The sequence below is a fragment of the Temnothorax americanus genome, unplaced genomic scaffold (assembly GCF_048541705.1).
Source record: "Temnothorax americanus isolate GAGA-0224 unplaced genomic scaffold, ASM4854170v1 Scaffold158, whole genome shotgun sequence".
In the NCBI taxonomy this organism is placed as follows: Eukaryota; Metazoa; Arthropoda; class Insecta; order Hymenoptera; family Formicidae; genus Temnothorax; species Temnothorax americanus.
In genome coordinates, this window is record NW_027509295.1 from 68,981 (window position 1) to 200,654 (window position 131,674).

At 39.5% G+C, this 131,674-nt stretch overlaps 7 protein-coding genes and 3 pseudogenes across 9 annotated transcripts; 2 read left to right on the forward strand and 8 right to left on the reverse strand.

Moving 5' to 3' along the window:
• The first annotated feature begins 9,352 nt into the window (after window positions 1-9,352).
• LOC143895404 (uncharacterized) lies at window positions 9,353-11,892 on the forward strand. Its single transcript, XM_077402474.1, has 2 exons — window positions 9,353-10,639; window positions 10,748-11,892. Exons 1-2 carry the CDS (start codon window positions 10,569-10,571, stop codon window positions 11,310-11,312), a joined length of 636 nt encoding a protein of 211 aa, XP_077258600.1. The 5' UTR covers window positions 9,353-10,568; the 3' UTR covers window positions 11,313-11,892.
• A 16,355-nt stretch (window positions 11,893-28,247) lies between these two features.
• Window positions 28,248-34,941, reverse strand: LOC143895406 (uncharacterized). Its single transcript, XM_077402476.1, has 8 exons — window positions 34,309-34,941; window positions 33,665-33,816; window positions 32,272-32,355; window positions 31,690-31,800; window positions 31,130-31,382; window positions 29,681-29,781; window positions 29,382-29,601; window positions 28,248-29,042 (listed from the first exon to the last, which is right to left on the reverse strand). The coding sequence occupies exons 1-8, from the start codon at window positions 34,472-34,474 to the stop codon at window positions 29,026-29,028; spliced, it is 1,104 nt and encodes a 367-aa protein (XP_077258602.1). The 5' UTR covers window positions 34,475-34,941; the 3' UTR covers window positions 28,248-29,025.
• Window positions 34,942-40,876: 5,935 nt separating this feature from the next.
• Window positions 40,877-45,658, reverse strand: LOC143895409 (uncharacterized). The gene is made up of 2 exons (XM_077402480.1): window positions 45,077-45,658; window positions 40,877-45,001 (listed from the first exon to the last, which is right to left on the reverse strand). The coding sequence occupies exons 1-2, from the start codon at window positions 45,550-45,552 to the stop codon at window positions 42,427-42,429; spliced, it is 3,051 nt and encodes a 1,016-aa protein (XP_077258606.1). The 5' UTR covers window positions 45,553-45,658; the 3' UTR covers window positions 40,877-42,426.
• A 3,485-nt stretch (window positions 45,659-49,143) lies between these two features.
• On the reverse strand, window positions 49,144-52,502 carry LOC143895410 (uncharacterized). Of its 2 annotated transcripts, XM_077402482.1 has the most exons (5): window positions 52,258-52,502; window positions 51,872-51,961; window positions 51,721-51,783; window positions 50,007-50,185; window positions 49,144-49,667 (listed from the first exon to the last, which is right to left on the reverse strand). In XM_077402482.1, the coding sequence occupies exons 3-5, from the start codon at window positions 51,734-51,736 to the stop codon at window positions 49,386-49,388; spliced, it is 477 nt and encodes a 158-aa protein (XP_077258608.1). In that variant the 5' UTR covers window positions 51,737-51,783; window positions 51,872-51,961; window positions 52,258-52,502; the 3' UTR covers window positions 49,144-49,385. The 2 variants fall into 2 exon arrangements, with proteins under 2 accessions (XP_077258608.1, XP_077258607.1); XM_077402481.1 differs by lacking the exon at window positions 52,258-52,502 and having other exon boundaries at window positions 51,872-52,071.
• On the reverse strand, window positions 50,212-51,498 carry LOC143895408 (uncharacterized). The gene is made up of 3 exons (XM_077402479.1): window positions 51,371-51,498; window positions 51,100-51,199; window positions 50,212-50,471 (listed from the first exon to the last, which is right to left on the reverse strand). The coding sequence occupies exons 1-3, from the start codon at window positions 51,389-51,391 to the stop codon at window positions 50,212-50,214; spliced, it is 381 nt and encodes a 126-aa protein (XP_077258605.1). The 5' UTR covers window positions 51,392-51,498.
• A 12,273-nt stretch (window positions 52,503-64,775) lies between the features above and the next one.
• On the reverse strand, window positions 64,776-66,793 carry LOC143895419 (uncharacterized; annotated as a pseudogene).
• A 4,021-nt stretch (window positions 66,794-70,814) lies between these two features.
• Window positions 70,815-75,518, forward strand: LOC143895420 (uncharacterized; annotated as a pseudogene).
• A 7,512-nt stretch (window positions 75,519-83,030) lies between these two features.
• On the reverse strand, window positions 83,031-87,316 carry LOC143895421 (uncharacterized; annotated as a pseudogene).
• LOC143895405 (uncharacterized) lies at window positions 85,852-91,422 on the reverse strand. The gene has a single exon (XM_077402475.1). It carries the CDS (start codon window positions 88,537-88,539, stop codon window positions 87,352-87,354), a length of 1,188 nt encoding a protein of 395 aa, XP_077258601.1. The 5' UTR covers window positions 88,540-91,422; the 3' UTR covers window positions 85,852-87,351.
• A 13,723-nt stretch (window positions 91,423-105,145) lies between these two features.
• On the reverse strand, window positions 105,146-109,065 carry LOC143895402 (uncharacterized). Of its 2 annotated transcripts, XR_013256323.1 has the most exons (6): window positions 108,935-109,065; window positions 107,909-108,690; window positions 107,600-107,838; window positions 107,253-107,531; window positions 107,002-107,146; window positions 105,146-106,921 (listed from the first exon to the last, which is right to left on the reverse strand). XR_013256323.1 is itself a non-coding variant. In XM_077402473.1 (5 exons), exons 1-3 carry the CDS (start codon window positions 108,137-108,139, stop codon window positions 107,513-107,515), a joined length of 489 nt encoding a protein of 162 aa, XP_077258599.1. In that variant the 5' UTR covers window positions 108,140-108,773; the 3' UTR covers window positions 105,146-106,921; window positions 107,002-107,146; window positions 107,253-107,512. The 2 variants fall into 2 exon arrangements, 1 of the variants encoding a protein (XP_077258599.1); XM_077402473.1 differs by lacking the exon at window positions 108,935-109,065 and having other exon boundaries at window positions 107,909-108,773.
• Window positions 109,066-131,674: the final 22,609 nt, after the last annotated feature.

The following is a 131,674-nucleotide window of genomic DNA, read 5'->3' on the forward strand; positions in this document are numbered from 1 at the left end:
TCTCGGTAGAGCAGGCAATTGAGAGGTGCGCCACGCGCGTCTCCGTAATGCAAATAACGTCTCCAAGTGTTTCAGGCAAAAAGTTATCAAGAAATTTAGATAAACCTTGCGAATTCCAAAAGATTAGGTTCAGTAAATTTTTAAAACAATATTCGTCCCTAGGGGCATTAACCGTGTAACTAATGTCGTTTCCAGTGATTTATGGAGCTTTTAAGAAGTTACTTGCGGGTTCCCTGTATCTCCACATAAATTTGCGACCATTCCTGTGTTCCTATTCGACACTGGTTTCAAGTTACCAGTATGTCTGTCCCAAACAAAAACTTTTCCATCCACCGTGATTTTTCCAAATCCAATGCTCACAGATTTTCATTTTTCTTTATATTCCCTAGCTGCTTTCCTGATGTTATAACTTATATTCCTTTCTTCTCTCGAGACGTCATGTTCAATATAGACCATACTACCCGCTAGAAAGTTCCGCTTGCTCATAATATCGTTTTTGGCAGTTGTGTCCTTCAGTTTAACGAGAATCTTTGTACGATTTTTATTCAGCCAAAAAACATCTTCAATGCAGTTTTTCACATTAAACTTGGTATTCAAGAAATCAGACACGTACGCAGGCAAAACTCGATCATCTGGTTTAAGGCCGGTAATAACAATATTATTTCTCCTTAATAAACGCTCCAGATTTTTAACCCTCCTGTCGAACGTAACCAACCGAGTGGCCGGCGTAGTGGTAGGGCTGCTCTCTAGTCTAGACACTCTTCTCTCCAGGTTCTGGGTAGTATCCTGCACAGCGAGAGAGGATATTTTATCCTCAATAATTTTTAACCTATCTTCAAAACCTTGCACGAAGCTTTTCCATTCGATGTCTCTCTTAATAGCCTCCTCTCTAAATAATTTTGCTTGCTGGATAGCAAATAGTTTATTCTCACTTTGCATAATCTGCATAGATTAAATTGCAGAAAGAATATCCTGGCCTGTGTCACACTTCACCGTATTAATAACAGGCAGAGGGTCTCCTGCATTGATTCTGGCTGTCCCTGTGTGTTGCTCTTTTTAAGCGGGTGAGATACATCAAACGAATTGTTCAATGCCATATGATACAAGTCATCCTCTTCTTCCCCTTTACGTTTACGTGTTAACAGTTCGTGAATTGACACAAGAGAGCTAAAGCGCTGTGTCCGAAAAGCCTCTGCCGTCGTAGGTCGACCACGTTTCTTCGCTTCACCCACAAGCTCCCAGCCAGCGACCTCTACAGTAATGAAACTTACGATACATGAAAAAAATCTGCTTAATTTGCTCCTTTATAATATGCATGTTTCATAATTTGCTCCATTTTACTTTTTTTATAAATAAATGATAAAGTTAGTAACAATGTAAACGTTAATATAAGCGAAAATCATTAGAATTTGTAGATTTGCAAGGTACAGAAAAGTTGCTCCCATTTCGTTTGAATTTGCTCCACCTTTACAAACTAATTATCTACAGTATTTATTAAGAAAAACGTAAATAATTGCTTTATGCAGTTCGGAGGTTATCAAGAAATTGTGCGCATGCGCAGTACTTAGCGCCTGCGCAACAGAAATCGAGCGCGCCATTTTTTAAATTATTCATTTTTCTTTAATTTGCTTTATACAGTTTGCGAGATATCAATTATTAGAATTTGTACATTCTCAAGGCACAGACAAATTGCTCCATTTTTGTTTCAATTTGCTCCACCTTTAAAAACTAATTATCTACAGTATTTATTAAGAAAAAAATAAAAATTATCGTTTTATGCATTTTGCAGGATATCAATCATTGGAATTTGTACATTCTCAAAGCACAAACAATTTGCTCTATTCTTGTTTCAATTTGCTCCACCTTTAAAAACTAATTATCTACAGTATTTATTAAGAAAAACGTAAATAATTGCTTTATGCAGTTTCGAGGTTATCGAGCAATTGTGCGCATGCGCAAAAGTATTTAGCGATTGCTCAACAAAAATCGAGAGCGCCATTTTTAAAATTGTCATTTTTCTTTTATTTGCTTTAAGCATTTTGCGGGATATCAATCATTAGAATTTGTACATTCTCAGTTCACAGACGAATTGCTCCATTTTTGTTTCAATTTGCTCCACCTTTAAAAACTAATTATCTACTAATTATCTTATTTATTAAGAAATAAATAAAAATTATTGCTTTATGTATTTTGCGGGATATCAAGAAATTGTGCCCATGCGCAAAAGTATTGGCTGCGTTCAGCAGAAGTCAGCGTTTTTAGTAAGCGCTTTGGGCTGATTGGATTAAATTTGTAGATCTAGATGAATAGTCCTATCTCAATTAAAATGTAAAGTCTAAAGGTGAGATTTTATGGACAGTGAAATGCTGCAGCAGCGAGCCGCAGTTCTAAATTTCTTAGAAAATTTCTAGGAAATTATTATATTTCCCTAGAAATTTTTAAACTTCTCTGGAAATTACTTAGTAATTTTTAGGAAATTACTAAACTGCTGCTCGCTGCTGCAACATTTTACTGCCCATGAAAACCCACCTAAGGGCCAAAGCATATATGACAGTCGTAGTCGTGGACGTAAGTAATGCTGGGGGTCGATTCTGTATTTTGAGACGAGGTGAAAATTACAAAAGTGAACAGATTTACTGGATTTCGACAAATGAAATTGTAGATTCTCTAGGAAATTTCCTCACTTTTGTAATTTTCACTTAGTCCCAAGATACAGAATCGACCCCCTGGGTCTACAATGCGAGTCGCAAAGTCGTGAGTCGCAAGAATTGACCAATCACAGTCCATTCGCCTAACGTGCACGGACCGGTTTGGACGTGTTTCGCGCGTAGTCACGGACGACGTTTTAACGTGTTCGGACGTGTCCCGCCCGAACGTAAAATTTTTTTAAAGTATTGCGACTGATACTGTCTGCTTGCATTTGCCACTTAAACCTTGCTACTCAACAATTAGTAATCAACAAACAGTGGAAAATACTGGCCATATTGTCCTCGTGCTAGAGGCAAGAGCCATTAAACCCAAAAAGAAAAAGACCAATCACAGTCGAATTTGAGGAGAATAATCGACTGTGATTGGTCAATTCTTGCGACTCACGACTTTGCGACTCGCATTGTAGACCCAGCATTAAGGGTTGGCAGGAGTACATTTATTACTAGATCGTAAAATCCGTTTTACGGCCAAAATAATGAGAAAATCGCACTTTCATCATGATATTCGTAATCAGCAGCATCGCCTTCTAGCCGCTACAGAGCGATTTTTTGGACAAATGGTCGAAATTTAAAATTTTGCGAGTTTTTGTATGAAATCTCGAAAATTTTATTTTGCATGAAAAGGCACCTTTAAGGTGAAAGCACATAAAATTGCAGGCCTGCGTTCTGAAACCTTACTCGAGTTAACTCTAGTTAACTCGAGGCGTTCAGAAACGCCTAATTGACATATTTTTGGCGTTCAGAAATACGCTTGAGTCAACTTTCGAGTTAACTATTTCTACTCACGTCGAGAAGGTAGGTAGAAATTACTCGACATGCGCACATAACGCGATGTTCTCGATACGCAGTCAGGTTGGGGTGAGCGCCGCTTTTGAAAGAAAATATGACAGCGCATCAGAATAGTGTCCGTATCAAACGAGCTATTTCTTTGGTTATAGCACAAATCGCTGCTCAAACCGCTAATTTTTGGGCCATTATGAAGGAATCAGAGGTAAGTTGTTATCTACAAAAGAACGTAATAATATTAGTCGGAATACAATTACTATATTAATGTCAATTTCGTTAACCCATTGCCATTATGAGGTTAGGATTGACAAATTTATACTTATGGAAAGCATTATACGTTTTTTACATATATACGAGGTTTATATAGTATTAGATAGTCTTCAATGGAGAACATTGACAATATAATTTAGAATGAAAATAATAAGTTAAAATAATAATAAGTAAAAAATAAATTAAGAATAATACAGTCTAATTTTAAGTAACATTAAAGAGAATGATTACATTTATGTACATACAACCTAATAGACACACTATTGTAATTAATAAATCAGTAAGTGAGCTTCAATTTTTGTTTACTTTAATCAAGCGATGTATTCAAAGTTAAGGAGGATGATGACAAAGAGGAATTATTTTGCCTTATAGCATTAGAAAAGGGAAACATGCCAACACGCATTACTGGATATATTGAGAATGTGGTGTCAAATTACACGTCCGTTCAATTCCAACAACATTTCAGAGTACCACTTGATACTTTTGAGGATTTACTACAAATGATTGCATGTATGTTAATAGGTGATGATAATCGACAGGGTCGTCCAGTGATTGACCCTCGGAAGCAATTACTTTCTGTAATTTGGCTCCTTAGTACACCAGACTCATATAGGTATTTATTTATGGTATTTTATTGGTATTTTATTTATGCAGACAAAAATTATAAAAGGAATAAATAATTGGCAATGTTAGATCGGAATGTTTGAATGGATCTCTGTAAGAACACTGCTTGAATTGGCACATATTCACTTTACAGTCCCGCATAAGCTACAAAACGTTGGAGAAAGATTGTGACATTGGAACGAATAAAGCTCCTCCTTTCTATTTTTAGTTCCCTGTAAAAACGTTATATGCTCCAAAATATTGATCATACACAACATTTTCTTTTCTAGATCTATTGGAGATCGATTCAACATGGCAAAGTCTTCATTGTCAGCATCATTCATTCGAGTGATTACAGCGTTGTGCAGAATTGCACACCGAATCATTAAATGGCCTCAACGAGATGAAATAGAGGAAATCAAAAAGAAGTTCCAAAAACTTTCGCATATTCCGGGTGTACTGGGCGCGATTGACGGAACATATATTCTTATTAAAGCTCCGAAAATAGATCCAGAGGTGTATATAAATCGGAAATGTTTTTATGGCATTACTCTGCAAGCCATCTGCGACCCATCGTTGAAATTTATGGATTGTTTTGCTGGCTATCCAAGCTCTGTAAGCGACGTCAGAATATTTCGTAACTCGGATATCTATGCACAAATAAATGCTGAACCGCAAGCTTACTTCCCAAATGGAGAGTTTTTATTAGGAGACAAGGCCTACCCTGTACTAACCTGGCTTATTCCCCCGTACATCGACAGAGGAAACACTACCGAAATTCAAAGGCACTTTAATAGAAGTTTGGCAAGCACTAGACAGGTGATTGAGAGATCTTTTGCGTTACTAAAAGGTCGTTTTAGAAGATTAAAATACCTGGACATGAATCGCACTGATTTGATACCTGCTACGATATTAGCATCATGTGTTCTGCACAATATGTGTATTGACCATAATGATTCATTTATAGAAGAATATGTCATTAAGGGAATGAACAATGACAACCAAGATTTAGAGCCGATCAATCCCGTACATCGAGCTATGCCTGGTGAAAATGATGGGCATCCGAAAAGAAACCAATTAGCTGAATTATTGTATTACCGAGTCTAGCTGATATAGAAATGAACTACCCATTTTTATACTATTGTATGATGTATTTTATAAATAAAAAAAAACAAATATTGTGTAAATAATTACTTGGCGTTGAGACGTTGTTGCATCTCTTCGTAATAATATTCAATGTCTTTTTTTACGAAATAAAAATATGTATTTGGTCAATGAGATTTGTTAATACTTTGGTGCATCACACTATTCCTGTGTAACACACAATACAATATTATTTGCAATAACGCAGTTTTTAAACTCACATAACAAGTAATCTATATGTAATACTACATTTTAAACAAAAATAAAAAGATAATAATTCTATTCTTAAACTAACAATAAAATAAAGAGATTACAAATCTAATTTTTGGAACCAATAAATTATTAAGACTACTGTGTAAAAACTAAATTGCTCAATGACATTCTAAAGACCTATCCAGATAAACTTACATAGCTGCATAACCGTATGCATAAAGAAATTTATCCAATTGGATTTCTATTATAAGGACGCACATAAAATGCGATTGGATTATATTTTTGTACATATTGTTATGCAGCTATGCAAGTTTGTCTGGCTAGGCCTTAATACTTCAAGCTGTTGCACCATATCCGTAACGTACAATATAATATCACTCTATAATTGAAATAATGTTGAAGTTTTGAATCGCAGATAATATCACTTTGCAATTACATCGTTTGCAATTGACATAACAAACCTAAAATATGTAAGAACGTCTTGAAACAAAAATACATTTAATCTAACATATTAAACATTTTTTCCGTATCGTGTCTCATGCATCACTTAAGACATAAAGTTCTTAAATTCACATAACAAACAGTTCAATACTATATCTTTTATCTTTGCTTATTCCGAAATATCAACTGCATCACAGAACATAAGGAAGTGGAGCTTGTTACAATTGGAGCTCGTCCTGTGGTCAGTACGTCGGTGTGTGATTACATTAGTTTCAATCCATAATAAATGTAGTAAGCCTCAAGCCGTAAGAAATTGACAAATTACAGTTGATTATGTTTCTCACATATGCCTGTAATTTGTCAATTTCTTACGACTTGAGGCAAGCTATACTCATTATAAATCAAAACTTGTAAAGCTACTCCAGTCAGTCTTGGTAGTCAGTCATCATTGTACTACAACTTCTTAATAAGATTGTCTATTGAATTAATGAAGCGATCAGTTTGTTCTTTGTGAACAGCCAATAATCTCTCTTGCCTGAGATCTTGCTGTGTTGACTTGTGTTCTATTGCCTTTTTCATCTCATCGACAGCATTCTCAAATTTCGTTTTTTTCCCTTTATTTCGCATGGGCGTTGCCTCAGCACGACGTTTTCTCTCTTTTATGTCATTGGTAGACACTTCGTTTTCATCATAGTAGTTATACTAAGGGAGTTCCAACTCGGGAGCTCCGAGGCGGGGGGTGAGAAAGGGGGGTATCGGATTACGCGGGGGGGTGAGGGGGTGAGGGAGGGGGGTATCGGGATTCCCCGGAGGGTGAGGGGGAGGGGGAGGGGGGGTATCGGGTTACACAGGGGTATTAGGTTACATGGTGATAACGCGGGGGGTGAAGGGTGGGGGGAGGGGGAGGGGTATCGGGTTACACAAGGATATCGGATTACGCGGGGGGTGAGGGGCGGGGGAGGGGGCGGGGTATCGGGTTACACAAGGATATCGGATTTCGCTGGGGTGAGGGGTGGGGGGAGGGGCGTGATATCGGGTTACACAAAGATATCGGGTTACACAAAAATATCGGATTTTTTCGCGGGGTGGGGAAAAGGGGGGAATTGACCTTGACATACCACCGGGATGACTCACCGGGATGAGTCACCGGGATGACTCACCCGCGCCGCTGGTCCGCGCCGCTGGTCCGCGCCGCTGGTCCGCGCGGGGGGAGGAGGTCCGCGTTCGCGTTCGCGGTCGCGCCGCGGGTCCGCGGGGGCCGCGTGGAGGTCCGCGGTTGCGCCGCGGGGTCCGTCGGGTCGCGGGGGGGGCCTCGTTCGCAACGACGCCGCTAGGCGGCGTACAATGGGTAAGACTAACTCGATAGCGCACTGCGTAGGAGCGTGTATTTTTGTCGATGACGCATCGAACCTGTCGGGACATGTTCGTCGTAAACAACATTTTTCTAGGAAAAAAGGGGGTGTTATCTCGTAGACTAAACAATTTATCTGCGCAGTATGTAAAAGACAAAGGAAGAAATGACGTCATCGGGACGATGATGGACCCGATAACGCATCGAACCTGTCGGGACACGTTCGTCGTAAACAACATTTTTCTAGGAAATGGGGGTGTTATCTCGTAGACTAAACAATTTCGCGCTATTTTTTACGACGCAGTACGTAAAAAAACAAAGGAAGAAATGACGTCATCGGGACGATGATGGACCCGATAACGCATCGAACCTGTTGGAACATGTTCGTCGTAAACAACATTTTTTTAAAAAAAGGGGGGTGTTATCGCGTAGATTAAACAATCCATCTACGCAGTACGCGAGACAAAGGAAAAGATCTTTCAAAAAATCAGTTGGAGCGAGAGAGAGGGCAAAGGGTATATAACGAGGGATGAAGCGCGTCGAGCCGCATTAGTATACGATTTGAGAGCGATACATCGGTCAAAGAGTATCGAGATTTATTGTGTGGTTAAACACGTTATCACGTACAAGTGCTGTGAAGTGATATAATAAAAAAACTGGTGCGAAAGTGATGAAACATGGATCAATTCGAGCAAACCGAACGCGATCTATTGGAGCTATCCGACCAAATAACTACCGTGGGTGAATATTTCACATGGACACTGCAATGCGCGGAATTCGTCGAGCAGCTCGAGACACGCTGTAGTGCCAAACGTCAGCGGCTCTCCGACAATCCAACGATCGGGCAGAGGCAATCGTTGGTTGCCCAAATCGCGGGACTCGAGGGTGTGAAGTCGCGATTGGAAAGACAATTTATCCATAGCGGTGGTAATTATGCGAATGCAGGCACCAGTGGCGACACGCGCGCGGCAGAACTCGTATGGCGAGAAATCGACGCCGGGTTCAAAACGCGAATAATGACCGGTGCGGTAATTAATACAGACCATATAGAACCGCGACAGTTTTTGGAAGACGCCTGCAGCGTAGTGTGCAAGCGAGTACGAGACATTATAAAACTACATAACTGTGTCAAAGTGAACACCGTGTTCAACGGGGAGTTTGTGGCGGCTGATAAACGTGCCAATAAGAGTATATGTACAAATAACATAGAACTCTGTGGTACATCGCACTTGCATGATTGGTACGAGCTGCACGTTATCGAGCCCACATTAGCGAAACTCGAGGAGTTCCAGGAACGCGACAGTGGGTGGGCGTTGACTCGAATCCTCAATTTGACGGTGAGCGTCAACAAATACAATCCTTTGCGCGCGGGGTGTCACTTGGAATTGCCTAAAGACATTAAAGTAAAGAACGCGATGATCAATGTGCTGTCTATGGACAATGCATGTTTTGCATGGTCAGTGGTCGCCGCCTTACATCCAGCCGAAAGAAATTCAGAACGGGAATCTTCATACCCGCATTATTCAAGGGTATTGAATTTACGAGACATTGAGTTCCCAATGACGTTGAGTCAAATTAAACAGTTCGAACGACTCAACGATATATCCGTCAACGTCTATACCATCGAGGGACAGAAGACGTCAAACGTGCTTCCAATACGGCTTACCGACCACACGAGTGTTAAAAAACATGTTAATCTGCTGTACATGCAGGATCCGCGAGACAACAATGTTGGACATTTCGCGTGGATTAAAAATCTATCCCGTCTCGTGAGCTCACAATTGAGCATGCATCATGGTCAGAAGTACATTTGTAATCGGTAAGTACTTATATTTTTTAATAATATATATATCATTTTTATATTTTGTGTATAAAAAAATTTATATTTTATGATTCTTTTTTTGCAGATGTTTTCACTACTTTAGTTCGAGCGACAAATTGCAGTCTCACACTGTGGACTGCCGAAAGATAAACGACTGCGCTATCAAACTACCGAGTGAAGACAACAAGTGGCTGTGCTTCAAGAACCATAGCAGGAAAGAGCGACTTCCCTTCGTGGTGTACGCCGATCTGGAGTGTGTGCTGCAGAAGACACAACCGGAGACGGAACACGCGTCATACGCCTATCAACATCATCGAATATGTAGTATAGCATACTACGTACAGTGCTCGTATGATGAAACATTATCAGCGTATCGATTTCGTCGCGATAACGACTGCGTCGCGTGGTTTGTCGAGGAACTCAAAGGATTGGCGCATCGCGTAAAGAACGTCTTGTTCGACATTGTATGCATGGTAGATCTAACGCGAAACGAGTGGGAGACATTTCACAGCGCGGCGCAATGTCACATATGTGAAAAACCGTTCGCGCCAAATGATAATCGTGTACGCGATCATTGCCACTTGACCGGGCGTTACAGAGGTCCAGCACACTCGACGTGCAATCTGAATTATAAGGATTCTCACTTCATCCCAGTAATATTCCACAATCTGTCAGGCTATGACGCGCACTTTATTATCAAGGAGATAGCTGCCGCGTTTGAAGGCTTAATCGATGTACTGCCTATAACAAAGGAAAAGTACATCTCATTTACTAAACACGTGAAAGACACCGCGGAAAGATCTGATTCGCGAAGCGATATAAAATTAAGATTTATCGACTCATACAAATTTCTCAGCGCGAGTCTCGCAAAATTGGCATCCTTCCTCGATAAGGATAAATTGAAAATTATACATTCCAAATTTTTCGCGTTATCCGACGACGATTTCGAATTATTGACGCGAAAAGGTGTCTTTCCATACGAATACGTGGACAGCGTCGAAAAGCTGGAGGATACATGTTTACCGCCGCGCGATTCATTACATTATTTCCCCCTCTCTCTTTCCCCCACCACATCATTACTTTGGGTATACTCGATTAATTTTATATGATCAGTCTTGTCGCGATCGTTTGTACTGACGGTCAACTTCTCAGAGTCTAGATAGCGAAAAAGTTCTCCTTTGAAGGATGCAATAGCAGCAGCAGCAGCAGCAGCAACAACGGTGCAAAACGCATGAATACCATGAATTATTACGTGCCGATTCACGACGTTGAAACTCAAACGTATGAGAAGAAATGTAATAGGTAAGTTTCGTTTAGGATAAAAAACATATAAAGCCTACCCCAGTTTTTATATCTTAGCAAATTGTAATACTTACTCTAAATAAAACTAATTTCATTTATTTTATACAGCATTTTGTTGGATCGTCGCGCGGTTCGTATACTCAGCAGACGATACGCGCTGACAGCTATGGAATACAAATTCCTCGAAATTGGTATCAACGTGGGTCCACCGAGCTACGTGGAGATCGCCGTTGGAGATCCTCGCCGAGGAAAGGAACTGCTGTTGTCTCTCAAAACGTGGAAGGCACTATACGAGCAACGGCAAAATATTCAAAATTTCTTTCGCAATGACTTCAAAGATATTCATAGTTTTATAAACGTTGGACCGCTAACGGTGAGAGTTTGTACGGTTAATAACATCAAACTCATACGTCTCGAATCTGCAAACGTATGCTTGAGAATGACCGAATCGACGATGCATCGTATGTTCGATCTCGATCGGTGCATCGATGCGAGATTCGATCGTTTGATCAGAATACTTGCGACGGTCGATGCAAAGTTTGCGCAGTTCTCCGATATCGCGTCCACTGTGAAGGATCCCAAGGAAACGTCGAATGTAATATACGCTAGCGATGCGTTCAATATGAATCAGATCGTCGATTGTGAGCTCGCAGCTTTAGTTTTTTGTATGTAATATATATTATGTAAAAAAGAGTTAAATAAACAGGCTTTTTTACAACTGAATAAACGATGTAATTTCTTTGCGTGCATGTCCATCCCTACCTATATTTTATCAAATGTTGTTTACGACGAACATGTTCCAACAGGTTTGATGCATTATCGGGTCGATCATCGTCCCGATGACGTCATTTCTTCCTTTGTTTTTTTTACGTACTGCGTCGTAAAAAAATAGCGCAAAATTGTTTAGTCTACGAGATAACACCTCCCCCTTTTCCTAGAAAATGTTTACGACGAACATGTTCCAACAGGTTCGATGCGTTATCGGGTCCATCATCGTCCCGATGACGTCATTTCTTCCTTTGTCTCGCGTACTGCGTAGATGGATTGTTTAATCTACGCGATAACACCCCCTTTTCCTAGAAAAATGTTGTTTACGACGAACGTGTCCCAACAGGTTCGATGCGTTATCGGGTCCATTATCGTCCCGATGACGTCATTTCTTCCTTTGTTTTTTTACGTACTGCGTCGTAAAAAATAGCGCGAAATTGTTTAGTCTACAAGATAACACCCCCTTTTTTCCTAGAAAAATGTTGTTTACGACGAACGTGTCCCGACAGGTTCGATGCGTCATCGACAAAAATACACGCTCCTACGCAGTGCGCTATCAAGTTAGTCTTACCCATTGTACGCCGCCTAGCGGCGTCGTTGCGAACGAGGCCCCCCTCCCGCGACCCGACGGACCCCGCGGCGCAACCGCGGACCTCCACGCGGCCCCTGCGGACCCCCGCGAACCCCCACGCGGACCCGCGGCGCGACCGCGAACGCGAACGCGGACCTCCTCCCTCCCGCGCGGACCAGCGGCGTGGACCATCGGGGCGGGTGAGTCATCCCGGTGACTCATCCCGGTGAGTCATCCCGGTGGTATGTCAAGGTCAACTCCCCTTCCCCCCCACCCCGCGAAAAATCCGATATTTTTGTGTAACCCGATATCCTTGTGTAACCCGATCCCCCCCCCCTCCCCCCACCCCTCACCCCCCGCGAAATCCGATATCTTTGTGTAACCCGATACCCCGCCCCTCCCTCCACCCCTCACCCCCCCGCGAAATCCGATATCCTTGTGTAACCCGATACCCCTGTGTAACCTAATACCCCTGTGTAACCCGATACCCCCTCTTCCCCTCACTCCCCCCCGGGGAATCCCGATACCCCCCCCCTCCCCCTCATCCCCCGGGGAATCCTGATACCCCCCTCCTTCACCCCCTCACCCCCCGCGTAATCCGATACCCCCCCTCCCTCCCCCCCTCCCCACCGCGTAATCCGATACCCTCCCCCTCCCTCACCCCCCCTCGGAGCTCCCGAGTTGGAACTCCCTTAGTTATACTACTCATCATAGTCATCTTTAAATATGACATCATCATCGACTGCATTAAGAATGTTCAACGACGCTGATCCTCTTGTCGTAGAGGCTAATGCAACTGGCTCGACATTTGGCTTCTGCCCAAATATTTCATGAAATATATCAAAGTAGTCGAATCGTAAAGGCGGCGCTCCAGTTTGCTTACATTTCATATTGTCGATTTTGGCGTGGTATCTTTTTTTTAAATTTTTAAACTTGTTCTCACACTGCTTATGCGTATATAAGTAGCCGTTCATGTGCAAATTAGATGAAATATTTTTCCATATCTCGGTATGCCCTTTAGTATTTATCTGGAAGCTTATGGCGTGATCTTTGTACTCAGCCATTAGAGCTGTAATAGCATTGGGAGTCCAATTCGCTTTATCGTTGGTAACGTCTTCTTTGTTAGCATCCTTTGAGGGCCCCAAGTCACAATCGTCTCGTCTCGATGTTGCAACTGCTTCAATGTGGTGATGCCCCTGCCGTAGCACGGTGGATTGCAACTGGTTGGTTGGAACTGGTGTGTTTGATGGAGAAAGAAATATTGAATTTTTATCTTTTACAGGCTGCTTACATGGTTTGTTTATCGATCCCTCAATTGAAGGGTTAAGTAGCTTCACGTACATGACAGTTTGGTCTGAAATTGAATAGAGAAGAAAATAGAAATTGTCAGGTGCATGTTAGAATAATAAAGTAGAGAGCCTCTAATCATCAGAGGCTGTCTATAATAAAGTGTACAGTGCAAAAAAAATTTCAAAGTACAAAAAATTTACCATATACTTTATATAAATCCACTGATACTTTTTTTAGTCACAGTTGCAAATAATTTGCCATTACAATTATTAAGGTACGGTTAATTAATAGTTGCATTTTATATAATATCGATACTCTAAAGCTAATAGCGCTTATATAGTGATCTATGCTCACACAGACTTGAAATGTCTTTTTTCTATTATAAACCATCGATATGAAAGTAATTCTGTTAACCTTTATCAGTTTTTATGTCAACTTACCTGCCGTATTTTGAACAAGGACTAACCCGTCCTTGTTGAAAATTTTATTTCCCTTTTCATCCGTCACAAATACGATTTTTTGTCTGTTTTCAGACATTTTTCTTAATGCAATTTTGAGCTATTAATTGCACGAAAGTATAAAATTCGTTGGAGCTCAATGTCGAAACGTCTATACACGTATATATAGATACACGCCTTTTTGTTCACCGTTTCTTATAAACAACTATTTTCTTTCAAAAGCGGCGCTCACCCCAACCTATCCTGACTCCCATACTTCGAATTCGACTCGGTACGAAACTTACTCATATTCAATGCTTGATTGGAGAGCGCCATGTTAACAGGTGATGTTACTTTCGTCGTCCATAAATGACAGCAACCTGAGGTCAACTCTAACTCTACTCCTACTCTATCTGGGTAAAAGTTTCTGAACGCAGGCCAGGAGCCATGAGCAGAATGCAGAAGCCATATGCGCATGCGCTGTGGTATCTGTAGAGTTCTACAAATACCATAGCGCATGCGCATATGGCTTCTGCATTCTGCTCAAGGCTCCTGCAATTTTATGTGCTTCCACCTTAATGCTAAGACTCCATAAACGCGGAAATGCCGTGCGGTAGAGTGCGTTAACCAATCAGAAGGCTGTCGCAAGTCGCCTGCGGCAAAATCAAAATTTGTGATTGGTCAACGCACTCTGCCGCATGGCGTTTCCGCGTCTATGGAGTCTTAGCATAACGGTTTAAAAAATGGTTCCTTTTCCGCGATGCCGATTGGTTCTCTCGCTGCGCTTACTTCGCGAAGATCGCGTATTTTGACAGCTATGTGTATCAAGGGGTTAGTAGTGTAATATTAATTACTTAATATAAATTTAATTTGTTTACTACGTTAGTTCTGATCCTACGTTGATAAAAAATTCTCTTTTCCTCTTGGACGTCATCAAGATTATTGTTTCAAATAAGTTTTACAAAATGTTCTTATTATAACCTTTATTCTTCTTTATTCGTTATATTGCTTCCTCATAGAGGAAGCTTTGTAATGGTGAAAAATTTTTTTTTCGAGATTTTGATAGAAATAGGTTTAGAATGTTCTAAAATATCTAAAAATCATATTAGTAAAAAATGTCCGGAAGTATGTATGTATGTGTGTGTGTGTGTGTGTGTGTACGGATTTTTGTACACGCATCTACTTCTACAATTTTTTAGATACCAGTTTGAATTTTTGCACACAAATAGAGTATCCTAGAAAGTATGTCCTCCTCAAATTTTATTGAAATCGGTCTACCGGTATAGATTTTATGCAGATTTTCCTTTTTTTGAAAAATGTGTTTTACGCTGCTGTTTTCTCAATATTTGAGATAGCGATTAATTTTTAATTTTATTATATTTTCCAGTTTTTTCTACCCCTATTTCATATATAATTCATTAAAATTTGATTGATCAGATCTCGTATTACACACATTTGAAATTTCGAAGAATTCGTACATACATAGAAGCTTTATAAAACTTGATCTGATCAACCAAATTTTAACCAATTATATATGAAATAGGGGTAGAAAAGACTGGAAAATATAATAGAATTAAAAATAAATCGCTATCTCAAATATTTATAATATTGGGCTGATTTTTTTTATCGATAAAGTATTGTTTTAGTTTTTAAATGGACAAGTATTTTTAGTATTTTTTAGTGAATGTATATAATTATTTACGCAGTCCCCAAAAGAGTTAAGTGTGAAATCAGAACCTTTGCTAACAAAGCTTCCTCTATGAGGAAGCCAAAACAAATAAATACCGATAATTATACCTCGAATAAAATAAAAACTTGCACACTTAGGAACTATGAGGAAGCAATGTGCAAGTTTCTACTTGCACAATTAAAAACTACGAGAAAACAATGTGCAAGTTTCTACTTGTTTTATTTTACAAACGATACTTTGTGTTATATTTTATTTTTAGTTGCGGTTTTCATGTTTTCTGTATATGGTTATATGTAATGCGAATCTTTAAATTGTGTTGGGAACATGCTCTTTTCGGAGATTATACATCTATTATGGATCTAACAATAAGATGTAACAAAATTAAGTCTGAGATGAAGAAATGGAGCTGATGGTTGAACTGAATTGAGTTACTTACGATGGTTTGTCATGTTTATTACTTCTATTCTATACGATATCTAAAATTGTTGTTATTTTATATCCTGATGCAAAAGAATGGAGCAATAATTGATTATTGTTGTCGAGTTGTATAGATAAGCCCATTAAAGTGAACTTCTCTCTGGATCAGAAGAAAGTTTTATTTTTGGTGGAAAAACCAGTGTGGAAATAAAGTGCGTTTGCATCATGCCAACGGATTACTTTCGCGTTGTGAATATGCAAGAAGTTGTATTTGATAGCACTTTTTGGAGGATTCCTGTGGATTGCGAAAGAGTAACTTGGTTTAAGATTATTGTTTCAGATAAGTTTTACAAAATGGTCTTATTATAATCTTTATTCTTTAGATCTTATTTTGCAAACAATACTTTGTGTTATATTTTATTTTCAGTTGCGGTTTTCATGTTTTTTATACAAATGTTTTCTGTATATGGTTATATCTTATGCAAATCTTCAAATTGTGTTGGAAACATGCTCTTTTTGGAGATTATACGTCTATTATGGATTTAAGATGTAACAAAATTTAAAGTTGTACAGTCTGAGATGAAGAAATGGAGCTAGTTTTTCTAAAAAAGAAGTTCAAACAATTAAAGTTCTCAATAAAACTGGAAGAAAAAAGTTAATGAATAAACATTTGGCTTGAGAACTAAAACTGAAGTGTGCTAAAAATGTAACGAAATCGACAAAAGTATGTAATTAACATTTTCATTCAACTTTAATATAGCATCCATTTCCTATTAAACTGATATTCATTAAAATATTCATTAAAATGTAATAACGTTGAAAGAACGATGTTTTTAGATTTTAAGGATCGACCTGTTTGGGAAAGATAAAAATCAAAACACAATTGATAGCTTGTTGATATGACTGATTAGTTATAATAATAATCCGTAAATAACAGTAGATTCCGTAAAAGTGGTGAATGTTACTTCCACAAAGGCGGTATTTAATTTGTCAGTAAATCCCTATAATTATCTCTTGCATGTTGACAAATTAATCACAGTCTGGGATACTTGATATTTTAAAAAACTAATTACTATAGTATCGCAAAGGCAAATTAATTACACACACATACATACACATTAATAACATTTATTGTGCTTCAGGGACAAGTATGGAAAGTATAAAATTTATAATTAATAATTAGTAAGATAATTTATATAATAAAATTCAATAAAATTCAATAAAATAAAATAAAATAAAATAACATTATTAATAAAAAATATATTTATAGCTTATTATGTAATAATAAATGTTATACTATAATATTATGATTAATATAAATATTTTTTTGTAATTCTTGTGAATTTTAATATTTTATGTATAGAATTAAGCTAATTTTTATATCTGGACACTTTTTATTGAATTTTTTTACCTTGGATTGAAGATCATTTCTTTTTTCCCACTCATTGTTTAGACGTCAACTATAAGCAACATAATGTCCAATTCCACCAATATCTAATGGTGGTATAAATTCCACAGTTCCGCACAATAAAAAATTCTGCTCTTTAATACACAGTTTGGTCGGTATGTCTCTTAAGTTAGTTTTAAAATTTTGAATATTATTCTCTTGAGCATAATTCGACTTTGCATATACATCATCTGTATCAATGCACAAATACTGTCCTATTTTAAATTCCCTATTTGCTGTATTTTGATGGCATTCAGAACAATATACAACTTTATTGTTTATGTATTTAATTATTTCATTTTCCAGGTTTTTATAACCATTTTCCCAAATAAAATTCAGTGATGGCGCAGGTATTACTGGTTTTTTAATCACCTTCTTGTCTGCACATTGACTGCAAGTAATAACTTCAGATGGACTTGGATAATGTTTCATTAAAGTAATAAATAATGTATTTACATTAGAGTTACAGTTAATAGTTGGTTGCGTGTGATCAAAAAGTCTATGTAGGATATACGCACGTCGTTTGTAGAATTTATCTTGCAATCCAGTATTAGCATAATCTACAACGGTTTTTGCATAATTAAAATCAGTTGTTTCAAAATCATTCAAGAAATTTCCTGTAGATTTTTTTGAACAACTATTTAAAAAGTCTTTAAATTCTTGACTTATACCATAACCAGCTCTTAATAATTCTGTACAGCTATCAATTGCACAAGTATTGAGGAATTTAAATTTTCTTTTAAATACGATTCTTGGCCTTAATTTGTTTCCATTTTGTATGACTGTTTTATATGCTTGACCCGTTGGTTTTTGAAGCTGTTATTCAAATTCTGGATCTGCTGAGACAAATTTGCCTCGTTTATTTGTTTCTGCATTATCAACAATTTCTTGCACACTATCAATATTCCTTTTAAAATCATCAAAATCAACATTTTTGTTAGTTACTTTTGTTGAGTGTAATGGTATATTTTTAACAAAGGAAGAATAGTTTATTACATTACTTTCATTCAAGCTTTCATTAATTTCTTCAAAGTCGCAGTTCTTGATAACTGAGTTACTATCTTCGGCATGGTTAATGTTTTCGTCGAAAATTTTGTTGGTGTAGTTGTGATCATGATTAATAGAAACATTAATTAAACTTTCAGAATCTCGTTTATTTAAAGGTGTATGTAGAATGTTTTCCTGAAACTCCTCTTTTTTTAATAGATTTTTATATCCTTCTTTCTTGCTTTCCAAATTAGCTGTAAAAGTATCTGTTTTATCCCATTTGATATAAACGTCATTGATTTTTCCGTCTTTAACAATTTTTCGTGTACCATTATCACATTCCAATTTAGTGTTATTATCTAAATTATTATTGTCTGAAAAATCATGTAAATTAATAACTGAAGCCGAGTGTGTGAAATTTTGAGGTAAATAATTATTATTTTTGTTTATACTTATATCATTAGAGTCTTTTTCTAGAGAAAAATGTACAGAAGTATCATTAAAATTTTCTGGAAAATTTATTTTAACGATGTCAGCCTTTTCTCTCCAGTTGTCTGTTGCCTCAATGTGTTCATTATTGTCTTTTTGTTTTAAGATTTTAGTTGAAGGAATTTTCCCAGAATCTTTTAATCGATTATAAGCTGCTATACCTAGTTTTATATCTGTGTCGATTTGTCTACAATGTTTAATTAATATTTTATCAACTCTTTGACGTCTTCTTTCTTCTAACAGTGAGCCTTTGACATCGGAAAAGTAAGCTTCTGACCTAGCTGATGTAGCTACATCATGAGGACTTTTAAAATGATCCTGCATCACGTTTGTCCATGCCGGGAATTCCATGCAAAGCCTAGACAAAGGATCTATAAAAGCTGGCAAGTAATAATCATTATTCTTTAAATCAAAGTCAGAATTATTAAACTGAGAAAAATCTAATAATGGTGTACATTTTAAATTTTCAATATAACAAAAAATGGGTCTTCTTTTAGCGTCATTATTCATATCTTCATTATCTTGTAAGAAATCCTTATTTGCTCTTTTTTTATTCAAATCACCTTTCTTTTCTGTTTCCTCTTTCCGACAATTATCTTCAAATTTGTAAGTTTTAATTTTTTGAATTAGATTCTTCTTCGCCTTTTGACACTCTTCAGTAACGATTTTATTACCGGCCACCATGAAAACTTCTTTTAATGTTATAGTAAATGCAGTCATAGTTTTTACATTACTTAAAAGCCCTACACATCTTCTGAAAAATTCCTTGACTCGAAAGTCACATCGTGTAAAGCAATCCCATTTTCTCACTGCATTAGTTAAATGAGCTATGTCAGTTCTTAACCAAGATTTTAAGTTTTTTATTTCTTCAGTATCTTTTTGTAAAATATCATAAAACAGTTGTCAATATAATCTTTAAATGTATTAATGTTAAATGCTAAACAAATTGCATTTTGTAAAGCTTTACTCATATCCGTTATTACTTCTTTTGGTGTGAGAGCCCCAGATTTCTTCCAATCATTCAGCCACCATGTAAGAAAATTGCTATCATTTTTTTCAGTCATTGTTTGAGTCACTGGTATTATAAGATGGTCAATATGTGTTACAAGTTCATGAAGAAATATTTCACTGCTTTCTCCATTGGGACGACTAATTGATGTAACCATGCTACCAGTTGAATCAATAGTGTTACGTCCTGTTGACTCCACGATTTCCTTCTTTCGTGGAATCACTCATCTCATCACACAAAACAGACGGAAACCATAAAATAGCGGCTATCAATTGACGAAGCGGATGCACTCCAACTGTCATCGCTCATTAAATGGTAAATGACAAAACCTTCCAGAAGACTCGAACCTAATGAAATAGGCAAATTATAGACTTGTTTGTCACATTCCATCTAATTCCACAAAATGAAGCACGAAATTTCAATTATCTCGAAATTTCGTGGCAAAGGGCGCAATAAATTAAAAACGCCATAAGGATCTGGGTGACCTCTCGGGTCACGGAAGGACTGATCTCACGTGAAACGCAGATTTGACCTGAGACCCACGCCTCGGGGCAATTGATAAAATTAAGACTCTGGAAGGGACTGTCAAAGGGCAAGATGATAACGTACTCGCCAATAAATAGCCGCTAAGTAAAAATTGCTCATAGGCAACGACGATTTTTGGGGAAAGTCACCACGGGATAGGCGGAAAATTGAAACATACGTCACGATCAGAAGAGAACTCTACCCAATCAAATCGGACTAAAACATAATCCCGCCTCCTTAATTTTGTATAAAAATCGCGACTTTGCGCACTTGGATTCACTTCTGATCCAGTCCGAGACGTCTTAAAATTATATGTACCAGCCGTACTTGTCAACTATCATCCAGCTGTATTCCTCAAGCGAAACTAGATTTCTGTCGCGTCGCGAGTCGATTCTGTGCGCGCCAAGACACATCACAGAACCGAGCCAAACCTACCTCCGGAAGAATCCGGCGCAGTCATCTCAGAGACTCCCCGATCACAGCCGTCAACAGTAAGTCCGAGATACCCGCTCGGTTATCTACATACATCCCTACAGTATACATATATATATATGTGTGTGTGAATACCATACACGAGAACACGTATATATATTTATATATATATATAAGTATAAAATCGTCTTTAAAACTCCTTTTTTTTTTCGAATTCCAAATCATAAAATAATTTTAGTGAAGTCGAAAATTCACCGCTGCAAGTCCTTGGGGATAACTATCCGCAATCGGCTATTTCGGAACAGGCGCGCCCGCATAGTGGAGCAACAGCTCCTAGCCTCATTTCTAACACGCGAACAGTCTCCGCATATCGAACTCGCTATCCCCGATTTTTCCTCTTCCCGATCTCCCTCATCTGCCTGTTGTTCCCTTGCGTATCGGGTGTTCCCCGATACCCCAGAATCTTCCCCCTTTTTGAACTTTCCTACTCTCCAGTTCTTTCCGAGGAACTTGCGGAGTTCCGGGAGAGATCACCCTGCAACTTCTCCCCTGTTCCTATCGACGGAATTCCTTCCCCCTCTAGTTCCACCACCCTCTATCGCGACAGATCACCCTCTCCTTCCTTTTCCGACTCGAGTATTGAAGTACTCGAGGAATCCTCCCCGCGTTCCCCATCCCCTACTATAGAAATAGTATATGAATGTATAAATTTATAACTATCCGTTAATCAATCATTGCCCATATCAATCATATCGTAATCATAGCCTCTTACGTAATCATAAATTTATAACCATTTCTCTAGAATAAATTTAAATATTTTAAAAATCCTCCCCGATCTTCCGAATTTGTACCAGGACAAATGTCAACACACACACACACACACCACACTTCCACGAATTATTATATACAACGTATATTACAATAATGATTTTTTAATTTGTAATAATATTTGTTCTATTCCTTTACAATAAATGTTGTAATTATTTGATTAAAATAAACTCAATGTTTATTCATTTATAAATAAGACCTCACCCCTCACTACCTCTCTAAATCGCACAAGGTCCGATCCCCGGTAATAGGGATATTATCCTTGACCGAAAACAGGACCGCGAGTGCACGAAAACTCTCAGTAGGCGTAATAGCGTCCCTTCTGGACGTTGACCCACGACTAGAGTTTTCCCGGAAAGTGCATTCGACTCGAGGCACGCGCCCTTCCAGCGTGAACCCGAGATACCATAGAGATCTTGTTACGTCTTCCTTTACCCCCTCCCTCGGATAGCCTATCCTTCGCTATCCGTCAAACCAATGTACCTAAATTTCGGGGTTCTGACGTAACAATAGAAATTGGTGTTCCAAGGTATTTTTGGATGTCATTATATAAATTAGTTTGTTCTGGTGACCAGTACGTTATGTGAAACTTATCATACCCTATGTCTTTTATAAATTTATTAAACTCAACATTTTCTTTTATTAGCGACAAAGAATCACATACTGAAATACCAGTTACGATTCCTAATTTTTTATCTTTGGCTTTTTGCCGAGCCTTAGACAGAGCAGATAATGTGTACACATGTGCAGGTTCTGGACAACCATGAACCATTTCTTTGGCTGCTATGTCACGTCTCACTTTTTTTGGTTTTTTTGTTTCCAAATCCTTCATAAATTTTTCCAATTCAATGCCAGCTAATCTTCTTTTTTTCGTGTGTGGGATTCCGTGAGAGTTTTTCGTTTTAACTTCAAAACGCACTTTTGTGTCACTAGGACTATTTTCAGATTCAGCTATTAATACAGCGCCGCACTCATTGCAGTATCCATTTATTGTTATCAATGGAAGACTATCTTTTCTAACAATCGCATGCTTGAAATTAAAACAACAAGGCAATTTCTGATACTTCCAAATAATTTTGCTTATAATGTATGTCCATCCAGGTTGAAGAACATAATTACCTTTTTGATGTTCTATGGGTTTAATAGAATCCCACTCCTCACCTTCTATCTCTATATAAAAAATTAATTGCTTTGATTTTTTGATATTTTTCTTTTCTGGAGATTTATCTATGCTTTCATCTTTTTCGAAAGTATTTGAGTGCACAGTCTGTATTTTTTGGATGTTATCTACCGCTAAACCTATTGTTTTTCTGTACTTTAAGTAAACATCATGCCGATTTTGAAATATATAAAAGTATAAAGTCACTGGTTTCATGCGATTATCTAGGGCTTCAGATATTTTTTCCCCAATTTTGTCTTTCTTCCTTTTAATTTTGTCATTATTATCTAGAATATTAAAATCATTTTCAAGCAAAATTATTAAAATGTCCTCTGGCGACACTGCATATTTTCTGCCTCGTTTTGCCATAATCGAAACAATTTTTTTTATTGTTTTCCTATACAAATATACTTTAATATTCTATCTTTATTTTCTTTATTCTATCTTCTATCTTCCATCTTCCATCTTCTATCTTCTATCTTCCATCTTCTATCTTCTATCTTCTATTTTCCATATTTTATCTTCTATCTTCTATATATCTTCTATCTTCTATCTTCTATATCTTCTATATCTTCTTTATAATTTAATATATATTAATTCGCTTTAATTATATCTTTATTTAATGTTTGATATTATCTAGACCGATGATTTTATACTTTATAAATAATATAAAACAATAATGATAGTAAACAATGCTATACTGCCATCTCGTGGTATAAATAGAAAGCAAAGGTGTGTTTACAGGAGTATGGCCGATATTCACATCTGAATTCAACACAGGTTAAAGCGATTAGGTCCAATCCACAAGTCAATTATTAGATTGTGATTGGTCAATTCCCTGGCTACGGCTTGCGACACCTATTGTGGATTGGACCTAGTCGCTCAAACCACCGATTAATAGACAGATAGCCAAAGGCCACCTGGAAATAAGTTGGCGCTGGAAGTTCATATTTTTTAATGAACCATAGCTCAAACAATTGCTCCTTGATTGCTCCCTCAGAATCAACAATTGCTCCCCTTTTAAAATGATTATTTTTTAAGATATTTAAAAAAAAAACGAAAATTTTCTAATTTTCACTCAAAAACATATTTTTAATAACTCTATGCAATTAAAACCGGTATAGAACGATTGCTCCTTAATTGCTTCTTATTGCTTCATCATTATTTTAATGATTTATTGCATTTTTCATTGAAAAATTAACAAATTGATCATTTTACAAGTAACGCCACCGCCACTTATCGGCCGCCTATTGTAACTATGGCTCGGCAGCCATTGGCGGAAATATTCAAACGTAATATAACAGCTCTATTGTTTATAACTATATCTCAAAGAGTTTAGTCAATATTTCCTATTGATTTTTGCTAGAATAACTGATTCTCGCTTGCTCTATTGGGATATTCAATTGCTCCATTCGTATAATTAATTTTTAATGATATTTTAGCAAAAAACCACTTATTTCTTTGGAATAACATATTTCCTATAGTTCTCTGCAAGTATATCCAACATAAAACGATTGCTCTTTAATTGCTCCATCATTACTTTAATGATTTATTGCATTTTTATTAAAAACATAACAAACTGAATGCTGAAGCACAGACTTTTGCATAACGCATATAGGTATCAACCAATCATAATTCTATATTTTTATTCTGTTGTTAAGGCTATTGCACGTAACAAAGTTTTAGTCATAATCGTAAGGCTGTAAGAAAATAGACCAATCACAGTCGATTATTCTTCGAGCTGGAGGACACAAGGCGTTAGGGTGTCTCCCCATGCAGGACGGAATCTCGGAATCATTCTGATTGGTTAGTCTCATGAGGCTAACCAATCTGAATGATTCCGAGATTCCGTTTTCCGAAATTTCGTCCTGCATGGGGAGGCACCCTAAGGCCGGTCATTTATAGTCGGTTCTTATATTTAAAACCGTCTTAAGTACAATCTTAAGATGTCATTAACCAATCACAAAGCCGTATTAGCATCTTAAGACATTACTTAAGACGGTCTTAAAATAAGAACCGACTATGAATACCGGCCTAAAAGCCATTGCACGTAACAAAGTTTTAGTCATAATCGTAAGGTTATAAGAAAATAGACCAATCACAGTTGTTTATTCTCCTTGAGCTCGAAGAATAATCGAGTGTGATTGATCTATTTTCTTACGGCTTTACGATTATGACTAAAACTTTGTTACGTGCAATGGCTCTAAGTCCGTATCTACAATGGGTACAATGGGTGTAGTAAAACAAGGAGCACACACTTCTGCACAACGCATAATGCGTAAGCATAAGAAAATTGATTGGTTCATACAAATGTGCATAAGGAAATAGACCAATCAATTTTCTCATGCTTACGTATTATGCGTTATGCAAAAGTCTGTGTTCCCTGCTTAAGCCTCAAGCCGTAAGCAATTGACCAATTACAGGCGAATGTGAGAAGAATAATCGACTGTGATTGGTCAATTTCTTACATCTTGAGGCTTACTACAGCTATTAGTAGATACGGACTGTGGGTTTTCAGTAGTTTAGTAATTTCCTAAAAATTACTAAGTAATCTCTAGAAAAGTTTAATAATTTCTAGGGAAGTTTAGTAATTTCCTAGGAATTTTCTAAGAAATTACTAAACTGCTGCTCGCTGCTGCAGCATTTCACTGCCTATGAAATTTCACCTTTAGACTTTAGGTTTGTTCGCGTGGCATACTCCAATATACACCAGAGAGCACTTGGATCACGAGTAAAGGTTGCGATTGGAGCAGATGAGTTTTTGGAGTGCGTTGGAGTGAGTAGGAGCATGGTGGGGCATGCGACGCGAACAAACCTTTTTACATTTTAATTGAGATAAGACTATTCTTCTGGATCTACAAATTTAATCCAATCAGCCCAAAGCGCTTACTAAGCGCTGACTTCTGCTGAACGCAGCCAATACCTTTGCGCATGCGCACAATTTCTTAATATCCCGCAATATGCATAATGGAATTATTTATGTTTTCTTTAATAAATACTGTAGATAATTAGTTTTTAAAGGTGGAGCAAATTGAAACAAGAATGGAGCAAATTGTTTGTGCCTTGAGAATGTACAAATTCCAATGAATGATATACCGCAAAATGCATAAAACGATAATTTATATTTTTTTCTTAATAAATACTGTAGATAATTAGTTTTTAAAGGTGGAGCATATTGAAACAAGAATGGAGCAATTTGTCTGTGCACTGAGAATGTACAAATTCTAATGATTGATATCCCGCAAAATGTATAAAACAAATTAAAGAAAAATGACAATTTTAAAAATGGCGCTTTCGATTTCTGTTGCGCAGTTGCTAAATACTTTTGCGCATGCGCACAATTGCTTGATAACTTCCAAACTGCATAAAGCAATTATTTACGTTTTTCTTAATAAATACTGTAGATAATTAGTTTTTAAAGGTGGAGCAAATTGAAACAAGAATGGAGCAAATTGTTTGTGCCTTGAGAATGTACAAATTCCAATGATTGATATCCTGCAAAATGCATAAAACGATAATTTTTATTTTTTTCTTAATAAATACTGTAGATAATTAGTTTTTAAAAGTGGAGCAAATTGAAACAAGAATAGAGCAATTTGTCTGTGCCTTGAGAATGTACAAATTCTAATAATTGATATCTCGCAAACTGTATAAAGCAAATTAAAGAAAAATGAATAATTTAAAAAATGGCGCGCTCGATTTCTGTTGCGCAGGCGCTAAGTACTGCGCATGCGCACAATTTCTTGATAACCTCCGAACTGCATAAAGCAATTATTTACGTTTTTCTTAATAAATACTGTAGATAATTAGTTTGTAAAGGTGGAGCAAATTCAAACGAAAAGGGAGCAATTTTTCTGTACCTTGCGAATCTACAAATTCTAATGATTTTCGCTTATATTAACGTTTACATTGTTACTAACTTTATCATTTATTTATAAAAAAAGTAAAATGGAGCAAATTATGAAACATGCATATTATGAAGGAGCAAATTAAGCAGATTTTTTTCATGTATCGTAAGTTTCATTACTGTAGAGGTCGCTGGCTGGGAACTTGTGGGTCTTCGCTTCAGCCGGCTGTTGTGACTCAGTCACAACAGAGGCCGACGAAGCATCAGCTGATCTAGAAAGCTCCTCAATATGGCCGCCCGCAGGGAGAATCCCAAGCACTGTCGCACTCTGTGAAGTAAAGAGGTGCACTAATCCGGAATCGATATCCATCGAGCAAGATTGCTCTGCCATGATGTCGATAATGATCCGGAGATTATCTTAACCTCAATAAATATAGCCGGAAAGTTTCCCCAAATCCACGAAGACAACTCCGCCTTGAGCACAGCCCTTTCTTGCAAGAGAAACTCGAGGTCGCCTTCTTACGCCTCGCCCACACACCCCTCCAGAAAGCTTCTCAAAAGATACAAAAGGCAGAGTAAGCCAGAGCACGCAAATAGCACGTCCAACACACACAACGCCACGTTGCTTCCCCCTTAAAACAACAGTTGAGAAACATATTTTGCCAAAAAAAGCAGAAAGTTCAAAACTAACCCAACGGGATCATCAGAAAATTTTTGGTAAATTTTTACAAATTTAAAAAATTATATGTTAATGATATTAATTATATGTTAATGATGTTAAATATTTTAATTTCAAAAAACGATGCGGAAATTTGCATTAATGCACTCAAATTTGACAACTTGACATTAGAAACATTTGACAACTGTTGGAAAGCACCGACGTATATTTAGCAAATAAATTAAAAATTATTGGAAATTCCCTGCTGAAAATGACCGATTAATTCCAATTAAAAATTTTGAATCCGCACGAATCTGGATTCTTGATCCGAAAATAACGGATTCATAACGATTACACCGATTGAAAACGATTGAAACGGATTCGTATTCAAGGATGTAATTTTAATCGGTTTCTATCGATTTGAATCGGTCTTAGTTAATCCGTTTAAATCGTTATGATTTTATAACGATTATACCGATTGAAAACGATTGAAACGGATTTATATTCAAGGATGTAATTTCAATCGGATTCTATCGGTTTGAATCGGTCAATCCGTTTAAATAGTTGATTTCGTGATTTCGTGGTTCACGAAATCATAACGATTAAAACCGATTAACTAAGACCGATTCAAACCGATAGAATCCGTGAATTCCGGATATACAAACAGGATTATTTACTACTTTATTATAATTCCATTCATTGTCTAGAAATTTATCAGAATGTGTATTTATTTAAATAAAAACAAACAATACATCTGTTTTGTGTTTTGAACATAACAAAACAATTGTTTCATAATTATAGGAAATAGAATTTTAAGTAAGAAAACATTTTTTAAAACGACTAACCAAAAATGTGTTGATTTATTAGCAAAATCTATAGTAAAGAAAAAAGCTATTTAAAAAAGATTTTTATTCAATTAAAAATTGCGCTTACTTCGTTCTTACTTGTAGTATCTTTACAAAGTAAGCACTTCAGATAAGAATGAAGTAAGCAATTTTTAATTTAATAAAAATATTTTTTAAATAGCTTTTTTAAAGTAATGACTAACAAAAATATTCATAGTATACAATATATCAAAGAACAATTGTAATTGTACTTTATCAAACTTTCACTAATTCTTTTATAGTAATTATCGTCCTCTCAGAAAAATAAACTGCAATTTTATTATGTATTAAATCATATGTATTCTTATAAATATTTAATAAATCCTTGTAAGTTAAAGTATCAAAAATCTAAGTTCTTTAAACATCATACACTTCTATATGTTCGGAAACTAATAAATATTTCCGCTTTGGTTTGAATAAAATATTATAATTACAGATTCACCGTTAAAGTTCAAATAAAAACTGTTCCATGAATTAATCAGCTGTTGGATCATCAGCTTTTATATTATTATCATCGAATGTATCATTATCGCTTATTGAATAAGAATCATCAAAGATATCATCTTCAAGTTGCGGAGCAGTTTTTGATGATAATGATGATGTTTCAAGATCTATTTCTTGTTGTGACATTATATTAGTATTGCAGAGTGCATCTGTTTCTTCTGATCTTTTCGAAGTTTTCATAGCATCTTCCTCATTTGAACTGGAATCATTGACATCGGATTTTTTTGAGCGTTTACTGCGTTCTTCATCATTTGTGTTTTCATCGTCTTTATTACACTGTTTACGACGTTTCTTTGATGTTTTATTAGTTGATTTGACACTCTGATTCTCACGTGCAAGCCTCTTTAATTCAGCAATTTTTTTTCCAACAAAATAATCAAATTTATTTAACTCTGATAAGTAATTCTTCTTCTGATCTTTATTTGGTTTATAAATATTCTTCATTCAATAAATATAAAAATCTGCAATATATTTACTTTTTATTTTTATGAACTATATGTGTGTGTGTGTGTGTGTGTGTGTGTTTGCGTGTAACCTTGCTGAAAACACCCGATTAAGACCAATTAATCAAACAAACAATTAATGAGACCTGGAGAAATGAAACGCTCTAACTGCCCAGTTTTTCGGAATTTTTGTAAAAGATACTGATGCGCGCATGCGCAGATTGTTGTTTACTTCGGACATCAATCTTTCAATGTTAAAATCAAGTATAGGACCAGTTATTTAGCATTTGAATACCAATTCAAACAATTTTAATCGGACATTTTTCACAGGGGGATTGTTGCATTGCACGTTCTTACCTTCGCACGCGCCGTATTTCGTCTCATCTAATTTTGGGCATTCTTTTCTTCCTCTTATTTTTCTATTACTCTCTAAGCCTGTTCTTGTACTGACCAGTAATGTTTCTTCTAAAAAAACTGCTGTCAATATATTACAGGCACACTGACGTGGAGTGCTAGAACTATTTAGTATTTTATTGTACGATTTATCATCTATCCATTGGTCTCTACCAATATGTACCTAAAATAAAAATATTTTTTGTTATGATATTTTTTAAATATATAATGAAGGGAAAGTGTCATACAAAAAATTAGCTCACCCTTGGACAATTATCGGTGGTGCGCAGTGATCCAATCGATGGAAAATTATTTTGGTACAATATCTGGCCTGTGGTACTTTTTGTTAATTTTTCTATCATGACTGTAAATAAATTATAGTATACATAAAAAATTATAAAAATTAGTACTTATATTTATTTAACTCTTTTATATCCAGCACATTTAATACGTTCAGTTTGAGGTGTTCAACAATAAATAATGAATAAATAAAAGTAGGTATGTTTGCATAATACGTTTTTAAATACAGGTCAGATGGTTCCAGAACCAAATAAAAAAATTTAAAATTAAGAAAAACTAGACCGCTTTAGATAAACAATCAAATTAAATAAAGCTGTCAGAAACGGTCTAGGCTGGATCTTTTTCGCCTAATATTAATTCTTTGCGAGAAATTTTTAAGTACATTTATCGCCTTACACCACTACGCGCTGTTACTTTCGGACTTGAAATGCAGTCAGAAATAAAACGAGAATAGCACAATCACAAATTAAATTAAAATTTAATTCGAAGATGCCGATACTAATCCCCATCCCTCTACTGTAAAGAATATGTTAAGAAATCCTGGCTGAGGTGATATTTTTCTTAACATATTCTTTGCAGTAGGGGGGATGAGAATTAGTATCGGTATCGTCGAATTAAATTTTAATTTAATTTGTGATTGTACTATTCTCGCTCCATTTCTGACTACGTTTCAAGTCCAAAAGTATAACGGCGCGTAGTGGTGTGAGGCGATAAAAAATGTACTTGAAAATTTCTCGCGGAGAATTAATATTAGGCGAAAAAGATTCAGCCTAGACCGTTCCTGGCAGTTCTATTTAATTTAATTGTTTAAAAAAATTTATCTAAAAAATATCACATAAAATATTGGAGTAACACTTTTTAATGACTGAATATTTTCTACTACTTTCTAAGAAAAAGGGCTTCGGCACTATAATATAAACGATTGAAATAAAAATGTTTTCATTTTTTCTTAGAAAAATTTTTAGAAAACTGTTTTAGTGTGTAAATTGGTAAAAAAATTTGATTTTGATAGGAAAAAAATTGGGGAGATTTAAAAAATCACTAATCTCATTATAATCTGGTAATACAAAATAACAGATACTCAGTTTTGCCTCTACCCTGTTTTATGCCCTCCTTTCATTATAATTTTATAATCATCTAAACCAAGCGTTAAGGAGTGAGGGTAGAGATGCATATAGAAAAGGACACTGTTTTCGGACCTTGCGTTAAATTCTCTCTCGTGACTGCTACTCCCATTTTCTCGTCTTGTTCCTATGCTTGTACGCATGCGCGAACGAGAGAGAACGCAAGGGCTGGAAACAGAGTAAGTCCTTTTCTACATGCTGTTTACCCCCCTTTCTCAAATAAAGACAAATACGCAGTCTACATATATTATGTCTGTTTATAATATTTATATATTTTTTCTCTCTTACCATTGTGCTTTTTACTTTTCTCTATTACAGAAAGTTGCAAATCTTCATTCATGTTTCTTACTTTTTGTAATTCAGATTTCTTTGCTTGCAATTTTTCTTTCAGTTCACGATTGGTGTCTTTTAATCTTTTATTTTCAGCCTCTAATTCTTTATTTTTTTTTTTTACCTTACACAATTCAGCTTTTATTTTTTTCAATTCCTCATAATTTACTTTACATTCTGCAACTGAGTGAACATTAGCAATCTGTTGTATCTATAAATAAATAAATACTAAATAAACTAAGTACGTTTATGTTTCGGAATCATGAATACGAATCAAATACTCTTTTTTATCTAATACATGAACATGCAAATATAAGAGCCTAAATATAAAAAAAGCAAATCACATTTAATTTTCTGAATATTTAAATATATTAATTGTTATTAATTCAATGCTTATAAAAAAAGAAAATTTGTTTAGAAAAGTTATAATTATTTAAAGAAAAAAAATTATAATAATTAAAAAATTACCGATAAACGTATCGTCATAATATTTTTTTATAATAAATGGTTTTGCTTACCTTTATATTTTTGCTTGATTGTTTCTTCTCAATCGCCTTTTTTTCAAAAATATCTTTATTATCACTATGTCCTCCTAATGATTTTTTCTCAGGTTTTTGTGTAGCTCCTGCCTATTAAAAATGCCTGATTATATTATGTAAACTTAATCGATTTTAATTGGTTTCAATTTATGTCAAATTATTTAATTGATTCGAAATTATATTAAATTGTTTTCAATTAAGTGTTTTCGCCTGAAAGAGGTAGCTTAAGTTCATTTATTTTCAATTATTTCAGTTTTAAAAAAACTGCGATGATGAAAAAGCATAAAAGAAACCTAAAGTAACTGATTGTTGAAAAAAATCTTTCGTATTCTTTACTACTAATGGCTTTGACTACAAGCTTGACATTATTTTTTTAAACTGAAAATGGAATTATAGTAAAATTTGACCAAAAAACGAATTTTTATATAATCTTTCACATTCTTTTTCTTCAAAAAATATGTAAATTTTACAAACAATTTCTTGTAATTAAATAACTAATTACTATGAATTCATGAGATTTTGACCATGCACTCATCTACATAATAAGTGACATTGTATTACCTCATCGGAATCATTTGTATTTTTTACCATGACCGAGTGTAATTCATTACTAATATCTTCAAATGGCATTCTCGAATCAGATACCTAAATGTAACAAATTAATTGTAAAATTGTTATTATTATATGCGTCATGCTAATATTTAAATTTAGTACTAATTCATTGGAACATAATTTCATTTGAATTAATTTGTCTGCACTAATAATTGAAATTATATTATGCATGAATAAGAATAAATAAATTTAGAAAAAATAAATGTAAAATAAATTTTGTAGTAAAAACTAAAATAGAATTTCTATGTTATAATTTAAAATATAAAATGTGTAAGCATGCGCATGCATTTTTTGTATTTCGTTTTAAACAGTAAACGATGAGTTACTATTTTCAAAAGAGAATTTTAGCTGATGAGTATGTTATGTATATATGTATATAAAAATATAGGTATTTATATATAAATATATATATTTACATATACAATTAATTTTTAGAACACTGTATTTCACTTTTGTATTACTATTTGTTTTGATTAGTTCTGGATCATATCTCTCCAACTTAATACTAAGCAATTTCTGCAACTGCAATTTAAAAAATTATGTATTAATTTCGTAATCAAATATTGCAATCATTTTAAATATTGAGCTTGAACTAGACATAATGACAATGTCTCATATAGCACCTAGTATTGCAGCAACATTGTTGCAACATTAGAATATCGTTGAAATATTACTGATTTTTTAAATAGATTATAGCAACATTACTGCAACCTTAAAGTGCACGCGGGTTCAGATTATAATATAATATATCACAGCAATACTTTGACAATATTGAAATGTGATATTTCATATTGCAATATTGATGCAAGACTGCTGTGGTATTACAATATTAAACCCATGTTTGGATTATCAACATTTTGAATCATATATATCATTTAGATATATGAAAATTACAAGAAAAATAAAATTTCAACATTTCTACATTAAATACGAGATACTATCGGAGCGTTTTCTTATCGGATCGTTTTAAATTGTTCTTATAGCCTTAGTAACTGTATCTTGGCGCTAATTTGATAAGCTAAATTTTAATTTCAAGTCAATAACATTTTGAAGGTGACAACAGATTTCATTTATTTGACAGTCAGTCTAAGAGACTGTAGATAGCGTACGCTAAAACCGAATAGCGGACACAAAAAAGTCAGTACCCTTAGGAATGGTTTACTTTTTAATTTAATAAACAGCAAGTTTTGTCATTTAACTCAGTATTTTTCTATATACAGACGTCTAGACAAACTCTATAATTTTTATCAAATATTATTTTAGCTGAGCATCCATGCAGAAGCACTTTGGTGTCAGAAATGGTTAAAAGTTTTTAAATGCAAAGGTATGTAAATTAACTTACATTTTCAGTATTTGGTGGTGGTAAACTTTTTGATTGTTCAATTGCATTATCAGTATCAGAATTAGTTTCTTCTGGTGCAGACATCAACAAATGTGAGGGAACAGATTGCGACCTTCTCTTATCCATCAACTCTCTAATTTTTTCTTTGGAACCTACAAATGCAAAAACGTTATATATATATAATATGTACACGTGTGTGTGTGTGTGCTTGCGTGCTTGCGCGCGCGCGTGTGTGTGTGTGTGCGTGTGTGTGCGTGTGTGCGTGTGCGTGTGCGTGTGCGTGTGCGTGTGCGTGTGCGTGTGCGTGTGCGTGTGCGTGTGCGTGTGCGTGTGCGTGTGCGTGTGCGTGTGCGTGTGCGTGTGCGTGTGCGTGTGCGTGTGCGTGTGCGTGTGCGTGTGCGTGTCCGTGTGCGTGTGCGTGTGCGTGTGCGTGTGCGTGTGCGTGTGCGTGTGCGTGTGCGTGTGCGTGTGCGTGTGCGTGTGCGTGTGCGTGTGCGTGTGCGTGTGCGTGTGCGTGTGCGTGTGCGTGTGCGTGTGCGTGTGCGTGTGCGTGTGTGTGTGTGTGTGTGTGTGTGTGTGTGTGTGTGTGTGTGTGTGTGAGCGCGTGATATGTACACATAACAGCATATATAAATGCAGTTTACCTGATAATAGTAAGATACATCCTGGATATAACTGTTTGTCATGTTTGATTTGGTATTTCATAATCTTCCGATGGGTTTCTTTATGAAAATGTTGAATACACGAAGTTTCAACAATTTTCTTTTTATCTTTCAATGGCCCACTCAAAAATTTTACATACGCGTACATTTTTACACGCGTTCTCGAACGGCGTGATGGCCGTGCAGTTGTACTTCCAACACAAGACACGAGACACGGGGCGGTAATGCAATATGCAATCGCAAATATTCCATGAAAAAGTGAAGAAAAAACGCGCGACGTAATGATCACCTTCTGCCGTCGCAGCCGAACGAAGTTCGCCGAGCAGCAATCGGGTCACGTGAGGCTGATCTCCAATCTAGTGGCTGCGTTCGGGAGCACGCTATCAGCGCTAAAGTGTCTCCCGCCCGAACGCACTAGTATCCCGAACGCATCCAGTATCAACACAGTTAACCTAACCGCAAACACAAGGACCTTTGACCACAACATTTTTCAGCGCAATATACTTGTATTTTCGAAAAAAATTAGAAAATAGTGCGGATCACATGAAGGTATATATATACCCGCAAAAAGAAGAGAGAGCTGCAGACGCAGACGTGTGACATATACGGAATTTATTTTATCATCGTATTTATATTATTTAATTGTTATCGAGCAAGGTTTGTATAAAACTTTTTACATGTTTTAATGGCTTTCAAATCAATGCATGTATATAAATTATGTTAGGTGTTTTAAAGAAAGTATTCTGAAAAAAATATATAAAGGTGCGTATATAAAATAATAAATATTTTGGTAAACTAAAAATAATAAAATAAAAAATGAGCAAAAGTAACTCTAACTTTCTTAACCTTCGTAAAATTTTATATGAAAATGCGAGTTTTGTATTAAACAAACATAAATATAGGTATAAGTGCAATATTTTTATTGAAGTTACTCTGTCCACAGTGAGAGAACGATTACGGTCTGCGCATAAGTGGGGATAGCGTGACGTGCAACTAATTGTAAGTGTCGTATACGGCTTTCTATAAGCATTCTGTGGGCACGGAGACCGGGGCGAAACGGACGAGTTTTCGTCCGATTCGTGCTCGTTCCCTCGCTGAACAGAGTATAGAATAGAATTTTATATTTGTATAAATTTCAAGTAGTTCTTCTAGTTTCAATACTAAATGTATGTTTTTTATTCAGGTATTTTTAGTAAAAATAGTGTATTTAATGCAATGAATGATTCATCAGAAACTGATAGTGATGGGATTAAGCTATACCCAGAAGTACAACCAAAGAAAGTTAAACGATATAATACAGGACTGTATAAAAATTACAAGACTAATTATAGAGATAAACAATGTTTTCGCACAATATCAAAGTGGGACACTTTGGGTAAGAGACAACATATAACAGCAGGTAAGAAAAAATACATTTTCATAATGTCACTCTGGTTATATATAAGTGATCAGACGCAATTATTATAAACAATAATTCTGTAAAAAATTTTGATTAAAATATAAAAACTATATAATGCGGTATAATCCAGTTATATATAGTCAAAATGATGTCAATATGACATTCGAAAACCGTCGTTTATCTTCACTTTTCCTGTTCTACCTGGGGATCAATTTTGTGTACTTCCAAACTTAGTGAAAATTACAAAAGTTAGCGAATTTATAAGAATGTTTATAATTTTATTGGTTAACACCTGGTGAATTTGCTCACTTTTGTGATTTTTCACTAAGTTTTGAAATACATAATCGACCCTCTGGAGTACAAGCAAAATTCGGTATTATTTATGTATAAACATATTTCAATTAATCGATTAATTAATTATTATATATGCATATATGTGATTTTGTAACCACGTTTTATCCCAATAATACAAAAATTGGAGTTCTTTTAATTACCTCTTTTATGTCTGTGTTTTACAGAAAAAGTAAATGATGAAACTGAACTGCAACATAATAGTACATATGATAATTAAAGTACTGCAAAAAATGGAGAGATAGTTGAGAGTCAAAACAGCTGTAATTATGATGGCGTAAATCATATGCAATTGGAATATTCAGAACATGATTGTAGTAATCTTGAAAATATAAGTAAATATATATTGTATATTGTAACAAAAGGCAATGGCAAACCACCGAGAGTATGTCTTGCTAAGAGAACTTCTTTAAAAAAATCTAGCCGTTCGGAATCGGCATTAAACTGGTCCATATACAATGTGTCTAATCTACGTGCGCAACACATATGTATATGATGAGAAATCACCACGCTCGGTCACGGATAATAGGACTGACGGATATTGTAACAATTTTGATTATATTAAGAAGTGTCGCTTCCAACATTTAAAATAGTAGGCAATTTTTTAGTATATTATAAAATATTGATTAATAATCATTTATAACAATTTTTATTAATAATAATAATTGCTATGTAAAGACGAATATAATATTCTAAATAATTTACACTTTGTTCTACTAGTCTTGAAGTATATAAAGCATATTTTATGGATTATTTTATGTGTTACTGTTGAAACATTTTATGAAGCATTTATACATATTAGGCCAGTCAAATTAGACCAAAAAAAAGCTTCTGGTATGAAAGTGATCCGAACTTTTTTATTCCTTTTTAGGCGTGTTGGGGGTGTTTAGAAAAGCTTATTTTTGAGTTGTCGTATCATGAGACCCAAAGCTTTTTGAGGGGGGAAGAGGGGGAACCAATTTTTGACGAATTGGAACGAGTCACCGCTCATTTTCTTCGTTTTTTTAAGCCTTACAACTTTCTCAGGAGCGAAAAAGTGCTATCTATTAATCGAAACGAGATAAATGCAAAAAACCGCGAAAATTTTATTTTTTGGAGGAACCAAATTTTTTGTTTTTTCGCAACAACTCGGCGAATGTTGATAAAAAATAAATGACTAACCCCTCATTTTGTAGCTAAGGGGTTAGTCATTCATGTTTTATCAACATTCAGCGAATTATTGCGAAAAAACAAAAAATTTGGTTCCTCCAAAAAATAAAATTTTCGCGGTTTTTTGCATTTATCTTGTTTCGATTAATACATAGCACTTTTTCGCTCCTGAGAAAGTTGTAGGGCTTGAAAAAACGAAGAAAATGAGCGGTGACTTGTTTCGATTCGTCAAAAATTGGTTCCCTCTTCTCCCCCTCAAAAAGCTCTGGGTCTCATGATACAACTCAAAAATAAGCTTTTCTAAACACCCCCAACACGCCTAAAAAGAAATAAAAAAATTCAGATCACTTTCATACCAGAATGTCTAATTTGACTGGCCTATATCCCTGATACTGAAATCGCCCAATAGAATAATTAATTTTACATAAAATTAATTTAATATTTTTAATAAGTACATTGCATACTTTTTAGGTGATATATGTGACGAAATCAATCACAGCTTTGATGATGATCAACATTTAAATTCAAACAGTGATGAAAATGAAGTTAGTGACAGCGATTGTATAAGGTACTTGAAAAATAATTTTTCTTTTAGTTTTACTACCGTTTTTAAAAGCTACATAATAATTTTGCTTTATAGGACTTCCGTTTCCGGTTGGTTAGGTGTGAGTTGGCGATTTGTGCGAGCGAAAAGCGAAGTGCGAGTGTGAGAGATAGAGCGAATGAGAGAGCGTGGAGAGTGAGAGGTGAGCTCGGTGAGGGAAAGGGAAGGTAGGAGAGTGGAGGCAGCGCGGAGGATAAGGGAGGAGAGTCCGTGGAAGCAAAGGAGAATTGGGAAGGTTGAGGTTAGAGAGACGAGCGTAGAAAGGGAAGGATAGAGAGCGCGAGAGTGAAAGGCTAGAAAATTCTGGGGACTTCGGGATAACGCCGGGAAGTAGTACGGCCGTAGAGTAGAGGATAGATGGCGCATTTTGCGGATAGGTTGAAGAAAGAGAGACGCGGAAATACGGGGAATATAGATGAGTTTTCCAAGAGGAAAGGAAGTATAGAGAAGATGTTTAAGAGGAAGAGGGATAAAATAGAGAAGGAAGAGGGCGCGGGGGGGGGAAGAGGACGAAGACTTCTCGAAGAGAAACAACAAAACGGTGAGAACGCCACCAAGGAGGGCAGGGGGGGAGGATATGGATGTGAAGGGGTTGTTGAGAGGAATAAGGGAGGAGATGAGGGAGGGGTTAAGAGGAGTGAGAGAGGAGATTAGAGAGGTGGCGAAGGAGCAAAAGGAGGCAATGATGGAAGAAGTAAAGAAGATAAAAAGCGAATTGAAAGAGAGAGAGGAGATGTGGAGAAGGGAGAGAGGAGAGCTCCAGAAAAGAATAGAGGACATGGAACGAAAGCTGGAGGGGATGCAGATGGAGGTAAAGGGAGAAGGTCTTGGGGGAGGAAGAGGTAGAGAGGAAAGCGGAGGAGGGCCGAGGGAGGAGGGGAGGGGAGAGGCTGATTGGAAAGAGAGGGTGGAAAGGCTGGAAAGGAGGTACGAAGTAAAGGAGAGGGGAGAAAGGAGAAGAAACATTCTGATAAAAGGAGTGAAGGAAGATGCGGGAGGAATAAAGGGGGGAGTGGCGGAGGTGATGAAAAAGTTAGGCGTGGAGGTGAAGATAGAGGAGATTAGAAAAATAGAGGCGGGGAGAAGAGAGAAGGGGGGTATGGCAGTGGTGAAAGTGGGAAGTGAAGAAGAGAAGGCGAAAATAATGAGAAATAAGTGGAAACTGAGAGGCGAAAATACGTGGATAGACGAAGACTTGACATGGGAGGAAAGAAGGATAAAATGGAAGATAAACCAAGTGGCATGGAAGGCAAGAGGAGAGGGTAAAAAGGTACGGATAGGGATGGGAAGAATATGGATAGAAGGGGAATGGTGGGTGTGGGATGAGGTTAGAGGTATGCTTAGGAATGGCAGAGAGAGGTGCTGGGAGGAAGGGCAAGGGAAAGGAAAAGAAAATGAAAGAGAGGAAGAGCAAAGGCAGGGGGAATAGGGGAGGGAGAGGGAACGGGTAGGGGGGAAGAAAGAGGAGCAGAAATTGAGAAGGATAAGAGAGAGGAACTGGGTGGAAGAGTGGGAGAGGAAGGGGGAGAGGAGGGAGAGAGGAGAAGGAGAAGGGGGGAAGTAGTATTTATAAGGTGGCCTTTTGGAATGTGGCGGGGCTAACAAATAAAGATAAAGAGTTTTGGAAAAGGCTGGAGGATTGGGACGTAATGGTGTTATGCGAAACGTGGGTGGACGGTAAGGGGTGGGAAAGGATAAAAGAAAAAATGCCAAGAGGCTACGTATGGGAAGTGCAGAGAGCAGGGAGGAAGAGCCGGAAGGGAAGGGCGATAGGAGGAATGATAGTAGGGGTGAGGGCAGGGATCAAGATGGAAAGAGAGAAGACGAAAAAAGATAAGGAAGGGATAGTATCGATAAAAGTGAAACTTGGAAAAGAGTGGTGGAGGGTAGTGGAAGTATATATAAACAAGGATATGGACCGGAAGTTGGAAGACGTGAAAGAATGGGTGGAAAAGGTTGAGAGGGGAGTGAGAATGCTGATAGGAGGGGATTTTAACGCAAGGACCGGTAAGGAAGGAGGGTTCGTGGAAGAGGGAGAAGAAGAGATGGGGGAAGGAGAGAGGAGATCGAAGGATGGCAAAGTAAATGGGGAAGGAAAAAAGCTGTGTAGATTCCTGGGGGAACGTGGGTGGGCGATTTTTAACGGAGGAATAAGAGGTGATGAAGAAGGAGAATGGACGTATACAGAGGGAAGAGGGGAGTCGGTGATTGACTACGTGTTAAGGGACAGGAGGACAAGGGAAAGGGTAGAACGGGTGGTGGTAGAAGAGAAGGTCGATTCAGACCATCAGCCAGTGACAGCGTGGGTGGAAGGGTGGGAGGAAGGTATGGATAAAGGGAAGGGGGGAAGGAGCGGAAGTGGGAGAGGGGACTGGTCAGAAGAGGGCAGGAAAAAATTTAGAGAGTTAATGGGGGACAGGCAAGCTCGAGGAGGGGGAGTGGAGGAAGAGTGGCAGAGGTTGAAGGGGAGGATAAGGGAGGTATTAAGGGAAGTGAATGGAAGGGGCAAAAAAAGCGGAGGAAGGGGCTGGTGGGATGAGGAATGTAGGGAGGGAAAAAAGAGAGTTGGCAACATGTTAAGGAAATGGAGAAGGGAAGGAGGAGAGGGGGACAGTTACAGGGAGGAAAAACAGCGATACAAGAAGCTATGTGAAAGGAAGAAAAAAAGAGAAGTGGAGAAATGGGAAGAGGAAGTAAAGGAGGTCAGGACGGAGGGGCAGGTATGGAAGGTGGTAAACAGGGAGAGAAAGAGAAGAAGGAGGGTGAATGAAGGAATTAGTATGCAGGAATGGGATGGGTACTTTAAAGAGTTGTTGGGAGGAGTGAATGGGAGGGTGGTGATGGGAACAAGAAGAGGGGAGAAGAGGGAGGAGGAAGAGGAGATAAGGAGAGAAGAGATGTGGGAGGTAGTGAGGAAGCTTAGAGAGAGAAAAGCGTTGGGAAGTGATGGAATTCCGAATGAGGTTTGGAAGTTTGGAGGGGAGGTAGTGAAAGAATGACTATAGGAAGTGTGCAATAGAGTGTGGAAAGGAGAGGGGTGGCCGGAAGATTGGAGGGAGGGAATTATAGTGCCTATAGGAAAAAAGGGGGAGGGGGAAAGAGTGGGGGACTACAGAGGGGTGACGTTAGCACAAACGGCATACAAAGTGTATGCTGCCGTACTGGCGGAAAGGTTGAGGAAGGAGGTTGAAGAGAAGGGCTTGCTGCCACCGAGTCAGACAGGGTTTAGAAGAGGGGTTGGGACCACGGACAACATTTACGTATTGAATCACCTGATAAACAGGCAAGTAAATGGAAAGAAAGGGAAGATGGTGGCGATGTTCGTGGACTTAAAAGCAGCTTTTGACTCGGTGGACAGGAGGATTCTAGTGGAAGCCATGAGAAAAAGGGGAGTAAGAGAGGGCTTGGTGGAGAGGTGTAAAGAACTGCTGGGGGAGACGATATGCAGAGTAAGGGTGGGGGAGGAAATGGGAGAGAGATTTTGGACAGGAAGGGGAGTCAGACAAGGGTGTCCGTTAAGTCCGATCCTGTTCACCTTGCTGCTGGCGGACATTGACGATGAACTGAAAAAAGGGGGCTGGGGTGGAATAAAGCTGGGAGGGAGAAAGATATATACACTGGCTTATGCAGACGATATAGCGATGTTGGCGGAGAATGAGGAAGATATGAAAGGAATAATAGGAAAACTGGAGGGGTATTTGGACAGAAAGGGATTGGTATTGAACAGTGAAAAAACGAAGATAATGAGATGCAGAAAAGGGGCAGGAAGATGGAAAAAAGTGAGTTGGAGGTGGAAGGGTAGGATAATAGAGGAGGTGAGAAATATCTGCTACTTGGGATATGTAGTAAAATGTAATGGGAGGCAGGATGAACATGTAAAAGAGAGGACAAGGAGAGGGGCGGCGTTGCTGGGACAAACTATTCGACCTATTCCGTAATGAAGGCATCGGTCGTCGAACGATTTAATCGCACGCTCAAGAATGACACGTGGAAAATGTTTACGCGCAATGGAAATTACAAATGGATCGACTTGCTGTCAAATCTCGTATCGGATTACAACGCGCGAAAGCATCGAACTATCGGCATGCGGCCCATCGATGTTACCCCCGCGATCGCCGACAAGCTCCTAACAACGGTGTGCAGTCACGTAAAGATCGCTGCTCCCGCGCGATTCAAAGTGGGCGACTCGGTACGTGTGAGTAAATTCAAGACAATCTTCGAAAAAGGATACACGCCAAATTGGACCACGGAAGTATTTAGAATCGTCAAAGTGCAGAAAACTAATCCCGTGACGTATCTGTTGGAAGATTCCTGCGGAAAATCCGTCGCCGGTGGCTTCTACGAATACGAGTTACATCGCGTTGCTAATCCCGACGTGTATCTCGTTGAAAAAGTTTTGCGCAAAAGGGGGGATGAGGTTTATGTAAAGTGGTTAGGATTTGATAATTCACACAATTCATGGATACACAAGAATAATGTATTGTAAAAATTTATTACAAAATAAAAACATATTATACATACAAATGAGTCATTTATTTTCATAAATATCTAAATGTATTTACAATATATTTACAGCGGTATTTACAATGTTATATATTTACAATGGTATTTTATAATGCCCCCATGGCAGCGTTTCGGTAGAACCGGGTATAATGTATCGCTTATCATCGTACAAACTTAGAGCTATTTTTGTTTCAGACACGGTGTATACCTCGTGTTTTTTGGCTTTTATGCATACCTGCTGTCGCGTCATTTCAATTTCGTCGCGCAGACACCGCGTGTAATCGTCGAACGTTATCGACCTGGCTACGACGTTACTCTTAACACCTTTAACCTTTTTCGTATCTTTCTTACCGTCCACTCGCAAGGCGTACATCTTTGCTCTAAGCCCGACGAATTCGGTCATTATCGCACCGTTATTTTCGTCTTTCATTAAGCCCGGAACTTTTTTATTGACGAGTGGGATACCATACGCATTATCGATCGCGTAATCGCTAGTGTCAAATCTATAATGAATGTGACGCTTCATGATATCATACACATCGTCGCACTCAATGTCATAAATGAGACTGTCCGTATCAGTGTACATGACTTTACACTTGTCGCGATACAATGGTAACATGTACTCGTGATGAAATTCGTACAAACATGTCTTGGATATATCGAGGATGCACATACCCACGTAGATTGGTTTGTCGAACTTCACCTCGAGTTTTCGCATTTCTATTGCTACTAAATTCTCCGAAAAGACGCTTCGGCTATGAAAATTTGGTTTTGCAATCATTGCCTCCGCGCCGTATCTACCCTCCCAATGAGTCACGAGGCGCACGTCAACGTGATTGCGCACATTCTCCATGGTTTTGCTAAACACTGCATTGTTCATCAATTTGTATAATTTTTTTTCAAAATCATTCTTGGCCAATGTCCTAAATTTCGTATTAAGTTCTATATAATCGCGAAGCCATGGAGATTGCGCGAATTTCAGTATACAATGAATTTTTGATATACGGAGACCGTGACGAGTACACTGCTGCAGGTTGCGATAATGTATTACATAACGTTTCTTATCGTATAATGTTGCGAGGAGCTTGTCCTGCCGCTTGCCGGGTGGTTTATCGCGCGTCGGACAGAACGGTAGGTCGGTGTGCGCGTCGTGAAGATGTTGCGGATACTCCAAGTCGACTTCGAGTATGTAGTCTATCGAGGAATCCAACGCGACATCCATAACATTAAAATCGGTTACGTTGTCGACCCATTTAAAATCTGCGTATGGCAATGGTTGACACATTGCCCAGCCGTATAAGTTATTTACAGCAAAATACATGAGGTACGACGACGGTTTCGATGGATTGTACGATTGCATGTACTTGTTGTTGGCCAGTGCGTATCTGTTTGAACATTGACTCAAACCGCCGCGTATACCGCGTTCGATAAACATGACCATGTCAATGTCGGTGAGCAATTCGAAATTGATACGCGTATGCTTCAACATAGCATCCCACGTAAAACCCTGTAGAGTATAATAAAACGCCGGATCGAGTCCATAACTCGCGACGCAACTATCGCGAAAATTTTCAAAGATGTCGGCCAACAGCAAGACATCGGTCTTGAGATATAAATCGCTGTAATCACCGAGCGTTCGAATGGAGAACCGCTGCCAGACGTCGACGGCGTGCGCGTAATCGCTCTCGGATACGGTGTCACCTGTCAATGAACTGTAAAATGAGTCGCGCGGTGGTAAACACAAGTCCTCCAATTTTTCGACGCAGTCAATGTATTCATATGGAAATACGCCTTTTCGTGTCAGCAAATCAAAATTTTCTGCGGATAATTCACAAAATTCGCGTTGCAATATTTGCAGTTTATCCTTGCTGAGATAAGATGCCAATTTGTCGAGACTAAAGGTGAGAAACTTGTACGAATCGATAAATCGCAATTTGACGCACGTTTTCTTATCTTTATCTTCGGTGCTTTGAACGTTTTTTGTAAACGAAATATATTTTTCTTTTGTGATCGGGAGTAAATCTACATGTCCTTCGTATGCTGTTGCTATTTCAGTTATAATAAAATGTGCATCGTATCCCGATAAATTATGAAACACTATGGGAATGCAATGCGAATCTTTATAATTTAAGTTACAATTCGAATGCGCGGGACCTCTGTATCGACCGGTCAGGTGACAATGGTCGCGTACTCGCACGTCGTCTGGCTCGAACGGTTCTTCGCACACGTGACAGTGCGTTGCGCTGTTAAACTTTTCCCACTCGTCTCGCGTAAAATCTGCCATGGGTACATTAGTGGACAAAATGGTCTTTACGTCGTGAGCTAAACGTCTTAGCTCCTCGGCGAACCACGCGACGCAATCCTTATCGCGACGAAACCGATACATAGATAACGACTCGTCGTACGAGCAACGCACGTAGTACCCTATGCTAAACACGCGATGATGTTGATATGTGTACCTGGACGTCTCCGGATCCGCTTCCATCTTCTCCAGGGTACACTCCAGGTCGGCGTATATGATAAATGGAACTCGTTCCTTCCTGTTGTGATTTTTAAAGGCCAACCACTTGTCGTTATCGCTCGGTAACTTGATCGCGCAGTCGTTCATCTGCCGACAGTCGACGGTGTGGGCTTCCAATTTCTCGCTCGTGTAGAAGTAGTGCAAACATCTGTAAATAATAAAATCTTTTTTATACATTTTTCTCGTAAAAATTATTTTTATTTTTATTAGGATGTATACTCACCGATCGCAAAAGTATTTTTTGTTCCTATTCTTGTTCACTTGCGAGCTCACGAGGCGGGATAGGTTCTTGATCCACGCAAAATGTCCCACGTTGTCGTTATGCATGTACAGCAAATTTACGTGTCTGTCCATCTTTCGGTCAGTAACACGTATTGGTAGGATTGCAAGTTTTTTGTTTTTTTTCTCGATGCTGTACACGTTGATTGATATATCGTTGTGATTTTCAAACTTTTTAATTTGATTCAACGTCATTGGAAACTCAATGTCCGTAAGATTTAGCACCGACGTGTAATGAGGGTACGACGATTCCCGTTCTGCATGTTTCTTGGCTGGATACAGAGCAGCCGTCACTGACCATGCGAAACATGCATTGTCCATTGATTGCACGTTTATCACCGCATTCTTCTTTTTAATTTCTTGCGGTATTTCCACAAAACACCCTGCGTGCAATGGATTATATTTGTTCACGTTTACCATTAAATTGAGTATACGCGACAACGCCCATCCGCTATCACGTTCCTGGAATTCCTCCAGCTTTGCTAAGGTAGGCTCAATGACGTGTCTCTTGTACCACTCGTGCAGATCGGACTTGCGAAGAAGTTCATAGTTTCTCGTTGCGATACTTTTATTCGCGCGTTTGTCACCCGCAACAAATTCACCATTAAACACTGTGTTAATTTTTATATTGTCATGTCGTTGCATGACGTTCTGCACACGATCGAGTACAATTTCTCCCGCATCTTTGAGAAATTGACGAGGGTCGATGTGTTTGGAATTTATCACCGCACCAGTCAATATACGGCTTTCAAAAGCCGTATCTATCTCGCGCCATCTGAGTCCTGTCTCACTCGCACTGTATCCCGCACCCACATGCACGAAATGTTGACGTACCGAGTCTTTCAGACCTTCAAGTCTTGCGATACATGCGACCAATGACTGTTTGAGGCCGATCGATAATCGCGGTCGTTTAATTCGGCTTTGTTCTTCCAATGATTCGATAAACTCGTCACATCGTTGCTCCCACGCGGCAAAGTCTTCCCTCGAATTTAACAGGGTGGATTGCTCCAACAACTCTTGCTCCATGTTATTGCACGATTCTCTTGCTAACGCCATTTGTTGCACTCGCGACTTCCAGTTCTCGACTATTGAGCGTATTCTCTAGATTCGTCATTTTATATTCTACTAATGATGCATCGTTTGCTTATCGTATCTAATTTCATCTCAGCAGCCGTACATCGGCGCTATTTGCACAGTTTTGCACGTGTTCGATGAAATCATCGCGAGACATGTCGCAACATGTTCTTCAAAACAATAACGCTCCATTGAATTATGCGAAATTGCAAATTTTGCAGTTTTGCACGTGTTCGATGAAATCATCGCGAGACACGTCGCGACATGTTCTTAAAAACAATAACGCTCCATTGGCTTATCCGAAATTGCAATATTTGCAGTTTTGCATGTGTTCGATGAAATCATCGTGAGACACGTATGCTTTTGAAAAAAATCATATTTGATGCCCGATGAGGTGATCTCATCACGAATGTTCTTGACAAAGATATCACATTTAACGTATATGTGGATTGTGGTGGTGGTCATACGAGCCGCAGATATTGTAAAATTGACGTCATGCGGCACCAGCTTGTACATGAAACCGTCAACAGTACTCTTTCTGTTCGAACTAGAACATTGCGTCGAGAACGTGTATTTTCAACTATCTCAAAATGTTCACGGCGTAAGTAAAAAATTCAAACAGTTTGTAACAACTTTACGTCAAAATTGTGTCACCGATAAATGTAACGCAGTTACAATCTTGCGTAAAATTTATGATGAAAATTCGATTATTGATTGCGAACTGTTGGCCTACGCTTTGGATACTATTGTGTATAATGCGCTACATGACAAATAAATGTATATAATATAGTAAAAAATAATTTCCTTTTTTATTTACCGTTCCCTTTTGTTAAGCTGTCTTCGTTTATTGTTTACTTAAATGTATAATTATAAATTAAATATTAAGATCTGAACGATTAAATATTGTTGGCGACGAAAAGATACTCAATTGTGAGCGAGAACACACGAGGGAAAGAGAACGCGAACGGGGGAAAGATAACGGGGGCCGGGAGCGAGAAACCGCGCGCGAAGGAGAGATAACGCGAACGTGTCATGTGACGTCACGCAGACTCCGCGGCGCGGCGAAACGCGAACGCGGGTCCCCTCGCCCCGCTGCGCCCGAAAACGCGAACGCTCCGCGGCGCGGCGAAAACGCGGATCCCCCCTCGCCCCGCGGCGCGGCGGAAACGCGGTCGCCCCGCGGCGCCGGAAAACACGGCGCGGCGAAAACGCGGTTCCCCCTCCCCCTTCCCCGCGGCGCCCAAGAACGCGGTTCCCCCTCCCCCTCCCCCGCGACGCCGAAACATGCGGGTAATTTTATTCTTTTGGATTTCGCACAATTAAATCCTAACACCTTCGCTCGCTGCAATACTTGATGGAGCAAGATCGTAACAAACTATTATTACAAGCAGCAGTACTCGTACTGCGAGAAATAATTGATATATTGTTTGAAAGCGATGATGACGAATTAGAAATATTAGAAAGAATTATAAATCCAAGAAGATGTGTACCAAGAAGACGTGTACCAAGAATAGAAAATTATGTAGAAGGAATAATAGGAGCATTAACAAAGCAAGAATTTAAAGCTCATTTCAGGTATTATTGACTAATTATAATAATTTATGTTTTCGCTGAAGTATAAATATATATTGCACTTAAAATATTTGAGGTTTTTTTTTATACGTGTGTAATGTTTGTGACTTATGATGTCTCCTGAAACCTGCAATTATGTTTTGTCGCATATTGAGCCAAGGCTACAAAAGAAAAAGTGGAACACCAATGATTTCTCCACTCACACAATTTCTATTGGCATTATGGAGACTAGGTACTCCAGATTCTTTTAGGTAAGTTATTGTAATTTTCTGCAATGATTATGTTTGGTAAATAAATTTTTATTTTCATTTTCATGCTGTACAGAGGATTTACTTTATTTATGTATATTTCATCATTTCTGCTTACAAAGATCAATTTTGTGGCGTAACCATTGTCAAAACTGCAATTTAGTACATATTATGTTTTATTTCTCTATGTTCAGGTTGATTTGTGAGCGATTCAATGTTGGCAGAAGCACTGCATTGTACATAACAAGAAGAGTTGTAAGGGCACTCATTGAGCTAGCGCCTGTTATTATTAAGTGGCCACGAGTACTTTTCCGAAAGTAATTGGTGCTATAGATGGTACGCATATTAATATTCCAGCCCCAAAACACCATCCCGAAACTTACATTAATCGAAAAGGCCATCATTCAATCCAACTTCAGGTGTGTTTGCTATTTTACTCCAAATGTTTTCCATTACATTTTATGTAATGTATATTTTTTACTAATGTCTCTTTTTGTGTAGGCTATCTGTGATCACAAGTGCCGGTTTATTCATTGTTTTGTTGGACACGTTGGATCTGTCCATGATCAACGAGTATTCCGTCAGTCCGAAGTGCACAGTTACTTGGGAGATGTTACAAAATTTCCGCAAAATAGCCATTTAATTGGTGATTCAGCATATAAACTACATGAAAATATATTGGTACCATACCGAGATAATGGTCATTCAACACAACGCCAACGAAATTACAATTTCTGTCATGCTTCAGCAAGAGTAGTTATCGAGAGAGCATTTGGACTGTTAAAAGGAAGATTCCGAAGTCTTTTAACGGTATTTGCAATGAATCGAGTCGACCTGATTCCAACTCACATTCTTGCTTGCTGCATATTACACAATATTTGTCTAATGAGAGGTGATGACCTTAATTTTGAAATAAATGAAGATGAAGAGGAGGTAATTGATGTGGCGCATCATGATGAAAATGTTAATAATCTTGCTCATGCAGGTGTTGCAAAAAGGGATTTAATATGCGAAACCTTAAGAATTAGAGATGTATAACAGACATTTCTTGAAGGTAATTCATATATAACACGTAATATTTATCGTTAGTTCCGTATAATAATATATGTAATATAATCCGTAATGTAACTTATACATGTTATAGAATTCATTAGAACATACGAACAAAATAAAGATTTTATAGTTTCTCTAAAATTTTATCCAATTTCTCCATTAATCTCTCTGATATACCCATCTTCTCTTCATGTCTCTTCTGTTTCCCTTCTGCTATTTTTCGTAGTTCTTCAACTGTCTGTACGTCTGCAATCTTACGTTTACTTGTAAATATCAATAATACACAATTTTTTAAAAACTTGCTACCTAAGGGGTTGTGTCTTTTGCTAGAACTCGGATTCGAGTACCAACAAAAGCTGTAATTCTAACTATAATGATAAAATTGCACGCTGACTTACGAGATACACAAATATTCTTATTTGAAGCTTCATTCTCGCATATGCTGCTGCCGCTGCCGCTGCTGGATAAGCCTGATATGAAAGTTAAATTTGCTGGTTCGGACTTTATTTTAAATGTTTCTGCACCAGTAGACGAAATTGTTGCTGGAGGCTCCATAAACGGTTTCTCGCCTAGAAGACTTTCCATCATCTAAACAGTTCATATAATTATAAGCTTGTGTAACGCGATGTCTACAATCAGAATTTAAGGCGTAAAACGTAAGAATTTGACCAATCACACTCGTATATGAGGAGAATAAACAACCGTGATTGTCAATTTCTGATTAAAAGTGTAAAGCAAAGAGAACAAACTTTTGCACAACGCATAATGCACAACGCAAGTGAATAAACTAATTACATTTCTTCATTTCCATCGTGGAGATAGAAATAAAGAATACTGATTAGTTTATATCTTTATGTGTTATGCTTTGTGCGAAAGTCTGTGCTCCCCGCTTAAGAGATATAGCTATTCTGTACATCATACACTTACCTCAAAATATTTCCATGGTCGCTTATTATTGCCCGATTGTCTGTTATGATCCCTTACAGCCTTGTATGTTCTTTTCATGGTATTTACTCGGGGGGTGCATTGTCTGCCTGTTACTGTATATCTCTTGCTATTCATCACCTGAGCAATTTGCTCCCATACCTTTTTATGGCTGGTTTTTCCTGAATACATATTTCGTTCCCGTTCCCTATATTCCTCCAGTAAAAGTAAAACTGCTTCGTGAGACCATCTGAAATTTGCTGATCCTGTGTCTTTGTAAACAAAGACAGTAATATTTTGTGAAATCCATGAATTTAACAACAAACAATGTTAAACTGCAATCAACCAAAATGTACTTACCATCCACAAACTCTTCGTCCAAGTCTACATGTTCAACAGCTGCTGCAATGTTCTCTTCGACATCTGCTGCTAAGGATGTGGAAGACGATGCAGTGTTCGGTAGAACATCTACAAAAAAATGTTTTTTTTTAGTATAAAACATTGTAACACTTTTAACAGACTGACGATGTAAATAAATAAAAGGTTCGTAGAAGAAAGTGATTTACTAAGACAAAAAATGTTATTGTTACATTAGTAGATTAATATGCGTACGAAACAATTGTTATACGTCAATTAATTGCCATGCATGCAAGCTGTTAAAATAATTTTTATTAAGCACTTACCCTTTTCATCTGCATGCTTACGTGCATAATCTAGTAACGCTGATGCAAAAAACTGATCTGTATATACAAGTAATAACATGAAAGAAAATGAGCAAATGACAAAAAGACGGAACAGATGCAGACAATGAAAAAGTGACCAAAAGAAAAGAAAAAAAGAAAGAAAAAGGACATTCTAAATAAAAACACAATGTGTTTTTTGACATTTCAAAAACGTAGTTTTCATTCTAATTTAAGTTAAAAGAAAACAAAGAATATATTACACTTATCGCATAAGCCAAACCTTGCAGTCACCAAGATACTTCCCACAGATAAAATATTATTTTAAAATTAAATATAAACGTGCAAGAGTACATGTGTGAAATACTTATTACCTAAACAAATTAAAATATCAAATCAAACTAAATGTCATTAACCTTTTCTTTTCTCACAGTTACGTGACCAATACAAGTATAATAAGTGAAGGCCTGTGATGTAACTAAATCCGATCCGTATCCGTACAATGCAAATGTCTGTCTAGAAAAGTAAATGAGATTGAGCAGATACGAACAAGCGTAAAAATATTCTCATTTAAAAATCCTAGATTATATATTTTATTATAATATTAATACGGAGCGGATAAGTATAAATTAATCTTCACAATTATCGTAAAAGTATTAAATAACCAACGTAAAACTTCCAACTTACCACGTTCAGCTTTGATAGCATCACTTCTACTAACTGTTACTGAATATGTCACTTGAGACAGAGGATCATGCAAATTGATTTGTGTATAATCCATTTTTCCAATTATGTGTATATCAGTGCATATAGTTTTGCAAACGCTAACGTTTCAGACTCCAAAATCTGAAACAAACGTTTATATTAATGCATATTGAATAATACTACTATACAAAAAAAAACAGTTTCTATATAAAACTTTTATGTCCGTTTTTCTACCAATGTAGATTAACTTTAAAGAAGAACAGAATGATTTACACTTACACGTAGAAAACACATCCTTGTAATTCGCAATAGTACAATATTCGTTTACTTACGATAAACGATAAACATCCAAGTATTGCAGCAAGTATTTCTGTTAGGATTTAACTGTGTAAAACCTAAAAAGGAATAGAACGATTTACAATAATCATGTAAAAAACACATTCTTATAATTCACAACAGTGCAATAATATTCACTTTACTTACCTATCGCTAGGATAAACAATAAGCATCAGGTATAATAAAGCAACAGGCTCGTGAAGATGTTATGCCGTTTCAACGTGGATCTTATATTTTCTAATTCAAATTACAAAAAGATAAGAAGTTGAACTGAGGGATCACTAGGGATTAAAAATAAGCATCTTTATTACAAGTAATAAAGCTACAGACTCGTGAAACTCGTGCATTAAATCTCAGTTCAACTTATATTTTATCTTTTTCCAATTCGAACTAAAAAAAGATAAAAAGTTAATTAAACGGACGTTATTAAAGTTAACCTACGTTGGGAAAAATTAATATTAGATTTAACTGTGAAATAAGAATTAATTAAATAAAATATTTGTACGAGATACGGCTACTGTTATCCAACTAACCTTTTTATCGTAATAAAACAAATGTCGAACGCTACCGTTGCTGTTCGCGGAGTTCGCAAACGCTTCCAAACGCTAACGCTACCGGTGCACTACCTCGGAAGAAAGAGCGTTGGTAGCGAGAAGTTATGACGTATGACACTACCGGCAGCTACCAGTAATAACGTCACGACAGCGTTTGGTAGCGCTACCATAGAACTCCGCGAACAGCCAGTAGCGCTAGATAGCGCTAATAGCGTCTCCCCGAACGCACCAATAGTAACCCAGGCTGAACTGTACGTGACGCTGATAAGCGTATCTCGCCCCCCCCCTTCGGCATTCTCCCCCTCCCATGGTTCGAGAAGACACTCCAGATCCGCGTACACCACGAAGGGGAGTCGCTCCTTCCTGTCGTGATTGTCGAAAGACAGCCACTTATCGTCCTCGTTTGGAAAAACGATGGCGCAGTCGTTCATTCGACCGCAGTCGACGCTGTGAGCGGCCAACTTTTCACGCGTATAGAAATAGTGTAGGCATCAGCGAAGTAACGCCATATATTAAATAACATCTCTCTCCGTTTCCTTGTTCCTCAGTTTTTTTTTTACTTACCGATCGCAAACGTGCTTCGCGCAGCGGCTCACGGTCAATTGTGAATTTACCAATTGCGATAGATTCTTTATCCAGGCGAAATAACCCCCGTTGACGACGCCACGCAACGTATCGCGCAGATACAGGAGATTTACGTGTCTATCTCTCTTATCGTCGGTTAACCGCAGAGGCACGATCGCGTTGTCGTCGGCGCGCCGTCCGTACTTATCTTTCTTTCCAATCTCTTCCCGAGTGGTGAACACATTGATCGATACGTCATTCTGACGTTCAAACTTTCCGATGTGTTTCAGATCTATGGGGAATTTTATCCCGTCAAGATTCAGCACCGTCGCGTAATCGGGATACGAGCCGCATCGTTCCGCGTGCCGCTCGGCGGGATACAAAACCGCGACCACCGCGCGTGCGAAACACGTGTCCTTCTCCGATCGCACGTTTACCACCGCCTTTTTAAGTCTTATACCTCGCGGTATTTCCATCCAACATCCCACGCGCATGGGATTACACTTGTTCACGTTTACCGTTAGGTTCAGTATTCTAGACAACGCCCATCCGCTGTCGCGTTCCTTAAATTCGTCCAACCCTGCTAGAATTGCGTCGCGCACGCGCCTATCGTACCACTCGCTTAGATCGGACGCTTGGAGGAGCTGTTCGTTCCGCGTAACGATACTCTTCACGTCGATCTTATCGTTCGCTACGAATTCTCCATTGAACGTGACATTTACCTTCAAACACGTGTGTTTGTTCAAATTGTCCTGCACTTTTTCGAGCACGGTGCCCTTCGCATCCTCGAGAAATCGCACGGGTTCGATGTACGTCGAGTTCGTCGCAACGCCGGTGAGCACGCAACTTCGGAACACCGTATCGATCTCGACCCACGAAAATCCTTCGCTGACGCTGCTGCTGCTACCTGCACCCTCACCGTCCAAACCGGCACCCACGGCGCGTTCGAATCGCCGACGCAGATCCTCCCTTGAACCTTCCAGTCGCGCTATTCGAGCCACCAGAGCGGTCACGGCTCCGGTGTTGCCTCGCCCTCCGGAGCGTCCGACTCGACAGCTCTCCCGCAGGAGCTGGAGACACTCGTCGCATCGTCGTCTCCACGCGCGATATCCGTCCGCGTCGCGGACGTCCGCGGCGAGCAATTCGTCGCACTCTTTCTGCATGTTATCCAGAAGGGCCTTTCACCCTCGGGAACACAGAATTTCACTCGATCGAAAAGACGACGAGACCCGTAGGTGTAAATCCTACGTAGCTTCCCTTTTCCGAACACCGTCTGATAATAATGATGATATTTGAGCGGCAATTTACGCGTATAATCGTGCGCCCTAGCGGAATTTACCATCGTCGTCTCTATCCACGCGCGCTCGCGCGCAGTTCGCGCTCCGATCTCTCTCCGCAAATGATGAGTCGCCAGATTCCATCGCGCGTCCTCCTTCACCACCAACAACGCACATGCGTTTGACGACGATAACGACGTTTCGAGTCTCACCGATTCTTTGTCCGAATCCAACGAGAACGCGGGCATGGGCTCGTAACAGCGCAATTCGTCGTCTGATTCCTCGGGACGAGTAATAACGGTGATCGTTCATTCGCGAGTACGCACATTGCTATTGCTACATTATCACCGCTGTCGGGTCTAAATCAATTAGACGTATAAATACCGTCCTCTGTTCTTTTCAAATATATTTGGCAATAGAAAAACCTCCGGTTCGATTGGCTATCGGCGATTCCGATTTCGCGACGGATCAGATATCTCGTTACGTCGACTCTCCACGAATCCGATCTGCAACGATTCCTCACGAGCGGTTCGCTTATTATTACAATCGGTTTTCTAATTTTATAATTAAACACCGGTTTTTGCAAAGTTCTACGTACTCGTCGCTCGTACCGCATTGAAAAACAACTTTATTCCCCCTTCCGATCGGTTCGCACCACTCTCTCACGATACATTTGTCAATCCGCGTCACCGTATGCCGCGCCGTCGCGAGCAAAACTCATTTTATATACGCGTTCGTTATCTCAACGTTGGTTTTCCATACCCAGAGATAAACTCTTTCCCCGGAAAAAACGACAATTGCTCGCCGCGTCGTTCGAGAAAAACAAAAGGAGGATGTGACGCCGACAGCGACCTTGATCGAGTTCGGACGCGCGATAAAAAATATTATTCGCGAAACATACGGTTCGGGTGAACGAAGAGAAAATAAGGAGAAAGTAAGTAGCCAATCGCTAACGTTATACATCGAAAAACCGCGTCCGTCCCGTTGAAACGAAGAAGCGCGCGATCGACGCTCCCCCTCGCGGGAGGACACGACGACCGCTCGCCGCGTCGCTCGAGAAAAACAAAAGGAGGATGTGACGTCGACAGCGACCTTGAACGAGTTCGGACGCGCGATAAAAAAAATATTATTCGCGAAACGTACGGTTTGGGTGAACGAAGAGAAAATAAGGAAAATGTAAGTAGCCAATCGCTAACGTTGTACATCGGAAAAACGCGTCCGTCCCGTTGAGACGAAGAAGCGCGCGATCGACGCTCCCCCTCGCGGGAGGACGACTCGTGATTTTCGCCGTAAAAGTGGACAAAAAAGAAATAAGGAAAAAGTAAGTACCAAATCGCTAACGTTGTACATCGGAAAACCGCGTCCGTCCCGTTGAGACGAAGAAGCGCGCGATCGACGCTCCCCCTCGCGGGAGGACACGACGACCGCTCGCCGCGTCGCTCGAGAAAAACAAAAGAAGGATGTGACGCCGACAGCGACCTTGAACGAGTTCGGACGCGCGATAAAAAAATATTATTCGCGAAACGTACGGTTCAGGTGAACGAAGAGAGCGGTATCGTCTCTCTCTATCTCTCTCTCGATACATCGGAAAAACCAAAAAGTAAGTAGCCAATCGCTAACGTTGTATATCGGAAAACCGCGTCCGTCCCGTTGGGACGAAGAAGCGCGCGATCGACGCTCCCCCTCGCGGGAGGACGACTCGCGATTTTCACCGTAAAAGTAGACAAAAAATAAATAGGGAAAAAGTAAGTAACCAATCGCTAACGTTGTACATCAGAAAACCGCGTCCGTCCCGTTGGGACGAAGAAGCGCGCGATCGACGCTCCCTCTCGCGGGAGGACGACTCGCGATTTTCGCCGTTTGGGAAACGGGCGGCCGAAAACCACGTCCGGCCCGGGCGACGCGACAGTACGCGCCTCGCCGCGATCGACGACGCTCCCTCCTCGCGCACCGTCGGTATCGCGGTACCCCCACTTTCCCGCCCCCCTCCAGAGTACCCTGAGGCCAAAAGTGAATTTTCCCCCACTCCTCGTCCCCCCACTTTTCGTTCCCCCCACTCTTACCCCCACCATCTGCTCCTCCCGGACCCCCCTCGCCCATCTCTTATAGCGTTCCCCCCGCGGGGAACGCGCCCCCCCCCCGACCCCCGCAATTTGGCCTGGGGGTAGAAGTATATATTCTTTAGCTACTGACATTTCCGTTCTGAATGTCCTGAAGAAAAGGGAAACGCGGCTTAGTCGAACTTAGCGGGGGAGGTTTGGCTCGTGTTATTAATACCCCGAATTTTATTTATGAAAATGTTGTGTTCAACTAAAATAATAAAACCGTTTTAAAAAGAAATAGAATTAAGTCGAGTTGTTATTATTTTTGTTATGATGGAAAAGTTGACGGAAGAAAGTGTTCTTTCAAGGTTGATACGGGCTCCGATGTGTCTATTTTTAGTAAGAAATTCGTGAAGGTAGGAAAGGAAAATCTTCCATTGGAGGAAATAAATTTAAGATATCCTACTGGTGAAAAAGTTTTTATTGAATTTAAAGTGGAAGCTAAGGTAGAAATAGGAAATCATTTTGTGGTAATTCCTTTGCTAGTAGCTGATATTAATGATGATTGTATCCTAGAAGTAGATTTTCTTAAAATCGTGAACTTAGAAGAAATCTTTGATACTGCTTTCAGAATTTCAAAATCGGAAACGCAATTAGCTCGAATTAAGGATGTTTCTAATAAAGTCCCTGTTTCCTTGAAAGAACTCTTTGAAAATAATTCTCAGAATCTTAATTTGACTGAGAAGGAACTTTTTGCCGAATTTCTTGTGAAATTTCAAAATGTATTTTCCGAAAACATTGTTGCGGGAAACTGTAATGTTGTTCAACATGTTATAAATGTGAAAGACTCTCTCGACTCTCTCCCTATAAAACAGGTACCTCGACGAATTCCTTTTCAAATGAGAGGGGAGGTGGAAAAAGTTATGGAGGAAATGAAAGCTTGTGGAGTAATTAAGGAATCAAAAAGCCCTTGGGTTTCTCCTGTGGTTTTAGTAAAAAAGAAAGATGGAACAATTAGATTTTGTGTGGATTTTCGAATGGTGAACGCAATAACGGAAAAAGATTCACATCCCCTCCCAAGAATTGATGACATATTTGATCAGCTATCAGGTAATGCTTGGTTTTGTACATTAGATCTAAAAAGTGGGTATTGGCAGATAAAAATTCGACCCGAGGATAGAGAGAAAACGGCTTTCTCGTCCGGTAGAGGGCTCTGGCAATTTACGGTAATGCCTTTTGGTTTGTGTAACGCCCCTGCAACCTTTGAACGCCTCATGGAGAAAGTTTTGCAAGATTTACTATCTAAAATTTGCTTAGTCTATTTGGATGATATAATAATTTTTGGAAAAAGTTTTGCGGAGATGTTAGAAAATCTGGGAAAAGTACTTTTGCGGTTATAGGAAGTCAATTTAAAGATAAATCCTAAAAAATGTGTTTTATTCGGAAAGAAAGTAAAGTATTTGGGGCATGTAATTTCGGCAGAGGGTATTTCTACAGACCCCGAAAAGGTTGCTGCCGTAGAGAGATGGCCGGTTCCTCACACGAGAACTTTATTGCGAAATTTTCTCGGATTTTGTTCGTACTATCGTAAATTTATAAAAGGATTTTCTTCGATTGCTAAACCCCTTTACGAATTAACGGGGAACCAGGTTAAGTTTATCTGGAACAAGGTTCATCAGAACTCTTTTGATGAATTAAAGCGGGTACTGTCCTCTCCTCCAGTGCTTTCTTTTCCGAAGAAGGAGAGCGAATTTATTCTCGACACTGATGCCTCCAATATTGGAATTGGCGCGGTGTTATCACAAAAACAGGAGGGGGAGGAGAAGGTCATTGCATATTTTATTCGTGTTATTAATAAAGCCGAGCGAAATTATTGTGTAACTCGGCGAGAACTTTTGGCGATTGTAGAATCAATTAAATTTTTTCGCCATTACCTTTTAAGACGTGAGTTTTTGATCCGCACGGATCACGTTTCTCTACGATGACTTATGTCTTTTAAAGATTTAGATGGACAGTTGGCTCGTTGGCTGGAGAGACTCCAGCAATATCAATTTGTTGTTTCTTACAGGAAAGGGCTTTCTCATAAAAACGCTGACGGATTGTCAAGACGGACTTGCGAGTCGTTTGGCTGTGGATATTGTGCTAAAGTGGAGAAAAGGAGTTCTGAAAGTTTGGAAAAGGAAGTCGCTCGCATCGTTTTAGAGGCGGAAAATTTGAAAGAGTGGCGAGAGGAACAGAGAGTAGATCCGAGCATCTCGATCATACTTCGTGGAAAAGAAGCTGGGGTTCGCCCTTCTCGCACTGAGATTGCTGCGGAAGACGTTTCTGCTCAGGTCTAATGGGCATACTGGGATGCTTTAGTCCTGAAAGAGGGAATACTTTACAGAAAGTAGGAAGCTCCGAATCCTAAATCCAGTTTTCTTCAGCTTATTATTCCTCGGAGACTAGTCAAAGGGATTTTAAAGGAAATGCATGACTCCCCATCAGGAGGACATTTTGGGGTAAATAAAACTTTGGAGAAGATTCGGAAACGCTATTTTTGGACTACTTGTAAGCAGGACGTAAAGGATTGGTGCAAGACATGTAAAGTCTGTGTTGCCAGAAAAGGTCCCTCGGGGAAGGGAAAATCTCCTCAACAAGTTTATAACGTTGGAACTCCGTTAGAAAGAGTTCAGATGGATATCCTAGGCCCTCTTCCGGTAACAAAATCCGGAAACAGATTTCTTCTTGTCGTAGTGGATTGTTTCACGAAATGGGTGGAAGCTTTCCCATTAAGGAATATGAGAGCAAAGACTGTTGCGGAGATTTTCGTAAGCCAGTTTGTTTCCAGACATGGAGTACCTTTGGAGGTTCATACCGACCAAGGGAAAAATTTTGAGTCGAAGCTTTTCGCAGAGTTGATGAGACTATTTGACATAAGGAAGACCAGGACTACTGCTTTACATCCACAGTCAGACGGGCAAGTGGAACGTCAGCATCAAACTATAACCAATTATCTGGCGAAATATGTCTCTGAAAATCAAAAAGATTGGGATCAATGGATCCCTATGTTTCTCCTGGCATATAGATCCTGGCATATAGTTTCCCCTGCGGAATTATATTTTGCTCGTGATCTCAGGTTACCTTCAGATCTCTTGCGGAGGAGTCCTTCGAAGTCTCTTAGAGAGGAGCCTCCTCTGGTTGGAAATTTTGTCAGGAATCTGATGGGGAAATTGGAAGAAATTCATTCAGACGCACGAAGGCAGATGAATATGAAATCTTCTCGAATGAAGGATCGATACGATCGTGGAGTTAGGCAAGTTCTTTTTCAGGAAGGGCAGAGAGTCTGGTTATATAATCCCCGAAGAGTTAAAGGAAAGGCTCCAAAATTGCAGAGCAATTGGAAAGGTCCCTTCTTTATAATAAAGAAGCTTAGTGATGTTGTATACTGTATTCGGAAATCACCTCGACATAAGAATAAAGTTGTTCATTCGGATAGATTAGCTATTTATGCTGAAAAGGGGTAATTCTTCAGTTTAGCTACAGCAGCACAAAAAACGATGAACTTAGGTTCATTCGACGCGTTTTTGCACGAAACGAAAGAATCTGGCAGAAAAAAGTGTCGCTCTGCCCCGCGACGCAAGATATTAATCGTTAAAGTTGACAGGAATCAGGTTATGATTCCTGTCATACCGACGAGATGCAGCGACTAACGACCATGCCCTGCGGCCACATGCGCATGCTCAGTGGTCGCACGCGCATGCAAAGTGAAATATAGCAGCTATTTTGAATATTGAAAGGCATAAATAACTAATATATATGTCGAAATAGTTCACGCATACACTTTCCACGCGAACCTAGGTCCACCCCCACCCTCCCCCTGCTTTCGGGGGATGTGCGGTAGCCCGTTCCTTGTTTACGTGTATACTGTTTATGCATACACAATATATATGTCGAAATAGTTCACGCATACACTTTCCACGCGAACCTAGGTCCACCCCCACCCTCCCCCTGCTTTCGGGGGAAGTGCGGTAGCCCCTTTCTCGCTTACCTGTGTACTGTTTATGCACACACAATATATATGTCTCTACCGCACATCCCCTGAAAGCAGGGAGAGGGTGAGGGTGGACCTAGGTTCGCGTGGAAAGTGTATGCGTGAACTATTTTGACATATATATTGTGTATGCATAAACAGTATACACGTAAACAAGAAACGGGCTACCGCACATCCCCCGAAAGCAGGGGGAGGGTAGGGGTGGACCTAGGTTCGCGTGGAAAGTGTATGCGTGAACTATTTCGACATATATATTGTGTATGCATAAACAGTATACACGTAAACAAGGAACGGGCTACCGCACATCCCCCGAAAGCAGGGGGAGGGTGGGGGTGGACCTAGTTTCGCGTGGAAAGTGTATGCGTGAACTATTTTGACATATATATTGTGTATGCATAAACAGTATACACGTAAACAAGAAACGGGCTACCGCACATCCCCCGAAAGCAGGGGGAGGGTGGGGGTGGACCTAGGTTCGCGTGGAAAGTGTATGCGTGAACTATTTTGACATATATATTGTGTATGCATAAACAGTATACACGTAAACAAGAAACGGGCTACCGCACATCCCCCGAAAGCAGGGGGAGGGTGGGGGTGGACCTAGGTTCGCGTGGAAAGTGTATGCGTGAACTTTTCAATACTCAAAATAGCTGCTATATTTTCCAAACTTTTTTTGTTTATAACTTTTTAACGAGTAACGAGCGACGGCTAAAACCTTCCGAAGGTCATTCAGGAAGGTGCCCTTGACAACATATGTCAAAGTCAAGGTCATTGGGGCTGGGTCCGCTATTATACATATTTACCAAGTGTTTAAAGCGCGTCATCTAACTTATGTACAATAGATTAAATGACGCTTTTTTTTAACGAAAATCACAACTTCTATAAAGCAGGACATACACACGTGTGTGTGTGCCCTGCTTTAACGAAAATCATTAAACAGATAAATCGTGCAGAATAACCAAGCATCTCGATTCAAGCAATTAGGTCTCACGCTTGGAGTTTCTTTAATTTAATTATGCGGGGAAAGCACACACACACACACACACACATACACACACGGGGGGTGCGAAGGGGGCCTTCGGCGAAATTATAAAGCACATGCATGTTTCCCACGCATAATTGAACTAAAGAAACTCTCAGCGTGAGACCTAACTGCTTGAATCGAGATGCTTGGTTATTCTGCACGATTGATTCATTTAAAATAGGCGCAGTTTTACATGCGCGTGCGACCACTGAGCATGCGCATGTGGCCGCAGGGCACGTTTAGTGTTGCTACATGTCGTCGGTATGACAGGAATCATAACCTGATTCCTGTCAACTTTAACGATTAATATCTCGCGTCGCGGGGCAGAGCGACACTTTTTTCTGCCAGATTCTTTCGTTTCGTGCAAAACGCGTCGAATGAACCTAAGTTCATCGTTTTTTGTGCTGCTGTAGCTAAACTGAAGAATTACCCTGAAAGGAAATTGGGTTGAAGGGTTAGAGTAGATCGGAGCCCGGGAGGGAATTTGTAACAATGACTGGAATTCTTGATGTATTCTGAATTGATAAATACTGAATAAGATAATGAGTTTTGGTTTAGTTTTGTTATTTAATATTTTGTTCTCTTTTTTTTTACTGTGCGCAATGTTTGTTTTTCCCTAGAGGAAGTCGGAGTACGTAAGGAGTTGAGGAAGTACTGTGGCAGAACATCGGCCGAAGACTTCTTCTCGGGAAAGTTCTGTTTTAAGGAAGACTGCCGCGCCAACCGTTTTTGAGCTGTGGTTTTCCCGTGGGACGTTGAGCAAATGCTGAGGCAGGGACTTGGGGAGCCTGTAAAGGCGTTGGGTCCACGCGAGTTCCCCCCCCCCTTGTCCGAAGATTCAGCGGGACGACGACGCGGGAGGCCGGCGGCGGAGAGAGAACACCGGGGAAGCGGAGCTTTCGGAGTCGTCTTGAGGCCGTCGGAGAGGGGGAGCCGGGCCAGCTCTCGCCAAAAGAGGTTCGGACGAAGTCTGGTGTGCAGCTACCGGGGACCAAGAAAGACAGGGTCCGGTAACTCGGGGCAACAGCCCGAGGAGGACAAATTAACTGTTCGGTGCCCTGGGGCTCACGATAAAGCTGTACTGCAGGAAACTACCCTCCCGGATTGTCGGGGCGACAATCTTGGAAGAGAGGGGGTAGTGTTACGCCCGTGCTGTACGCCCGTTCCGTGCGCTCATGCGGGTCGCCCCGTAGCGAGAAGTCGCGAATCGTCCTTAGGGACGGCTGTGTTATTGATAATTACGACTGTCAGATTACGCTCCGGGTGTCCGTCACGATCGGACGTGTTAACCCGAGCTCCGTGTACAAACGAATCTACATTAAACGAGTTCCTTTTTATATAATAACAAGCCTTATTTATTGAGTGAGTGCCGGAGTGCGCGTCGCGAGTGTGTGCAAGAGCGAGAGAGTGGCTAACGCCCGGCGAGCGTAACAATATAAATAAAAAAAGCCGTTGAAATTATTTACATATTTTAAAAAATTTAAAAAGAAAAATTTTTTTAAATTCTTTTTGAATTTTTTAAAATATGTAAATAATTCCAATAACACTTTTTATTTATATCAATTTATTTAACAATGATCCAAGTACATCTGGGAATTTTTTCAAGCTAATTGCACTCGTCAATTTAAAATGGTGGACGATCAAAGTGTGTATGTAAGGGACGCAGTCAGTTGCTCGGAATCCTACCTCGGTCACGGACTCTCCAGCTTAAGTAACCACTGAATTTGTCTCGTGCTTCTCTGAATCCAGAACCTTCCTGTTTCCACATCGAGAATCTTCCTATTTCCACGTGCATCACTAAATCCAGAGCCCTCAGCTTTCATACTACATCACGCCACGTGCTCATTGTAATACATTGCGTCATATAGAAATACGCCACGCGTTCGTTCTATTCGAGGTTACACGACAGTTTTCCGAAAAGTAGAGGGGATAATGTTGGTACCAACGAAAATCCCTAAGGGCGTCGTAATAATTTCTACGGGTTAGCAACACTGTTGAAGTAGTATAGCTGTCAGTTTGCGTAACTTTTTTGACATTTTGACATATAATGTGCACGCGTGTATAATAAATATGTTACGACTGTAATAGTTTATAAATGTAAATGTAAAATACATTGTGGCACTTAAATAAAATAAAATTAAATAAAAATAACAAAAAACAAAGTGCATAGAGGATAAACACGAGGTAAAAAATTATAAATAAATTATTATTATTGTTGTGCCGTACCTCTGATTCGAGGGATCGGCACGGAGTTTTTTTGGATCCGCCGGGAGGAAGGAGGAATAATGTTGCCAGAGTTTTCTGCTTGACGACGTTTTATTAAAACACCTTTTATTCTTGATACACTTGTTTCGTTGATTTCGTTGCCCTGACTCGCGGGCGTTCTCAATAGGATAGTTTTCGTTGGTCGTGCGCGATTAGCCTTACGTTCTAGACTGCCCGCCGCTTTTCGGAAGGGCGGGCTTTTATCACTCGCGTATTTGCTTCCGCGATGCTGACTTAGCTGTCAGCGTTTTTGCTTCCGGGTGAGTGACCGGGATGTCACTTGCAACACCCGGAATGCCAGCTCAGGTGGATTTGGCAATATTCGGAAGAAGCGCTGACAGCTAGGTGTCGAAATAACGACACGGCGACTTCCGCCTCACAACATTATTATTATTATTAGTAATTAATATTTTTTAATTTTTTCAATGTTTTTTGATAAATATTACTCATATAGTTGTAGCATCGTTCTTCGCACTCTGGAATCAGTTTGCCATTATCTTCAAATGCGGAATAAAACCTGTGCAAAGATATAAGAAGCATAAACGGAGGAAGATAGAAAGAGGTAAATGAAGAATAGACAAATCTATCAGATAATTAGCTAATATTCTCATAAAATAAAAGATTATGTAAATAATTAATTTTTTTGTTCTAGCTTTCCAGCTAACCACGTGCTTGTAGAATCCCTGTTCCCTGCGGAGTAAGAGTAACGTTGCCAAGTGCTAAACAAAAATTGGAATCATATCCTAACGGCGAATATCAGATTAGATCTGTTAATAGCAATGCGCGCGACGACAGATTGACGCAACAAACCGAGAGCAGGTTCGTAAAATCGATGTTTACCGTTAATCTTTCATCGACAGACCTGCTCGATGTTCATTGTCACCTTATCATGTAGTCTACTGACTGATGTATGTGTTTCTTATCTTTCAGCAAACAGGATTTATTGCCTACAGGATTATTTGCTTCTGCAATAATGGTTAGTGGGGTTGGAGATCGGAAGTGGAAAGCTTTCCCAAAAAATTGCGGATCGATCCTTAAAGGAAACAACTGTAGTAAGATTAAAAATCATATATTTTAAATAAACGACACAAGAGCCACCAAGAAAAATTAAAAGAATAATGTGCGCGAGGCATTAAAATGTTGGCATTAAGATGAATCATCCATTCTTCCTTTTCCAACTAATTCTGATAATGAATGTAATATTAATAATATGTCTAAATCTTGTGTTTCTTCTATTGTATTCCAGATTTTTTGTATTTTAGCCTTTTTTAGTCGAAGTTTGTTGCGTTCAGATCTTGCCCAAAATTTCGGGTGCTTTATAAAACTTCTAATACTCTTTTGATGCTCAGTCAGATGAACTGTAAATAATATTTTATTGTAAAAACAGTAATATTCTGGAAAAAAGTGTGTACAATGAAGCGTTCATAATATACCTAAAAATTCTACAATTCTCGAGTGTTTATTTAAGCTTTTTAGAAGTTCCCGGTTATGTCTCTCTGAAACATTGGAAAATACAGAACGAACCGGGCTTAAAGCCATTCAGCCATGTATCCCAATAATAATTAAAAAATGATTGCAAGTACTTGCAATCGTCGAAAATAATTGTATCAATTATCTTAAAGCCTTCTTTTACTAATTGTTCGGGCAAGAAAGCCAAAGGTATCAATAACTTGGTTGCACCCCAACCCAATTCTTTTTGGTCGTTTTTGAGTATCTTGTGTTTGTCAGCATTATGTACTAACGCCTATAACAAAGCAATAAAAGGAAAATTGAAATGTATTTCACGTTTATTATTATTATTTGCGTTGTTATTTTTTATTACTTGACTATAATGAAAGAAGCAGCCGTGGACTTGAACATTGGGGAAAACCGTCTGTAGCTCTTTTCGTTCAGCTTTTTTGAAGTCCGCTATTGCTATGTCAGGTGCTATTTTGACAACATCAATAACTTTTTCTAAGACGTCTATATAATTATAGGTAGTGCGTCCTTCCATAATCGCGTAAACAATTGGAAATGTCTGAAATTTGAGAGCAATTTAATTTACTCATATATTTACATAGAGTGCGTTTTGCAATTAAATGAAATAATTACTTCATAAATAAACTAATTGAATTGTTTTGCTTACTCTATTATTATGTCTAATTACAATTGTCCACAATTGACAATTACTATTTTGTAATTGTGGGACCGTCGCGAACGTTTCATCCACAAAAATAGTTAATTTTTTACTTATTTCTTTTATAAATGACTCTGTTAAATTTTCGTCGATAAAAATTACAGCTTTGGTTTTGTTATTCTTAATGACAAACTCAATATTAAATGAATCTGCTGTGTCTATCAGCAGTAATTGCTTCCAGTTTTTATCTGTCAAACACCTCGATAGATCATTTAAATTTTTTGGAATCTGTCCAATACATTTTTTTTTATAACGTTCTTCGACTTTTCAACGTTAGCAATGCTGGTGAAATCCAACAAATCATTGTATTTAAACGTAAATGTACAAATTACAAATTATAAATAGTAGCTATTTAGCAGTCTTTGTAACAGCATTTACTATTTTCTATTATATCGTTTTTTACTCATTTTAAAATAATTCTTTTTTTTATCATTCTTGTTGAATCGAATGCATGCAAGGCCTCTATTTCTTTTTTAATTTCAGCCAGTTTAAATATTGGTTTATCATGCTTGTGTCTCCCACTTAAAGTGTAACGACCATTTTCCATTTTTAGTTTTGCTTTACATTGCACATCTTCGTTTTTGCGAAAACTACATTCATAATATCTGCGAACAAATTATTCATAATTAAATGCATTGAATACAATTCGATGTACTTCTATGCTCATTATGTAAATAAAAAAAATTATCTTCTCAATAACTTTTACAGAACCATAGGTATAATGATTTAAATAAGAATGTAGATAAATTCTCAAAAATTAATACTATGACTCAAAAGTGTGATAGTATATACAATAATAAAATATCATTAAATTGTAAGATGTTTTTTAATTTAATTTTCCTATATTACATAATTAATTAATTTCACTTTGTTTCAGATATCTGCTCACATCGTATCTCCGTAGGATTTATTATAATGGAAATGGTATCCTTTGTATTCCAATTTTGGCTGTTTGATTCTTGCAGTACTGCATTTCTTTTTTTCTGCCATATAAAAAAATGCAATAACTAATAGACACAATAATTATTAGCAACGCCACTCTTGTGCAACAAATCAAATATTGCGTTTTAATACGATTTTCTTTTTCCCGATTGTCATTTTTTTGCGATTGTCATTTTGCACTCTTACAGCCATGGTAGCACAAGAGTGGCGTTGTTATTATCGTGTGCATGCTAGTGACGTTGCTAATAATTATTGTGTCTATTAGTTATTGCATCTTTTAATATGGCAAAAAGAAAGAAATGCAATACTGCAAGAATCAAGCAGCCAAAGTTGGAATACGAGGGATACCATTTCCATTATAATAAATCCTACGGAGATACGATGTGAGCAGATGTCTGAAACAGAGTGAAATTAATTAATTAAATAACTGTAATATAGGAAAATTGATTTTATATATATATAAAAACAGCTTATAATTTAATAATATTTTAATTGTATATACTATCACACTTCTGAGTCACAGTATTACTTTTTGACAATTTATCTACATTTTTATTTAGATCATTATACCTATAGTTCTGTAACAGTTATTGAGAAGATAATTTTTTTCATTTACATAATAAGAATAGAAGTACATTGGATTGTATTCGATGCATTTCATTATGAATAATTTTTTCGCAGATATGACGATTGTAGTTTTCGAAAAAACAAAGACGTGCAATGTAAAACAAAATTAAAAATGGAAAATGGTCATTACACTTTAAGTGGGAGACACAACCATGACAAACCGATATTTAAACTGGCTGAAATTAAAAAAGAAATCGAGGCATCGCATGCTTTTGATTCAACCAGAACAATAAAAAACAAGTAGAAATTTGCACATTGTTTTCTCGTAGTTTTTAATTGTGCAAGTAGAAACTTGCACATTGCTTCCTCATGGTTCCTAAGTGTGCAAGTTTTTATTTTATTCGAGGTATAATTATCGGTATTTATTTGTTTTGGCTTCCTCATAGAGGAAGCTTTGTTAGCAAATTTTTTGAAAAATGTGTTTTACGCTGCCGCTTTCTCAATATTTGAGATAGCAATTTATTTTTAATTTTATTATATTTTCCAGTCTTTTCTACCCCTATTTCATATATAATTGGTTAAAATTTGATTGATCAGATCTCGTATTACACACATTTGAAATTTTGAAGAATTTGTACATACATAGAAGTTTTATAAAACTTGATCTGATCAATCAAATTTTAACCAATTATATATGAAATAGGGGTAGAAAAGACTGGAAAATATAATAAAATTAAAAATAAATTGTTATCTCAAATATTATTATATTTTCCAGTCTTTTCTACCCCTATATTTCATATATAATTGGTTAAAATTTGATTGACCGTGAAATTCCACTGACGATGTACTCCATGTGTTATACCACCGAGGTATTGAGATCTTGCGCAAGCTAGTGAGTTCCTTTCTGATGATGAGCCACCGTGATGAGAGCTGGGATGGCAGTGGTTCATCCCATTGGAGCTTATGAAGCCAAAACTCCTGCAAGAGCATTTTCGCCTTGATCACCACTGGTGATACAAAGCCCAGTGGATCGAGTTTCTGAGCCACTTCAGACCAAGCGAGGCGTTTGGTGAGATGATCGGTGTGCAACGAGATCCTTGTTGAGAATATGAATAAATCTTCTTGAGGAAGCCATCGTAATCCGAGTCCTTTGGTTACGCAATCGTCAATGTCGTTTGTGAGTCCTGGTCCTTTTCTGCTTGAACCGCAGTGAGTTCGTCTTGATAAGTCGCGTGCCACCTTGCTAATGGGACGCCGCCCGCCATGCATAAGTCCGTTGAGCAGTGTTGAATTCTACCACTTGCTGAAAGGTGTTGTCGCCTCCAGAATTGTCATTAACATTGTTGAAGTATGAGTATGTACATTTATATTAGAGATAATGGATATGCGACGCCATCTAGGATTGTAAAAAACGTAGCGAGTATTCTATCTATCTTATTCTTATTCTGTGTTCTTCTTCAGTAAGAAAGGCTCTATATGGAGGTGCGAGCATGTAGAGAAGAAAAGCTATCGTATTGAAGTATATAAGAAAAGTTATATCGAAACTGTATAATACTTCATTCTAATTGACGATCCCAGAAATAATCCTTCAAACATATTGACCGTTATTAGGTGATATGGCACTTCATTGAGTTGTTCATCTGTCCAGCGAGTCCGTTGTAAATCTTAGTCATCGTCATGCACGTTGATCTGCCTATACTCCTTTTGGTGATGTCAGTGGCAACTAAATGCCGAAATTGTCGGATCCAGAGCAAAACATCGGTGACGTCTAAGCGGCCAGATGTAGATGCGCTCGAGCCATTGGATACCACACGTACGTTCGTAATTGCGCTGTCTGGTTTAAGCATTCCGTGATGTGGCAAATAATATTGCGTGTGCTGACTGGAAGCGGGTGAAGCCTTCTTCATGTGATTGAGATCTCGATATTCTGTCATGAATTGGTGATACAGACGTCTATAGTTGTCATCTCGGGAGAATCTTCTTTGTAAACCTTGCAAGCATCGATGCGCAGTAAGATACGAGTCGCCAAGAGTATCAAGTGATGATTTCAGGGGTAGTCGAACTGTGTATCGACCTGTTAATTCCGTAAGACAGTACTCTTGAAATGTTCTTCACATTTTGTTCGTTAGGAGTAAGATCAAGATTGTTGCTCGCAGGCACTTCTTCCTGAGTCCAACATCTTGGCAGTAACTCGTCGAGAGCATCTTCCCTCTCCTGAACCGATGCATGATGCACTGTAGCAGATGCCGATGATGATGTGTCGACAGATCTGAGAACGGGCCATCCGAAAATTGAGAGCTGCGCAATTGGCATCAATGTATCTTGTTTGATGATGTTGGGCTTGATGATCTGCCCATATGAGTCAGCTCCAATGATAATATCCACTGGCCGTGGTGTTAGAAAATCTGGATCAGCCAAGGTCAACTTGGTGAGATACGGCCATTCCTGTGGTGCAGCGTTGAAAGATGGCAGGATGTTCGTTAACGTGTGCAGAATGTGAACTTGAATAATGACGTCTGATCTTGAGTGAAGTGGGCGGAGCTTAAGCAATGGAACCTCCTCGATCCTCGCGTTTGCGTCGCCTTTCCGCCACCAATTCCAGTGATGAGAATGACGTAATGATGACGAATGATGTTGAGCTGGCGAACGAGAGATTCTGAAACAAATGCAAGTTCTGAACCTGAATCAATGAGAGGCCATACGCATTGAGTATGAACAGATGAACTGATCTGAGCCAGGGCCGTAGCTAGTAATGTTGAGTGCAATGAGCGGCCAATGATGAGTGAGCGACGATTGCACCATCTTCCTATTGAGCTGACGCAGCTGAGCTGGTGATAGGCTTCGATGATGAGTCGGTCTGATGTGCCTCATGCAGCATCGTATGATGTGGGCGCACTTCTTGCACTTACGTGAGCTCTGGTATGAGCGGACGTTGTGACGGCCGAGGCATTTGACCCAAAGCCTCCGTAGTATGACTAATTCTTGTCGATCGTCGGTTGAAAGATCCCTAAATTACGTGCATATCACAATAAAGTGAGTGCCGTTGCAGCAATCGCACGGGTAGATTAGATGCTGCCGTACGGGCCGGTTGAGCTGCCACATGCTGAGCTGTCAACGTGCGCTTTGCTGTTGAATGAGCGCCGACGGCTATGAAACTTCAAGACATGCATGCTCCTTGAGAAACGCCTTGTTCGCTTCTTCGAGATGCATTGAGATTTGGATGACCTCCTCTAACGGCATGTCCTCTGCACAAGTTGGCAGCGTGTCGCCAATATTCCGCACCGCCGCCAGTCGGTTCAGTTAGGATGAGCTCCGTGGGCAAGCGCACGGGTGAAACCTGGCGTTCCGATGTGCGAGCCGGTGGTATCTCGAGCTGTGGCATCATGGTGTCCGTACCGCCCGTACCCGCCTTTGCGGGTTCCGTCATGTTGAGCCGTCCCTGAGCTGCGCACGATGAGAAACCTGAGGAATGTCGAGACACGCATGAGAAACACTGCATGAGGCGAGAACGTTCGAGAGACGCGTTAGGACAACACTACGCGAATCGAGAATCTACAATGTCATGTATTGAGCACGTGAACAAGTCTACTTTCACTCGCGGGAACGCGTGAGCATGTTTTCGTAACACTTGCGAGCGCGCGTGAGAATGGCTGTACTTCACTCGCGGAAACGCGCGATAATGTCCACGTGGCATGTCGTGGAAGGCATGCCCTGTTCATATGAGATGTGTCCGAGCTACACTGTAAGTTCCACGCATCCGGCTCGAAGGATCAAATGTTCGCGAAATCGCTGATTAATCCCGACGATGGAAGCGGGATGAGAAGGACGCGCGTGGAAGGTGTTCATTAATTATTCACTTTATTTTTTGTGTACCTCAGACCACAGTCTGAGCCGACTTTAATATGAGAAAAGATATATACAGTCTGACCTGAGGGTGGTGGGCAGTCTTTCGGATTTTATTAAGCATAAGAAGTCCTTGTATAAGAAGTCTTTGTGTATCGTTCGTGAGTGGGCGAGGCAGTTATATTAATTGCCGTCCTCTTCGATGAATCGCCCGTGAGCCGGTGAGACACGTGGCGGTCGGCACTCGCGCACATGTGAGCCGGAGTCGTCGTGTTGATGTATCCTGAGTAGAGCTGGATGTGTGGTCGCTTTACATGTTAATGCAGTATCTTAGCAGCTGTAATCACTGCGGTGGGCACTTCAATGTGTATAGTCACAATCAAGATGCACAGAGCACACATCGTGCGTCTGATCACTGCGCGGCCATTTGCACAATTGCCTCGATCGCGAGGAAGACGTTGGCGATGAGCGCGCCCGTGCGGGCGCGAACTACCGCGGTGATGCGGAGTCGATATCCGATCGATGCTGCCATCTGATCGGGCGGCGCAACGGTAACGGAATCTCGAACAATTGCCAATGTTGAAAAATCGATAGAACGATATAAAAAAAGAAATTCTATTGGACAAATTCCAAAAAATTTAAACGATCTATCGAGGTGTTTGGCACATGAAAATTGGAAGCAATTACTACTGATAGATACGGCAAATTCTTTCAATATTGAGTTTGTCATTAAAAATAATGACACAAAAGCTATTATTTTTATTGACAAAAATTTAACAAAATTACTTATTAAAGAAGCAAAAGAAAAATTAACTATTTTTGTGGATGGAACGTTCGCGACGGTCCCCTCATTACAAAATAATAATTGTCAATTGTGGACAATTGTAATTCGACATAATAATAGAGTAAGCAAGACAATTCAGTTAGTTTAATTATTTATGAAGAGATTTCACGTTTCTTAAAGTGTCGCTCCTTATATAAAATTTTTGGTTGTTGCCAATTGATTAAAAAATGCGATTGCGCAATCAATCTTCAAAAAGACACAGAAAGTCTGCCCGCGAATTACAACCGTGTGATTGGCGTCACTTAATTTACACTTTTGTTCTGCTCGTTTCCACCTGTGAACACATCTACTTATTGTATCGGTCATTTAGTATGACTTCGTCTGTCACGTTGTACTGATGTGTTCGCAGCTATGGCTTGCGACGTTTCTTCGTTCTGCGCTACCGTTCTCACTTTCCGTTTTGACGCACAAAATATGTAAGCCTTACATTTTACTTTGTACATTATTTATAACTTAACTTTCTATAACTTAACTATTTTTAACTCAACAGTTCAATTGTATTCTTACTTTTTATTTTATGACTTCTGAACGTTTTTATCTTTTTGACTATCGTGAGTTTATTTCACTTTTTTAGCTTTACGTGTGCATGATGTGGTTAGGGCACGATGTCAGCGACGTAATCGATATTTTGTACGCGGTTTTTGAAGATGCATAGCTGAATCACTTGAGAAGGACCGAAAATGCGGTCGAAACGTTGTGAATTTTGAATATATTTATTATTTGGCCAGTCGGGTCGAACAAACACGACTTTTTGTTTTGTATTTATTTACTGGCGAAGGAAGCTTCTTATTTTATTTCCAATTGTTTACGCGATTATGGAAGGACGCACTACCAATAATTATATAGACGTCTTAGGAAAAGTTATTGATGTTGTCAAAATAGCACCTGACATAGCAATAGCGGACTTCGAAAAAGCTGAACAAAAAGCGCTACAGACGGTTTTCCCCAATGTTCAAGTCCATGGCTGCTTCTTTCATTATAGTCAAGTAATAAAAAATAACAACGCAAATAATAATAATAAACGTGAAATACATTTCAGTTTTCCTTTTATTGCTTTGTTATAGGCGTTAGTACATAATGCTGACAAACACAAGATACTCAAAGACGACCAAAAAGAATTGGGGTGCAACCAAGTTATTGATACCTTTGGCTTTCTTGCCTGAACAATTAGTAGAAGAAGGCTTTAAGATAATTGATACAATTATTTTCGACGATTGCAAGTACTTGCAATCATTTTTTAATTATTATTGGGATACATGGCTGAATGACTTTAAGCCCGGTTCGTTCTGTATTTTCCAATATTTCAGAGAGACATAACCGAGAACTTCTAGAAAGCTTAAATAAGCACTCGAGAATTGTAGAATTTTTAGGTATATTATGAACGCTTCATTGTACACACTTTTTTCCAGAATATTACTGTTTTTACAATTCAATATTATTTACAGTTCATCTGACTGAGCATCAAAAGAGTATTAGAAGTTTTATAAAGCACCCGATATTTTGGGCAAGATCTGAACGCAACAAACTTCGACTAAAAAAAGCTAAAATACAAAAAATTTGGAATACAATATAAGAAACACAAAATTTAGACATATTATTAATATTACATTCATTATCAGAATTAGTTGGAAAAGGAAGAATGGATGATTCATCTTAATGCCAACATTTTAATGCCTCGCGCACATTATTCTTTTAATTTTTCTTGGTGGCTCTTGTGTCGTTTATTTAAAATATATGATTTTTAATCCTACAGTTGTTTCCTTTAAGGATCGATCCGCAATTTTTTGGGAAAACTTTCCACTTCTGATCTCCAACCCCAATAACCATTATTGCAGAAACAAATAATCCTGTAGGCAATAAATCCTGTTTGCTGAAAGATAAGAAACACATACATCAGTCAGTAGACTACATGATAAGGTGACAATGAACATCGAACAGGTCTGTCGATGAAAGATTAACATTGATTTTACGATCCTGCTCTCGGTTTGTTGCGTCAATCTGTCGTCGCGCGCATTGCTATTAACAGATCTACTCTGATATTCGCCGTTAGGATATGATTCCAATTTTTGTTTAGCATTTGGCATCGTTACTCTTACTTCGCAAGGAACAGGGATTCCACAAGCACGTGGTTAGCTGGAAAGCTAGAACAAAAAAATTAATTATTTACATAATCTTTTATTTTATGAGAATATTAGCTAATTATCTGATAGATTTGCCTATTCTTTATTTACTTCTTTCTATCTTCCTCCGTTTATGCTTCTTATATATTTGCACAGGTTTTATTCCGCAGTTGTAGATAATGGCAAACTGATTCCAGAGTGCGAAGAACGATGCTACAACTATATGAGTGATATTTATCAAAAAACATTGAAAAAATTAAAAAATATTAATTACTAATAATAATAATAATAATAATAATTTATTTATAATTTTTTACCTCGTTTATCCTCTATGCACTTTGTTTTTTGTTATTTTTATTTAATTTTATTTTATTTAAGTGCCACAATTAATTTTACATTTACATTTATAAACTATTACAGTCGTAACATATTTATTATACACGCGTGCACATTATATGTCAAAATGTCAAAAAAGTTACGCAAACTGACAGCTATTCTACTTCAACAGTGTTGCTAACCCGTAGAAATTATTACGACGCCCTTAGGGATTTTCGTTGGTACCAACATTATCTTCTCTACTTTTCGGGAAACTGTCGTGTAACCCTATTCGACAATCCTATAGATATTTCTGATTGTAATCTCGTTTTAGTAATCATATGTTAGCTCATAGATGTCTATGTAGAATTATCGTAATATACAATCATTTTTACACAATATCTTACTTTACGAATTCTTATACCCTTTCGCACATCCTTCACTGATTCCGCCTTCGGCGATACTCACTTTGCGCTACATCCACACACGAGGCAGTGCCGTACGAGCGGCACGTTTCCGCGCCTGTGGGTATTCTAGTGATTGCAATAAAGCATCCGAATCACCGGTCCTCCTCTTGCGCCACATCTGTGTACGGAGCAGTGTCGTACAAGCGGCACGCTACCGTCCGTGGGTGCCTGGAGAGAGGCAGTGCTGTACGAGCAGCACGCTTGCTCGCCACGAGCAAGGAGAGCCAACCGAAGTGCATTTGTTTTTAACCTCGATTGGCAATTAACAAATGCCCAAAACACGACGAAGCGGACTCAAGGTACGCACCCGCAGGCTCAACCGCCTTTTGTTCGGGTCCCCTCTGAACCCATTGTTAGGAGTCCTTTCCGATTACGCGTTTGATCCTGAATACGAAAAATACTTCGCCGCGAGTTCCGCGCGCAAGGCGAACCCGAGACCGAAACTCGAAAACGTAACTTCAGTGCGCAAAATTAAAGTTAAAAGTATACAGTACATCTACGTCCCATTGGACAAGGCCGAGTCTCGAGCAGATTACCAAGCATTCCAGAGGGCCCAGGATTATTGGCTAACCCCGATCACCTTCACACCGGAGGTTGATCTCGATAATCCACCACCACTTCCATCCTGGGAATTCATCGCTTCGATTAAAGAGGACGACCCCCGCCGGATCCAGCGCCGCGCCGAGATTCTACACCTGTGGTTCGACGCCCCATCACCAGAACATTGGGGTACCGCGGATTGCCCATTGGAGCTCGACTAAAGGTAAGTGACGACGTTCCTAGACGCTAAGAGAACGGCATGAGCGAAGCGCCGACGCGACCCCCCACGCGCCGACTGACCCCACTGGGCTCTAGAATCGCGCGGCGGAATTGGTTATCGCGCGCCGTGTGTGTCTTTACTATCTGCCATCGAAATTGTAATAGCAAACATTATCTCTGCGAAGCGTGTTTCCGAGACCTAACGGGCCCGCAACGCCGCCAGTACGACTGCCTAATCCGCCATTATATGCATATCGGGTACCAATACAAAGTCGAAGAGTGCGATTCGAGCGACGTTGTGATTGGAGAAATCCAAAGCCCCTCCGCGTGTACCACGTGCTGTGAAATATTCTCTGACGTAAGACATTCGGTGAAACACGAGGAAGGAGACCAATATTTAGAATGCGAACCTACAATAATTGCCATCTCCCAAACTAGAGCTTAGCGTTCCATTGTTCATGTGTCCCGGACATCCGGTAAATCGGCAATCTCCGGGGATAGCTTCACCCCCTAGCCCTATTGGAGCATGGCTAATGACGGGAGTCTGCGTCTGATCGTTGTTTTTCCAAAATAAAACTACCGGAGTCATTATTTATGAGGATTGTCAGCTTGGCAAATATCAGCCCTTCCGGCGGAATTTCGAAGGCGTTCTCAGGCACTTTGTGCAATACGGGCCGCGGATAGAATTTCCCACGTGTAGCGAGTGCAGTAAGGTCCTAGCTGACTATCGCCCCGCCTTCGAATGTTACGCATGCACTAGAGTAGAAGAACCGTTTGAACGATATCTGTCGAATCCTTTGAATTGAAGTGGCGAACTGCCGAACTTGAATCTTCCTGTAAGAGTGCAAATCGGGCGAACGATTTGGTAACGAGTGTCTGGATAGCGAATTACCTCGGTCGCGGGTATCCCCGGATAGAGCCCCCTGGGCTCGATAACTCGAAAAAGCGACTAGTTCCGTATAAGCGATCCGAGTACCGCCCCCTGCGGCCGCGATTTATCGGGACGTAACAAACGGAGATCTTAAAACGCGAGAACAAAGATCTCGCTGCGCGCGATGACGCAGATTTTCGCTGCGTCAGCTGAAAACAGTTCTTGGGTCTGCAAGGAGAGCGTGCTTTGCGCCAAAACCAGCTCGCTCCCAATAACACGGGAGGCCGGTATCCAATTAATTGTTAATCTTTGGATAATCACACCCGCAAATCCTAGTATTAACGCAGGAAAACAGCGGCACAATATACGGCGCGAGCAATTCCATGACCGATCGGTCTTTATCGCAGGCCCGTCATACAGGAACTAAATTCGCTGGATCGTCGCACAGCACGCAAAACCTTCGAATTCGGAAGCGGCGCAGGTATGCGGGAGCATGACCAGCGCGTGATACGATTGTAGGAGACGCGTGTACGCGTGATCGATTACACGCTGTTGTTGACTTACGGACTCGTTGTCTAAATATCGCGGAATAGAATGTATCAGCAACGCCGAATGCGGAACAATATTTAATAAAATATTTAAAAACAAATATTTAATAAATATTCAATATTTAATAAAATATTGAATAACAAATATTTAATAAATATTCAATATTTAATAAAATATTAAATAACAAATATTAAGAATATTTAATTAAAATAAAACGGACAAACTTGCCGCTTTATAATCCTGTACCTGTCGATCCTCCAATCTTTTCTGCTCGTTCATCTGATCGATCGTTTCGAGGCAAACACGATCTAGCAAACTTGGCAGAAGAGGGTCATGTTGCAAATGCCGCAAATCTAGACTTGCCCAAGATTCTCTCGGAGTATCTCCGGAATTGGACAAATCATCCTCCTCGTTCAGTGATACACAGCCATTTGCATCTTTTTGATTTACCTAATTAAGATAAGAAATGCGGTGGAAATTTTGGACAGCGAACCATATATCAGTAAACGGTTAATATCTGAAATGATATGTATAAAAAGACAGAAGAATGGTCTGAATATGCAGACGGACACCGAGGATTTACCCGAGAACTATGTCGATGTGATCGAGGGACTTCCAAAAATTTGAAAGCCCCGCGTTTCACGTTTTATTTATTATATTATTGTGAATCTGTATTATACATAGATTACCGTGTTACAAGGTCTTTGACTGACATCACCGTTATTTGTTTTGTAACGAATATTCTTATACATCGATCTCTCAACTGGCATTACCGCTATTTGTTTGTCACCGAATTCTTATACATCGATCTTTTAACCTCGAAACAAGCGAAACATATTAGATCGGTCATTACCTCTTGAAACATTGTCGAGACAGTTTGCGTCCGTTATCTGTGCGCTGTACCGTTCTACGATCAAGTATTATCTCTCGAAACAATGTCAAGATAACTTGCGTCTGTTATCTACCGTTTTGTGCGCTATACCGTTCACGATTTCATTGTAAGTAACTTCAGTTTTATATCGATGTGAACCGTAAATCAGTGTGTCGCTCCGTATGTACGCAGGTATCGCGCAACATATAATGAAGTACCAAATGCATCAGCATAGTCCTCCTAGCCTTCCAACTTGGGAAAGACTCAAGGTTGCTTGCCTATGGAGTAGCGCACACACACCGGAATGACCGCATGGAAAAAGGAACGTGCAACGTGCGAGTGTACAATAGCCCAATGACCGCGTTACAATATAGTTTTTAATTTACACGTTTTTAATTTATTGCGCTGAAGATGACTACAAAAAATGGTCGAAACGTTCGCGAATTTTTTATTTTATTTTTTATGTATTGACGATAAGAAAAAATATATATAACTTGCGCCCTATTTACCGCGCCGGCTCTTACTGCCTCTTTTCCTTTAATCGATTTAATCACGAGAGCCTTATAATTTTTAATTCTAATTAAGATAAATCGCTTTCACTTCCTGCTTATCACAAATACATTAATTTTATCTCCAGCACTAGATACCTCGAAATCTTGTCTAGGTGTATCATGAAGCAATCTGTCTCTGGCGATAGGTGAGATTCTACCTATGTATTTACGATATATTACCCAGTCTGAAGTAAAACTCTCAATGCATCTTTTCACATAAAACGACACGGTGTCACTGAAAGCTAAATGATCAAAATGAAGAATGGATGCCAAGTTTTAAATAACTGTATTGTAATAGCGTTTCGACTATTTTTTTACACTGATTCGTGCGATACTACTGGTTCCTCTGTTCGAATCTTTCTCTTTACGACTCTCAATTCGACGTCTCTCGGTGGAAAATCTAGTATTGGTTTTAAAGGATCATGGTCCAACACTGACTGATGCTGTCCCAAGAATTCCTCGTAATCAAGTGGTTCTAATACCTCGTACAGGGACATCTGCATATAAGAAATTAAATATTAATTTACTCCAAGATTATTGGCAATCTCTTTATATGCTAATTTTCCAAAGAAGACTGCATACCGTAAAAAAAAATCCTGATACACTGCTCAACAAGAATAGGAAGAATACACAATAATAGGAAGTAGAAGTGGCAATTTATCGCCTCGCATCGGCGGCATGCTGTTTGCTTAACTTGCGAGAAAACGCACGCTGGACCGAAGACATTATAAATGTCCCAGCAAATTAATCCGAGATTCTGTAACTGTTAAATGCCATATCGAAATAATACTTAGTCGTGGTTATGTTCTCAGTTGAATGTATGGTAATTGTTTTTATTTGTTGTAATGTTCTTTTAAATGCATTAATGCAACACGCAATTATTTCTGAGTGAAATGATTGATCGACAAGTTTGACACGTACAAAAATGATGTAAGTTTAAAGATACTGCGTGTATTGTGTATGTTGCTTTATTGCAAGGTATATCAAATTTGCATAATAAGTAGGAAATAAATATGATACATTAATAATTAATGTTACAACAAACAGATATGGATAGTATAAATCTGACAAAACTGCAAATGGTTCTAGCTTTTAAATCCAAATTAATTAATCATTAAAAAACAGATATGGACAAATATAAATCTGCATTAATTAATTTGAATTCAAAAGTTAGAACTATCTGTAGTTTTGTCAGATTTATATTTGTCTATATCTGTTTATTGTAACATTAATTATTAATGTATCACATATTTATTTCCTTCTTATTATGCTTTGATATACTTTGCAATAAAGCAACATACAATACACGCAGTATCTTTAAACTTACATCATTTTTGTACGTGTCAAACTTGTCGATCAATCAGTTCACTCAGAAATAATTGCGTGCTGCATTAATGCATTTAAAAAGACATTACAACAAATAAAAACAATGGGAAAATTAGAAAATAATGATTAATATTTATAGTTGTAAGAGTAGCTCGGAAATCGAGCAGAAAAAGTATAAACACGAGTATGAATAACGAGATATCGGGATGAGAATATGTACTTGTTATATCGCACAATTAATACTTACGTTAATCTGAATTCATTGAGAACGGGACTGTGAATCAAAATCGCCAGCAATCCACTGTCTTCCAAAACCTTCCTCGAGGCTCGAGCCTTGACGTGAATCCTTAGCTGACTTGAGTTGACTAACGCTTTTGATGCTAAATCCCTTTCAAAACGTGAGAAAGAAACACATCGAAACAAAAGTTTATCAATATCGGATTACTTGATTTATATATCTTTCTCTGAAAGATATTGTTTCTCAAATGGAGTACACATTTGTATTCCATTTTGTATGGACCCATAATTGCAGACGAGTTGATGATGAATTAATCGTGACGGCCGAAGCAATAACTTACTGGCCGATTCACATCGCATAAATAATATGTTTAGAAACGGTCGGAAGTGAGGAAGTCTGAGGCGAGTGAATCGAACGAGTCGAAGCTCTGGTAAAAGTGAGCTTTATTTCCTTAATACATATACATGATGACTTAGCGCGTCAGTGCGTGACTTGTGGATGGGGCTTTGTCTTTAGATTGCTTTTACGCCGGCGCACAGGGGCGCCGGACTTCTCAAAAATACGGTGATCTAAAGCGGGAGCCGGTGGTTGGCTGCTCGCTTAGCCACGATGAGTGTTTCGCGGTTGTTATTCGCGTCTACTGATTTTCCCGGAGTCGAGGGAGTTCGATCCAGGGGCAGCTCCGGGATTTCAAGGGGGGGCAGGGCCGGTGCCGTCTTCGTCTCCCTGCTCCTTTTCTTCTTCTTCTTGCGTTCCTTGGTCTGGGTGCCTACTGACCTCCAGGAATTCGGAGGTAGGGGCCTTTCTGCCCTCTGATCGCCAGGCACTAGAGTCAGCCCTGTTGGGCGTGTGATTCGCCTGTGCGACTCGGGGATCGTCACCCGTATTAGTGGCCACCACAGCTCTGGTGGAGGTGCCGGTCTGGCAGCGGTTGGTCGTTGTGGTGGCGAGAGTTTCCTGGCTCTTCTTCTTGGTCTAGGTCGTCGGAGGCCTTTGCTAGAGCGGGCAGAGTGGTCCTTTGCTACTACCACCACGGACCGAACTTGTCCGGTTCGGAGGGTGGAAGGGGCAGACTCTCCCTTGCTTAATAGCAGGCGCAAGTCAGTGGCACGTTGTTCCGAGGAACGGTGCGAGGATTCCGCTCGCTCCAGGTTGAAGCGGAATATGCAAGGTTCGTCTCAATCACGATGGCTACGGCCGGTATATTTAACGCCCGGTATATTTTAGCCTCAACGTGAGAGAAGAGAACTTGTTCGTTCTGGGCCGGCTCGCCCTTATGTATCTTTCATGCCGAATTTTAATTGCGAGTAACGACAGCCGCCCCGCGGCGACAGGTGTTACTCGCGCTAGTGGCGCGCGAGTGGGGTGGTGCCACTTGCGCCCGGCCGGGCGGGCTTGAGCGCGCGGGCCGGGTTGCCGCACTCGCAGGCGCGCCGTTCGGAGGACGGATCCGAACATAATATTTATCCATCAAATTACCCAGCTAATGTCACGGAGTTATACGACCAATGGCGTGAGAATACGGTTTTTTTTATTTTCTGGAAAAACGGTTGACCACCAAACGTTTTAATGACGATATTCGTGACCACCAAACGATTCATGAAAGTCAATTTGATTGATAAATAATGTTTATCCGTCAAATTGCCGAGCTAACGTCACGGAGTCATACGACCATGCAATGGCGTGAGAGTACGGTTTTTCCTATTTTTTAGGAAAACGATTGACCACCAAACGTTTTAATGACGATATTCGTGACTACCAAACGATTCCGCGTCGAATGAGTTGTATGAAAGTCAATTTGGGTGACAAATACAATTTTTCTGATTAATGGCACAGAAGTGATATGTCCGGCATTATGCGCATACGGTTTTTTCTATTTTCTGGGAATACAGTTGTTTTTCAAATAATAAAAATTATATCGATACTTTATCCAAATGATTCTGGAGCAATTGGATTAAAAAAAAATATTTTTTAGAAACTTTCTGCTAATTATACGCTTAATTGATTTTAATTAATTGTGATTATTGTATGGTTTTCCAAACTCTGAAAAGTTTTTTCCAAATATCTCCAAATGATTTCCAAACGATTGGGTTAGTTAACCGGATTGGTTAATCGGATGCCCGATTGGAAGTGAATCGGTTCTAATAACAAATCAATCGGAATCGTTTTCAATTCGGCATTTCCGGATTTATCTGAATCCACCGCTATCGGTTTCAATCGTATAACTACCAATCCATTTTAATCGGGTGAATAAGTGACTACCTGAATTGTGTATTGAATCCGCATCAATCGTGAAATTTGAATACAACACCGGAATCGGATTTAATGAGATATTTCTGGATTTATCTGAATCCGACTGAATTGGTTTCAGTCGTATCTGCAGTTAATCCATTTCAATCGGGTAATGAATAATGAAAGTAGCTATGTGAATCGGATTAAATCCGCATCAATCGTGAAATTTTAATACAACACCGGAATCAGTTTTAATGAGATATTTCCGGATTCATCTGAATCCGACTGAATCGGTTTTAATCGTATTAATATCAATCCATTTTAATCGGGTAATGAAAGTAGCTATGTGAATTGGATTAAATCCGCTTTAATTATTAAAATTGTATATAGCACACAATTTTTACGTAATAGAGTTTCTTACTACAGGATTTTCTTTTGGTAAAGTCTATATTTGCGAAACTCTAAAAAAATCCAAAGAATTTATAAATCAGAATATTTAATATTATTTGTAATTTTCGATCAACATATTTATTAATGTAATACTTTTTTTAAGCAAAAAATTTTAATTGGACCATAGAAAACCATAGTGAAACAAACCAATAAAATCAATAAAATCAATGTAATAATAATGTATAATAATCAGATATATATCACCAAATTTTAAATATTTATGGGTGTTTGAAATTTGTACCAAATAGATTTAATTTGTTTCACTATAGTTCTAAACAGTCTATTTATATATGTATATACATATAATAAAATATTTCATTTACAATAGCAGTAACAATGATAAGCAATATTAAGTACATACATTTTAAATAAAAATTCAATTTATTTACACATATTTTACATTTTTTTACAAAACATGGATATCTGGCGTAGCACGGCGTAGCACTTAAAAGTTACATATATATATGTATACATACAATAATCTTATGAAAGTGATTTCCATTGGCTTATTGCGTTTCAAAGTCATTCGCTAATTCACATAAGTATCTACTGTTGCGCACATTTACAAGCATAACTTTTGATTTTATATCTGTAAAAGGAATAATTTTACATCTTTCGAAATTTTCTGACTTAATTTTTTTTATATGCAGTACCTTAAAAGGGTCGTCTTCAAATAAGTCAATATTTGAAATTTTCAAATAACATTTGTTGTCAATACTAATTATGTCTACTATTTGTCCAAAAATAGAAGATTCCAATTTTACTACAGAATCTTTTGTGCGTTTTGTTCGTTTGTATTTAATACTATGCAAAACTTTATTTTTATATATACATTTTTTGTACACTTTATAAACCTTTCCGTCAATTATTTCAGTAGATCTTTTCCCAACAAACAGTACATCATTTTCTCCATAATCGAAATATGTCGACAACCTCCTAAATGTAAATAAATTCGAACAAAAATCTTGAATCTCAGCGGAAGAATATTCAACGTTCCCTGTTTTGAAATGAAACATTTGTAAGTGTTTCCTCGATATTTGTTTATCCATCCCATTTGACCCATTGACAAACTGCTTTAATTGGTAAATATTGCTCTCAAAAGAGAACGTTGAATTTGACCAAAGAGGACCAGTTTTCTTTACTGAATGAACAACATGTAACAAACTGTGAATGTTAAAAGTCATATTTTTAGTTCCATACATTATTTCGTAGAGTCCTGTAAATTTCAACAGGTCACGTTCACATTCCACTAATTCTCTTCGACTAATTTTTGTTTTTAACAATGTATGAAAGCTTTTAACTAGCAGAGAATAATGCTCTAAAGCTTCATCTTTGATAATTTCATCTAAACACGGTAAACTATAATACAGAACCCAAGATTTAATCTTAGAAGCCTTCCATTTGGCACGATCTTTTAATGATCGTGGAAGTCTGTGTATATCATGAGTGGGAGTAATGGATAATAAACGTTTTTCAATGGCTTTTATGTCAAAATTACTGAGCTTGAAATTATTTTGCTTTTTCGTTAATGTCCATTGTTTATAAATTTGTTGATCTACACCAGCTAAGAGTCCATGTAAATAATCGAAACTAAAGGACCAAATCATGTCTATTTGTGGAATTATTGATACAGAAGTATTACCTTTTACTCCTCTCTCTGAAATTTTATTTGTTGAAGTTACGACTTCTACATCTTTTAAGTAACTTTCTTGACTTCTTAAGTCTGGATCAGTTATTTGCATTGGATATCTTAATCCTGAAACATCCTTAATGTAAACACCAATGTGGTAGCACCATGAACAGCCGTAATAGCCATTAAACTGTATTCTATTTTGTAAAATTGGCCGGCAAACGGAATCTACGCAGAAAGCTAGTGGACAAAATTTGACGACAATTTTTCTGTTATTCAAATTTGTTGTTACAATGCCTTCTTCATATAAACGCAATGCTTCTTCGTTGAATTTTGAAAAATATAAGCTACCTAAATCACAGTTGGGTTCTTTTATTGTTGTTAACATTCCAGCAAGAAGAATAAACCTAGACCTACTATTAGGCGGTAGAAAATTTGGAAGTATTTGAAGTGGCCAAAATCCTCTTTTTCCACTTTTTGTTAATGGCGCCCCATCGGTACTAACATTGTACGTTAAGTACATCTTTTCATTATTAATTTTTTGATACTGCTCGCTATCATAAATATCTCCAACTGATTCTTTTGATTTGTTTTCATTAATTGAATCTTGAAACTGTAGAATTTTTTTTTTATATCTTGGTTTTTAAATAACATTTTCAACTGATATGTTAGATCTATTGACATAAAGTAATTCTTTGAATTAATATTTATTTCAGTTTGTGTTGAACAGTTCAAACAAGTTACTTTTTTTTCATTATATTTCCATGAGATCCAGAGTATATAATCTTTTTATTACAAATATCGCAATAATAATGATATATTATTTTATCTTCTGGAGGATCAAATGTTTGCTGGAACCTATATTTAGATGTATTAATTTTTTTTATGCAAGCCTTGCTAATAATTTAATCATATCGATTAAATATTCTCTGCCAATATCTGATAACTTGAACCGTAATGAGAATGCCATAATTAATGTCATAACATCTCGCACGGTCAGTTGAGATGTTTCAAACATAACGATGTCATCATCAAATGCCTTATTATCATTGCATGTGTTTTCTGAGTTATCATCACTGTCATTATCATAACATCCATCATCAGTATCATGATTGTTTGAACTGCATAAAAAAAAAAATAATACTTTAATATTTTGAAGAAATATTTAAATGTTATTTTGATGTTAAATTACTAAGAAAAGTAAATTACAAACATTATAAAGCAAAATTAGATAGATATATTTATTGGCTCCCCTCAGGGTTGCAAGGCGTTTTGTAGGGACGTTCCCAACCCTTTACATTCACTTAACCTACCTTAGCCTATTTTACATTTAACCTTACATACTAATCGCCCTACCTATCTTTACACACACACACACGCACGCAAGTTCCCTATCTCTGTGAACTTCCGTTTCCGTTTACAAACTCCTCACTCCTCCTCTTTCTCTCATTCACTCCTCCCCTCCCTTACCTCCCAATCCCCTCCATCACCCTCTCCCTTCCTTACTCTCTCTAATTTCCTCAGCCATCTCTCCCCCTCCCCTTCTTCCCCCAATACCTCCCCCACCGCTTCCTGCCATGATCTCCCCCCCCCCAATCTGCACAATCTTCCCACACGTGTTCCCACGTCTCCTCCCCCCCTCCACACACCCTGCACACTCTTCTCTCCTCTGCTATCCAATGTTTCACCCCCCTCATACCACCTCCCAGCCTGTATCTAGCCACTCTCTGCCACCTATTTTCTCCCCAGTTCTTTTTTAAGTACTCCGGTATCCCCTCCCCTTTTATCATGCCATACCACTTGTTAAATTTTGCCTCCCCTATCTCTTTCCACCTCTCTTCTCTTTGCATTCTCTTTTCTCTCTCCAGCACGTCTTCCCCCCTCCACATCCCCTCCTCCCTCAGCTCCTCTATCTCCTCTATCTTCCAGCCCCTGCTCTCCGCCGCTTCTTTTCTCTCTTCCTCCCATCCCCCCCTGCTCACCCCTCTTTTCGCCATCCTTTTTACCTCCTCTCAGCATTCCCTTGCCAGCTCCCCTCCCTTTCCCTCCTCCAATTTTTCTCATACCCCCATGCTCTCATAACCGCCCTTCCTCTTAGTTTCTCCCTTTGTAACTCCTCCCTAATCATATATCCCGGTATACATCTTTCCACTCCCAACACCCACCTTAAATATCTTTCCTGTAATCTCTCTATTTCCCCTCTTTCCCTCCACCCCCCTATTTCCTCTCCGTAACTTATCACCGTTCATATCAACTTATCAAACAACCATATTCTCCTACCCCAATCCCCCCCAAACCTCCTCTTTCCGATCCCCCATGTCGAATAGTAATTGATATTATGTTTCTTCAAAAGTTTCTGCACGTTTGCGTTGTAAAATTCTTTCCCCTTGTTAGTCTGCAGATTTTTCGGACATCTTCCGCCGTCTCGAAATATTTTTTCAATCGCAATAGTAACCTCGGTTCCGCTCTTGACCTTGAGCGGTACGGCCCATGCGTGCTTGCTCAGCACGTCGATAATGGTGAGTATGTAGTGGTGGCCTCTGTTGAATCGCGTGTAGGGACGCATCTCGACCACATCCGCCTGCCACAGGTCATCGTATCCGCGCACTATGACGCGTCTTCGCGAAAAATTTCTTCTCGCAGGAGCGTGTAATTCTTCCACCAGCCGCCGTTTTTTAACTGATTGCTTCTTACCAGCCATGACGATGACGCGCAACTGACGCAGAGATCAGATGTACGTTCTTATCTATTCGCGATGATTCACAATTACATCTTGAATCATCTTTTGAAGTTCGTTTAGGGTAATTTGCATGTTATTCTGGAATACTGCAATCTTTCTCCCCATTTCATCCTGTCGATCTTTTAAAATTTGCACGCTCTGCTGCACGTAGCGTTTATTGGCGGCATCGCCATCATCTACGGGTGGCGTTATCCGTCGAATCTTGCGCGATTTCGCGTCAAAGTCGGTGGCGACCACGCAAAGAGCGTTATCGCGCACGTAACTTCTGATTAATCCGCTCCATTGATAGTACGGTTCCGCACCGCCTCTTCCGAGCGATATACCAAACTTGTTGATCGGCATTTCGATGTTGATTGAATGACTCGTCGACGCGCGGTTTAATTTATAATAAGTCCAGCTTCGCGAAGTTCCTCGATAATCGACAGGATCTCGTTATCGTGACCGTTGTGACCCGCTAGGCGCGAAGCTTCGAGCAATCGGAGACGGTCTACAAGCTCGTTGGGGTCGTCCCAATGAACATAGTCGATCTTGTTGTTGTTTAATGTCATGGCGCGCGGTATACTTTTTTTACCCAAAATCGGCGATGCAATTATATTTCTGTACTTGTTACCTGTCATGGCACGCGGTATACCTTTTCCAGCTTTTTTACCCGAAATCAACGGTGCGATTATATTTCTGTACTTGTATCCCCCATTGCCCTTTATTTGAGCGTGAGCATCGTGATTGCGTTTATGAGCATTCGTCATCAACAGAATGCTCTTGTATTTCTGCATGTCATCCTCCGTGTAGATCTCGTCATTGGGAATTTTCTTAAAGATCAACTCGTAAAGACCGCGTGTGCCTGCGTATCGTATGTCGTCGATAATTATGTTGTCCGCGTTGTCCACGTCAAAACGCTTATTACCGAGCATCATTCCATCGTTACTGAAATAAACGCCGTACACGATGTCTATACCGCTTTCTTGATCGCCGCTCAGAACAGCCCCGATGTACTTTTGGCTCAATGGACCCAAGTGATCTCTCAATGTTTTTCGACCCTCAGATGTTTGCAACTGCTGTCGAACGGACGTCACGAGTGTGTCATCAGTGGTTTCAAAAACATCTTCGTTTGCGAGCACTGTGTGTTGTACGGAAGACGCAGAGGTTATCGGCGGTTCATTCGGTGGAGCAACTTTCGATCGTTTCGATTTACGCGGTTGTAAAATTTTAGTTATTTCGCTCAAATTAGATGGCACATTTATCGATCGTTTCAACGTAACCGGAGTTGAAGCCATTACAGAGACGTTAAACGAGGCGTTTGGTCGTTGTCGTTTGAGCTTCGGCTCTTCGTCTTCCCACGCCGTTTCATTCTCAATCTTTGACACGTCAGATTCTTTGTCAGCTACGGTGTTTTCGACAATCTGCCTTAGAGGCTCGATGATAGGCTTAAAGTGTCTCTCCAACGCAATATCTTCCTCCATTTTACCAGTTTTCAAGGCGTGATATTTCTTGCGAATCGAATTGCTCGTTTTCGCAATTTGATTTGCTATCCTCTCGCGCTCTCTAATCTCCTCGCTGCTGTCCATGTTGCGATAACGTTGCTCAATCGACGCGTCGACAACAACTAACCACGTTTTGGTATCGCAAAGTCGTTAAATCCTTTTCTGTATCGACCATTCGAAATCGCGCTGTCCTTGTCTATCACCACGAATCCGTACTTTTGTCGCCAACACGTATGACACAATTTACAGAAATCTTCGTAAGACATATCTGTGTTTACGTGATCGCTGTATATGTGTTTCAGATTGGTACCATCCTGTTTAAACAGAATCAATAAATTCGCGTTGTCGCGTCTAAGATGCTTCGGTATCTTCGCATACGTCTGACAAAGATAGAAGGAATCAACGTCCGCGTGCCGGCCCATTGCAAAATATTCTCTTATCGTATCCTGCTTGTCGCACGCCACGTCATCAAAGATAAAAATAGAATTCGGGAGCGCCTCGCTCGGCGGAATGACGTCACTGTTATTCGAGAACGTAAAGTAACCAATCTCTTCTATCGGTGTTAATATATTCTCCAAATATCAATATTTCGGTTGTTGCAACGATTTCGAGTACACGTACACGTTCTCGAAACGTTGTGACGTGACAAAAGTCGCGTCCCTTACCCCAGATGGGAGCTCGGCCGAGGGAGGCGTCAGGGATGGTGCCTCCGCCCGAGGCGGGCGGAGAGCGAGCCTTTAGGTTAGGATTAAGATCTTTTGCGAGCGTTACAGGTCGAGGGAGTGCGGAGCAGATGGCCAGGGTCACGACGAGTGTAACGGCTTATGCCGCGTCGAGGGACTTACGGCTGGACAACCAGGAGCTTCCGAGGGCGTACGATCGGCGGGCGGGTCACGCTGGGGCCTACAGCCGGCAGATCAGATGACCTGTCAAGGCGTCACGGATGGCCCGAGAGCACTGCAGCCCGGATACGGGGGACGCCCCGACGAAGGTCCCCGTTAAGGAACGGGGCCACCACCGCTGAGTACCGCTCCCGGTCGACGAGCCATGGCCCGTCCAGCCTGGCCGTCGAGGAACCGGACGATGAGACGCGGCCTGGACAGCCGGTCTCAAATAGGCGGACTTCAAAACTACCGCCGGCGGATGGGCGCAGTGACGAGGGGCGCTCGCGAAGGGCGCGACGATCGCCTAGAGGGATCGCTGGCAGGCCAGGGCGCAGCACCGATCAAGCTAGGGAAACCGGCGCGCGCGGGCGCGCGCGGGCCCTGCGTGGTCCCGCCGGATCAAGGAAACGCCACTGTCGAGCGAGCCGCCATCCCGGCAACATCCAGCCCTAAGAGCGAGTGACGAGCCGCCGGAACGAGACGAATTTGTAAGGCCACTGCTCAGCCTTCCTCGAAGTAAGATCGCGAGAATACCTAGGCCCTCCCGGGAGTCGCGTTGTGCCGCGGTAAAGTATGAAATCGGCTGTAATTAAAGAATATCGAGCGCCATACCGCGGGAGGGTTCGTGCGACGAGGTGATCGCGAGTGCCCGCCTCGGGGATGAAAACGTACGGCCGCCGACAGTCAGCGTACATGTAATTTCGTTGTGATATCGTTTCGTGTACTTCGTTGCGTATGATTTCGTTGTGAGTAATTTCGTTCGCGTAATTTCGTTGCGGGTGATTTCGTCGCGTGGAATTTCATGAACGCCGTTGGCTTAACCGTGCCGTAGTTTTGAGAAGTGGCTCTCGCGCGTGAGAGAGCCTCGTAGTTATCGTTGCCGGTTAAGTTCATGCCATTTGTAAGTAGCTATACGTGCGTTTCATCGGGATTAATGGCCCACGGTTGTGTCGAGTTAACGGGTGGGGCCATTCGTGCGTTTCGAGGGGAGAGAAGATCCCCAGCGTTGTCGCGGTAGACCGTAGGGAAATTGCGTAATTGTTTAAGGAGATTGCGTTGGTTATTTGTTAGCATCTCGCGTTTGACCGTCCGGGTGGAATTCGCTGCAACTTATGTCGGGGAATACTCTTGTGCGAATTCAATCGGGATTGCCGTGCAGCTCAGCGACGGAATGAGTATCGCGCTCGTGGGGTGACACGTGGCGTGTGCTCGAATTCTGCTTGTTCGCCGTGGAACTCGCTATCGTCCACTTGTTATCTGCCTTAACCGAAATATAATTTAATGTTTTATGTATTTGAGTGTGATGATTGCGCTACGCTCCCTCTCCTATTCCATCCGCGGTTGATCAAAGAAGCCCACGCCTGAGAAATACTGCGATCTCGTGAATCGTGGTGCGAGGAATCGCACCTGGCGCCCAACATAACATCTCTAAAATACTCAGTCGAGCTACCATCGGGGTTTCGGAGAGCAGTATCGCGAATATTGATAGAGATTATAGTGGAGAAAGCGACGGCGCGCTCCTCCACGGCCGGCGAGACCGTGAGGACATCGTCGTCGTCGTCGTAACGTACACCGTGCGAACTTTCCAGCAAGCTTATCAAGACGTTTGTCTTACCGCAATTCGACGGACCGCAGATGATACCGCGTATAGAATTTGGTAGCATGCCTCCATGTTTGCGTACCTCTTTTATTAATGGCATCCTATCGTCAAAGTTTGTCACTTTGATCGTCCGCGATTGTCGTACGAACCGCATTTTACTTCCTCTCCACAACGAATGAATAATAATATCGAGAAAGCTGGCCTATTTACAGAGACGCGTAGAGCTGATATGCTCAGTCGTTAAAATGTTTTTGCTCGTGTCGGATAACAGCGATATTTACGATTTAACCACCGAGCAGTTGAAGTATATACCAAAGGTCATTCTACTGCGACAGTTTTATAATTACATAGAATATTTGTGGGATAAGCTGCCCGAACATATCAAGACAGATTCGGAGGTTCAGCAATATCGACGCTGTTTAATACTATATAATTTGCCGTGTCAGCAAACGCACATCGACGGTCCGCCGCCGCTGATAAAAAACTGCGGCGAATGCCGTCGAAGATAGGGCGAGGTCTGTTGAATCGCTCGATAAACGCGCTTCCGATCGAATTACATATCCCCGGCTATCAATTTTGCGGACCGGGAACTCGCTTAGAAACACGATTGGCAAGAGGTGATCGGGGTATCAATCCATTGGACGCGGCGTGTCGCGAGCACGACATAGCCTACTCGCGTAGCAGCGATCTCGCAGAACGACACGTGGCAGACAATATACTCGCCGCGGAAGCGCGAAAACGTGTTATCGCGAACGATTCGACTCTCGGAGAGAGAGCTGCTGCTACAGCCGTCTGGGCGGCCATAAAGGCTAAAACGAAACTCGGTATGGGTTTGAAAACGAAGAAAAAGAAAAAGACCAAGCGAATACTTCCGGTTGCGAAACGCGGCGGTATCCTACCGATTTTGCCGTTATTAGGGGTTCTTGGCTCGTTGGTCGGCGGAGCGGCAGGAGTCGCAAAGGCCGTGAATGACAACAAAGCCGCGCGACGTCAGCTGGAAGAGATGCAACGTCACAATCGCGCCATGGAAGGTCACGGACTTTATCTCGCTCCGTACAAACGCGGACGGGGAGTCTCGAGAAAAAAAAAACGTCGAAGGGGCGCTAAAAATTCCCAAGGGTGTAACTACCAATGTGCAACTGCAACAATTGGCAAAACGTATGCGCATTCCATATTTTAGAGGTGTTTTCATGCGCGACTCGTTACCGATCGGCGGCATACGTCAAAACGAGAGCGGTATCGTGAATTTGGATAATACTGATGGACCGGGTACTCACTGGGTGGCGTATGCGAAGAAAGGAGATCGTGCCATATATTTCGACAGTTTTGGCAATCTTCGATTACCGAGAGAATTGGCGCAGTATCTAGAGAACAATGTAATAGAGTACAATCGCACGCCTTATCAGCGATACGATCAGAGCAATTGCGGACAACTGTGTCTGCGTTTTCTACAGTCGGTTGACAATCAATTTAAAGACCGGCGTTACGCTGTTTAATCTCAGTATTCATTCAAACATGTCACTGACATTTACGCTCACCGGCAAGAGCAGCATCCTCGCGGTAAGCTACTTTCCCGCCGTGGATTTGAGCGATGGCGATTACGAGCTCGGTCTAACAGATTTTGAAACCTATCACGATACCGAATGTAAATTCGTCGAACAATAAATTCTACTATGACGACGACGACAAGGAGATTACCATTCCCGAAGGATCGTACGAACTGCGTGATATAGACATGTATCTGAAACGCGCTCTTTTATGGGACCCATCCAATAATGTCTCGACAAACGAAGATGAACCGCACCCATTGATTATTATTCGGGCTAATAACAATACGATGAAGAGCGAGATCAAATGTGCTTATCGGATGAATTTCACAAAACCGAACAACATTGGATCGCTGCTGGGATTTTCAGCGAATCGCGTGCTGGAGCCGCGACAATGGTACGAATCGAATGTTCCTATAAATATCATCAACGTAAACATCATTCGCATAGAGTGCAACGTGACCGCGGGTGCGTACAGCAACGACAAGTACGTGCACACGATACACGAGTTTTCACCGAGTGTGCCTCCAGGACATAAGATATCGGAAACGCCGGCACGAATCATTTACCTTCCGATCATCGTACGGAGCATTTCGGACTTGACGCTTCGCGTCGTGGATCAGGACGGTCGATTGATTGATTTTCGCGGAGAAGAGATCACCGTTAGACTGCATGCACGAAGACGACAGCGGTAACGTGAGATGCTCGTACTGAACGAAGCTGAGCAGGTGCAACAGACGAGAAACAAGAAGACAATTCGATCGCCAAAGAAGAAACTCACTGCGTCGAACGTTGAATTTTTGAAATCATTGGGTTTCGTCGTACGAAATGGCTAATATCTTAAACATTGGAGGTGACCCAATTTTTGACGACAGCGTCGTCAAGATTGAGACACACACGTACAATCCGTACGCCAACACAACGTTTGGACATAACGATGAGATAAGAATACCCATACAACAGCAGGATTTATACACGTTGCCGTGTGAAAGCTTTCTCTACGTTGAAGGAAGATTGACGATAAAGAGAAGGAATGACGAGTCTCAGGCAACGCTTGCAAATAATTGTGCGGCGTTCATGTTTGATGAAATTCGATACGAGCTCAACGGTGTGGAGATTGACCGCAACAGAAACGTTGGAATAACCAGTACCATCAAGAACTACGTATCGCTATCGTATAACGATTCTCAAATCTTGCGGAATGCTGGATGGGACGTTACATCGAGTATACCGGAAGGATACTTTAACTTTTGCGTACCGCTCAAGATGTTGCTAGGCTTTTGCGAGGATTACAAACGCGTCGTTGTTAACGCTCGTCACGAATTAATTTTGATACGAGCGCGTAGCGATAACAATTGCATTGTAGGAAATCCTGCGACGGAGCCGGAAATCGAATTGTTTAAAATACAATGGAGAATGCCTCACGTCACATTAAACGAGGTCAATAAGCTATCCATGCTACGGGCTTTGGAAAGCGGACGATATCTTAGTGTCAGTTTCCGTTCGTGGGATCTGTATGAGTACCCAATGTTGCAGAGCACGACCAAGCATTCGTGGGCCGTCAAAACGGCGACTCAGCTGGAGAAGCCGCGGTACGTTATCTTTGCGCTGCAGACCGGCCGCAAGAATATCATGTCTCAAAATGTTAGCGTATTCGATGACTGTAACTTGACCAATGTGAAACTTTATCTAAACTCCGAATTTTATCCGTACGATGACATGAATCTAGATTTTGGTAAAAATCGATACGCCGTTCTTTTCGATATGTATGCGCATTTTCGTAAAGCTTATTACGGATACGACAGCTTCGATACGCTTTGCAGCGTGTATACATTCCTAACGGAAGGACCTTTTGTTGTCATCGATTGCTCGCGACAAAACGAATCTGTCAAGAGCGCCACCGTGGATGTGCGAATAGAATTTGATTGTAAAGAGAATGTACCGGCAAATACTACAGCCTATTGTCTCATCTTGCATGATCGCGTAATCGAATACTGCCCGCTGTCTAATGTAGTGCGCAAAATCATGTGAATTGCGATATCAGCAGATATTGCGATATAAGCAGATATTACAATATAAGAGACACTGATGTACCGCGATAAGATACAGATTGCTTCGTCGTTTCGTCATGATCGTACCGACGTTTGTCGATCTGCAAGGATTCACCGTCGGGATGAAATTTGTCGTAAAGGAGGTGGCGGTTCTGAGAAACGGGACCGTTTTGGCCCATTATATTTTTACATGTCCCATGCCATGGAGTCTCCTCACGAAATCCGACAGATCATGCGCTTCCTGGTTGATTGCGAATCACCGTGGACTACGATGGGAGGACGGAAACGTGCCCTACAGCATGGCGAAACATCTAATTACATCGGCCGTACTTGGAGAGGGCAACGAGACGTCGACTCTTGTGTACGTCAAGGGATGCCAGAAACGAGAATGGCTGGTGGATCTGCTTGAGAATAAAGCGAGAAAACATCTAAAAATTGAGACTTTGGATGCAGATTACGAAGATATCGAATCTTTAAATAATCTAGATGTTACTAATACTATAAGATGCGAAAAACATGTTAAGAATTGCGCATTACAAAATGTATTAAAAATATTTAACTGGTGGTCGCGACACCAGAAAAAATTATAATTTTTTTTAAATAAACTATATATGTATATATAAACGTTTTATTTCCTTTTCCTACATACTTTGTAGTATAATATAGATGTTTTAGCTGTTTTTAGCTGTTTTTTAGTTGTTTTTAGTTGTTTGATGGCTGTTTTTAGCTGTTTTTAGTTGTTTAAAAGAAGTTTGATAGCGGTTCAATAGCGGTTATACAGATCGCAGTTATACAGATAACTGTTTTAATTGTTTCATAGCTGTTCAAGAGCTGTTTGATAGCTGTTTTTTAGCTGTTTCCTAGCGGTTCAATAGCTGTTTTAGTTGTTTGATAGCTGTTCAAGAGCTGTTTGATAGCTGTTTCATAGCGGTTCAATAGCTGTTTTAGTTGTTTGATAGCTGTTTTTAGCTGTTTTATAGCGGTTCAATAGCTGTTTGATAGCTGTTTTAGTTGTTTGATAGCTGTTCAAGAGCTGTTTGATAGCTGTTTTAGTTGTTTGATAGCTGTTCAATAGCTGTTTGATGGCTGTTTTTAGCTGTTTAAAAGAAGTTTGATAGCGGTTCAATAGCGGTTATACAGATCGCAGTTATACAGATCGCAGTTATACTGATAGCTGTTTTTAGCTGTTTAATAGCTGTTCAATAGCAGTATTACAGATTAAACCATTAAAAGTTAATGGTGCGATATCGTTTTCGAGAATATGTCTTGCGGTGACTTCATCGCACACGTGCAGGTATTCGCGCAAACGGGGGTCGGGGGCGAGCGAGAGAAACCGCGAGCGAGAACACGCGAGGGAAAGAGAACGCGAACGGGGGAAAGATAACGGGGGCCAGGAGCGAGAAACCGCGCGCGAAGGAGAGATAACGCGAACGTGTCATGTGACGTCACGCGGACTCCGCGGCGCGGCGAAACGCGGGTCCTCTCGCCCCGCGGCGCCCGAAAACGCGTACGCTCCGCGGCGCGGCGAAAACGCGGATCCCCCCTCGCCCCGCGGCGCGGCGGAAACGCGGTCGCCCCGCGGCGCCGGAAAACACGGCGCGGCGAAAACGCGGTTCCCCCTTCCCCTCCCCCGCGACGCCTGAAAAACGCGGTTACCCCTCCCCCTTCCCCGCGGCGCCCAAGAACGCGGTTCCCCCTCCCTCTCCCCCGCGACGCCGAAACATGCGGGTCCCCCTTCCCTCACCCCGCGGCGGCCGAAGACGCGGTACTCCCCCCCTCACCCCGCGGCGGCCGAAGACGCGGTACTCCCCCCCCTTGCGGTACCCCCCCCCCCGCCCCTCACCCCCTCTCAGATCCCCGGAGTGGAATCCTTATTGTATACCTACTAAAAATCCTGTAGTAAGAACTCTATTACGTAAAAATTATGTATTATATACAATTTTAATGATTAAAGCGGATTTAATCCGATTCACATAGCTACTTTCCCCAATTTAAATGGATTAAGCGCAGATACGATTAAAACCGATTTAGTAGAATTCAGATGAATCCGGAAATATCGCATTAAATCCGATTCCGGTGTTGTATTAAAATTTCACGATTGATGCGAATTCAATATGATTCATGTGGTCTATTTACCCGATTAAAATGGATTAGGATTAATACGATTGAAACCGATTCAGTCGGATTCAGATAAATCCAGAAATATCGCATTAAATCCGATTTCGGTGTGGTATTAAAATTTTATGATTGATGCGGATTCAATACGATTCATGTGGTCACTTTATTTACCTGATTAAAATGGATTGGCATTAACACGATTGAAATCTATTCAGTCGGATTCAGATAAATCCGGAAATATCGCATTAAATCCGATTTCGGTGTTGTATTAAAATTTTACGATTGATGCGGATTCAACACGATTCATGTGCTCACTTTATTCATCCGATTAAAATAGATGTGCATTAATACGATTGAAACTGATAACGACGGATTCAGATCAATCCGGAAATGCCGAATTAATAACGATTCCGATTGATTTGTTATTAGAACCGATTCACTTCCAATCGGGCATCCGATTAACCGGATTGAAAATGCATTCATTCCGATTCAATTTCCCCAAATTTAATACGGAACCAATCGGATTTAATCGGTCATTTTCAGCAGAGTTATTCCTTATTAAAATAGGCCAAGCCTATTGCGTCCACTGCGTAGATCGTGATTTGTTTTCTATACTTATATGTTAATGGATAGGTTAGACCTATCGCGCAGATCGTGACTTATTTTCTATACTTATATGTTAATGGTTAGGTTAAACCTATCGCGCAGATCGTGACTTATCGTTGGTGGTAATCTTACTGTCGGTAATTCATACTAAGGAAGGACCGGAAATAAGTTGGCGCTGCAAGTTCATATTTTTTAATTTACTATAGCTCAAACGATTGCTCCCTAATTGCTTCCTCAGAATCGACGATTGCTCCCCTTTTAAGATTATTATTTTTTGAGATATTTAATAAAAACGAAAAATTTCTAATTTTTATTGAAAAACATATTTATAATAACTCTATGCAACTTTATAGGGCATAGAACGATTGCTCTTTCATTGCTCCTTATTGATCCATCATAATTTTAATGATTTATTGCATTTTTATTGAAAAAATAACAAATTAATCATTTCAGTATCGGCCGCCTATTGTAACTATGGCTCGGCAGCGCATGCGCATGCTACCATAACTATGCGCACGCGCATGCTACCATAACTATGCGCACGCGCGATGGTATCTGTTAGAGCTTTTACGGATACCATAGCGCATGCGCGTATGGCTTCTGCTTTCTGCTCATGACTCCTGCAATTTTATGTGCTTCCATCTTAACTATTTCTTGCTTTGCTCTATTGGGATTTTTAATCGCTCCATTCGTATAATTAATTTTGTATGATATTTTAGCAGAGAACTGTTTATTTTCTTGGAAAAATACATTTCTCACAGTCTTCTGCAAGTATATCCAACATAAAACGATTGCTCCTTAATTGCCCATCTGTCAGCATTGTGCATGAGCCCTTATTGACGTTAGGCTTAGTTTCCACGCGTCGCGTCATCTGTCGTTAAAGCCTCTTGCACAATGGCAGGCAACAGGCAATAGGAACAGGGAATAGAAATCAGAAATCATGTATAAATGCAAAATAAACAGTGACACAATCAATAGACACAGAGTTTCAGTCACGTTGGAAATTCTGTGCCTATTGCCTGTTGCCAACCAATCATAGCATTCGAACTTTTTAGGTTGTAATTAACGATTTTTTTAGTTATTTCCTGTTCCTATTGCCTGTTGTCTGGCATTGTGGAAGGGGCTTAACCAATCTAAACAACCCATTACAAATAATGTAATAAAATAAGATGTTTTGATTGGTCGCGTTAGGCCCGGTCTACAATGGATGTCGGAAGTCGGAGTCGTAAGAAATTGACCAATCACAATCTATTATTCTCCTTGCGGTCGAAAAATAATGAATGGTCAATTGATCGGTCAATTTCTTACGACTCCGACTTCCGACATCCATTGTAGACCGGGCCTTATCCGTCGCGACCAATCAAAACATCCCATTTTGATCCCGTCACAAGTAATGTAATAAAATAGGATGTGTTGATTGGCTAACTTGTGATGATGCGACGCGTGACGCGCTCAGTGAAAACTCGGCCTTAGTGCCCATCTACAATGACTACAATAGGTGTTTTAAGCTCTAAGGGTGCCTCCCCATGCAAGACGGAATCGCGGAAAACGGAATCTCAGAATCATTCTGATTGGTTAATCTCATAAGGCTATTGGTTAGCCTCATGGGACTAACCAATCAGAATGATTCCGAGATTTCGTTTTCCGCGATTCCGTCTTGCATGGGGAGGCACCCTAAGCCTTAAGAAATTGTTCAATCACAATTGAATTTAAGGAGAATAAATTGACTGTGATTGGTCAATTTCTTAGGGCTTAGGGCTTAAAACACCCTATTGTAGATGGGCACTTAAGCCTTGTGTCCACATTGTTAGAACTGCGTCCGAGTTTTGGTTTAAGCCAATCAACTTGCAGCTCTTACAGAAAAGCAGCAGTTTCATTGGCTTAAACCGAAACCGAACGCAGTTCTAGCATCGTGGACCAAGGTTTTAAGCTATATCCACACAAACTTGCATGAGCCCATAAACATAAGCATAAGAGAATTGATTGGTCTATATGTATGTGCATAATGAAATAGATTAATCCGTTTTTTTTATGCTTACGTATTATGCGTTATGCAAAAGTCTGTGTTTCTCGCTTTAAGGCCATTGCACGTAACAAAGTTTTAATTTTAATCGTAAGGCCGTAAGAAAATAAGACCAATCACACTCAATTATTCTTCAAGCGCGAGGAGAATAATCGACTGTGATTGGTCTATTAATTGTTTACAACCTTACGATGATGACTAAAACTTTGTTACGTGCAAGGGCCTTTAAGAACGTTGCGGACGTTAAGTGAAACGCACTCATAAAAAATTTTGATTGGTTGATACCGTTCAGGCGTAAACATAATGCAAAACACAAAGCAATAAATTTTCAACCTATCGGAAGCCGTGTATCAATGCATTCTGTTCCTATTCCCTATTTCTATTGCTTGTATTGTGTTGCGCCCTTAACAGTTCAATATTATTGATATATGAAATTGATTAACATAAGTAATTTATTAACACAGAATAGACGAACAGAAAAATAGTGCTAAGGAACGGTGATGAAGCTTCATTTAACATTCTATACATATGTTAATATTAAACCGTTCCCTGTCCCCTATTTTTTTTATTGCGCAGCCCTTTACGCGTTGTTTGTTGCCGTCCTTGAACAGGATCAGACATGTTTTAACACGTTACGCGCGTGTCCTTTGTCTGGATTATATTTTGGAGTTTCTATTTTTCCTTATAGAAAGACTGCTGCACACACTATATAACAATCTCATTCTCTAAACAAAAAAGAAAATCTGGCAGGATAGACTAAAGTGTTAAGGCTTTCACACATAAAATTCCTTAACAATGTAAAGCATACGCTTAAGATATCAATCTCATTCGAGTTTGTAATCTACGGATTACACAATACTCGATTGGAATTGGTCATAACGCGACGCGCGACGCGTATAGTGGAAACGCAGCATAATAGAGCGTAGAGTTAAGCCCCTTGCACAATGCCAGGCAACAGGCAATAGGAACAGAAAATAACAAAAAAATCGTTAATTACAACCTAAAAAGTTCGAATGTTATAATTGATTGGCAACACCCCAGTAAAACAGGTACGTCGCATCTGCGTCGAATCTACGTAATACGTGGATGGAGATTCATCCGCGAGTTATCCACGTAGATTCAACGTTTCTTTTTTATCGTCAAAATCGAAGAACCTTATTCGCGTGGATTCAACGTTTCTTTTCTATCGCTAAAATCGAAGTACCTTATCCACGTAGATTCAACGTTTCTTTTCCATCGTCAAAATCAAAGTACCTTATCCGCGTAGATTCAACGTTTCTTTTCCATCGCCAAAATCGAAGTACCTTATCCGCGTGGATTCAACGTTTCTTTTCCATCGATAAAATCAAAGTATCTTATCCGCGTAATATCAATGTAGATTTTGCGTAGATATTTCCACTGTTTTACTGACAGATAATTTATCAATCTCAGGAGACATTGATGTTGTCAATCGCAATTAATATAGCTAAATGGAACGTTTTAATGAATAATTTATAATTAATCAAGCTGATCCATCGACTATATGTTTTGCAACTATATGGTTAAAGGTTAAAGGATATTTATCTAATGAGGCCCTTGTAAGGATTTGATAAGAATGTTTTAACTTTATAAATATACTTTTTTCATAAATATATTTACGAACACAAAATTTTATAATGAGCCGGCACTGCATGGTTTTGGATATTCACCCGACATTAAGAAATAATATCATATATCCAATTAAAAATTTTATTACTTTTTTTAAACTAAATTTGTTTCTTAAGATGATTTTTGAAAAATTATATATTTGCGCTGGTTATGACATATGTAGACTATATATAACACTTACATCAAATTAAGAAGTAGTCTACCACGTAAGGCAGTTAGCTCACGATCCAGAGGTCCCGAGTTCGAATCCCACCAAGGTAAGTGTGTTTTTCTAAGTTTTACAAATACGAGAAAATATTTATAATCATAGACTGCATCTTAAGAAACAAATTCAAATTTAGTTATAAATTAGTAATAAAATTTCAATAAAAATAATTTTTTTTATGCCGGGTAAATATCAAAAATCAGTGTCCTCTAGTATTAAGAGGTTTTTTTTGAGTGAGTAATTCAGTACTAACAATAATAAGCACCAGTAATCCAGTAATTTATTACTGTGTATTTTTAGTACTTTTTTCTGTAAGGGACGTGAAACTTTCACGTAAATTCCATGTCAAATCGATGATCTCATCCACGTGGATCCGACTACCGTTTTTAAGCGGATGATCCACTCGATTGTCTACGTGAATTCTACGTCGCTGGTCCACATGAAAGAAACGTGGAATATACGTTCCTGTTTTACTGGGGCAGGCAATAGGCACAGAATTTCCAACGTGACGGAAACTCTGTGTCTATTGCCTGTGTCACTGTTTATTATTCTGCATTTATACATGATTTCTAATTTCAATGCCCTGTTCCTATTGCCCGTTGCCTGGCATTGTGCAAAGGGCTTAAGACCATAAGCGAAATGGCTGAATTTTATTTCCTACAGTCTACTCAATCATAAATAAAAGATAATTTGTGCATGTATAGTCTCATTTTAACATAATTATAATATGAAAAGGTAAATTATTTAAAACAGCACTTTATCACTGTTTCTTATTTTGTTTATTAATAGTAGCAAATATATCGTCATTATAAATATTAATATAACATGAATATTTTGTTCGCGCGCGCGTGCGTGCGTGCGTGCGTGCGTGCGTGCGTGCGTGCGTGCGTGCGTGCGTGCGTGCGTGCGTGCGTGCGTGCGTGCGTGCGTGCGTGCGTGCGTGCGTGCGTGCGTGCGTGCGTGCGTGCGTGCGTGCGTGCGTGCGTGCGTGCGTGCGTGCGTGCGTGCGTGCGTGCGTGCGTGCGTGCGTGCGTGCGTGCGTGCGTGCGTGCGTGCGTGCGTGCGTGCGTGCGTGCGTGCGTGCGTGCGTGCGTGCGTGCGTGCGTGCGTGCGTGCGTGCGTGCGTGCGTGCGTGCGTGCGTGCGTGCGTGCGTGCGTGCGTGCGTGCGTGCGTGCGTGCGTGCGTGCGTGCGTGCGTGCGTGCGTGCGTGCGTGCGTGCGTGCGTGCGTGCGTGCGTGCGTGCGTGCGTGCGTGCGTGCGTGCGTGCGTGCGTGCGTGCGTGCGTGCGTGCGTGCGTGCGTGCGTGCGTGCGTGCGTGCGTGCGTGCGTGCGTGCGTGCGTGCGTGCGTGCGTGCGTGCGTGCGTGCGTGCGTGCGTGCGTGCGTGCGTGCGTGCGTGCGTGCGTGCGTGCGTGCGTGCGTGCGTGCGTGCGTGCGTGCGTGCGTGCGTGCGTGCGTGCGTGCGTGCGTGCGTGCGTGCGTGCGTGCGTGCGTGCGTGCGTGCGTGCGTGCGTGCGTGCGTGCGTGCGTGCGTGCGTGCGTGCGTGCGTGCGTGCGTGCGTGCGTGCGTGCGTGCGTGCGTGCGTGCGTGCGTGCGTGCGTGCGTGCGTGCGTGCGTGCGTGCGTGCGTGCGTGCGTGCGTGCGTGCGTGCGTGCGTGCGTGCGTGCGTGCGTGCGTGCGTGCGTGCGTGCGTGTGTGTGTGTACAATAGCACTGTTTATCTAGTTTTTGCAATTTCTTTATTATATACAAACATGCAAACATACACACACATACACTCACACACATACCGTGCGCCGCTGCTTATACATTGTAATTGTTAACTACATGTCCAATAAACTATATGTATATATATTATATTATATATTCCATTTTAAACAAAATGTATTTTTTTAGTCATCACCATCAAAAGTAAATAACTATAAAGATATTTTTGTAGATGTTCCACATCTTACAGATACAGCAATTTTTTATGCATGCAACTATTGCTGATGGATATTTAATGTTATCTTTGGTCAACGTAGTAAGAAAAATTATTAAAATTAGTTAAAATAATACATAAAGTAATAACGATATTCTAATCGCCGGTAAATTTACAATATTTTTTGGTTCTTTACAGAGATCATTAATTTCAGTCCATTTGTTGGTGAGTGACCTAACGTATGCAACATAATGTCCTATACCATTGATAATAATAGGTGGTATAAACCGGATTACGCCACACAAAATATAATTTTTGTCTTGTACTTGTATTGTAGTTGGAATATCATTTAAATTAGTGTTCGGAAAAGTCTTATCAGAGAAACGAATCGATGATTCATAAAAATGTTCGATATTTAACATAAGTAATCACAAATTTGGATAATTTTTCTAGCGGAGTTTTTATGACAGCTCTGACAGTAGATAATTTTTGCGCGTATGAACTCATCTACACTCTCATTCAAATGTTGCATACTTTTTTCCCAGACTATTTTCGCGCCTAAATTTAAAACCGGTATATTCCGCGAATTAACTGCACAACATTGAGAATTTTGACACATTATTGTTTCAGTATTTACATCGTATGTTCTCATTAGTTTACTAAATAAATCGCTAACATTTCCTTCACAAGTTATATTGTTGCTAGCAGACGGATATAATGAATTTAACAAGATTGCTCGTAATTTGTAAAACGACGCTGTAGCTCCGTGTTCAATATAATTACTTACACATGTAAAAAAACAAATAGTTTCTTTTCCTATTTGTGAAGTAACAAAATTCTTAAAGTTTTTAGAGTTACAACAAGCAGCATATACAATTTCAGTAATTGAATCAAACGGACAAGTGTTAAAAAGATAAACTTTTTTATTATTAATCATACGTGGAGGTAATCTGTTGCCATTTATAATAAAATCTTTTTTAAACTTTTTTTGAGCAGGTTTTAGGTGGATTACTTTTATGTTAGGACATGGAGTAACATATATTCCACGTTTGTTAAATAAATTTTTATTATTTTCCAAATTTTCATTTACTTTAATTATTATCGGTTCGATTACTTTTTTTTCAACATCCAACACAATGGAAAAAGTGTTTTCTGAATTTTGTATAATTGGATAATCCTCCATACTTTTCGGAGTTGAATGAACAAAATCTTTTGAATTAACAACTTCCATTAATTGATTACACTCATCAGTATCAAAATCATTAGTACAAAAATTATCCTCTTCATTTCCATTAGATAAGTCACATGTATCATTCACTACTTTATTTTTCCAATTTTCTTTTGTTTGTAAAATTAATTGTTCCTCCTTCCGTAACTTTTCCTCATGTTTTTGATTAATAATAAATTTGTTTTTCTTTAATGCATCATAAGCTGCTCTTGCTTCGATAACTTTGGTATTAATTGACCTTACGTGTTTTATAAAAAATTTATCAAATCGGTACGGTTGACGTTCTTCTAAGACATTTTCTTTGACAAATCGAAAATAATTTTCGGATCGAGCAGACGTTGCAACAGTATTTTTGGAATTAAAACAGTTTAACATAACATTAGTCCACGATGGAAATTGTTTAAATAAACGTTTCAAATCATTGGTAATTTCTGGAAAATAATACATGTTTATATCATTAAAATTAATTGACATATTTGAATTTTGTTTTAAATGCGTTTGCTCTACAATTTGATCAATATAAACCGAAAGATTATCCGCGTTGTAGTTATAATTATGATCTACTGTCTCAACAGAAAATTCATTAATTTCATCGTTACAAGAAATGTGTTCTGTACAATTATTGCCATTTTCACAAACAGTAGACTGTCTTATTTGTTTATAATCTATGGAATCATCAAATTTGAAAGTTTCTATTCTTTTCAAAATCCACTGAATATCTGCATGACATTTACTCTCGTTTTGACAGACAATCAGAACTGATTTCATATATTTGTCTAAGTCTTGAAACATTTCAATTGTAGTCATAAATCCTATACATCGTAAGTAAAAATCTTTTACTGCTGGTTTTGCACGAGATAAACATTTCAGTCTAGCAACACAATGTATCAGATGAGCAACATCAATACGAATAAATGGCCGTAGTACAGATTCAGTTTTTCCAATTAAAAAATCGTAACAATTTGACAAATACTTTTTATAAAAAATTCCATTAGTTGCTAAAGTAATCGCATTTTGAAGTGTAATTGACATATCAGTGACTATTTCTAAAGGAACATGTGCGCCAGATGAAATCCATTCTCGTAACCAGAATTCAACTATTCGAGTGTCTTGCCGTTCTGAGAGAAGTTGACCACATGGTACTATGATCTTTCCAACGTGAGTAATTATTTGATATAAAAAAATGTGATTACTTGAATTATTTTCTGAACGTGTTATTTTACGGACAACGCTCCCTGTCGCGTCAAGAGAAACAGCTGAGCCAAGTTTTATCATGTCATTATAAATGTCAATTTGTTCCGGTGTCCAATACATAAAAAAAAATTTATCAAAGCCAGTTTGTTTAATAGCACGACTAAATTCAACATCACTTTTTAAATGTTCAAGCAATTTTCATACAGTATCTTTAACACCGAATTCTTCATTTTTAGCTTCAAAACGAACTCTATTAATAACATTGTTATTTGGTACCAAAGGACCAATTTGATCGCCATATTTATGATATTTTTTAATTAATTCACTTCTAAATACATCGGCTTTTTTGTGTTTTAAATGCTTTTTAAACGACGTTTTTCGAATCCCAGACACATATCTTTTTTTGAAGTGTACTAAATCTTCAGTATTTAAGGTAACGAATTCGAGCGATACATTATCATCATTGGTAAACTGAAATGATCCTTGCCCATAAATTTGAGCTTTACAATTGCGATCACTGCAAAATCCATTAATTTTTACAATATAATCTGTAGCATTATAACAGTTCGTTGGTATTACTTTGTGATTTTTGAAAGAATACGCACATGGCAATTTTTCTTGTAAAAAAATTAATTCAGACAAAATATGTGTCCATCCGTTCTTCAAAGAATAATAAATTTGTCCCCTATTATTGACTTTTTCTTCTGGCTTAATATTTAACCATTGTTCTTTCGATAAAACAATTTTAAATTGATTTTTTTAATCATTACATGGATGTTGCGTATTCCACTCCAAACTGTTGAAACTGCTATCACTATAATTACACAAGTCAGAAATATCAATGTTATCAGTTTCATTTAGAATTATACTTTCTTCCCTGAAGTTATTGAAATTATTAAAACTAATCACATTTTTCATCTTTTTATATGTTTCGAAAACGTTATGCCGATTCTGATGGACATAAAAATATAAATTATAAGGTTTCATTCGATTGTCCCATGTTGCGCATATGTCTCTCCAAACTGAATTAAATTTAGATTTCAATTTACCGGTTTGAGTGTCACAAATTTCAAACTGTATTAAAGTTTCTATAATTTTAAAATTAGATATTGCAGCACAAAGACCCATTATTATAAAGAAAATTATAGAAAACGTCTTGCACTGTGATATGAAATTTGCAGTGATCGTCTTTTTTTTTACTATATTTTCAAAATATCGCGAATAGAAGCTATACCAAAATGTGAACACCATAACTTAATTGTCAGAATGATGTACATTATTATTATATTATTAAATTAATCTCAATATAACCTGTATCGTCAACCGTGCCAAAGTGATAAATTTCTTACTTTGCTAAGTATCGATTGCGACTCGGCTCAGGACTATCCAGATCCATTATGAGCGCCATGAACGCATGTAGCGTCAACGTGACCAGAGGCATCCTGAAACAGCCAATGAGTTGAACTTAATTACGTTCTACTTTAAAAGAGAAAAAAGAAGATCCATCGCACGAGGAACTAACCATAAGATCGCAGTGAGAGCGACAATCAGCGAACTGACGCACACTACGAGAAATATGAACAGAATGATGAGTGTGCTTAATAGGCCCTTGGCACCGCAGTTCCATAGCCTATTTAAATGTCTGGTCATGCCTTTGCCGATGAATCCTAAAAAGATATTGTTAACGTATTGGTATTGCATTACTAATATTCATAGTCTGATACTCTAATTATATTTTTGTTAAAATATAAACATGATAAAAAAAGATCTTACCTGTCTGGTTCAGTTTTAAAGTGCGTTCTACTTTTACTGATATGCCTCCAGAGTGCTATTAGTCGGGAACAAAGAGTAGGCATTTGCGAAGACTTTCTCGAAAACAATGTCCCATTTCGTTGACTCAATTCCAAGTCGGGGGTAAACGATTGCACCAGCAGTAGAGCGCGGAAAGACACTGGACTACACCACGGGACAGCTATACCCAACAGGAACATCGCATTCCAAGTCCAACACCACGTTCTGCCGATGTAATTTATTCAGCACCAGATCGGCCACCTTTATCACAAAATCATTAAAGTACCGAACATGAAAATGCATAATAATAGTTTGATCGATTGCGATACCTTGTCGTAGTTGTGTGTACAATCTCTCTTTCAACCAAAAAAACAGGCTGGCTAGGATCAGCGCGAGGCGTCGTGATAGAAGTCGGAGTATTGCTCAGTACGGTTGGAATGATTTCGAATTGGCCTTGAAAATTACGTCTTATTATCCAGTTCTTCGGTAGCCAGATTTGCGTCGGCCATTGGAAAGTCCTCGTCGGAGTTTTCACTTTCCGCAGTTTTTTCAGGAGAACAGGCTCTCTCTGAAACAGACAAATCCAGGTTTCTAACAAGTTCCAAGATGATAGAATTCAAAGATCGGGCGGTAGATACCTCTTTCATGAAAGTTAAATCACAATTGAGGAAATACACAGTCTGCGTGAGATTCTGATGGCTGCAGAGCGCGAGAGCTTCTTCATGCGTACTCGTACTCCATTCGCACTCCTCGATGAAATTCTCCTCGGCCATGCGCATGCAATCGCTCATCCATGGCTGTATCCGCGACAGAATCGGATGCTCGCTCTCGATACGATGTCGCAGAGATTCTTTGGTTTGCGATAGCATCCGTTGCACGTTCTCCACCGCTCGGCTTAGACGTCAGGAAGTACACAGTCTGCGTGAGATTCTGATGGCTGCAGAGCGCGAGAGCTTCTTCATAGGCGCTCCATTCGCACTCCTTGATGAAATTCTCCTCGGCCATGCGCATGCGATCGCTCATCCACGGCTGTATCCGCGACAGAATCGGATGCTCGCTCTCGATACGATGTCGCAGAGATTCTTTGGTTTGCGATAGCTTCCGTTGCACGTTCTCCACCGCTCGGCTTAGACGTCAGGAAGTACACAGTCTGCGTGAGATTCTGATGGCTGTAGAACGCGAGAGCTTCTTCATAGGCGCTCCATTCGCACTCCTCGATGAAATTCTCCTCGGCCTCGTGCGATCGCGCATCCACGGCTGTATCCGCGACAGAATCAGATGCTCGCTCTCGATACGATGTCGCAGAGATTCTTTGGTTTGCGATAGCTTCCGTTGCACGTTCTCCACCGCTCGGTTTAGACGTCACATAAAGGCTGGGTTCCACTTATCGCTCACAACGCGACGCGAGCATCATTTCGTCCTTGTTTAACATTTGACAAACAACAAGGATGAAATGATTCCACGAGCGTTGCGAGCGATAAGTGAAACGCACCCGAAGGATATTCTACCATAGAAGTCGTAGTCGTGAGTTGTAAGAAATAGATCAATCACAGATTGAATATTCTCCTCAACTTCGAATGTGATTGGTCAATTTCTTACAACTCACGACTACGACTTCTATGCAGAATAACCTTAAAAGCGCGCGGAGGACGCAAACTGCTCACCGAGAAGTCGCAACAGCCCCGTTAACAATGTTTTAAGGGATTGCGAGACACTTGGGAGCAATGGAAAACTAGTCTGTAGCCTTTGACGTTACAATGAAAAACCTAAGTCGCCAGGGCGAGATCTGTGAGCAACGCGACCCGCATCCATCTCGGTCGAGCTGCAGGAGACCGCTCAATTGCCATCGGTGCTAAAAAATTTACTTAATTTGTAAAGATCTTGAAATGTCAGAAATCATGATCGCTATTATATATTGTTGTAGTTGATGTAGACGTCAAAACTTTAATAACCTATTTTGACGTAATCTCAATTGATTTAAATGTAAACTAACATTTTACTTTGCGAATAAATATTATTATATATATTCAGATTATTATAGAAATTGCACAGCAGAAACGTTTAAATAGTTAAGATCCTACACATAAAATAATTTCAAATTATAAAACAGAAAATAATTGAAAATTATAAAGCATGCAATAGTTTTAAACAATATATACCATATTGTAGTCATTGTAGATGGGCATTAAGGCCGAGTTTTCACTGAGCGCGTCACGCGTCGCGTCATCACAAGTTAGCCAATCAACACATCCCATTTTATTACATTACTTGTGACGGGATCAAAATGGGATGTTTTGATTGGTCGCGACGGATAAGGCCCGGTCTACAATGGATGTCGGAAGTCGGAGTCGTAAGAAATTGACCAATCAATTGACCATTCATTATTTTTCGACCGCAAGGAGAATAATAGATTGTGATTGGTCAATTTCTTACGACTCCGACTTCCGACATCCATTGTAGACCGGGCCTAACGCGACCAATCAAAACATCTTATTTTATTACATTATTTGTAATGGGATGTTTAGATTGGTTAAGCCCCTTCCACAATCCCAGACAACAGGCAATAGGAACAGGAAATAACTAAAAAAATCGTTAATTACAACCTAAAAAGTTCGAATGCTATGATTGGTTGGCAACAGGCAATAGGCACAGAATTTCCAACTTGACTGAAACTCTGTGTCTATTGATTGTGTCACTGTTTATTTTGCATTTATACATGATTTCTGATTTCTATTCCCTGTTCCTATTGCCTGTTGCCTGGCATTGTGCAAGAGGCTTTAACGACAGATGACGCGACGCGTGAAAACTAAGCCTAACGTCAATAAGGGCTCATGCACAATGCTGACAGATGGGCAATTAAGGAGCAATTGTTTTATGTTGGACATACTTGCAGAAGATTGTGAGAAATGTAGTTTTCCAAGAAAATAAACAGTTCTCTGCTAAAATATCATACAAAATTAATTATACGAATGGAGCGATTAAAAATCCCAATAGAGCGAAGCAAGAAATAGTTAAGATGGAAGCACATAAAATTGCAGGAGCCATGAGCAGAAAGCAGAAGCCATACGCGCATGCGCTATGGTATCCGTAAAAGCTCTAACAGATACCATCGCGCGTGCGCATAGTTATGGTAGCATGCGCGTGCGCATAGTTATGGTAGCATGCGCATGCGCTGCCGAGCCATAGTTACAATAGGCGGCCGATACTGAAATGAATAATTTGTTATTTTTTCAATAAAAATGCAATAAATCATTAAAATTATGATGGATCAATAAGGAGCAATGAAAGAGCAATCGTTCTATGCCCTATAAAGTTGCATAGAGTTATTATAAATATGTTTTTTAATAAAAATTAGAAATTTTTCGTTTTTATTAAATATCTCAAAAAATAATAATCTTAAAAGGGGAGCAATCGTCGATTCTGAGGGAGCAATTAGGGAGCAATCGTTTGAGCTATAGTAAATTAAAAAATATGAACTTGCAGCGCCAACTTATTTTCGGTTAAGGAAAGTGGTAACTTATTTGGTGGTAGTCCTACTGTCGGTAATTCATACTAAAGAAAGTGGTAATTTATTTGGTGGTAATCCTACTGTCGGTAATTCATACTAAGGAAAGTGGTAACTTATTTGGTGGTAATCCTACTGTCGGTAATTCATACTAAGGAAAGTGGTAACTTATTTGGTGGTAATCCTACTGTCGGTAATTCATACTAAAGAAAGTGGTAACTTATTTGGTGGTAATCCTACTGTCGGTAGAAAGTTTCAAATTTTTCGGGTGTACGAGGGGGTGGATGTAACAAATTGCCGTAGAAAAATTTCCGACGCCAAAAACACGAAAAAGTATTAAGCAATTTCTCGGTTTTGCAGGATACTACCGAAGATTCATAGAAAACTTTTCTAAAATCGCTAAACCTTTTTCGGATTTAACGAAACAATCAATTGCATTTGACTGGAAACAAGAACAACAAGAAGCATTTGTAAATTGAGACACGCCTTGTGCTCAGAACCAATTTTGCAATATCCTAATTTTAATGAACCGTTTATTATAACTACTGATGCATCAGGATACGCCATTGGTGCAATATTAAATCAAGGAAAAATAGGAAGCGACCTACCTTATTGCTTATGCAACAAAAGTTTTAAATAATGCAGAAACAAGATATTCACCCACAGAAAGAGAATTATTAGCTTTGATTTATGCTGTATAACATTTTCGACCTATGTTTATGGATGAAAATTTACATTAGTAATGGATCACAAACCACTCAAATCGTTAAATTCAGTATCTGATCCTACGTCACGATTAATAAGATGGAGATAAAAATTAGCTGAATACGATTATCAAATAAAATACAAACCAAGAAAAAGAAATAAAAACGCTGACGCTTTGTCCAGAAATCTTATTGAAGAAATCAAGCACGTATATCCTTTACACGCAAAACGAGCATGATCATCTTCAAGCGAAGCCTCAGTAGGGCAAGACCATAAAAAACAAAAAACATTCTACCCAAGTTTTAAAAGAGCAATGGAAAGTGAAGGATCAGGAAATCCAGCGCCGCATAAAAAGAACAGACCTGATGAACTATCTCCTTATATAGATTCGGATAGCGAAAAAGAATTATTCCCAAGAAGTAAATTTTTGAAAACTTTAGACGATAGCAATGACAGTGAAAGTGGAACAGTTTCGTATTATTACAAAACTGATTACGATACTGATGAGAAATATGTCAAAAAGGTGAAAAAAGGAAACATAAAAGTAGCTCTTCTGCTCATGTAAGACGTAAGAAGCGAAAACATAAAAGAACAAAGAAACATCGCAAAGATTCCAGTCCGAAAGAAATCGACGAATCCCGTGATGTTGGCAGAGACGCGATGCTACATGTGGATGAAGCTGAAAAGCACGGCCCGCAAGAACGTCCTAGCGATGACAACGCCGCCTGTGAGCATCTGCAAGAAGCAACCGCTCCGGACAACGCATGCGCTTCGCGCAAGAGACCGAGCAAAATCCACACAACGGGTGTCCCGAAAAAACGAATCGATAATAAAACTCATGATGAAAAAGAAATCCGTGAACAACATAAGAAATCAGGAATCAGAGAATGAGCCTATGGAAATAATACCACAATCCAGCGATAGTTATCAAGCACATACTAATATTAAGATAAAAGCTGACGTTCATGCACCACCTTCACGTAAACGAATGATGCCAAAATCAAAGGCCAAAATGAATAAGAAATTACAAAAATTGCCAGATAACATTGACGCTATTGAAGTAATAGAAGAAAATATACCGTTAGACAAACGAGAATTAGAAGCAATGGAAGTAGATCACTGATCTATATATAACTGGATAGTGAATAGGCCGAATTTTGTGAAGCAATATGAACGGCCGCCATGTTGGCCGCAGCGGGCACTTCGGGCGTTATCGGGAGCCGTCGTGAGCGTTCGTGAATCGCCAAGTTTGAAGTTGCACACAGGAGTGAAAATTGCTTAGTTGTGTTTTTACAGTTAATTTACATACATTTAATATACATACAATTGTGTAAAATATAAATGCATTTATTGATAAACATAAAGAACACATAAAATACAAATTATAGAAGATTAAATTAACATAATTAAATTTTCGAAGGTATCGCAAAACAACAAAATAAAATTTTCCAAAGTATCGCAGAATTTAACACTTAAAAAATAATTGTGTACAGCAGGGTTCGGTACGTCCCTTCAAAACACCATCTGTAAGGTTTGGGTACGTTCCGTAAAAACGCCCTTTAAGGCCCCTTTGGGGCAAATAAAGTACCTTTTGAACTGAATAATTGTGTACAGCTGTTTTAAAAAATTCACTCAATTTGTAATTTTCACGACATTACCTCATGCACGGATTAATTATAATATAGATAATGTATTTTATCTCTAAAAATCGTACGACGTGAAAATAAAACTACAAAAAGCAATAAATTATTCAACATAACCAATAATTTGATATCGAGTGATTGATTGCCATTGATTTACATATAATAAATTAGATACTATAATATATACTTACCGGTCGGGCACATCTTCACCCTTGTCGCTTTTCCCACAATGTACGCAATTCCTTTTTATTTTCGACAACGAAAAAGTTACCCGATTACAAATTACTAACTTCAACAACATTAAGCGGTTTTCAATTTTTTACCTGTGTGCAACTTCAAACTCGGCGATTCACGAACGCTCACGACGGCTCCCGATGACGCCCGAAGTGCCCGCTGCGGCCAATATGGCGGCCGTTCATAATGCTTCATAAAATTTGGGGTGAGAGTAGGGTATTCACTATCCAGTTATAATATAGATCAGTGAAGTAGATACGGATAGTGAAATGGATTACGAAATAAATGAAAAGCCATTAAGATATCGTGAACGAAAAACACCAAGTGATGATTCGACAGACGGAAGCAAAATGAATAGAATATTTTCACCTCCTTTGTACAGCGCAGTTCCTAAACCTTTACAAATAAGCAATAAAAATTCCACAAAATTAAAAGATAATGTTCCTAATAAAAAACCAGTAAATAAAAAACCTCCAAACAAAAAAAAGAACAAGAAAATAAATAAGAAATCCAATTTAAAGAAACGAACACCGCCGAAAGAATTACAGAGACCAAGAATAAGAGAAATGGAAGTTACTTCTGTTAACATTATAGACTCTCGAGATCACATATGGATGAGAAACGATAATGTAATATTTTTTATAAATACGAAAGGAGATCCGGTAGATGAAATAGGAGAAGAATTAATTGACAGGAAAATATGTCACACACACACAGAAGCCGAAAAATTTTAAAGAAATAATAGGACATGTGCTAACATCAGAGAGGAACAACAAGAAAATTTTTAGAATAATAATTAAAGAAGAATTAAGCGATCAAATTCAAGAAAAATATGTAGCGCAGGGATTTAGGGAATTAAAAAACAAAATGATGCGTTTAAATATTTCACGTGCGAGCCTATCTGAAAATAATAGCGACATAAAAATACCGTTGTTCAGAATTCGATACATTATAAGACTGCATTCTTAAATACAGACATTCAAATTACTATATGCAAGGGCCAAGTGTGCATACCCGAACTCGAGGATAGACCACGTATTATACGTGAGTCCCACAAATCCAGTGTCGGAGGACATAAAGGAATCGCAAAGACAGTAGCGCCCCTATTGAAAAATATCTGATGAAAACTCATGTGGCAATACAGGTGGCAATTCATGTGTTCACAAATGTGACAACTCATGTGATAACTTTGTGAAATCTCGTACCAAAACATCATGTGACATCTCATTTTTATATAGCAAAATAATTAAAAGATATGTAAAAAGTTAATACAAAAGTTCTTGCCATAATTACGCTTTTGCATTGTAAATTATAGAAAAGTAAGCAATTCATGATAACAATACTTATATATTATTTTTAAAATAATATAATAGAGAAAAAAAAGAAATGATGATTTAATTATATTATTGAACACATAAAAAATAATTATATGTATAGAAAGTATATTTTTGGACAGTGAATCATTTATTCCAATAAATATAATATAATTATAATTATAATGTATATCGTGTATAAAAGTCATTTATCTATACATATATATATATATATTTTTTAATTATTTTTAATAAGAAATTAATAAGAGAATTAACCCTTATTAACTTTAACCCCTTTAAATTTAGAAAATTCGATTTACATACCCGAACTCGAGGATAGACCACGTATTATACGTGAGTCCCACAAATCCAGTGTCGGAGGACATAAAGGAATCGCAAAAACAGTAGCGCCCCTATTGAAAAATATCTGATGAAAACTCATGTGGCAATACAGGTGGCAATTCATGTGTTCACAAATGTGACAACTTATGTGATAACTTTGTGAAATCTCGTACCAAAACATCATGTGACATCTCATTTTTATATAGCAAAATAATTAAAAGATATGTAAAAAGTTAATACAAAAGTTCTTGCCATAATTACGCTTTTGCATTGTAAATTATAGAAAAGTAAGCAATTCATGATAACAATACTTATATATTATTTTTAAAATAATATAATAGAGAAAAAAAAGAAATGATGATTTAATTATATTATTGAACACATAAAAAATAATTATATGTATAGAAAGTATATTTTTGGACAGTGAATCATTTATTCCAATAAATATAATATAATTATAATTATAATGTATATTGTGTATAAAAGTCATTTATCTATACATATATATATATATTTTTTTTAATTATTTTTAATAAGAAATTAATAAGAGAATTAACCCTTATTAACTTTAACCCCTTTAAATTTAGGAAATTCGATTTACATAATGATAAATTTCAGGAAAGTCCCAAAATTAAAACCCTGAAACTTTCCTATTTAATGTTTTTAGAAAAATGTTTTTCTTTCGAATTATTTCAGGGTTTCATTCACTCATCCTGTATAGTACACACTAATCAAAGAGATAAAAACTATACTATTTTGTTATTTTATTACAAATCAATTTAGTTATTACATGTTTTATAGAAACGTTTTTTTATATTTTATAAACCTAAGAACTTAAGGTGTTAATGTAATTTTTAAAACAAATTATAGTTATAACTTATAATAGTTTATAACTTAAGTAATAAGTAGTTATTACTTATAATAGTTTCTCGTACGTAGCACTACGTAAAAAAATCTCTGATTTTATGTCCAATATCTCTATTCAAATATCTTAAAGTTTTTCTTTTTTTACTTGATTTTCTATAGAGTTCATCTAAGTAATCTTTGTATACACCTATAAATAAAATATAAAAAATAATTATATATTAATAATAATTTATTTAATGATCATAATTATGAATTTTTTAATGCGATAACGCTATTACTTACAACGGAGTACTTTATATTTCCTCGGTGTCAACTGCTTACGAGGTGATCTATTTTGTAGTCCAACATTTGTTTTCGACTCCTTTATACATCTATTTACTAGTGTGTGTTTAATCCAAAAAATTAAAAGTAACTCTCGCAAAAACACTCCGGGACCACGTTGTTTTAGATATTCCCAGAAAGATAATTGGATGAATTTTCCGCAGCCTACATATATCTAGTATAAGAAATATATAATAGTAAATAATTACATTTTTTTATTTACAAATATACAAATTTAAAATTATACAATGTTGTATGAATAAAATATAGCATACCTCATTTCCTTCTTTTTGATATAACTCAAAGTTCTCTGGATTCACTTCCCGTATGTCTGATTTAAAAAAAAGGTAAAGAAAGGCGCCAAGTACACGCATAGTAGTGTATATGTTGTTACTTCAAAAAAAAAAAAAACAGTGGTAGTATTATACCTCAAAAAAATCTAAGTAACAAGCGGTAGACGTAATCTTTGTATTTCGAAAAATCTCGAAAAAACCTAAGCAGTAGTATCTTTACCTCGAAAAAACCGAAGTAACAAGTGGTAGACGTAATCTTTGTATGTATCTCGAAAAATCTCAAAAAAACCTAAGCAGTAGTATCTTTGCCTCGAAAAAACCAAAGTAACAAGTGGTAGACGTAATCTTTGTATCTTGAAAAACCTCGAAAAAAACTAAACAGTAGTATTTTTATTTCCAAATATGTTGTTACCTCGAAAAAAAACAGTGGTAGTATTATACCTCAAAAAAATCTAAGTAACAAGTGGTAGACGTAATCTTTGTATCTTAAAAAATCTTGAAAAAACCTAAACAGTAGTATTTTTATTTCTAAAAAATTATTACTCAAGTGATACACATCACAAAATTACGTTACCTTATGAAAAATGAGTTGCGCTTCAAGTGATCTATTATTACAATTACAAAAAAGAAATGATATCTCTTTTTAAATTACAGCGCCAATTACATAGAACATACACTGAGAAAAAAATGTGTCAATCCCAAGAAATATTTAGTCTAATACGTTCAACTAAACATTTTAGTTAGTTAACTAAACATTAGTTGAATTAATTAATTCTTGATTAAAGAAACGAAATAAATTGTTGAAACAATTAATATTTAGTTAACTAACTAAAATGTTTAGTTGAACGTATCGAACTAAATATTTCTTGTAATTAACAATTTTTTTTCTTAGTGTATTTTTCGAGATACAAAGATTACGTCTACCACTTGTTACTTAGGTTTTATCGAGGTATAATATTACCACTGCTTTTCTTTGATTAGAATAAAAGAATGAATCATGAAGAATTACACAGAGGTAACAGTACAAAATACAAATATTTTATTAAAATATTTAAACCCAACAAGGGAATACAAGGTATTTAAATACAAAGTTTATATATGTATTTTAAAAGATTTAATCGCATCGCAAAGAATTACAGAGGTAAAAGTACAAAAAATAAAAATATTTTATTAAAATACATAAATTTTTCTTGTCAAAAAACTTGGCGCTGCTAGAGAGAGAAAGAGAGAGAAACCTTTTATCCTATACTTAATCATAAGCCGCATTATTCGAGAGAGAGAGAGAGAGAGAGAGAGAGAGAGAGAGAGAGAGAGACCTTTTACAAATGTAAATATTACTTATTTTATACTTATTCTATACTTAATTCTAATCGCTTTAAAAATATAAACTTATCCTAACTTATCTTATACTTAATCATAAGCCGCATTGTTCACCGTCACACACACACACACACACACACACACACACACACACACACACACACACACACACACACACACACACACACACACACACCGCCCATACCCACTCGCTCGCACATACACACCAGGCTGACCTAATTTTGAGGTCTAGCAGCGCCAAGTTTTTTGACAAGAAAAATTTATGTATTTTAATAAAATATTTTTATTTTTTGTACTGTTACCTCTGTAATTCTTTGCGATGCGATTAAATCTTTTAAAATACATATATAAACTTTGTATTTAAATACCTTGTATTCCCTTGTTGGGTATAAATATTTTAATAAAATATTTGTATTTTGTACTGTTACCTCTGTGTAATTCTTCATGATTCATTCTTTTATTCTAATCGAAGAAAAGCAGTGGTAATATTATACCTCGATAAAACCTAAGTAACAAGTGGTAGACGTAATCTTTGTATCTCGAAAAATACACTGAGAAAAAAAATTGTTAATTCCAAGAAATATTTAGTTTGATACGTTCAACTAAACATTTTAGTTAGTTAACTAATAATTAATTGTTTCAACAATTTATTTTATTTCTTTAATTAAGAATCAATTAATTCAACTAATGTTTAGTTAACTAACTAAAATGTTTAGTTGAACGTATCGGACTAAATATTTCTTGGGATTGACAGTAGGTAAGCTACGGGCGTTTCACTCCGGGGATCTAAGAGGGGGTGAGGGGCGGGGGGGGGGAAACGCGGGCGGGGGGAACCGCGGGGGGGGGGTACCGCGTCTTCGGCCGCCGCGGGGTGAGGGGGGGGGGTACCGCGTCTTCGGTCGCGGCGGGGGGGGGGGGGTACCGCGTCTTCGGGCGCCGCGGGTGAGGGGGGGGGTACCGCGTTTTCGGGCGCCGCGGGGTGAGGGGGGTACCACGTCTACGGGCGCCGCGGGTGAGGGGGGGGGTTCCGCGGTTTTGCGCGCCGTGGGGTGAGGGGGGTACCGCGCTTTCGAGCGCCGCGGGGTAAGGGGAGGGGGTACCGCGTTTTCCGGCGCGGCGGGGGCGGGCGGACCGCATTTTCCGGCGGTTTACCGCGTTTTCCAGCGCCGCGAGAATCCGCGTTTCGGGCACCGCGGGGGAGGGGTCGGCCGCGTCGGTCCGCGTCACACGGCGCGCTCCCGCTCGCGTCAGCTCTCCCCCGTTCGCGCGCGTCTTCTCGTTCGCGCGTTCTCTCTCCCGCCCGCATCATCTATCTCCATTCACCTCTTCTTACCTCTCCTCTCTCACTTGCATCATCATATCTCACTTGCCGTCTCCACCATTCGCCTATCTATTCGCGTATTATTCGTCTCCCGCTCGCGGTCATTCCTCTTCGTAGCTCGTATTCATGTTTTCTCTCAATAGTATCTTAATTCTCGAATAATTCTCATTAATTTATTTAAATAAACCTGAGGACACAATATCGCAGCGTAATTTTAATGACATGGAATAGGAGAAACGGTAAACGAAAAGGAAAAATAATTTAAATTTTTTACCATATTATATACATTTATTTGTCATGTAGCGCATTATACACAATAGTATCTAAAGCGTAGGCCAACAGTTCGCAATCAATAATCGAATTTTCATCATAAACTTCACGCAAAATATTTGCCGCATTACATCTGTCGATGATACATTTTCGCCGTAAAATAGTTACAAATAAAACAACTAAAACATCTTTAAAAACAATTAAAACATCTTTAAAACAACTAACAAACAACTAAAACATCTTTAAAAACAACTATCAAACAACTAAAACATTGTTAAAAACAACTATCAAACAACTAAAACATCTTTAAAAACAACTATCAAACAACTAAAACATCGTTAAAAACAACTATCAAACAACTAAAACATCTTTAAAAACAATTAAAACATCTTTAAAAACAACTAAAACAACTATCAAACAACTAAAACATCGTTAAAAACAACTATTAAACAACTAAAACATCTTTGAAACAACTAAAACATCTTTAAAAACAACTATCAAACAACTAAAACATCTTTAAAAACAACTATCAAACAACTAAAACAACTAACAAACAACTAAAACATCTTTAAAACAACTAAAACATCTTTAAAAACAACTAACAAACAACTAAAACATCTTTAAAACAAATATCAAACAACTAAAGCATCTTTAAAACAACTATTAAACAACTAAAACATTTTTAAAAACAATTATCAAACAACTAAAACATCGTTAAAAACAACTATTAAACAACTAAAACATCTTTAAAACAACTAAAACATTTTTAAAACAATTATCATGCACTTAAAACATCTATATTATACTACAAAATATGTGGGAAAAGAAAATAAAACGCTTATATATACATATATAGTTTATTTCAAAAAAATCATTTTTTTTTCTGGTGTCGCGACCACCAGTTAAATATTTTTAATACATTTTGTAATGCGCATTTCTTAACATGTTTTCCGCATCTTACAGTATTAGTAACATCTAGATTATTTAAAGATTCGATATCTTCGTAATCTGCATCCAAAGTCTCAATTTTAAGATGTCTTCTCGCTTTATTCTCAAGCAGATCCACCAGCCATTCTCGTTTCTGGCATCCCTTGACGTACACAAGAGTCGACGTTTCGTCACCCTCTCCAACCACGGCTGATGTAATTAGGTGTTTTGCCATGCTGTACGGCTCGTTTCCATCCTGCCATCGAAGTCCATGGTGATTTGCAATCAACCAGGAAACGCATGACTTATAGGATTTCGCGAGGAAACTCCATGGCATGGAACATGTAAAAATATAATGGGCCAAAACGGTCCCGTTTCTCAGCACCGCCACCTCCTTTACGACAAATTTCATCCCGACGATGAATCCTTGCAGATCGGCAAACGTTGGTATGATCATAACGAAACGACGAAGCAATCTGTATCTTATCGCGCTACATATGTATCTCTTATATCGCAATATCTGCTGATATCGCAATTTACATCATTTTTCGCACTACAATAGACAGCGGGCAGTATTCGATTACACGATCATGCAAGATGAGACAATAGGCTGTAGTATTTGCCGGTACATTCTCTTTACAATCAAATTCTATTCGCACATCCACGGTGGCGCTCTTGACAGATTCGTTTTGTCGCGAGCAATCAATGACGACAAAAGGTCTTTCCGTTAGGAATGTATACACGCTGCAAAGCGTATCGAAGCTGTCGTATCCGTAATAAGCTTTACGAAAACGCGCGTACATATCGAAAAGGACGGCGTATCGATTTTTGCCAAAATCTAGATTCAAGTCATCGTACGGATAAAATTCGGAGTTTAGATAAAGTTTCACATTGGTCAAGTTACAGTCATCGAATACGCTAACATCTTGCGACATGATATTCTTGCGGCCGGTCTGCAGCGCAAAGATAACGTACCGCGGCTTCTCCAGCTGAGTCGCCGTTTTGACGGCCCACGAATGTTTGGTCGTGCTCTGCAACATTGGGTACTCGTACAGATCCCACGAACGGAAACTAACACTAAGATATCGTCCACTTTCCAAAGCCCGTAGCATGGATAGCTTATTGACTTCGTTTAATGTGACGTGAGGTCTCCACTGTACTTTAAACAATTCAATTTCCGGCTCCGTCGCCGGATTTCCTACAATGCAATTGTTATCGCTACGCGCTTGTATCAAAATTAATTCGTGACGAGCGTTAACAACGACGCGTTTGTAATCCTCGCAAAAGCCTAGCAACATCTTGAGCGGTACGCAAAAGTTAAAGTATCCTTCCGGTATGCTCGATGTAACGTTCCATCCAGCATTCCGCAAGATTTGAGAATCATTATACGATAGCGATACGTAGTTCTTGATGGTACTGGTTATTCCAACGTTTCTGTTGCTGTCAATCTCCACACCGTTGAGCTCGTATCGAATTTCATCAAACATGAACGCCGCACAATTATTTGCAAGCGTTGCCTGAGACTCGTCATTCCTTCTCTTTATCGTCAATCTTCCTTCAATGTAGAGAAAGCTTTCACACGGCAACGTGTATAAATCCTGCTGTTGTATGGGTATTCTTATCTCATCGTTATGTCCAAACGTTGTGTTGGCGTACGGATTGTACGTGTGTGTCTCAATCTTGACGACGCTGTCGTCAAAAATTGGGTCACCTCCAATGTTTAAGATATTAACCATTTCGTACGACGAAACCCAATGATTTCAAAAATTCAACGTTTGACGCAGTGAGTTTCTTCTTTGGCGATCGAATTGTCTTCTTGTTTCTCGTCTGTTGCACCTGCTCAGCTTCGTTCAGTACGAGCATCTCACGTTACCGCTGTCGTCTTCGTGCATGCAGTCTAACGGTGATCTCTTCTCCGCGAAAATCAATCAATCGACCGTCCTGATCCACGACGCGAAGCGTCAAGTCCGAAATGCTCCGTACGATGATCGGAAGGTAAATGATTCGTGCCGGCGTTTCCGATATCTTATATCCTGGAGGCACACTCGGTGAAAACTCGTGTATCGTGTGCACGTAATTGTCGTTGCTGTACGCACCCGCGGTTACGTTGCACTCTATGCGAATGATGTTTACGTTGATGATATTTATTGGAACATTCGATTCGTACCATTGTCGCGGCTCCAGCACGCGATTCGCTGAAAATCCCAGCAGCGATCCAATGTTGTTCGGTTTTGTAAAATTCATCCGATAAGCACATTTGATCTCGCTCTTCATCGTATTGTTATTAGCCCGAATAATAATCAATGGGTGCGGTTCATCTTCGTTTGTCGAGACATTATTGGATGGGTCCCATAAAAGAGCGCGTTTCAGATACATGTCTATATCACGCAGTTCGTACGATCCTTCGGGAATGGTAATCTCCTTGTCGTCGTCGTCATAGTAGAATTTATTGTTCGACGAGTTTACATTCGGTATCGTGTGATAGGTTTCAAAATCTGTTAGACCGAGCTCGTAATCGCCATCGCTCAAATCCACGGCGGGAAAGTAGCTTACCGCGAGGATGCTGCTCTTGCCGGTGAGCGTAAATGTCAGTGACATGTTTGAATAAATACTGAGATTAAACAGCGTAACGCCGGTCTTTAAATTGATTGTCAACCGACTGTAGAAAACGCAGACACAGTTGTCCGCAATTGCTCTGATCGTATCGCTGATAAGGCGTGCGATTGTACTCTATTACATTGTTCTCTAGATACTCCGCCAATTCTCTCGGTAATCGAAGATTGCCAAAACTGTCGAAATATATGGCACGATCTCCTTTCTTCGCATACGCCACCCAGTGAGTACCCGGTCCATCAGTATTATCCAAATTCACGATACCGCTCTCGTTTTGACGTATGCCGCCGATCGGTAACGAGTCGCGCATGAAAACACCTCTAAAATATGGAATGCGCATACGTTTTGCCAATTGTTGCAGTTGCACATTGGTAGTTACACCCTTGGGAATTTTTAGCGCCCCTTCGACGTTTTTTTTTTCTCGAGACTCCCCGTCCGCGTTTGTACGGAGCGAGATAAAGTCCGTGACCTTCCATGGCGCGATTGTGACGTTGCATCTCTTCCAGCTGACGTCGCGCGGCTTTGTTGTTATTCACGGCCTTTGCGACTCCTGCCGCTCCGCCGACCAACGAGCCGAGAACCCCTAATAACGGCAAAATCGGTAGGATACCGCCGCGTTTCGCTACCGGAAGTATTCGTTTGGTCTTCTTCTTTTTCTTTGTTTTCAAACCCATACCGAGTTTCGTTTTAGCCTTCATGGCCGCCCAGACGGCTGTAGCAGCAGCTCTCTCTCCGAGAGTCGAATCGTTCGCGATAACACGTTTTCGCGCTTCCGCGGCGAGTATATTGTCTGCCACGTGTCGTTCTGCGAGATCGCTGCTACGCGAGTAGGCTATGTCGTGCTCGCGACACGCCGCGTCCAATGGATTGATACCCCGATCACCTCTTGCCAATCGTGTTTCTAAGCGAGTTCCCGGTCCGCAAAATTGATAGCCGGGGATATGTAATTCGATCGGAAGCGCGTTTATCGCGCGATTCAACAGACCTTGACCTATCTTCGGCGGCATTCGCCGCAATTTTTTATCAGCGGCGGCGGACCGTCGATGTGCGTTTGCTGACACGGCAAATTATAATGTATTAAACAGCGTCGATATTGCTGAACCTCCGAATCTGTCTTGATATGTTCGGGCAGCTTATCCCACAAATAATCTATGTAATTATAAAACTGTCGCAGTAGAATGACCTTTGGTATATACTTCAACTGCTCGGCGGTTAAATCGTAAATATCGCTGTTATCCGACACGAGCAAAAACGTTTTAACGACTGAGCATCTCAGCTCTACGCGTCTCTATAAATAGGCCAGCTTTCTTGATATTATTATTCATTCGTTGTGGAGGGGAGGTAAAATGCGGTTCGTACGACAATCGCGGACGATCAAAGTGACAAACTTTGACGATAGGATGCCATTAACAAAAGAGGTACGCAAACATGGAGGCATGCTACCAATTTCTATACGCGGTATCATCTGCGGTCCGTCGAATTGCGGCAAGACAAACGTCTTGATAAGCTTGCTGGAAAGTTCGCACGGTGTACGTTTCGAGAACGTGTACGTGTACTCGAAATCGTTGCAACAACCGAAATATCGATATTTGGAGAATATATTAACACCGATAGAAGAGATTGGTTACTTTACGTTCTCGAATAACAGTGACGTTATTCCGCCGAGCGAGGCGCTCCCGAATTCTATTTTTATCTTTAATGACGTGGCGTGCGACAAGCAGGATACGATAAGAGAATACTTTGCAATGGGCCGGCACGCGGACGTTGATTCCTTCTATCTTTGTCAGACGTATGCAAAAATACCGAAGCATCTTATACGCGACAACGCGAATTTATTGATTATGTTTAAACAGGATGGTACCAATCTGAAACACGTATACAACGATCACGTCAACACAGATATGTCTTACGAAGATTTCTGTAAATTGTGTGATACGTGTTGGCGACAAAAGTATGGATTCGTGGTGATAGACAAGGACAGCGCGATTTCGAATGGTCGATACAGAAAAGGATTTAACGACTTTGCGATACCGTAACGCGGTTAATTGTTGTCAACGCGTCGATTGAGCAACGTTATCGCAACATGGACAACGGCGAGGAGATTAGAAAGCGCGAGAGGATAGCAAATCAAATTGCGAAAACGAGCGATTTGATTCGCAAAAAGTATCACGCCTTGAAAACAGGCAAAATGGAGGAAGATATCGCGTTGGAGAGACATTTTAAGCCTATCATCGAGCCTCTAAGGCAGATTGCCGAAAACACCGTTAGTAGCTAAGCAATATATACTTCTACACTCAGAGCGAATTGCGGGGGTCGGGGGGGGGGACGTTCCCCGCGGGGGGAACGCCATAAGAGATGGGCGAGGGGGGTCCGGGAGGAGCAGGTGGTGGGGGAAGGGTGGGGGAAAAAAGGAGTGGGGACGGACGAGGAGTGGGGGAAGAATTACGTAGCTTCTCTCCTCCGAACACCGTCTGATAATAATGATGATACTTAAGCGGTAATTTACGCGTATAATCGTGCGCCCTAGCAGAATTTACCATCGTCGTCTCTATCCACGCGCGCTCGCGCGCAGTTCGCGCTCCGATCTCTCTCCGCAAATGATGAGTCGCCAGATTCCATCGCGCGTCCTCCTTCACCACCACCAACGCACATGCGTTTGACGATAACGACGTTTCGAGTCTCGCCGATTCGTCGTCCGAATCCGACGAAAACGCGGGCATGGGCTCGTAACAGCGCAGTTCGCCGTCTGATTCCTCGGACGAATAATAACGGTGATCGTTCATTCGCGAGTACACACATTGCTATTGCTACATTATCACCGCTGTCGGGTCTAAATCAATTAGACGTATAAATACCGTCCTCTATTCTTTTCAAATATATTTGGCAATAGAAAAACCTCCAGTTTGATTGGCGATCGGCGATTCCGATTTCGCAACGGATCAGATATCTCGTTACGTCGACTCTCCACAAATCCGATCTGCAACAATTCCTCACAAACGGTTCGCTTATTTTTACAATCGGTTTTCTAATTTTAGAATTAAACACCGGTTTGCAAAGTTCTACGTACTCGTCGCTCATACCGCATTAAAAAAACAACTTATTCCCGTTTCGATCGGTTCGCACCACTCTCTCACGATACATTTGTCAATCCGCGTCACTGTATGCCGCGCCGTCGCGAGCAAAACTCATTTTATACGCGTTTGTTATCTCAACGTTGGTTTTCCATACCCAGATAAACTCTTTCCCCGGAAAAACGACAACCGCTCGCCGCGTCGTTCGAAGAAAAACAAAAGGAGGAAATGACAAGAGCGACCTTGAACGAGTTCGGACGCGCGTTGAAAAATATTCGTGAAAAGTACAAATCAAGTGAACGAAGAGAGTACTCTCGTCTCTCTCTATCTCTCTCGATACACCGGAAAACCGCATTCGGCCCGTTGGAACAAAGAAGAGCGCGACGCTGCGATCGACGCTCCCCCTTTCGGGAGGAGGAATCGCGATTTTCGCCGTTTGGGAAACGGAGGGCCGGAAAACCACGTCCGGCCCGTTAGGACAGAGAAAAGCGGACGACGCGACAGTACGCGCCTCGCCGCGATCGACGACGCACCTCCTCGCGCACCGTCGGTAACGCGGTACCCCCCTTCCCCGACCCCTTCCAGAGTACCCGAGTACAGAAGTGAATTTCCCCCACTCCTTGTCCCCCCACCAGCTGCTCCTCCCGGACCCCCCTCGCCCATTTCTTATGGCGTTCCCCCCGCGGGGAACGCGCCCACCCTGACCCCCGGATTTGTACCTGAGGCCAGAAGTATATATTCTTTGGCTACTAAAGAGTAACATCAAAGTATAATTACATATCCAAAGATAAATAATTTTGAGTAGAGATGTATATAATCTGGAAAAATAGTACATATAACGTCAATATATAGTTACCATTCTTTGGCTAAATATTTGCTAAAAAAATTTCAATGGCTTGGAAGGGTAGGCTCAAATAATTATATATCAATGGCCTACATTACGAATTACTAAACTGCCAGTGACCACCGTGATCGAATAATCGTACTATGCTTCTCTCTCCCGATGGATCTGGACGTTCAATGCATCCCCTAATCCATTTGTCGCTCCAATATACAACCACGTAATCATCCTCTACAAAGTAAAAATGTACTGTGTAATCAAAATATCCTGATTTCTTTTTTATTCAACGTGTTAAGATTATATCACTTACTGTTCAATACATCTGGAACTGGTAGCAATTCATTGTTATGCCAACCAATGCATCATGCTGTTTTCCAAATTTTGCAAAAGGAAAAATGATGAATGTGTTGGAAGCTGAACGAAGTGTGAGAGATATTAATGTCATTATTAACACACTCTCAACCAGGGACAGGGGCCGTTGAATCGGGACATCATACACAACGTCTTCGATCACCTCGGCTATTGTCGCGATATATATTCACGCCAAACCGCATATATAACATCGTGTTATTTTTACATTTAGGAAAATTATTTCATATTAACTCAATAGGCGTTAAACTTGCATACATAAGTGAATCTCGCGTTTTATGTAAAATAAGAAACCGGTAATCTAACTTATACTACGTTTACGCGAGCATTACTTAATTTTGTAGTAACTTACGAACGATACGATAATTCCTCCGCATAAACGGGAGATTTTATAGTAACTACGATGATATCGTTCGTAAAAGTTACTACAGTAGTAATACTCACGTAAACGTAAACTACTATAATTCCTGTCACATGCATTTAGTCGCGTAAAAGAGTCACGGTGCGGTCTCGCTTCGCGTTGTATAATAATAGGATAATTACATGTAAATAATAAATCGTCGCGTCGCGTAAAGAGTCACGGTCGGTATCGCTCCGCGCGTACTTGACGCGAGACCGGCGAGACATTTTTTTTTTTTTTTTTTTTTGAAGAAGAAGAAGATGTTCTCACGGTTGAGAGAAACTTAGTGCCTTCGGTCCCACTCTGAAACCATATAGCACAACGATGCTTGACCCATATTGTATTTGTCCTCTTATTTAAATAATTTTTCCTATCCTTTTAATATAATTGTATATGCTTCTAATAGTGATCCATTCTTTTCTTCTAAGTGTCCTTGTAATGTCCACTTCTTCGTTTATTCCTCTCAGTCTGAGCTCTCTATCCAACCCCTCCCTCTCCTCGTTATACCTGTTACACCTCCATAGCACGTGATCAATATTTTCACACTCGTTGCTGCATTCGCATTGCACCTGGCGTCCTCTATATACCCCTTTCTTGCTAGCGACTCGTTAACATTGTAGTGATTACTTCTCAGTCGGTTAATCAAAGTTATATAGTATCTTTCTTCGTTTTTCTTATAGAACCATAATTTCTTCTTTTTCCTATTATAAAAGTTTTTAAAATAGTATATTCCTTTGAATCTAGCGTCGTTAGTTAGTAAGCCTTGTGTTTTATTTTAAATTTCCTTTTTAAATTCCTGACGAAAATCTAGAAATGGGACTTCTATTTGTTCGTCTACTTTCTCTTCTGTCGCCTCCTTTGCCAGTTTGTCCGCCATCTCATTACCGGTAATTCCTATATGGGCTGGAATCCACACATAGACTATCTATTTCTTTTTTTCCTTACATAGTATAAAATGTCTTTCTCTTATTTCATTTATATACCTATTCTTGTATACACTTAAATGATTGTTCCGAAGTGCTTGTAGTACTGCTTTGGCATCCGTCAGAATCGCTATGTCCTTTGGCCTGCTTTCTGCTTCATGCTCCTTTAATTCTAATGCTGCTTTAATTGCAATGGCTTCCGCGATGAATGTAGAACAATTCTTCGGTATGCTAATATTGTAGGCCAATTCCTGTTCTTCTATTACCACACTAGCACCTAACGATTTTCCTTCCCTCTCCTTGGATCCATCCGTGTATATAACTGTGTATCCATCATCCATTTCATGAATTGTTTTAATCTTGTTCAGCAATTGTTTATCTGTCACACCTTTTTTCGGTAATTCTTCAGTTTAGCTACAGCATTTTCTTTCTACAATAACCCGTATTTAAGTCTATATTTATCTGTTTCGTTATTGTTTCGTATTCTATATTGAATATTTCAAATTTTCTTCTTGCTCCCATTTTTTTCCTGCACCATTTTATTTTTTTCCAAGCTTTTCTTATTATGCTTCTTTGATGTAGTGGCTGTCTGTATCTAGCGTAGTCTTCATTTTGAACTAATTCTTCTATTTTTTTACATAAGTCTTCCTCTCCATATACACTAATCTTACTTAAAAAATTTCTAGCTAATAATTCTGTTCTATCTCTGAGTAAAGTCATTTTTGCTTCTGTTATTATTACATTATTGTGGTGTACTGTTTCTATACCCTAATGCTGTTCTAATTCCTAAGTTCTGTGTTCTTTCCATCTTTAATTTTTTATTTGCTTTTTTAGGAAAATAAACAAAATTTCCATAATCCGTAATTGATCTAATCAAACTTTTATACAACATCAACGCTGTGTTTATCTCCATACCTTTCGACTTCTTATTTAAGTATACCATTAACAAATTCGCTTTATTAACTTTACTTTTTACTTCATGTACTTGTTTTGTAAATTCTAGCTTACTATCTAACCATATTCCTAAGAATTTCGCTTCTATTTGTGCATATATTTTCGTGTTTTGTAATTCTTGCAACCCGATTTCCTTCGGTCTCGCTAGCCGAAAAAGCGCGGCTGCAATTGAATTGATTTACCGCCAGACGATAGCTCAAAAGGGAATACCAAGGTCAGATTTCTTACCGTAATTCCTGTATCTAAGGTCTTGAACGATACCTTGCGATTGGGCGCCAGGTGCGATTATAGACGCGCACCACGTATCGGCAATGCTCACCGTAGCCTCAATGGCCTCGTCGCGAGCTCAGGGCGTAAGTCCGCGCGAAAGAGGTGGAGGTGGAGAAGGAGCGTGACACAACCGACACACAAAATAAAGCTCGGCGATAAACAACAGTAATTATATATATTTCACATAATGAGCGAACAAATCGTATCGGGAAACCAGGGCCGGATATCGCTCGAATGGCCGGTACCAACGCGGCAATCGGATCGGCCGTTAGCACGCGCGGAGTGCGTGACGTTCACGCCCGCGAGACTCCCTTCGCGAACGAAGCTCTCAAGCGAGCCCCGCAATCTCGATCTGGATACGCGCGACCACGCGGTAACGCCAATCCGCCCCCGTCCTAATCCCCCGATTCCGAACGCACGGCGATTCTTATACGCACGACATGAACAATTTTTATCCACCCGACATGACAATTCTCACAAACTCGATATCAACAATTTCGTACACGCACGACACAATATATGCAACGCAACGCAATGGCGCGCTTGCGAGATTCTTCCTCGAGCAGGCGCGACGATATTTGCCGCGCACGCGACGCAAAATATCCGCGAGGCTCGCGATGCACCACAAGGTGCCCGGCGCGGTCCCTCCCGACACACACACGGGACTTCCGTACACGACACGCAACAATATACCGAATACGCAACTCTAAACACAATATGCACCGGAATGTACCGCCCGCGGCACACCTCCGTCCACGATTCACAAAACACGCACGGCGATAGCCGCGAATTGACTGTCGATCGTACGCGAGCTTTCTAGTAGGGCTTTCAGAAAGGTTTCTGGCTACGATCTCGGCCGGCCACGCGCCCGCGGTCCCGACAAACCGCCGCGATAATCTTCCCGGCCCCGGCACCCACGACGGCGGGAGGCCGGTAGCCAAATATGACATCTAATCAGGCCGATTTACCCGGTAATCTATTCGATATACGCTTCTACGGGCGCCGGGTCGCGACCGAGATCAAGCCCACAATTATTTGGTAGCACCGGAGTGGAGATCTTACAGGTCTCGCTGCTCGCTGCTGCTCGGCGGAGTCGGGGCGCTCGTCCGGGGGGTAACTCCTCGTCAACGGCTCGATCGACAGTGAGAAGTGGTCGGTTCGGCGGACTACGTCCGGGGCCCCCGCACTTGCGCCCTCAAGCTGGGGTTTTTTCGCCCCGCCGATGGTCATGTGGTCGCCCTGTTCGCGACGTTCCCAGAGTTTTTTCCGCCTTTTTTCCCCGGGGCCCTTTTGATTTGGTGGGGTTTGGGCGCGGGGGCCCCTTCGGGGTTTTCCCCCCCGGTTTGGCCAGGCCGTGGCGCGCCGCTCGGCCTCGGGGGCCCCGGGTCGAGAAAAGTGTGGGGGTCGCCCCCCCGCGAAAAAGTCGCGGTAGTGCCCCCCCGTGCTTATGCTGCGAACGGGGCCCCTGTTACGTTGTGCGAGACATTCCCGGCGCCCCTTTCCCGCGGCAGGCCCCGGTAGCCCCCCGTCCCCCTTTCCGACCTCCCCCGTACGTTTCCCCCCCCCGAGCGCCCCTTTTTTCCCCCGTCGCGACAACGTCGGTACATTTGGTCGTGATCCCACGCTCCCCGGGACCACCTGTTTATCCCTACCCCGGGAAATTTTGCTTTTAAAAAATTAGTTAACGCGAGTGCCCCTTCCTCGACTCGCATTGAGGCGCCCTCCCCGACCTTTTTCGGCCGAGCTATCTTTTTGGGGGGGAGGCGCGACAAAAGTTACGCACATTCAAATATGGATTATCCCCCCCAACCACCGCCCTTTAAAAAAATTGTATAATACTGTTTTTTTTTTGTTCTAATTGGAGAAGTATACAATGGGATT

Excerpts from the sequence above, each read along its gene's own strand:
- LOC143895405 (XM_077402475.1), bottom strand. The coding sequence starts at position 88,539 with ATGGACAGCAGCGAGGAGATTAGAGAGCGCGAGAGGATAGCAAATCAA.
- LOC143895409 (XM_077402480.1), bottom strand. The coding sequence starts at position 45,552 with ATGGTAAACGTGAACAAATATAATCCATTGCACGCAGGGTGTTTTGTG. Across the intron at positions 45,002-45,076 it reads AAAAAATACTTTTGCGATCG|ATGTTTGCACTACTTCTACA; the intron begins GTGAGTATACAT and ends TATTATTTACAG.
- LOC143895410 (XM_077402482.1), bottom strand. Across the intron at positions 49,668-50,006 it reads GACCATGGAAATATTTTGAG|ATGATGGAAAGTCTTCTAGG; the intron begins GTAAGTGTATGA and ends TGAACTGTTTAG.
- LOC143895408 (XM_077402479.1), bottom strand. The coding sequence starts at position 51,391 with ATGCTATCAAAGCTGAACGTG. Across the intron at positions 51,200-51,370 it reads TGCTATCAAAGCTGAACGTG|ACAGACATTTGCATTGTACG; the intron begins GTAAGTTGGAAG and ends TTACTTTTCTAG. Across the intron at positions 50,472-51,099 it reads TAACTGTGAGAAAAGAAAAG|ATGTTCTACCGAACACTGCA; the intron begins GTTAATGACATT and ends ATTTTTTTGTAG.
- LOC143895402 (XM_077402473.1), bottom strand. The coding sequence starts at position 108,139 with ATGCTATCGCAAACCAAAGAATCTCTGCGACATCGTATCGAGAGCGAG. Across the intron at positions 107,839-107,908 it reads ATTTAACTTTCATGAAAGAG|AGAGAGCCTGTTCTCCTGAA; the intron begins GTATCTACCGCC and ends TGTCTGTTTCAG.
- LOC143895404 (XM_077402474.1), top strand. The coding sequence starts at position 10,569 with ATGAATACCATGAATTATTACGTGCCGATTCACGACGTTGAAACTCAA. Across the intron at positions 10,640-10,747 it reads TATGAGAAGAAATGTAATAG|CATTTTGTTGGATCGTCGCG; the intron begins GTAAGTTTCGTT and ends TATTTTATACAG.
- LOC143895406 (XM_077402476.1), bottom strand. The coding sequence starts at position 34,474 with ATGTACGCGTATGTAAAATTTTTGAGTGGGCCATTGAAAGATAAAAAG. Across the intron at positions 31,383-31,689 it reads AATCAAGCAAAAATATAAAG|ATACAACAGATTGCTAATGT; the intron begins GTAAGCAAAACC and ends ATTTATTTATAG. Across the intron at positions 29,782-31,129 it reads GAAAAGTAAAAAGCACAATG|TCATGATAGAAAAATTAACA; the intron begins GTAAGAGAGAAA and ends ATTTATTTACAG.